At 45.3% G+C, this 119444-nt stretch overlaps 3 protein-coding genes across 4 annotated transcripts; 1 reads left to right on the top strand and 2 right to left on the bottom strand.

The window, feature by feature from the left end:
• Nucleotides 1-30545: 30545 nt before the first annotated feature.
• On the bottom strand, nt 30546-34782 carry SPMIP10 (sperm microtubule inner protein 10). Its single transcript, XM_077818021.1, has 3 exons — nt 34689-34782; nt 33484-33662; nt 30546-30752 (listed from the first exon to the last, which is right to left on the bottom strand). The coding sequence occupies exons 1-3, from the start codon at nt 34780-34782 to the stop codon at nt 30546-30548; spliced, it is 480 nt and encodes a 159-aa protein (XP_077674147.1).
• A 786-nt stretch (nt 34783-35568) lies between these two features.
• On the bottom strand, nt 35569-50921 carry PHAX (phosphorylated adaptor for RNA export). The gene is made up of 5 exons (XM_077817389.1): nt 50589-50921; nt 48263-48879; nt 45580-45700; nt 41438-41521; nt 35569-37689 (listed from the first exon to the last, which is right to left on the bottom strand). Exons 1-5 carry the CDS (start codon nt 50919-50921, stop codon nt 37420-37422), a joined length of 1425 nt encoding a protein of 474 aa, XP_077673515.1. The 3' UTR covers nt 35569-37419.
• An 8882-nt stretch (nt 50922-59803) lies between these two features.
• Nucleotides 59804-84162, top strand: ALDH7A1 (aldehyde dehydrogenase 7 family member A1). Of its 2 annotated transcripts, XM_077817387.1 has the most exons (18): nt 59804-60169; nt 60787-60840; nt 62574-62639; nt 64300-64380; nt 67532-67655; nt 68712-68844; nt 69446-69490; nt 70581-70658; nt 71982-72079; nt 73112-73153; nt 75420-75514; nt 77186-77270; nt 77527-77633; nt 78886-79002; nt 79522-79619; nt 79795-79868; nt 82584-82659; nt 83659-84162. In XM_077817387.1, the coding sequence occupies exons 1-18, from the start codon at nt 59978-59980 to the stop codon at nt 83711-83713; spliced, it is 1620 nt and encodes a 539-aa protein (XP_077673513.1). In that variant the 5' UTR covers nt 59804-59977; the 3' UTR covers nt 83714-84162. The 2 variants fall into 2 exon arrangements, with proteins under 2 accessions (XP_077673513.1, XP_077673514.1); XM_077817388.1 differs by lacking the exons at nt 79522-79619; nt 82584-82659; nt 83659-84162.
• The last annotated feature ends 35282 nt before the right edge of the window (nt 84163-119444 follow it).

Here is a 119444-nt window from a genome sequence, read left to right as displayed (position 1 = left end):
CATAGAAGACAGTATCAAAAGCCTTACTAAAGTCAAGATCTATCACTTCCCCCCCTTAGCCACAAGGCTTGTTATCCTGCCAAAGAAAGCTTTAAGGTTGGTTTGACATGCTTTATTCTTGACAAATCAATGCTGAATGTTACTTATCACCTTATTATCTTCCAGGTGTCTGCAAACTGATTGCTTAATTATTTGCTCCATTAAAGTGTAATTTCCCAGGTTTTCTTTATTCCCTTTTTTATAGATCGGCACTGTATTTTCCCTTTTCCAGCCCTCTGAAATAGCACAGCATCTAGTCACTGAAGGATTATGATGGTTAAGATGTGTACTCTATGGCAAAGGGCATGGATTCTACAGCACTGTGAGTGTATGAGATGAGAAATTCTGTGGCAGCTGAATTCAGCTGTGTTGATTAAAATCAGCTGAGGATTTGGCCCATGATTGAGTTGACAGTGTTCCCTCAAGGAAGTTTAAATACATATATTATTTAGGCCTGTCTATACTAGAAAAAATTGTTGTCACTGATTAGGTGCCTGCAGCTCTTGTAACACACTCCCTGTCCATGCAAAACAAAACAAACCCTCCCAACATTGCAGAAGCATTGCCAGCACTATGACAGTACCTCCTCTAGGCAAGTCTTAACTCCTCTACTTAGACTGAATCAAATTACTTCAGTACAGGGATGGGGATTACAGGTGTTGTAGCTAAATCAGTGCAGCCAGCATTCTCATCTCCTTCCCACAGTGGGTTTTTTGCCCACAATGTGCTCTCCTTTCCATCTCTTTAGCCATCAGGCCAAAGAATAGCAGAGATTCCAATTCTTACTGTTTGCACCTCCCACCACCAACAGAACACAAATTCAAGCAACATACTGTACAGTCCTAATGAAAAATATTCCTAACAAAGCAACTTGGGATTTTTGTAATAATAAAATTATTTCATTACAAAATGGTTTTAAACAACATTATTTTAAAAAATACGTACTGTCTTGAGCCCTGTTAAAAAGTGTGTGAGGAAGAGAAAGTAAAAGGGAAAAACCTTTAAAATCCATGGGCCTGATTCCAACCCAGATTACCTCTTTGCATGGAAATACTTGTGGGAGGAGGTTGGTGAGAGAAAAACTTTCTAGTCTCTAGAGTTTTCCTGATCATTTCATGGGTTTGCCCTACTTTAGTATTAGCCATGGTTCTGCCTAGGAATTCCAGTGATTTTGCCAGGACATGGGCTACCCATATGGAGTCTGTTTGTTATAGTGATAGCCGTAGGACTGGTACCTCATTCCACTTCCTATACATCTGCACCAGCAGCCTGTTCCCTCCTTTAAGAGAGATTTCTCATTCCCAGGGGGCCTCTTGGATTAAAAGGGTAATATAGTTCCTATGGACCATCACAAACAAGTTCTCCAGTAGATAACACCTTCGTTGTTTAATTCCTTTCCCTCGCTCTCTCTCTCAACCTTTATTCTGTTTTTTCTATTTTTTCCAGTCTTTTGAAATCAGCAGAGCTGCTTGAAAAAGTGAAAACAGAAGAAAAAAACCCCAAACGTGATTGCATCTCTGCAGCACGCTCTGCAACAAATTGACAGCAAAGTGGGATTACAGCATTAGGTGGTTTTACACTGCAGCTGACACTATAGTGAAAGTGTCAGTGTGCACAGGCAACATCAGATCCAAATGAAAATTGGCAAAAAGAACAGGAGTACTTGTGGCACCTTAGAGACTAACAAATTTATTAGAGCATGAGCTTTCGTGGGCTACAGCCTACTTCATCGGATGCATAGAATGGAACATATAGTAAGAAGATATATATACACATACAGAGAAGTTGCCATACAAACTGTAAGAAACTAATTAGTTAAGATGAGCTCTTATCAGCAGGAGAAAAAACCTTTTGTAGTGATAATCAAGATGGCCCACTTAGACAAGAAGGTGTGAGGATACTTAATTTAGGGAAATAGATTCAATATGTGTAATGACCCAGCCACTCCCAGTCTCTATTCAAACCCAAGTTAATGATATCTAGTTTGCATATTAATTCAAGCTCAGCAGTTTCTCATTGGAGTCTGTTGTTGAAGCTTTTCTGTGGCAAAATTGCTACCCTTAAATCTTTTACTGAGTGGCCAGAGAGGTTGAAGTGTTCTCCTACCAGTTTTTGAATGTTATGATTCCTGATGTCAGATTTGTGTCCATTTATTCTTTTGCGTAGAGACTGTCCAGTTTGGCCAATGTATATGGCAGAGGGGCATTGCTGGCACATGATGGCATATATCACATTGGTAGATGTGTAGGTGAATGAGCCCCTGATGGTGTAGTTGATGTGATTAGGCCCTATGATGGTGTCCCCTGAATAGATATGTGGACGGAGTTAGCATCGGGTTTTGTTGCAAAGATAGGTTCCTGGGTTACTGTTTTTGGTGTGTGGTTGCTGGACAATATTTGCTTCAGGTTGGGGAGCTGTCTGTAAGCGAGGACTGGTCTGTCTCCCAAGTTCTGAGAGAGTGAGGGATCATTTTTCAGGAAAATTGGGATATTTATAGGAGGACAAGCTGAGGCCCCTGAAGGTGTTTAACACTGGCTGTGATTCAATGTTTCTTATTTTTTTAAAATTCTTTAGTCTTCATTTAATCATGGAGGTAATTTTCCCCTACAAAACTTTGTGGTTCTGCTTTTCTCTTGGTATTTCTGGAGCAGAGAATACCTAGTTAGCCAAGGGAGCTCTGTGTTGGTATATTTCCTTTCACCTCCTAATTATATAGGTCAGATTTGAGATCTGATATATTTTTCCTCAGGGTATCCTCCTTAACCCTTAAGGAGTCCCAGTAATACTCAATTTGTTTCCAGCTGTAATCTTTAACTTGTCATGGGGAGCTAAAATGTGATTGTCCCAATCTTTCCACCTGTGGAGAACTATATGGGCATTGTGTGTCAGGTTAGCTGATTTCAAAAAATTATTGTTGTGGTAAGTGGGGCTGGTCAGATCAGTTTATGTATTGTGAGACCACCACATAGTAAAAGAACAAAGGTTTTTCACACCAAAGTTTGTCAGCTCTCATTTCCAGGGTGAAGACTCGGCCTAATAAAAAACAAATAGCACAAAGGAAGGTGATGTTTCCTCCATATGTAGTCAAAGAAATGGACTTTTGCTAAAAGAAATCCTGCAACCACCACCGCATTGCTTTAAAAGTTGCTCCATGTACGTGGGTTAGAACACCGCGTAGCTCTTCAAATTAGCACATCATCGGTTATATTTTTACATCTGTTACTTGCATAGGTCTGAGACTTCTTGCTTGTCCAGTTAGTGAAATCTGGTTCATCTTCTTCTGTCAGAATGGAGAAACAGGAAACTCTTTTACAGCCTTTTAAGCTGTGTCTCAGGCTACTATTAGATCATTATTAGACATGTTACATATTTTTCTGTAAAGCTGAACATTGTACTGTACCTCTTTGATCTGGGCACCTTGTTCCTGATATGGGGCACATAAACTATGTACTATAGACTACTTTTGGAGCCTGTCAGTGGCACTCCTAAATCAACAAGAGGAGTTGTTATTGAGTCACCTCATAAGGCATAAAGAGGCTGAGGACAGACACCTCAGAGCTTCCAGACTCCACTGGTTAAGGGAACTACCAACTCTCCCCCCCCCGACCCCCTTAACTAAGAAAGAAAAGCCAAGGAATACTATGCTTATCCTGTTGGTTTACAACTTATTTTTTTATTTCAATCTATTATAAGTAATTGAACTCTTTGGCATGCTTTACAACTCTTATAATTAACTTGTTATACATTATATGCTGAAATAGCATTCTAATTGCATCCATAGTTATGGTTATCATAAATTGTAGAGACCATGGCATACTTGCCAAATGTTTCCTAAACACATTCTTGTTTACAATATTCCTGGTGCAAATAGCCTCTTGCACTTTTAGTGCCACTGTAGCTGGCAGCATTCAGAACAAACCTCACTTTGCAAGTATATGGCTTCCTAAAGGAGTATATTCCTTTTGGTGGAAATTTGCTATGGGCTGGTCGCTGCTTTTTCTCTGCCATTTGGTTTAACATTAAGAGGAACTAAAGAAAATGGAGGTTTGCTTGAGACAAAAGTCTTCAGACAGATCCAGTTCAGACTATTAATCTGTTCCAATACTTTACACTGCTTAGGTACATCTGTGGAATCAACTGTTTCCACCTGTTCTTCAGTCTAAAGCAGTCTACCATGTCAGAAAATGTAATAATCTTTTCTCACAGCTCAGTTACTATGGTAGTGAATTATGAGACAGAAAGGATTATGGATGTTTCAGGCAAGCAATATCACCACTCATGGAAGCATTTTTAAAATACTTTGTGAGCAAAGAAATATTCTCAAATGCAATTTTCTATTAAACATTACAAGAGAACTTCTCTCTATTAGTTACACTTTTAATCCTTGGTTTATATAAATACCACAATGTAACTAAAACAAGCTACTATGGTCAATTTTGAAAACAAAATGCAAAAGATACATTGGGCATGTTGCTGTATAGTCCCGATATTGCCTTTATTTTCTCTTAGCTATAATAATAAAATTATATCTCACTCTCATATGCCTCTGCCCCAAGATATCTGAATTCAATTCACATTAAAAACACCTGAACTTCCTTAGTCTGACTTCTATAAAATAAAAAATAAAATCATCTTAATAGTTTTATCTATGGAGTGGGCTGTGCCAGGTGCTTGGAGTACAGTTTAATTTAATAATGAAATCAATGTAAAAAGTAGTCTAATAAAAAGCTCAGAAACTTTGTGCAGGATGTTAACTCCTAGAGCTGTGCATCTGTATTGTGACAGAGCTCTGTCCTTGCCTCCGTGGGTCCTGCGTTTCCTGGCGGATTTCGCTAGCCTCAGAGGTTCACTGTGACCCTCCATGTAACCCTTCTTTCTCTAGAGACAAGGGTCACAGTCTACTGAGCCATTTTCATCATAAGCCAGCAAGTCATGATGAGTGAGTAAGTTTTCTCAAAACAGACAGCACATTACTTCAGCATGAATGGGCAATTAATAAGCCATACCAATAGCACCAACCCAAATGTGATCTCTGTGTGACTAGTTGGATTCTTTTCACAGTGTCTACATTCTGCAGAGCCTGATGTTTGCCCATATGCTTAGCAATTTCCCTACAATGAAAAAAGGTTAAGTGCTCTGTGTTTCTGATTGCATTTTCTTGGCATTACTGAAATTGCATCCAAGTTATGCCTGTTTTCTCCTGGAAAATAGCATTACCTGTCTACTTATTAAATTTTACACTCACCAATTTACCGGCTGGCACAAGAAGAATTTTTGGAATCCTGAAGATTAGCTCCTCATAGTTTAACGGATCTGGGTATTAATTTCAAATGGTATCTAACAAAGGGTCAAATTCCATCCTGGGAGGCTTGAAGCTTGGTCCTTACTGACTTCAATAGGATCTTCACTTGTTCAGCAGAGGGCAGAATTTGGCTTTAATGTTTCTTATAAAAGGCTCTTGGTACATATACATGCATTTGCAAAAGCAAACACTGTGTACTCCTCTGGAGAATATTGTAATAGTATGTAATGTCAAGAACCACAAAAAATGAAGAAAGTAAAGCATAATAACTTGGGTTAACAATTTCTCTGCTTGCAAAAACAGTATATTTAGTAAGCAGAAACTTCATCTTATGAGCAAAATGAGATATGCTTTTTTATAGTTCACATATGGAAAAATGGAAACAATTTCCACTCTCAAATTATTTATTTAAATAACTCTCTTCTGCTGCAGAGGATGGTATAAAGAAGCTGTGTAGTAAATGAGATAACTGTTAAGGTGATGGTAGGATGTTGCAAGAGGAATCTCTTGTTACAGTATAAAAATACATTTAGATGCTTTTGAAGGATCTAATTCCAGCTTCCTTTAAGTCTGTCAAATAGTTGCACAACTGATTCACAAGATGAATTCAAAAACATGTGTAATACATCCTTTTGCCTCTGGGCCAAAGTTTTCTTAACATTTTACAGTAATGAATCAACATTTTGAAAATACACAATATAATAGTGCAGTAGTTGACCTGAAAGGTGTCTATTCCATACATCTACATCCCAAAAAATCCGGAACAAGATCTGTTGCTCACTCTCATCCATTCTTCCTTTCTCTTCATTTAGCTTAGCTTTCCTGTCCAAACATGGTAAGGTTTCTGACTGCTCTTGCTGTGCCAAAGCACCGCCAATCCATCTGTAATTACTAATTGCTAGCAACACAGAGAGGTAGAGATACATTGTGTGATATTAATTCTCCTTTCTTCCTGTCAGAGGGAAATTCATCCTTGTGTAGAGGATCAGTACAAGGTCTATGCCGCACTTAAGCAGCATCGCCAGCTCAAGCATTCAAAAATCATGGGTCAGGTCCCCCAAACACATGAGATTTAAAAAAAGAATCCATTGTGAGTGTTTTTAAATTTGTCTTCTGTTTTTTGAGCCTTGTGGAGTCTCATCTTCAAAACTTCCTCTGCAATAATGAGGGCTAGACACTTACTTTAAAAAAAAATAAATCTGAATTTCTCACATAATCACTTGACTGCAGGACCTAGAGCTTTAAGAAAAAACACAAAACATCACAAGTCATGATAAAATCATGAATGTTAGCAACACTGCTTAAGTCCCAATTACAACCTCAAAATAGAGGTTAACCCCTATCCACACCCCCGCCCCTCAAAATAGAGGTTAAGTGGGACTCAAATGGGACAGTGGCCTAATTGTGGTCATTTGCAAATGCAAGAATTTCATCTTCAGTAAGTAATAGCTTGGTAGAAAAGTGTTGCATATTGGCACAACTTAATCAAAATAAATTTAGGAACACATTCAGAACAGCAGATTACATTTATATTTTAAAAAAATAGCATGAAAAACAATTTATTTGCTAAGACAGCATTCTTCCTGAGTCAAATATGAGAAGAAGAAAGAAGCTTAGAATGCCAGGATCTCCAATAGTTAGAGATCAGGGAGTGAGAGAAACGAGCCAGTCGCTTTCATCCTAATTTTTAAGTATGCTTACATTTTTGTTTGGGCCTGAGTTGCTCATATAATTTGCAAAAACTTGTACACACAACCCTGATTTGAGTAGTGTAATGCACAATGTATATGTTCGGAAGTACATTGGCACAACACGGGTACCGGTACAAACACAAATGGAAACATTAAGTGACAAGAGGAGATTACTCACCCTGTGCAGTAACTGATGTTCTTCGAGATGAGTGTCCCTGTGGGTGCTCCACTCCAGGTGTTGGTGTGTCCCTGTGCCTTCGCTCGGAGATTTTTACAGCAGTACTTGTACAGGTCACGCATGTGCAGAGCCTGCCCCCAGGCTCTGAGTATACCTTAATAGTACGCATGCGTGACCGGTCTCCTCAGTTCCTTCTCTAAAACGGAGGCTACCCCAACTCTGAAGTAGAGTGAAGGAGGATTGGTAGTGGAGCGCGCACAGGGACACTCATCTCGAAGAACCTCAGTTACTGCACAGGGTGAGTAACCTCCTCTTCTTTTTCGAGAGATGTCCCTGTGGATGCTCCATTCCAGGTGACTTGAAAGCAGTATACCTCAAGGTGATAGGTGTTGGATCATATTAAAGAAGTTCTGTATTAAAATCACAAATGAGTTTGATTCCCCAGAGTTTAAATTCCAGGGTATTACTAATTAAGAGGTCTCTTGGTTTTTGGTACTGTTTCTCTCCCTCTATGTGTGAAACTTGCAAGCTGCTAATTGCATTAGTACATTCTAAGACAGAGTCTGTTCTCAAAGCAATTCACGCAGAGAGACTCAAAGCAATACTCTGTAACAACAGAAACAGCACCCAGAGACTCCCTGCCTTTTTGTTGTATTAACAATTGCGATTAAAATAGAGATAGAGGATGTATGTGGATGGATGCTTGGTGTGGACAATAACTGAATGATCAGGGAGGTGCCAGCCTAAGAATCCAGTGTCCATCGGCTGAAGAAGGCGTCAAGTGGAAATAACCAGAGGACCCCCGGAGGGCAGACTGGAATCCGCCCAACAGCCTCAAGAATGGGAGAACCAAAGAACAAGATAACATCTAGCAGCACGGAGCCGTCAGGAATGTGCTATCTGCTAATTGATTCAGCAACAGCATGATGAAGCAATTCCCATAGACTGGTATAGGAAGAAATTCCTATAAAAATGGACTCTAGAAAGTGAGAACTTTGGGGGTCTGATTCTGCAAACCAACTTCCAGGAGCATCAGATGAGCATCTGACAAGGCCCTGCTCCCTCCTTATGTCCAGGCCACCTGGCCAGTGGCTTGGCATGAGCAACTCTAAGGCTGGTAACTATGATAACAACCTTGCAGAACCTGTGTGTGTGTGTTTGTAGGAATGAATGTGTGAATAAATATGAGATTGAATGGAATGTTATAGCTATAACTAACTGCTTACTATGATTCTTTCTGTATGCACAATAAATGTGGTATTTTACCTTTTTCCCTTTAATAAGATCCTGCTGGTTTTTATTTTATTGGTATAACATAGGGAATTCGGATTTGGTAGGAATGGGATAGATAATATAGCTCTGCCTAATCATGTACCAGAGAGAGGGCCCTGAGTAAGGGCATAATGCTTAATGAATGTGTGTTCAGAAGACCAAGTGGCCACTTTGCAGATGTCAGCCAGAGGAACTTTGCATAGAAAAGCCACGGAGGTAGCCACAGATCTAGTGGAGTGAATTCCGACACTGGCAGCAGGCGTAACTTTCTTTATCTGGTAGCACAGATGGATGCACTCAGAAATCCAGTTTGAAAATCTCTGGGTAGAAATAGGTGTCTCTCTGGAGCACTCCGCAATGGAGACAAAGAGTCTGGAAGAATTCCTAAAGGGCTTGGTTCTATCCAGATAGAAGGACAAAGCCCTGCGTTCATCTAAGGTATGCATTGTGGATTCAAGAGTTTGCATGTGGTTTAGGAAAGAAGATTGGTAGGTGTATCGGCTCGTTGATGTGGAATGACAAATGCACCTTTGGAAGAAACTTGGGATGTAGTTGGAGGGTAACCTTGTCCTTGAAAAATAGTGTGTATGGTGGGTCTGCCATGAGAGCTGCTATTTCTCGTGCCCATCTGGCAGAGGTGATTGCCACTAAAAATGCTCTTTTCATAGAGAGGGGTAAGAGGGAGCAAGTGGCTAGGGCAGGGGTGGGCAAAATTTTTGGCCAGAAGGCCGCATCGGGTTTCTGAAATTGTATGGAGGGCCGGTTAGGGGAGGTTGTGCCTCCCCAAATACTCAGGCATAGCCCGGCCCCCCTGGGACTCCTGCCCCATCCAACCCCCACTTTCTGTCCCCTGACCACTCCCGGACCCCTCACCCCTAACTGCCCCCCGCCGCCCCATTCAACTCCCCTCTCCTTCCTGAATACCCTCCCGGGACCCCTGCCCCATCCAAGTACCCCTTCTCCTTGACCACCCCCAGACATCTGCCTCCTTGAAGTCTTTAAACCATGATTTGAGGACTTCAATAGCTCAGACATAGGTGAGAGGTTTTTCGCAGGAGTGGGTGGGTGAGATTCTGTGGCCTGCGTTGTGCAGGAGGTCAGACTAGATGATCATAATGGTCCCTTTTGACCTTAATATCTATGAATCTATGAATCCAACCCTCCCTCTCCTTCTTGACAGCCCCCCCGGGACCCATGTCACATCCAACCACCCCTTCTCTCTGTCCCGACTGCCCCTGGAACCTCTGCCCCTGACTGCCCCCTGCCGCCCCATCCAACCTCCCCTCCTTCCTGACTGCCGCCCCGGGACCCCTGCCCCCATTCAACCACCCTGTTCCCGGCCCTCTGACTGCCCCAACCCCTATCCACACTCCCACCCCTTGACGACCACCACCCCCGAACTCCCCTGCCCTCTATCCAACCCCCCTGCTCCCTGCCTCCTTACTGTGCTGCATGGAGCACCAGTGGCTGGCAGCGCGGCTGCACCAGGACAGGCAGCTGCACCGCGCAGCACAGAGCACCAGGTCAGGCCAGGCTCTGCAGCTGTGCTGCCCCAGGAGCTCACAGCCCCGCCACCCAGAGCATTGCGCCGACAGAGCAGAAACGTGAGGGTGCGGGGCAGGGGGGACAGCAGGGGAGGGGCCAGGGTCTAGCTTCCCAGGCCAGGAGCTCAGGGGCCGGGCAGGATGGTCCCGCGGGCCAGATGTGGCCCACAGGCCATAGTTTGCCCACCTCTGGGCTAGGGTCTTGAACAGTTGTTGAGTTAAGCATGATTATACTAAGTGAAGGCCCCATGGAGGGGCAGGAGGTTTAATGTCCGGGCACAGGGATTGTAGCCTTTTAAGAAAACGCTTGGTGATTGGATGAGCAAAAACAGAGGTATCGTCGATCTTGTCATGAAAAGTTGTAATAGCAGCTAAGTGGACTTTGATGGAGCTGAAAGAAAGGCCCGATTGCTTGAGGTCTAACAGATAGTCAAGTATGAGTGGAAGAGGTGCATAAGTAGGAGGATGTTGTTTAGTTGAGCACCATTGTGTGAATTGCTTCCATTTTCGAAGATAAGTGATTTGAGTAGATTGTGTTCTGCTATGTAGAAGCACTCTTTGAACCTGATCAGAGCATGCTAGTTCGTTAGTAGGAACCAAGCTTTGAGATGAGGCATGGATAGGTTGTGATGAAGAAATCGGCCGTGTTGCTGTGATAGGAGGTTCAGAGTGAGGGGCAACAAATTGGTGACATTCTCGTGAGGAAGGAAAACCACGGTTGTCTGGGCCACGACAGGGCAATCAGAATTACTGTGGCACGATCTGTTCGTATCTTTGTCAGAACTCTGTGGAGGACAGGTATCGGGGAAATGCACATAGTAAGTCCTGGTCTCAGGAGATCATGAATGCGTCTCCCAGGGAATGTTTGCTCTGTTCCACTCTGGAGCAAAATTCGGGACATTTCATGTTTTTTGCAGTTGCGAAAAGGTCTATGGTTGGGTATCCCCAAATGTGGAATATGTTGCGGATGATTGTGTTGTTTATTTCCCATTCGTGATCCCAGGGAAAACGTCTGCTTAATTCGTCCACTGTGGTATTCATAGCTCTGGGAAGATAGGCGGCTGATATCTGGATGTTGTTCGCAAGGCACCAATTCCAGAGCTTTATAGCCTCTGTGCAAAGCAAGTGAGAGCAAGTTCCTCCCTGCCTGTTCACATAGAACATGCAGGTGATGTTGTCTGTCATTATCCATACATGATGGTTCCGGATCAATGGGAGGAAGTGATGACAGGCGTTGCATATGGCTCGAAGCTCCAGGACATTTATGTGTAGGGACATTTCTGTGTGACCATAGCCCCGGAGCTGTGTGGTGGGACATGTGTGCACCCCACCCTGTGAGGGATGCATCGGTCGTCATTATGAGGGATGGAGCGTCCTGTACAAAGGGGACTCCAGAGCAGAGGTTGGAGGGAACTGGTCACCATAGGAGAGAGTCTTTGACTCTGAAGGGTATGGATAAAGACTTGTTTAGAGCTTGTACATTCAGTCTGTAAACCATGGCCAACCACTCTTGGAAGCACCTCATGTATAGTCGTGCATTTTTTACCATAAAAGTGCTCTAGGCCATGTGACCTAATAGTTGTAGACAGTCTCAAGCAGTGACCTGAGGACTGTTGCAAAGTTTTGTGGCCAGTAGTTTTATGGTGTTGAAGTGGTCGGGAGGGAGAGATGTTAATCCCGTCTGGGAATCGAGGTATGCTCCAATGTACTCCAGGTCCTGGGTAGGAAATAACGTGGATTTGTTTTTGTTTATTTGTAGGCTGAGGGAGAGGAAGCAAGCAAGAGTGAGATGTGTGAATCAAAGTGCTTCGTCAAGCATTGCGGCTTTGAGGAGACAATCGTCGAGATAAGGAAATATTATGACATCTTGTCTGCTGAGGAAGGCAGTGACTACGGCTATCAGCTTGGAAAAAACTCGGGGGGCGGTGGATAGGCCAAAGGGTAGCACCCTGTATTGAAAATGTGTCGAGCTGAAGGTAAAACGAAGGAAACATCTGTGGGCTGGATGTATAGTCACATGAAAATAGGCATCCTGTAGGTCGAGGGCTGAAAACCAATCGCCCTGCTCCAGTGCTGGGATTAGGGTGGTGAGGGTCACCATTTTGAACTTTTGTTTTTTGATCAATTTGTTGAGCCTCCTGAGGTTGAGGATCGGTCGCCATCCCCTGGTTTTCTTTTCTGGGAATAATGGGAATAAAACCCTTTTCCTCTGTGTTGTTCGGGCACAAGTTCCACTGCTCCTAATAGAAGGAGGTGTTGTACTTCTTGGAGGAGCAGTTGCTCGTGAGAGGGGTTCCTGAAGAGGGACGGGGAGAGTGAGTGGGTAGGAGGCAAGGATATGACAGGGATAGAATAGCCAATTGTGACAACCTCTATAACCCACTTGTTGGTGGTAATGTTTTGCCATTGGTGGGAAAATGGCCGTAGGTGGTGTCCCAGAATAGGGACATGGGGTGTAAACGCTGAAGTGGGAACACTGTTTTCTTCACCAAGGCTTCAAATCTGCTTATTAGTCAGAGGGAGTTGAGACGCTGCTGAAGAATTGGGGCTGCGATGCTGGTATCTGGGTCTTTGGCGTTGCTGTTGCTGCACATGTGACCTATGGAATTGCTGGGCATATGCAGAGTAGTGTGGGTGCTATATTGATATCTATATTGTTGCCTTCTGGTCATAGGGGTTTGAATTCCCAGGGACCGGAGAGTTGCCCTTAAGTCCTCCATTGAGTGAAGTACGTCATTCGTCGTGAAGACAAAGAGTTTGTCACCGTCAAAGGGAAGATCTTCAGTGGTACTCTGGACCTCTTGAGGAAAGGAGAAGGAGGAGAGCCATGAACCTCGGCACATGACAACTGCTGTAGCAGTAGATCTTGCTGCAGTATTGGCTGCATCGAGGGCACTTGAAGAGTGGTACTTGAGATAATTTGTCCCTCAGAAACTGGAGCCATAAAATGTTGTTTCTTTTTTCTGGAATGTTATCAGTAAAGTCCATGAATTTGTAATTTTTGTGGTCATATTTTGCCAGAACGGCAGTATAATTAGCAATATGAAATTGTAACGTAGAAGATGCATATACTTTGCATCCGAGCAGAACTAATCCCTTACTGTCCTTGTCAGATGGGGTGGAGCAGGGAAACTGGTGCTTGGTCTTTTGGTTGACTGCGTCTACTACCAGCAAGTTTGGCACTGGATGAGTGAAAAGGAATTCAGAGCCCTTGGAAGGGATGAAGTACTTGCGATCCGCCTGCTTATAAGTTGGTAGGTTTGCAGCCAGAGTCTGCCAGATGGCCTAAGTAGGTTCCAAAAGGGCTGCGTTGATTGGTAATGCAATCTTAGAGGAAGAAGAGGGTTGCAAGATGACCATTAACTCATGTTACTGTTCAGGAACCTCCTCCAAGCTAATTCTTAACTCACTTGCAACTCTTTTCAAAAGATCTTGAAATTTTGAGAAGTCATCTGAAGATGATGGGGGAGGAGGCAACAGGGTTTCATCAGGCATAACAAGTAGGTCTACTGGGTTGGAGGCAGGTTGGGACTGATCCTGCAGTTGTGATGGTGCTGCCTGGACCCTTACGTCAGTGGCAGGTTCGTCAGCTGGCGGTGGTGGGTAGGTGTCGCGCCTGGCAGTGATGGTGTAGCGAGTGTGGTCTCGAGGATAAGATGCCCAGGGAGTCCAGTATTGCCACTGTGATGGGAAGGGCATGGATGGTGCCATCCAGGGGTTCACACACCACAGGGCAGGATCCTGAGAGTAGGACGAGGTGATTTTTCTATGACTTCTATTGATTGGGGTTTGAGGATGGGAGATTTGATATGGAGAAAACTCCCCCTGTAGACCAGCTTCCTCATCACTGGAGGAAGGCTGTCCAGACCCTGACTGAGCATTTGGAGAGAGGCAGGCATAAAGTAGGGGTGACTGCGGGATCAGTGACACCAGTAGGTCCCTTGACTGTGTAAATTGGGGTGCTGGAGCTCCTCTGTGAGGTGAGGGCTGTGCGAGAGGAATCTGTTGAGAAGAAAGATTCCTCTGCACCAGTGTCCTGAGCATTGTTTCATTGCCAGCCAGCTCAGCAGGAGTCGGTGCTGGGAGAGCAAGAATAGCCTGCGGGGGGGTCAGGCATGTCAACATGCATCGGCACCATGACGGAAGCGGTCCTGAACCATGCCACGAGAGAGGCAGGCAACTGGAAGCCTGAAGCCTCGGCACTGGAGCTTTGCGCTCCCACTGCAGCCACAGGCGGGTTTCGCGCGGTCCCGGAGGAGCCCGGCGCGTCAAAAGTGCTCAGCCGGGGAAGCGCCGGGAGGGAGGCTGTAGTCCTGCCTGGAGAAGTCTTGTCCCGCGAAGAACCCTTCGTGGGTGAGAGAGGGTGCTGTCTTTTTGCAATCTTCTTGTCTTTTTTTGAGATGGGGGGGGGGGCGCTACAGCGTGTAGTTGAGTCAGCACCCAGGTCTGAAGCTGAGCCTAGAGATTTCTGAAGGAGGAGCAGTTTTAATCTCAGCTCCCTGTCCTTACGTGCCCTGGATTTAAGTTTGCTGCAGTGGGCACATTTTGGGGGGATGTTGGACTCCCCCAAACATTTTATACATTTTGAATGGTCATCCGAAAGAGGGATGGCATCACTGCACAGCGCTTAAAGCTTGGGGACCCAGGCGTGTCAGAGGCGCCTGCCTCTGACAGGAACAAAGAAAAAAAATTTAGGAAAAAAGACAGGAAAATTGCTATCTAATTACTACTGGTAACAAACTAACTAACAGGGAAGGTGTATGAATGAAGGAAGAGAAAAGTCTCTAACGAGTCTGCTGAGCTCCTTCTCAGGCTGGGGATGGTAGAGAAGGAACTGAGGAGACCGGTCACACATGCGTATTATTAAGGTACACTCAGAGCGGGGTAGGGCAGGCTCTGCGCGTGCACGACCGGTATGAGTACTGCTGTAAAAATCTGCAAGCGAAGGTGCAGGGACGCACCAACACCTGGAGTGGAGCACCCACAGGGACACCTCTCGAAGAAGAACATAAGGTAATAATCCTGTTCCCAACACAGATTGTGGTCAGGGTTTCCATCCATCTTAGTGGAATCTTTTAGGGCCTCTCACAGTCCTCTGCTACAATTACAAGCATGTTCTCCCAGTCCTCTCCTGGTCCCTGGATCCTCCATCTCTATACCATAGCTGATAACCATCAGACCTAATCACCTGATGTTACTCAGATGGCCCAATGATTCCCAGTACCTGCCAGCCAGGCTCTTCTCCAGAAGAGCTGGCTACTACCCAGCTTCTCTGACCCTTAAAGAGGCAGACCACCTTGTTAGAGGTTTCTTCCACCTCCTCTTGAGGGAGGAGCATCATACTTGTTATTATACCAAGAAAAACCTGTTTAGACTGGTTAGAATCTGTGGGTCAGATGCTACTCTTAGTATATGCCACTGTAAAGATGGAGTAACCCATGGACTTCAGTGGAGTTATGTTTTCTGCATGCACACTTTTTTTCTGTGTCCCTCATTATGGATCTTTGTCACACATTGCATCCCACACTTGGGCCTTGGCAGGAGTTTGAATTGTTATTCTCAGCTGATACTAACAGGAATAAAATTAAAGGTTGTCCCTTTTTATCAAATGAAGGAAATGAAACGGGAGAAATAACACAGCACACACATTGCTAAACACAGCTTCAACTGCCATCTATGGATTTACTATGGAAATTCATGCTCAAACTGCATAAGAAAAACAAATCAGCTTCTCACTAAGAAATCCACACCACTCATTCATGTAGGTCAATCACCAGTTGATCAGTTTTAAAAACCAAACTCATCTGAGCGTGACTTCTGAGTTGGCAAATGGCACATCCAGCTTAGTTCAGTAAGAGAACATTGCTTTAAATGGAAGAGAAAAGAATTTTATAATGAAGATTGCAATGACTGGGTCTGATAGAAGGTACCCTCTAAAGAACATCCAACAGAGAGCCTTAAGAAGATTCATAATCTAGCAGTAATCCTGTTTGAGGCAGGTTCCCCTTTTCCTCCAGATCTGATGGAAACACCTTCATCCAACTTCTGAGGGTTTGGGCTCAGGGGAATGGTAAAGGACAGGGGCAAGACTAGAAGAGACAGCTTGTCACAGCCAGGAAGTGGGCAGTCAGGCTAGTGGGCAGAGCCAGAGCCCAGAATCACAAAATGGGAACCAAAGTAAGGCCTATCATAACAGCCAACTGAGGATCCACAGGCAACTTCCTATTGTCCTCTCTCCAGGCTTAAGTAGTGCGCCTGGAAAAATCAGGGACCCTGGGAGCACTGGCAATTGGGCCCGCTGTGGGTGGCACTGCCTGTGGTGCGTCGGCCCACAACCCGCCCACTCAGTGCTCTGCTAGAGATGGCAGTGTGGATGAGGCAGTTGTCTATAGACCAGTAGACCCATCTTCCAGCCCCCCGGATCCTCATGCAGCCAGTCAGTAGCAACCTCAAACTGCAGGGAATCCCAGCATAAATTAATACATTAATTTATGCTAGTACTCCAAACACAATGTGAAATTCCCCAGTTACTGCAGTTCTGAGGTGGGAAAGGTTCTTGTGGAAGCTATGGCAGTGGAAGTAGATAAAGGAAATTTGGATGCACGCCTCTGAAATGAGCAGGAGTCAGGCTAACTCTAGCTTTAATAGTGCGAGATTTGTAGAAGCAGGGATAGTGTGAAGTGAGTGGAAAAGAACTGTGAAAGGCTGTTGTGACCTTGTATTAGATAAGAATAGAATGTAGATTATAGGAGAAAATGGTAAGAAAAATAAGATATCATGAAGGAATATGTATAAACAATATGCAGCTGTTGCTTATTATTGTCTGTAATAAAGGTATAAATAGGTGCTCTAATTGTTTATCTTGAGAGAAACCTGCCTAGGTGGGGGAAACCCTGTGTCCTAGTGCACTCTCTTCCTCGGTGCAATTGCTTGAGATAATAAAGTGTATCTGACTTGCTGCACCCAACCTGAGAGTGAGAACTGTGTTTTTCTCCGACACTGCCATGGGCACTGGGTTGGGAGTGGTGTAGAAGCAGAGACCCTCTGGGGGATGACTCTTGTTGTAATGCTGAAGAGAATCAAACTATAGTTCTGGGGATCCTGTGATTGACTGTGTGAGCTGCAATTTGCTCCAAGGCTACTCAGCAAATGTTCTCTCACTTCCATTTACTATGATGGCTTCCACTAAACTTCAGTTAACTGGGTCTCCCTGAAATCTAATGCCACTGTAATTATGTCTGTTACTCATACAGTAAGGAATGCTTCTTAAGTAATATAGCATTGCTTTCCACATTTTGCTGCACTGAAGTCATAGAAATCTTAGAATTTAAGGCCAGACGGAATCACCAGATCGTCTAGTCTTACTTCTGTGTAAGAAGTACACAGTCTTACTTACTGTGTATTATAGGCCACCAACACCACTCAGCACCCACACACCAATGCCAACAACTGAACTTCTTAGACCAACATCTTATAGCCCTCGGCAGACTAAATTAAATGTGCCACAGGCAGAGAACAGAAAGGACTGAAGTGCACTAAAGCCAGAGGCCCCTATAATGGCAAGGAATTGATTAAGCGAGATGTAGCCAGGTGATCCTGACAAGCAAGCCACACCCCACGCTAGGGAGGAAAGCAAAACCCCACCAAGGTCACTGACAATCTGACCTGGGGGAAAATTCCTTCCTGATCAGTTAGACCCTGCACATGTTATCAAGAACCAGCCAGCCAAACACCAAGAGAGAGAATGTTCAGAGCACTAGCCCACCCCATCCAAAGTCCCTTCTCCAGTAGTGCCTCTCTCTGATACTTCAGAGGAACAAGAAAAAAAACCCAGAATACATTGTGGGGAAATCCCTTCCTGATCCCTACAGTTGACCAGCAAAAGCCCTGAAGCATAAGATTTTAGGAACATCTGATCTGAACCAGAAGGGATCCTCAGGGTGCCAAGCCCTGCTCCTCACTGTCACAAGCAACCCCATCATACAGTCCTACTCACAAATTTGTCCAGCTCCCTCTTAAAGCTAATTAAGTTATATTCTCCTGCAACTCCTATTGAGGCTGTTCCAGAACCTCATTCCTCCAATTAGTAGAAACCTTCTTCTGATTTCCAGTCTGAATTTGTTCATAGCCAATTTATATCCATTTGTGATTGTGCCAACATTATCCTTTAACTTAAAAGCTCTACACTCTTCCTAGTGTTTATCCCCTGATGTACTGATAGAGCACAATCATATCCCCTTCTTTTTGCTAGGCTAAACAAGCCAAACTCTTATTAGATCCCTCTTTTTAAGATAGGCTCTCCATTTCCCTGATCATCTTAGTAGCTCTTCTCTGCACCTGCTGCAATTTGAATTCACATTTCTTGAACATGGGTGATCTGAATTGCATACAGTATTCCAGATGAGATCTTACCATTGTATAATGGCATTAATACTTCTCTATCACTACTGGAAATGCCTGGAGCAATACATCCTAGTATTGCATTTGCCTTTTTCACAGCCACATCACATTAGTGTGATCACCCAACACATATAGGTCTCTCTCCTCCTCTGTCACTTCAAATTGAAGCGCCTCCAACCTGTATCAGAAATGTCTTATTATTAAACCCTAAATGCATGACCTTGCTTGTAGTACTATTAAATTTTATCCCATTTCTGTCATTCCAATTTTCAAGGTCATCTAGATTTTCCTGTGTACTATTCCGATCCTCCTCTGTACTGACAATGCCTCCCAACTTTATATCATCATCAAATTTCATTGGCACACTTCTACTTTCTGTATTAAGGTCATCAATAAAAAATATTAAATATGACCAGTCTTAGGCCTTGTCTATACTGGGGATTAGCCTTGAAACCAATGTTAGCTCTATCAAGACAAACTGCAGCTTTCTTTGTCTACACAAGGGGTTTCTCCCAGCACTGACCCCCAGTTACTGACATTGGGTCTAAACCTCACTGAAGATATGGCCTTATTAAGTCACTCTAGGTCTATACTAATTTGCAATGGGAGTTAAGAGTCGAGTGCTGAACATGAAGCTGCCAGCAGTCAGGTATTTCTTTATTATGGTTATTCAAAGCTATTTAGTAATTCCCAGGCCAAAGAAGAGAAACAAGAGTATTTATAGCAAGTACAAAAAAGACTATTTAGTGGCAAGTTCCTTTTTTTATTGAGTGTATATTTATCCTTTTCCTACTTTCATAATATCCCGCACCGTAGAGTCTCATCTGTCATATCTTGATAAGGCCTGGTCTATACTACTTAGGTCAATGGAAGCCACCTTATGTCAACCTAATAATATATGCGTCTACACTACCAGTTCCCTTCAGCCAACCTAACGTTGACTTAATTACTCCACCTCTGTGAGAGGTATAGTGCTTAATTCGATGTTGATGGGTTGACAAAGAGGCAGTATAGATGCAGTGTTGTGTAAGTTGGCTGAATTGGCCACCAGGATGTGTCCCACAGTGCTCTGCTGTGCCCACTCTGGTGATTACTTTCAACTCTGCTGCACAGCAGCCAGGTACACAGGAAACAGCTCCTCCCCTGTTAAAGCCCCAGGAACTTTTGAATTCCCATGTCCTGTTTGAACAGCATGGAGATCAGCTGATCATGGCAACTCAATGCCCCAGATGCGCCCCAGCCTGGAGTACACAGGAGGTGGTGGATCTTATTTGTCTGTGGGGAGAAGAGCCCCGGCACAGCTCTGATCCAGCCAAAGAAACTTAGACATCTATGAAAAGATTGTGCGGGGTGTGCGGGAGAAGGGCTAAGCCAGGGACACACAGCAGTGCTGTGTGAAGATCAAAGAACTTTGGCAGGTGTACCAGAAGACAAGGGAGGAGAACAGTCATTCTGGTTCTGTATCACAGACATACTGTGTCTACAATGAACTGCTTGTGATTCTCATTGGTGACCCCACCACCTAAGTCCCCTCTAAGCTGTGCAGATGCATGGTCACACAGCAGCCTATTAAGCACAGCCCAGGCGCTCAGGACTGTGGAGGGGAGAGATGCCTCTTCTCCAACCCTGTCCCTGCATGGCTGTGGGAGAGGTGCCTCTCCCCTGGCTCCAACCCAACCCAGCCCAAGACCTGCCGTGGCCGGGGGAGAGACACCTCTCTCACGGTCCTAACCCAGCCCAGCCCCAGACCTGCTGTGGATGGGGGAGAGGCACCTCTCCCATGGCCCCAACCCAGCCCCGGATCTGCTACAGCCAGGGAAGAGGCACCTATCCCCAGGTCCTGCTGCAGGGAGAGAGAGCTGGGGGAGGTCCTCTCTCCCTGCCGTAGCCCTGGCACAGCCTGCACCCCAAACCCCTCATCCCCGACCCACCCAAAGCCCGCACCCCCAGCCAGAGCCCTCATCCCCCCTGCACGCCAACCCTCTGCCCCAGCCCTGAGCCCCTCATTCCCGGCCCCACCCCAGAGTCTGCACCCCCAGCTGGAGCCCTCATCCCCCACACACACCCAAACCCTCTGCCCCTGCCCTGAGCCCCCTCCCACATTCCAAACCCCTGAGCCCCACTCCTGCCACGTGAATTCTATTATATGCACCATATGGAGGTGATGTGTGGAAACAATTTAAGGGAACACTAACCACCACTACCTCCAAATGCAGCATGGACACCTCCCAGGAGTCTGAATCCCAGGCCACTTCAGGCAACAACGAGCAGGACATTCTGAACAAGGAAGAAGAGGAGAAGGAGGAGGAGAATGGGAGACAGGTGAGCAGGGAATCCATTCTCCCTGAGAGCCAAGAGCTATTTTAAACCCTGGAGCAGGACAGCATGGTGGCAGCATGTGATGCTGGGGAAGGCACCTCTAGTGAGTATGCAATTCCAATCAAACTGTAAGCGTTACATGCTCTTATATTTTATATTCAATATGAAGAAAAAGTGAGGTGCAGTGGGTACCTGCTTCTCAGTGGCCGTTCCAGCTAAGCAGAGGGTGGTCCCTGGAAAAGACTGTTTATGTGTACAGGGATGGCCTGGGAATCCTCCATGGAAACTTTCATGGAGGTACTCTGCAATCCTTTGCAGAAGGTTTCTGGGGAGAGCTGCTTTATTTCTTCCACCATGGTAGGACACTTTCCCACGCCACTCCAGTATTAACTCTGCTGGCATCATTGTGGTACACAGCAGAGCAGCATAAGAACCGGATCTGTACCCAGACCCTTGCAGCATCTGCTCCCTTGCTGCCTTTGTAACCCTCAAGAGACTGATATCACTTAGGCTCACCTACAGTGGACGGTGGAAGTTTTCATTACAAGTGCTCATACCACAAATAATAGAGCCTCTGATCCGCCACCTATGGCAATTTCTGGATCCCTCAAGTACGGCTTACCTAACATGCCAGTGTTCTGGTTGGCCGGGATCGGCGTTGAACTCAGAATCTGCAAACCCAGGCGACCACTACCAGCAGCGTTAAGATAAGGGTGGGGGTTTTCTGTGTTCTCTCATGGCTGCAAACTCTCCCCACTCCCTTGCCTGCCTCCTGTGTCATCAACATGGACGCATGTCCTCTGGAATGGTGGTCGAAGCATGAGGCATACAAATGTTTAGCATGTCTCACAACACTAGCTACAACAGTGCCATGCGAACACCTGTTCCCATTTTCAGGTGACACTGTAAATAAGAAGCAGGCAGCATTATCTCCCGTAAATGTAAACAAACTTGTTTGTCTTAGGGATTGGCTGTTTTGTTTTTGAGTGATTTTACCTAAATAAAAATTCTACATTTGTAATTTCCATTTTCATGATAAAGAGACTGCACTATAGTGTTTGTATGAGGTGAATTGAAAAATAATATTTCTGTTGTTTATCTTTTTACGGTGCAAATATTTGTAACAAAAATAATAATATAAAATGAGCACTGTACTATGTATTCTGTGTTGTAATTGAAATTGATATATTTGAAAATGTAGAAAAACATCCAAAAATATTTATAATGCATTTAAATTGGTATTCTATTATTGTTTAACAGTGCTATTAAAACTGTGATTAATCATGAATTTTTAAAATCTAGTTAATTTATTTCATGTTAATTATTTGAGTTAACTGTGATTAGTTGACAGCCGTAGTAAATATTAAACAAAATCTTTGACCGGCAAGTCTAGCTTCTTTTGAAGAAGCTGTTTCCATGCTTCATAAGAATGCTGCTAAGAAAAGCTTGGAGTAAGAGTGACACTCAGTGGAGGGAGAGGAGAAATGCTGTTTCTCAACATTGTTCTTTTCTCCTATGTCTTGCTATTTTTCATTTTCCTGTAGATGAGACAAGTTAAAAATACAGACAAGTCCCAACACCCCTAAACTTGATTTTCTAGGTTTTACAGTTAGGACCTAAGGCACCATATAACAGGGTTTACTCACTCTGACTTTGATCCCTATGCTGTCTCATTACAGGGAATCAGACTTCAGACAGCAAGTGTTTCTCAGTACAGCTCCCCTTTTGGGAGTCTGGTGTATTAAAATAAAGTTCAAAACAACACAGATCATCTTCCACCCAATCTTCCCAGATGGCTCACACCCTTGATTCATGGGTAGGCCTGTCCCTAGTGAAGCTTTCCTTTCAGCTGGCTCTTAGGGTGACCAGATGTCCCTATTTTATAGGGAGAGTCCCGATATTTGTGGCTTTTCTTCTCTAGACACCTATTACCCCCCACTCCCTGTCCTGATTTTTCACACTTGCTATCTGGTCACCCTACTGGCTCCTGCTCCCTACATGTCACTCGCCAAACATTTCTACCTAGGAGCTCTGGAAAGTTAGCCACCCTAAGCCTCATCACTGGCTCCTTCCTGGCTGTTCTGCTACTCTTTAGTGGAGTATTTTCTCCTGAATGAACTCAGGCTACCTTCATATGTCACAGCAAGACTGATTTTTAGTCAGATGGCCCCCATCATATGACTCATAATCTTTCCCTCCACTCAGGGAGGGAGGGAGGGAGGCTAAGCATGGCACAGGTTACACCTCAAAGGGACATACCTCTGAAATAAATGGAACCAAACCCCTGCTCCAAGCACTCAGACTCTGAGGTATTTGAAATCAGGATTTGGATCTAAATTTTGCAGCTCAGACTTATCTAAAGTTGAAGGTGATCAAGCTAGTTTCAGTATTTACTCATCCCTCTGTAGGAAATGAGGACACTGAGGGACAAATGCAATGATGCATGGGTTGCAAGATTCTGGAGACACGCTTACATGTTGAGGAACACAATACACATACAACAGGTAGGTAACATTTTCTTTCTTACTACTCTTAAAGAAATAGCAGTAGCAAAGTTTGTAAAAGAAAATTACTTTTTCAACACAAATATGAAAAGAATTATTGTATAACTGACCTTAAATCAACACTGTTGTCTCCTCCTAGTCATGATTCCATGCTTTACCCAGTGCCTGCCTCCCCACGAATAGCCTGCTTCTCAATGGCCTTGTCTACACTGAGGATTTAAAAAAAAACCAAAAAACCCTCCACTTTTGCTGAAATACCCCTGCAGCTCCATTGGTGCTAACAACCATGGGATCAAGAAAGCAGATCAGCCACAGACATTTTAACACTATGCTTTCTGAGCAGAGTTATTAAATAATTCTGTGTTTGTTCAGCACCTAAAACACTGGGGTCCTGGGCCATCACTGGAGTCCTTGGTGTTATGATAATACAAATAAATAAAATAATAATATTATGACACTGGTAGTGAGTTTATACTAGTGCTCATGGCTCTGCTAGTACCAATGGAGCTGCAGCAGTATGGCAGCAGATGTGGGATATCTGAAGAAAAGGGCAGCCACAGCTCCCTGTGTAATTCACCTTATTTGCTTCCTTTAAATCCCTCCTCAAAATTTACTTGTTCAATTAATTTTTCATCATACTTTCATCTCTGGGGCTATCTATCCCACTTTGCTGCCCGCAACTGCAAAGTTAATAAACAAATACATTAAAAAACAGTGAAAACCCAAGAAAAATGTGAAACAAATACAAACTAAATGATTTGTACCTTGGAAAATAATGCTCCTTAGAGAACCTTTCCCTTTCTCCTTATTCTGTTCTTTCCATCTTCCCCTGAGGGCCAGCCGCCATTTTCCTTTGAGTTATGTCTATGTTATTTTATTTGTGTTTCTATAGCAACCATCATCATATCTAAGCATTTCACAATATTAAAGATGCAGAGTTCTCTCCTTTTCTCCTTATAAGCCACTTTCTTTTAGTGATAATAATATAATGATTTAAAACTTATTTATTTATAGATCTCGATTCTCTTCATAAATGTGGGTAAGCAGCATTATTAGCTCCATTTCATAGGGAGGAAGCTTAAATTTCAGAGTCCAAGATGGCAGCCTCAAACATCCCCAAAGTATCATCCTTATAAACCACCACGGTCCAGTCCATTAATCTCTGTCTCAGATATTGTAAGTCTGTCAGGAGGACATAGCTCTTGTGGACAGGAAAAATGGCTAAATGGATCACTGTTCCTCTCTGCTTGTGAGATCTCCTCTGCAAATAATCCACATGTCCCTGGTATGCGTGAGCAAAGTGCACAGAACCAAAGGTGAAGGAAGGGAGGTAGGGGAAGAAACTGTGGTGGAGCAAAACCGATTGGCAAACCCCGACTGAAAACTCTGAGCCTGTCTGCAGGAAAACTCATGGTGAATTAATGCTGCTAGTGACAGCTGCAGAGCTCAGAGCTGTGTTGCCATGGCTGGGGATCGAGGGGAAGGCCTTCCATACAGTTAGCTGGATATGTAGCCTCAGCCTCTTCTGCTTGTTTGGGCCCCACCCTCTTCCCAAGGCTTACCCCATGGACTAGGCTGGAGAATGTACAGCCTCCATTGCAGCTGCAGAACTTAGGCATTAATTTGTTCCACTGCACTTTGGCTAAATTGAGAGAATAGACGCCTCTGACTACCTCATAAATCTAGGGAAGGAAAGAATGCAGCCAATTGTAACATGGAGGCAAAGAGGAAAGAGATGGAGATCCCACACTTGTACTCCAGACGCTGTGCTTACTCCAGTTAGAAGTGTTTTCACAATAAGAGCAATTTTTAAAGTGTTTTGTTTACTAGTACAGAAATGTGACATTGAGACTCTTTCTATGGCTGAGCACATTCTGATCTGTCCAGAAATGACAACCCAACCACACCCACTACAATACACAGCTCGAGCATGAATAACTTGTTGCGAAATGACACCTTGATCATACAAGAGGTTAAATCCACCTCTGAAGTTCATGTTGAAGACAATGAATGACTTCACTAAAGAACCAGAGATTCTTATGCAACTAAAAATGTTCTCTGAAGGAAACTAATCCTGAGTCCTTCTTATGTGGGGGGGATGACTGAAAACATGAGAAATTAAGCAGTTATCAGACAACAGACAGCTCAGAGTAGCAAAATCAAATAAAAAATAATACAAGAAATACTAAGCAATTTACTAACAGGAAAAAAAGCATGCGGGTTTAAAATGACACAGTGATCATTGTATAAGAAAAGCAGAGCCTGCTTGTTGCCAGCTTAAGAAAAAAGAAAATGAAATATAATTGCTACCATCAAATATTAATTTGGCAAAACTGGAGCACTCATTGTTAAGTGCTTTAACAGCCTTAACTATTTAATCCTGACAATATTCCTGGGAGGTAGTTATTACATACCCTTTTTAACAGATTGGGAAACTATGCATAAGAGGATATGAGACTTGTCCCATAGCAACACATTCCACCAACACAATCACTAGTATGGAGATCCTATCTATTGCCATTAACTTAATGGGCAGATTTTTATGGTTTGGCTGAGGTGTGCTCACTGTAAAACCAGAAAGGGGGTGAAGGGAAAAGGTGGCTTTGCAAAACTCTCGGTCTGGGCCTCATCATAAAATACAGCTGCTCCAGGGCTCTGTTTTACACCCAGCTACCCACAGCTTCAAATCAGACAGGTGTAGAAGAGCTCTAGTCATATCTCCTTTTTCTGAGCCATGTCCCATATTCTAGGAGCTGGAGATGGAGGTGTCAGAGGCACTCTGGTATCTCTTTGGCAACTGGCAATTCTCCTAGGCAGAGGAAATCCTCCTCTGCTGGTTAATGGTAGGTTTATGGCCATGAATCAGGCCCAGTGACTCATGAAGGAGCAGGAGGAAGGATGTAGGTGGATATCTAAGAACCCATTTAGCAGGTACATGTGAATGCATCCCTGGAACTCTGGGTAAAGACTGCACACCTATTACTACATCCCATTGTTGGATGTATCTTGTGGGGCCAGCTCCACAGGCTGGTGCATAGGGGGAACAAAGTCATGGCTCCACCTCCTCTCAAGCCCTTTTGGGGTGCCACGTGCCCTCAGCAGAGTAGAGATGGAACAGCCCCTGTGCTGCTGTGAATGCAGGGGCTACAGTTTTGCCTGTCCTTAGGTGGGTTATGCAAGGAGTGGGGAAAATTTGTTAGACACTCATCCTTCCACCCTCACATAAGACCATGGACAATATGGTCCAAAGAGAACATTGAATAGGGAAGGATTTTCTCCTGAGGTCAACTTCTTCCTCCAAGATCCTGATGCTACTAAGACAGGTGTGTTCCTCACTATGGAGGCAGCCTTGCAATGAGCTGCATGCCTGCTGACACCTGACCCCTCACAGGATCCAGCCCTAAACTTTACATAGCATTATTTTTTTCTTCACTGTTTCTTCACCATTATATTAAAGAGCTTCAGGACCAAAATTAAAATATGAGAGAAGCATTTTGTTATTACTTTGTCAGACAAGCAAGCCCATCCCTGTGGCCTAGAAGTAGTACTCTACCAGCCGAGACACGTTGGGTCAATTCACTGTCCTACCTGCTTTCTCTCTGGGTCCCCTTCACTTGCAGAATATACAGGCTTATTGTATTTTGGTGTGATCACATCTAATAGTGACATTTTATTTTCCCCTCACTGCATTTCTTAGTGACCAGTGAGTGAATTAAAAATAAAAAGTCATTTAGAACATAAAGAACATTGCACAACAGATATATAAAAGGTGACACTTTTGGGAGTCCCGAAGATGATGGCGTCGCTTCAAATGCTTGACTTCAAATGCAAAGAAATCAGATTACAAAACCAATTAGACTGTGTATCTAGTAACCACATCTTAAAATAAATTACACACACAAACTTATGTTAAAAAAGCACTAAGGTTGCAAAGTCAAGCACTCAATAGTTCAGAAATGCCAGAATTAAGCTTACCTATGCAATGTTAATTCCACCGCCCATTTGATTCTGGGCTGCTTCAGGGGCTGAAATGCTACTGAAATGGCCTTTGGAGTAACTTAGGAAGCCCGGGAGATGCCCTAAGTTACAGCAGCCTATCCCGGACTGCCTATGGGCCACCACGCTATCAAGAATGTCCGTAATGTTATGCTCTGCTGTTGTGCAGGGGCCTGTACTCTAAGTTGTCCAAGGTAACAAAGGTCCAGCTCAGTCTGTTATATAAAATTCTTTATACAGGTCAGTAAAAGTTAAAGACAGACTGAATTAGTTCAAATTAAAAAGTCTACCCAAGGATTGCAACCCAAGGATTGTGTTGAGATCATGACAGGTAAACAAGAGGAGAATGGAACTGGAAATTAATGGCCTACCACTGGTGCATTGGAAATTAGGTCTAATTGGAGCAAATAACGAGGGGATAGACTATTGCACCCATCACTCCCTTTTGGGGTCCTTAAAAAAAGACCTTGGAGGGGGGGAACCCTGGGGACAGCTGGACTGAAGGGCAAGGTTCACCATTCCCGCCGCTCTCACCATCTCTTGGGGCCCTGGGATCCACCCTGACACTCTGGGCCTTCATCATTGTGATCCTGAAAGATGTTCAGACTAGACTGGGCCAGAGTCAGGGGACTGATGACATCACCACTTCCAGTGGATTCCACTAAATCCTGAATGCCACCTGGGATGCAACACTTGAGTTCCTGCTGTCGCTCACCCACTACCCTTATCCCTTCCACGTCATTTTCCTTCCTTATCTTATTTCTTTTCTTTCCTCTCTCTCTATTTTTGCCTTCTGTTTAATAAAAGTCTGGCTTAGCTGGCCAAGACTGTCTCTTTTGCAACACTGCCATGAGCTCGTGACCCAAAAGGCAGCTAAAAGCAATGTCATATACAGCCCAATGCTGGTACAAGTTTGCTAGGTCTTGGAGTGGCTAATAAGATGGGGTGCCATGTCTATTTCTTTAGCCGTGAAGTTGCAAGTAAAAGTCAGCACCGAAGACAGGAGTTGCATTTAATATCACTGTTCTTTTCTGTCCCTTTCTGTGTGCATTTGGGTTATTTTGTTGGTTTGTTTTAAAGGAAGCAGAATCAGATTGCAACAACAGCACCAGATCATCTCAACGAATATTCTCTTGTCCCCAAGGATAGTTATTATAATCTATAATATCATCTACAATACTGTCAAACAGGCAGTTTCCCATATAGAAACTCTCTACAGTTAGAGCGAAGGGGAATAAGGAATATTGTTAAAATTAAAACTTTCCTTAATACTTCACATTTTAAATTCTTTATTCTTCTTTTTCTGTATCATTAATAAAGATATATAATGGTGGTTGTTGCCATGGAACTAAGCAGGCCAAAGTCTCTGTATTCAAAACCTCCCAAAATGTTTAATTGTTAAGAGTTGTATAGTCACAGGCTATGTTAACACCTTTGACTCTCTGTGCCCATTTATTCCATCAAAATTAACACAGCACTACATGTCCCCATCTCTGACACACACCCTGTACCAGGGCACAAGGGAGCAGAGAGTTGAGTAGAGCTACTTATGGCAGCCCAGCACAATGCTCATTATCAGGGACATTCTCCTCCCAACAGTTACAAGCCTTTTACAGCCCCGGCGGTGTGCTGATGTCCCAGGGATGTCAATCTGACTCATAGTTTTTGGCAGTGATGCTTTAGGTCATATTTTTCTTTCCTTATCTATAAAAGAAAATTATGTCAGATGTAGATTTTATCTACAACTACAGTAGCTCTGAAGGGAAAAGCCATAAGCAATAAAAATATAATGTTATATTTTTTCTAAAAAAAATTATAAATGAAAGTGTTTCAGATTTGGAACCACTTAGGGTGAAAAACACTATTTTGTGATTAATATTTCTAGACACAAAATACTGAGCACATTTTAACTATGTATAAAAATGTTCTTGAAGCTCTACTGCTCATTTGCTCATGGTGACTTTATAGTTTAATTTATAAGTACTTAGGCTTTGAAGACAACTCCTTTCTGCTTTTGATCTAGTCAGCGGTGGAGGGATCCTCTTCAACCCAGAGGAGAAAGTGTTATAGTGTTACATTTAATCAGAATTTGAAAGAAAGTGCATTTGTGAAGAGAGCAATATTTTTAAATTACGTGCCAATTTATTTTTTAAAAAAATATTAGCATATAAAAATGACAAGCCAAAAATTTCTTAATTGTCTTCCTTTCAGCGGATGTGAAATATAAACAAAACCGGTTATGCGGAAAGTGTGTTCTGTATCCCAGAACATCTATAAATACTTAGCAGCTTTTAAATTTAAAAGGTTTTTCATTTTCTGTTTTTCTTCATTTCTCACCCTCTGGAGTTTGAACCTGTGGCATTTTTAGAATAAGCAATTGTGAATAAAGAGCCATTATAATGCAAAATTCAATTAAATCATTTTAATGGCATCTGTTCTTGATTGACAAGTGGAATTGATTCCATACAGAGAGCTCCTGTATGACTGGAAGCAACTGTTCTCATTTATGTATTTTATTTATTTCCATTTATATTTGTTTAGCCTTTCAGCATCTATTTTGATTGATGGCCCTTTAGTATTTCCCCAGATTTTGTCTCCTTTACTTCCCCATGATCTCAGTGGCTTTGTAACCCCGGAATTCCTTCTTCAGCCAATAATGGGAATTTCTTTTTACTGTAGATTACTTCAGAACAATTCAGACCTAGAGCTGCAACAGTATGAGTTGGAGAATTTCCAGATCCTGATGTTGCTACCTGCCTAGTAGAAAGTATCTTCCCACACATTTGAGGTAGGGGGAGGAATGCAACTATCACCTAAACAAAAGGAAGGGGGAAGTGAACAGCCAGCTTCCTCCTGAAGAGCCAGGAGAGGGAAGCTAGCTAGTCACCCTCAGAAGATGTAGGAGGGCTGGTAGGCAGCCAGTGGGACTCTCTCCAAGAAAACAATAGAGGATAAGGAGTGGAGTTGATACCAGTCTCTTGGAGATAGTGGTGGAAAGCTGAGTAGAGTCCAAAGGTTTGTATAAACTTCAGATAAGCATCATAGAGACATTTGGATGCTTATCTAAATCAAACTGGGAAGTCTGAAACTTTTGAGATTCTCTCTTTCCTAATCAAAAATATGCAGGTCAAATTGCAGATAGAAATTATTTTTCATTTCAAATAGAACATCTAATCAGCTTTAAAAACATGTTAATTCTATTTTAAAGAAAAAAATGCATCACACTGTGTTTTCTTGCAGCAGATTTAAACCTTGTAGCCTACACAGCTCAAACATGAGTGTATTGAGGGAAAAAGAAGGTCAGAGTTTCATCCTCCATCCATGAGCAATCACAGACTTCTGGTATCTGGAGAGATGAGAATGTATGGGAATATCTGCAATCAGCATTTCCTGAGGAATTTTCTCCCGTATGTGTTTTCTTTCTTCTCCATGGCAAAGTCTTTCTCTGTGCTCCAGAAACAGACTATCTTCTGTGGCGCCAGTATATATCCCAACAACATCTGCATGCTGTGTAAAGAAATTCCAATGGTTGCTTATGAAAAACTCATTTTTGCTGAACTAACTCCTTTAACAATGATACTATTAACTGAAAAACCTAATTGATATAACAACCTATTAACAGATGGCTCAGTAAATAGAGGAAAACAAAAAAACAAAAACAACCAAAAACTCTAGGCCAGGGGTGGCCAAACTTACTGACTTTCTGAGCCACATATGACAATCTTCAGAAGTTCGAGAGCTGGGGCATGCCTGCCAGGGCTTAGGGCTTAAGCTCCACTCCTGTTGAAGCCCCAAACCCCGGAAGGTGTGCCCTGTGGGGCTGAGGGATTAAGACCCTCCTCCCCACTGGGCAGAAGCCAGAGGCGATGCATGGGGGAGGCACATGCGGTCACATACCCCCCCAGATTTTTGCCAGGGGTTTGCTGACCCCACTCAATCCCATGGTGCTGACGGGTCCCCTCCCTGCATGGCAGCTGGAGCTGGCAAGCTGGGAGCTGCAGCCATGGGGAGAGGCAGCAGCAAACAGCTGGAAGCAGCAGGGAGAGCAGCGGCCCCTCCCTGCAGCTCCCAGCTGTTTGCTACTGTTTCTCCACTGGAAGCTAACATGTGGGAGGTGCAGGGACCAACAGCTGAGGGTAAGAGGGGAAGTGTGCCTGGTGGGAAGTGACTCAAATTGTTGGGGGTGGGGGGTGCAAACTCACTATATGTGAATTTGAATTACTTCTAACTTTGCAAATTGATTAGCAAAGCGTGCCTTTCTCAGGAAGGACTTACATACATGTGAAGCTTTAAAACAATTAATGATGCTTGAATTATCCAAGCATATAAAAAAAAGTATAAGAAAGTTTTTAAAAGAAGGAAACATTTTTCCTCGTTTTAGTAGTTCTAGAAAGGCTCAACAGATTTTTTTTTTTAAATTTACGATAAGGCTGAAACAAAGAATGACAAATCTAAGCCTAAAAGGAAATATTTTGAGAAAGCTATAAGTGACTGAAAATAAACATCTGTAGTGAGATAACTATCTTAGCCATAGCTAGTGTCCCCTCTGTGACATTATAGTGGCAAGCAGGAATATATTACTCAATATTTTAGGGGTCTAAATGTTTCTGAATTTGAGAATGGTTTAAAATGTACCCCAGCATGTGGTGCTTTACAGACAAAAATATGCAGTTTGGTTCATTTTTTGCCACTTTTATGCTGATCATGCTCTGTTGTATATTTCTTTTCATTCCTTTAATAACGTAGCCTGTCTTGACCAAATAAACTTACAGCTTCTCAGTTTCCTTTAACAAAATGTGTCAGAGAGAATGGCTTTCCTTGGGAAAGTGAAACATCCTCAAGAACACATCTTAACCTCTTCTACTTAGGGCTGGTCTAAACTACACAGTTCAGTTGAGTTAAGGTAACTTACGTCGACCTAATTATGTCAGTGTCTACACTACAGCCTTCCTCCCGCCGATGTAAGTGCCCAACTACACCGACATAATAACTCCACCTCCATGAGAGGTGTAAGGCTTATGCAGGTGTAGTAAGGGCAACGCAATGTCTGTGGCAGGAGACGTAAATTGACAAGAAAGCCAGGTAGCTAGAGCCCAGCTGCCCCCCATTTCCTGGAGAACTGAGTGGCTGGGAGCTGGGGCAAGAATGGACCCTGCTCCTGGCTGGGAACCGGGGTGAGAAGCCCAGAGGACTTCCCCCTGCTTCTGGAGGGGAACAGGGAGCCGGGGGCAGCCTGACAGGAGCCTGTGGGGTAGCCAGGCTCTTGGCAGAGAGCTGCCAACAGAGCTGAGAGACCGGGCTCTCAGCTCCACATACTGCTCCTCTTAGGTTGGTGGAAGTGTTCCTGGTGAGGACCCGCATCACCGCCCCAAGGAGGGTAGTGTGGACATGCACCACCATAGTAATTACTGCAGTGGCTGTAAGTTGATTTAATATGCTCACTTACCTTTCTAGTGTAGACATACCCCTAGGCTCTCACCTCAGACCTTCCATTTGTCCCCATTAGTAATAATCCTAGCATCATCAGCTCCTGCAAATCTTTTACTTTTACATCTATCTATGCAGACCTATCCATTAGCATGTTCACAATATCACTCATATACACAACTGCCTCAATACCATCTCTGCCTTATCTCCTCTCACCACTATTACAAGGTATCCCATATAACCACCTCTTCAGAATCCATTACATATAGAAAATTAGAATGCCACAGCCCACCTTCTCACACGTACAAAGAAGCACAATACATTCCCACCTTCCAACAGCTCCACTAGCTCATCATTTATTTCAGAATCCAGTTCAAATTTGCCTTCTAAGGAGTTGCTTTAGTCAATCTTCAGTTTGTTAAGACTTTACTTAGCCTACCTATTTTGTATTGCTTCTTTCAATAATCACTATTGCTAAATGCCTGTACAGAGGGAGAGAGAGGGAGAAAGAAGGACTGAGAGGTATCGCCAAGGAAGGAAAGACATGTTTCAGCTGAGATTTCATATGAGATGTACAGTCAAGAGGAAGAAATTCAGAACTCAGGAAGTTTGTTTCTGATGGCACAAGCTACAGAGTAAAATGTACTTCCACCAACAGCGGCAAGATTGTGCAGAGACAATAATAAATACGGTTGCCTGGCCAGATTTTCAGAAGTGAAGACAATGGGAAGTGTGTGTGTGCCCTGCATCTTTGGAAATTAGGCCACTATTATATGGTTAACAGGAGGAAATATTTTTCTGGTCCCACTACCTTTAAAGTGAATTTCCTGTTCTTCATATCTTCTTTCCAGGGCATCACATAATGTACTGGAATCATCCCATGTTTGTGTGAAAGCTTTGGCAAATGGCAGTGAACAAACCTGTGGGAAAAAACATTTTTAAAAAGACAGTGCGGCAGTGTTAGGACAGAAGACTTGGTTGGGTTATTAACTGACACAACCAAGTCCATATAATTCATAGAGGGGGAAGTCTTTAATATAATTATAATTAATAAAAATATTGCTTCTTCCCTTACTGCCAGGCAAGCTTATCATCTAACTGAAATTTCATGTTTTCCTGGGACACTATGCTGAACCAACAAATGTTTTTTCTTCCGGTATTTAGCATAACAGTAAAGAAATTAATTTGATCACATGAATTGAGGAGTGTGATTTCTTATGCTTCCAATTACTGCATGCCCTCCTCACCCCCAAGCAGACACCAGATAGGAGCAGAGCTGGCTTTGTACACTGGCACAGCTAGGGGCTAGCAGGGGCATAGTTTGTGAGTTAGTCCTCCATTTGTGGTGGGACCCTGGGGTCTGCATCTGGCTGAGCGTGGTCCTGGTGCTCTACTCTTTGTGCAGGGTGCCCACTGAGGCAGAGGAGAATGGTGGTATTTCCGTCTGTAAGCCCAGGGATACAAGGGGCCTGCCTGGCACTTCCCAGACAAAGATGCTTCCTGCCCTGAGGACGGCAACAATCTAGTTTAGAAACAAGCCACAGAACAAGGGGTGTCTGCCAATACCAGGCAGTCTGAGGCAGGGCCAACCTCTGTGCTGGAAGGTACCTGGTCTGGGGAAAGCCCTGGCCGCTGCCAGTCTGAAATCTCTGCAGACCCGCTCCCTCAGACACGTGGGCGGGAATAAGCAGAGAAGGGAACGGCGGGACAGCCGAGGGGTGACTGACGGCACTTCGGGAGGGTTGAGAGATTAGCAGGGGGACCCCCATTAGCCCCTTCAAGCTGGCTCTGTCCAAAAGCAGACACGGGAGTGCCGGGGGGATGTGCGGGTACGGGGGTGGGGGAGCTGCTGGGCGCGCCAGCCGCAGCTCCGTCTTCCTCCTCCTCACCCTTTGAGGTCCGTGTTGGTCCTGACGGAGACCATGGCGGCTGCCGCTCACCCGCGACTCCCCCCGCCCGGCCCCTCCAGCGCCGGGGCCGCTCTGGCGTGGGCGCCTTTGTGACGCTGCCGCCCACGTTCCAGAAGGCGGCCGGGCTGCGGCTCGCGGAGCAGCGCCTCTGCACTGCACCTGCGGCCAAGCCAGGGCTGGCCTTGCTCCGGAGACGGCATTGCCCGAGGCTTCAAGGCCAAGGGGCATGATACCCCTCCCGCCTCAGCAGCCTTTCGTGCCAGCCCAGAGACACCACGGAGCCTTCGCGCTGCAGACGTGACTGTCAAAGGCGGAGGCGAGCGCGGAACGCCAGGAAGGGAGAACGCGCTCGACCACCGCCACCACCAGCGGCGCTGGGGGAAGGTCGACCCTCCACCCTTGAATTCATTCCCGGTACCTAATGGGACGCCTAAGTGTTCCCTTAACTAGTACGTTTCCCAGAACGCTCGTCAGGCGGAAGGGACCCTTGGGAGTTAAGGTTTAAAGGGAGATACAAACAGGGGAGAATGTGCAGGGGAAGGGTTAAAGTGATTAACCCCGTTTCTGGTTCATTGCAGTGAGGGAACTTGTGCTCAGCGTCATCGCCATCGCGCCAAAGATACTGGTTCTCTGAAGTGACCTGGGCACAGTACTTCATTTGTGCCGGCGCTGAGCCTCGCACCTCTAGGCTGGCCCGTCATAGCCCCGCTCTGAGCTTGCTGCCTCACTTATGAAAGTAAAAAAATTGCTTGAGCCCTTGCACCTCTTTCATTACAAATTAAGCACCGCCTGAGCACAAATTGTTAAGTAATTAATATCAGCTTAAAGCCACAGTAGGGAAGATAGCTCATCCCCATATTAATACCTAGCCCAGGTTGGTTTTTCAGCAGTAAAAAAAATTGCTCTCATGTTTTTACAGATGATCATATTGCTTTGTGCAGTTAATACCTGGAAAAACTTTTAAGAAAGTCACAAGAAGCACCAAAAAAATTTAAAGCTGTAATCTTTATTTTATTTTTTGCACGCTACAGCTGTAAACTGAGCCAAATATGGGAAACTTCACCTCTCTTCTCCTAGATAGATCTCACAAATGCAGTGTCTTTATGTTATTTGCTATAGGTCAGGCAAATGTGTTTCTAAGTGATTTTAAACTACTCCATTCATCTTTTTCCTACTTCACTATTATGGCTGGTAAAAGTTCATATGATTTTGGGTATGGTATACAGCCACTTAACTCACTTTTTGCTAACATGGGCTCTATAAATCTAAACAGAAAAGTGTGGCAACAGAGGACACAAGTCCTGAGAATGCTAAATTTCTCATTCTTTTAAAAATTAAATAGTTGAGAACAGCCATACCTTTTCAGTAGATACAAAACACACTTCCACAAGTCACTACTGTTGAAGGATGATCAAATTTATGGATACTCTTCCTATAGATTTTTTTCCTAAGCTTCAGATATTTTGGAATGTGTTGAATTTAACCATTTTAAACAGAATTGCATATGGATGCTACTGTATATTGTTTTTCTATTGCTCTTGTATTCTCCTGAAAGTAATGGAAGTTTTAGATGGGCAAAAGTTACAGGATCAGGCTTTTTGTTTTGGAAACATTTTAGACTGAAAACTAATGTGTGTTCCATTCACAGAACACCCAACTCTAAGTAACATTAAGATGTCATATGTTAGTGCTGCATGAACAATCTAGCACACACAAGTTCTTCTGCTAAATTCCAAACAAAAAGAATGCTCAGCACTTATACCAAGTACCATCTTCAAAGTGCTTTACCAACATTAACTAAGTTCCCCTCACAACTCCTTTGTGATCTTGGTAGGTATTATCCCCATTTTACAGATGGGAAAAAAATGGAACAGAAGGCAAGGTGACAGATGGGATTAGAACTCAAAATTCCTGACAGTCCTGTGCTCAAATCTCTCTACACATTCTCTGAATATTGTAAAGGTAAAAATCATGCAAAAATTTTAACCTAACACTTTTGTTTCTGCATGCATACAGAATGTGGAGCAGACAAATCCTTGAAGGAAATCTCAAATTAGCATCTGACCCATTCAGCAAAAAGATCAGTCATGATCAATAGACATTCAGAACAATGGTTTGAATGACTTATGTCCCAAATATTGCAAAACTGTATACAAAAAAGGTAGCCAGCTCAGTTCATTGTCATAAGAAATGGGAAGGACCTGAGCCTTTTATAAAGTTACGCCTAATGTACTACCCACCATTGATTACTTTGAGAAAATAGGTTGTTACCTAAGTGAGTGAAGACCGCAGAGTAACCTAGTTGCTTTTGAGCAAACCCACCAGAGAAGGTTTTACAGGACTTTTAGTCCTATAAAAAATATTTCTCAGTACTTTGCCATATTAAAAATATAGGACTTTTAATATCAATATGTATTTTATATTATCAAAATGCTTTTTCCCACCCATTAGATTTAGAAGCAGCGCCTGCTGGAGTATGACTTTTTAGCTTTGACAGATTAAATATGGTTTATTGTTTAAACACTAGCCCTGAGTTTATTCCCAAATTTGCCAACTAAGTGAAAATCGGCAACAGATTTTGCATGACAGAGAATTATCTAAAACATTTTAACATTTTCTGAAGGACACAATGACCAGACAGATAAAATAGGACAGGTAACGCCTCTACCATGCACTTATATTTAGCTAATTATATCAAGTTATCTCCAAAATACAAGTATTTCCAATCATATTTACTTGTGCAATTTCTGAAAACAAGTAGTCAGAGAAGTATAATATAAAAGGCTGATTTAATGGGTCAGAGATTTAGTTCTCCTACGTATCCAGTCCATTAATGACTAAAAGATCTCCAGATCATGAGCATTATCAATTTCAATAGCATCCTCCGGATCCAGCTTTGTTTCACCATGTCCTTCCTGTAAATCATCCAAAGAAGCCAGGGCCTCATTTGTGTCACTAGCAAAAGTTTCTCGAGATGCATCATCATACTCTTGAAGGTTGAGCCCTTTAATAGCTTGTTTCATCTTCTTTCCTAGAACCTGTATTCTCCTCTTTTTAGCAGCTTTTTTGTTTTCATACTCCTTCTGGTTTTCAACATAGAAGATTTCCTTGAAGAGGAAAATATTTATTTAATATGCTGATTATGCAAGTGTTTGCCTTATAACTGCTAAGGAAAAAAAACCAAGTGGAAAGGCACTACATACATAGTCATGAATATTACTACCTTTATTAATCTTTAAAATAATAACTGCCACTAAGCCAGAAAGGGTTAAGCAACTAGCAGGCTAAGTGACCCAAATTCAACCTTGAAAGACATATTAGAAAAGTATATAAATGGTAATCGGGGCTATTCCTTATAAATAGCTAACAAATCCATGTTAAATAGACTAGAGATTTGAAATGTAAACTTGTATTATTAGAGAACTGGAAGAAGAAAGTGATTGTAGTAGTCTATGGTTACCAATCTAGAGGTTAACAATGTAACCAAACCGCTCCTGTTACTATATTCTATTGATTCAGAGATCAAAAAGGGGATATTAACATTTAGATGGAACTTGGGTGTAATAATATCATTGTCTATATTTCTTTTTGAAGTTTGTAGTAAACTGTCTATAAGTTTGCTTAATGGATAATTACCTTACGCTAATGAATGCAACTAGTTACCTGTAAATACACAGGAAACAGGTTTTACTTAAAGCCACAACGTTTTACCCAAAGAATACCTGCTGTCAAGAGGCTGACAGAGAACTATGAAAAGAACTCATGGGCCCTGATCCTATTATCTCAGCTCTGCTTAAGCTCTGTCAGGGAAGTTTGAGTCACAAGACTAAGGTCTCCAATTCCAGTCAGTCACCTGGATATTGGACTATAACCTATGGAACCAATGCGTAAAGGACTCTTTGCAGCGCTAAAGCTCACCATCTCTACTGTGAAACTGCACTTAGAACTCTATTCATATCTGCATGTATAATGATCTTTTAAACCCATACTCTCTTCTTTTTTAATAAATTTTAGTTTACTTAATAAGAATTGGTTGTGAGCGTGTCTTTGGGTAAGATCTGAAATATTCATTGACCTGGTTGGCAATGTGTCCAATCCTTTGGGACTGGAAGAACCTTTTATATAATGAACAAGATTTTCAGTAATCCTCATCATATCTGACTTGGCTGTCTGGGTGGGAGTCCAAGGCTGGGTTGCTTTAAGGGAGCTGTATTTCTGGCTTCTGTGTAACCAGTAAGGTGTTGTAGAAGTTGTTCTGTTGCTGGCTTCGTGAATCTAAGTATTAGAATAACCACCAGTTTGGGGGATCATCTGCCCCGTTCTTTGCAGTTTGCACTGATTAAGCAACCCCAGTGACCCTCCTTAAGATTCTGATTACAAAGACAAAAACAGAAAGAGAATAAATTTTTTGAAAAATATTTGACAGCTGCCCATCGTTTTCAAATTGCCATATAACTATGCGCCAGAATATATGTGTTTTATTTTAAAGTCACTAATTCATATGGGTTGAAAAATAACCTTGAAAATATGAACTAAATGTTAGCTACTGCAAGACTGTCTGCATGAATCTGCAGAAAGGGTGAAACAGCAGCTTTAAATAGAAGTGAACTGCTCCAGTTATTTCACACAGGGTGTTAACACAGAAACCTAAATAGGACAGTTTAAAACATCAAGACTATTAATTATTTCACTGGTGATCAAACTTTATAGAAAATGAGACAGAGTGAGAGCCAGCAGAGCCTAGGGCTCAGTTGTAGAGGCTAGAGTGGTAGGCTGGAACTGGCATGAGAAGACTGGAGGGGGAGAAGGGTATAAACTGGGACCAGTTACACGTAAAGACTGACATTAGATCTGGGATGAGACCCGGGAGAGATTGTGGGATGGGGTGAGGGAATACGATCCAAGACTGGCATGAAGACAGGTTGGAGGAGACAGGAGCAAAACGGGTCAGGTTTTGTGGCGGAGGAGGAGTTGAAGGATTGTGACCACTAGAGAACACTTCCCTATAGAATCTGGAATGGAACCCTTTATTGTTCTGCTGTCAATAAATATTTGTGAAGCCTAATGGCCAAAATATATGTTTTGTTCTTTTCTAGTACTGGTCCAGATAGGATGACAATCTACTACTGTTACCATTTATTTTGTTAGGTCATATTGCAGAGGTCTGTGGATTTTAAAGTTCTGACACTCCTGATGAGTTGGTGTCAATATACTGCATGATAAATTTGGGGGGTTTTTTAGTTTGCTTTTTTTTTAAACCTAGGAAATTGCACACAAAATTACATAAGAACATAATTAAGTTTGTAAAGTCACGCACTTGAAAGATAGCTACTAAGGTCACTTGTGTGACTATTTCTGGGGCTCTTCTAGATATGCGTCATAATATACTCTTTGATTACATGATTATATACTATTTTTATCACAATACCCTTGCCTCATTCAGTGCATTGGATGGAGCATGCTCTGAGGAGGAATCAGGGTTGTGCAGTGAAGGAAGCTGTTGCCTGTAGTATCCCTGCTGCACTTGTTGCGGAAGTTGGAAGGGGTGTAGAAAAAGAGGCAGGGAACTGCAGGAAGACAAAGGATGGTCTCAAGGTTAAGGCAGTTGACTGCTGCTCTGCAGAACTGGATTTCATCCCTGCCTCTACAACAGAGTTCCTGTGTAACGGGCAAATCACTTAAACCAAAGCTTTCATAGGTGGTCACTTGTGTTCCTCTCAAGTCAGGAACCCAGAAAATGAGCCTAGGTCTGATTTGCAGGTATGCTGAAGACTCACAGATGCAAGTGAAGTCACTGGGAGCTGTGTTTTGAACATAGGAAGTGCTATACAATGCTAAGAACTCCAAAAAATCAAGTCCTAGGTGTCTCAAAATTGGACACCCAAAATTAGTGGATTCTTTTGACCGTATTCTTTCTGCCTCAGCTCTCCATCAGTTAAATGGGACTAATATCCCCCCTCATCTGAGGAGGTGTTTGAAAATAATATTTGCAAAGCACTCAATGCTACAGTGATGAGGCCATAAAAAAAAACTCCATAAGGAAATTAACAATTGTCTTAAAGTAGGATTCGAACAATGTGTAGTAAATAAGCCATGTGGCCACGCACTGAACAATGAGGAGAAAACTAAATACTGAACCGCTGTTCATTAAATGAGTACTGTCCATTCTGTGCACTAAGTGAGGCTGGAGTTCTGTGGAAAAAAATAGTATGTGATTGTATAATTAAAGGCTGTGTTATAAGTAGGGCCATATCAAAATCTTGGCCATGAAAAGACATCATGGACCATGAAATCTGGTCTCCCCATGACATGTGGTGTTTTGTATACTTTTACCTTATACTATATAGATTTCATGGGGGAGACCAGCATTTCTCAAACTGGGGATCCTAAACCAAATGAGGGTTGCAGGGGTGGGGTGGTCTACAAGGCTGTTGTAGGTGGGGGTCATGGTATTGCTACCCTTCTGTGCTGCTGCTGGCGGCAACAGCACTGCCTTCAGAGCTGGCCACTTACAAATGTAACAGTAGTACAGTACAGTATTTTGGTACATATACTGTATGAAAATATCTGCAAAACTTGCTATTTATGCCATGACCAACCAGCAAAAAGTGTGCTATTTCTCTGCAATTTAAATAGACCCATAGTCATTACACATATACACTGTAAGCAGCTGAATTAAGGAGACTGGCATTCACTAACTTTTGAGGTCTTGACTTTGCACCCTTAATACACAATGAATGTTTTCATATTAGTTTAACCCTCCTCCCTTTAAAAAAAGCACTCTAAAAATGATTAGTTCTTCAAAAAAGGATTTCATGTACTTTAGTCATTATGATTAAAATCTAACATGTTTACCTTGATTTGCTCTCCAGTAATGCTGGGTGTATTCTTCAGCAGATTTAAATAAACTCCTCCTGGTGTTCTTCTTCTACTACCATTCTGCATAAGGGAAAAATAAATTATTCATAACAAAAAGTCTAAAACAGATTCAAAATAATTGTCATTTAAGAAATCTAAAATTTCCCTTAATTTTTATTGGAGCAACTCTTTTCTTTACAAAATATAAATAATAAAAATACTATTTTGGTAGTGCCTAGGAGCCCCAGTTAAGTACTATGACCGCACGTGCTAGGTGCTGTACTGAGGTAGCATCCAGAGACCCAGGCCCAACTGTGCTAGGTGCTGCACAAGCATATTACAAAGACAGTTCCAACCCTGAAGAGTTTCTTTTTTGAGCTTCATCTATCAAAAGTGGCCAAAGGACCTATTGGACACTGTATAATTGGACAGGTGAGTTATGAGATTTTTTTTTAAAACTTCATTTAAAGCTTTAAGCACCAGTCAAGAGGCAAGAATTGGTGTATCAGATCACACCAGCTGTCAATTCACCTATTCAGGTATTATGATGATTATTATTAATTTGTATTACCATAGCACCTAGCAGTTGCAATCATGAACCAGACCCCAATATGCTTGGTGCTGTACAAACACAGGGGAGAAAAAAGAATTCCTTCCCCAACGAGCTTGCAATCGAAATATAAGACGCAAGACAATTGATGCATACAGACAGGGGAATACAAGGAAACAACAAAATACTATTTAGAAGCATGATAGGCAGTGGTCCCAGTACACCTGCAACTTAACCATTGCCGAATTTTTTGTAGGCCTCAGAGCAAAGGAGAGTTTTAAGGTGGATAATGAGTTAGTTTTGCAGATCTTTACGGGGAGCTTCTCCCAAGAGTGAGGGGCAGCATGGGAGAAAGCATGAAGATGCCTGTTTGAAAATTTAACAAGTGGGTAATGGAGGATGGTATCCTGGGCCGATTGGAGGTGGGGAGTAGACTTTTCAATAATGAATGAGAGATGGTCCATAGTGTGGTAATCATATTTCATGGATGGGCGTTAAGAGTCAAACTACTCATATAAGTCTGTGAGGTGGAGGGGAGGAAGCAGCAGGCAGTTGATCATTTATATGATCATTATTTTTATATATTATATATATATATATATATATATATATATATATATATATATATATATAATCATTTAACTCATAGGATTCTAAGTTCTGTCATAACTACTTATATTTTTCAAAGACCATAACAGTCTAAGAAATTAGATGTTCAGATCCTTTCAATGGTTTTCTGTAATGGGAATGTGAGCAGTTACTTCAGCACATTACCTTCTAAGATCTCACTTATCAGGTTCTGTAGTGTCCTTTTATTTAGCAACTCAAATGCTTAATTTTAGCAAAGTTAGCATTTTTGTCTCAAGAGGTATGATAGATGTTAAAAACACTTCTGAAACCTCCCTCCCTGAACAGTAGTTCCATGTTCCAGTTGAGTTCAGTGGTTGAGGTAACATCAACAGCGGCATGTTGCAATGGTGTCATACTAGAGCATGAATGGAGCTGAACGTTGAGACCTGATATAGTGCTAACAATAACAAAATTTACTCTTTCCTTTATACTGTTTAAACACCTAAACACTACATCATTAAAGAGGCCAATTTTTTCAAATAAATAAAGAACAGGAACAACCCAAATATCAATACTAATACTAAAATTTGTTCTAGTGCATTTACCTTTAATCATTTTAAGGAAAATAACTGGAGACAATATACACTTATCACTCTGACTGTGCATACAACCCTAACACAGAAACTAGCAGCAACTACGAGATGTTCTTTAGGTGTTGTCAAAAATATTTCTGTGGCACGTGCACAAAAGAATTTATTGTCAGAAGAGTATGAGGAGTAAGTACCGTTAGAAGTTACATTCTTTCTTTTCAATTGAGCTGGCAAATGCTTTAATCCTTTAAGGTAGCATTTCTTCTTAAGACGAGATCATGAACTGGAATGTTTAGATACAAATGGGTTACGTCTCATTATCAAGAGTGGTTGCCAGAAATATATGATTAAATATATTATGCTCTTCCCAAAGCTCCGTTGTTTTACAAACTTTGATAACCCACAGCCAAGAAGAAAGCCTATACTTAGCAGGGTCTGTTCCCAACAAATCAGTCATCTGTAACTCCTCTCATCACAGGCATGCAAACAAGCTGTAAGTCTGTAGCTTCTATGGTACTGTAAAGTGAAATTTACAAGTTTCCTTCCCTTTACTACGAAAACTTAGGCAGCAAAGCAGGGAAGAATTACTGAAACTACATTCAGAAATTTGTACTTGGGAGTAAGCCTAAGCCATATGTTGAGCCTGTCAACCTGTCATCTAGTGGTATGCGGATTAAACTTTTATGTAGGATAGTGCTATCCAGCTCCCAACCTGCTTAATGTATTTCGTGGCCTATGTGGTAGACTCAGATACTATAGAATCTAATACTCCTGGGGGAAGTCTGCATCACTGCACACACAAAGAATTCATGTCCAGTGCAGAATTCTCCCCTGCAGAAAATACATTCTGCCCAAGAAGTCCTGCAGTTCTGCCTTTTGCCCACCAGAGGCTGCTGTGGTGCCAGAACAGCAGCTGAGTGGCAATAACATCTAGCAGCCACCTGCTTTCATCACAGCAGCCTGCCTGTGGAGCCAAGTTAGGAGGCAGAGTGGGGTGCTGCAGGGATCACAGACTGGGGTTCAGAAGGGCTAGCTGGAAGGGATAGAATGGGATGCAGGCTCAGGAGCTAGTGGGGTGACAGCATTGAACCAGAGGCTGAGTGGGGGTGGGGCTTCAGAGCCACATGAGGTGCAGGGACACATGGGGACAAGGGCAAATGTGCCTGGCTGAATAGGAGAGGCTCGATGTCAGCCAGGGTCTACATGGGGGACGCTCCCAAACTCCCTAACAAGCCCTCCTCCCCCAAAAAGAAACTGTTCTGTACTACTCTCACCCACACCGAACAACCTTCCAGGTTCACTCTCAGACTCCTTTCCTCTCCCTCAGCTCCTTCATTACTCTCGACTCCCCCAAGCCTTTGCACTGAGGGGTGTGGGGAACACATTTCTGTATTGTAGTTTAAATTAATTACTCAAGGTTCTGTTTTAATATGCTTATAAGGAATCTGTCACAAACACATTTCCTCATTTTTTTTTTGGTCTGTATTGTTAGACATACTTGCTGATAGGTATTTTGCAATAAATTACCAAAATAATTGAAACTGATATGATTATATTGTGTTATTTTGACAAATAAAATATGCCGATTTTTGCAGAATTTTAAATTATTGTGTGCAGAATTTTTAATTTTTTTTTTTTAGCAGAAACCCCCCCCCCCCCGGAGTAATCTAAAGCTTTCATTATAAAAATAAAAAGTTACTAGTCCTCGTGTTTATGAGGACAACCTCCCAGTATTGTCTTCCTGAGTCTGCTGACTGCCTGAAACAATTGCTAAGAGATGTGAACTCTCATCTCCATTTATTTCAATGCAGTGTTTACACTAAAGCCTGATTACACTTCATATGTTGGCTCTGAAGGATTAGATTTTTATCTGTAAATGATGGAAATGTCAATTTCATCTTACACGCACAAACCCACAGAAAATATTTCCATTGATAACTGAAATTTAGATGGGCAAAGAAAGAAAAATGTTGCTTGAGAACTTAGTAGTTTGATTTAAGGATATTTACTTTGTACACTTTGAAATGTGATGTTGACAATTTGAAATGTGATGACAATTTTAACTGTTCTAAAGCTAATTTTTTTAACTCAATGTCTAAATCATTATTGTCTGATATCCTCCCCTTCCGCCCCCGTGGTCTAACACCCCCATAATTTCCCACAACTGCAAAAATTTACATTGAAAGAAAAAAAAAGCACCTAAAAATAAATAGTCAAAATTATAACAAAAACTGCTATTTGGCCAAGTCTACTTATATGTAAGCATGATCTATTTAAATGTTTACTTGTTGAATGTTTTCATGGATCAAATGGAAAAGGGATGGGAAAGAAGGCCATGGTGAGGACTGAGTTTGAATCTGAGAAAATTTTTGAAACCACTGCAATGGTATTTAGTATGAAGATAGATTGCAAAGAACCTTTTTTCTTACCATTATGAAGAGTCCACCATTTTGTTCCACTTCAGCTGTTTCCATAAGCAGTTCAATAGCTTTCTTATTTCCAATTATTTTCACTATTCGGGCTATCAAATCTTTCTTTGGTTCTCGAAGCCTAAAAAAGCAATCCCCCCCAAGTCAATGAGATTTCTTACATGAGTAAAATTAAGCATATGACTTAAATGGGGCAACTCAAATGAGTAATGTTATGAATGCTACTGTTTGTAGGAGATAAGCTTTAGTTAACTAGAATTCATTTTACTGTACTATAATTTTTCAAAATTCAGAGGAACAGAAGATATTTAGTAAGAACAGGCAATGGCAATAATTAGTGTACATTTTTGTATACAAATGTTATTGTCTGTATCAGTTTTGGTTTTTGTTACTTTCCACAATGGTAAGTTTATGCAAATTATCTACTATTACACACTAAAATGTTAAAAGAATGTTAAGTTTGCAAAGTCAAACCCTCAAAAGTTAGGAAATGCCAGAATTAAGACTGTCTCAGCAATTTTGTATGCATAATACAAATAATTTTGTACGATAATTACATAATCACATACTATTTTCGCCCCCACAGGACACCTGCCTCATTCAGTGCATAGGATTGACAGTGCTCACTAAGGGAAAAATAGTATGTTGTCATGCAATTAAAGACTGTATTATGATGCATACATAGAATGGGGCCTGAAATAAAGTTGCACAAGAACCCTGGTATTGGCATCGACACTATTTTCTGAGTGCATGAATTTACAAATTTAATATTCTTCTAACAGTTTGTGTAATTGCCTAGGTTTTAAAAAAGGCAAACTGAAAAAACCCAGAAATTCAATATATGACATAATATTGACACCCACAATGCTCATCAGCAGTGTCAAAACCTTTAGATCCACAGCACAGACCTCTGCCACTTGAGCTAAGGGAGTATCAGAGCAGTAGTAGGTTGTCCCCTATGATTTACCCCTTCTACTCCATCCCTTTTGACCTGTCCCTGTCCCAATCCTGTCTTTTCCCCATCCCTTGCGCCTCATCACAGTTCCATTTTCTTCACTAGCCAGTTCCAGTCTTTACTCATCAGGTTTCTCATCCCAGTCTGAGTTCCCTCCTCTTTGCTGCCTCATTTCCCCACAACTGGTTCTCAGTCCCAGTCTCCCCATACCATTATCTCTGGCTCCCAATCTCATTACCCAGCCAGTCCTCGCTCGCCTCCAGGCTCAGCTGCATTCAAATCGACCAGCAGGGATGAATCTTTAAGAGCACAGGAGAGACAGGCTCCCAACTCAAATGCTGGACCTGGCATAGGCACAGCTCAGAGAAGCCCAGAGTGGCAATTGCAGGGGAAGTCCTGCTCATTCCTGGGCTGGAGCATGCCCAGCGCAGACAGAATCTTTGAGGGCATTTAGCTACTAAAATTAAATCTCTACTGAGCATTTGTGAACTGCAATTTTTTGAAGAGCTGTAACTTAGCCAAATTTGGGCAGGTTTTCCCAAGGATGGCAAAAGACATGTCTGAAACAAATGATGCTCCCCATGGCAAATTTAAAGTACCTGCTCCGAAGCATATGTGGGTGAAGGCACTAGAGCTATTTAATTAAAAGGTTTCCACAATTTTTCAACATGAGCAAAATGTATTTTTTTCCCATTACGAATTAAACCTGGTAGGACACGCACACAAGTGCTGCGAATTACACCTGGTAGGACACGCACACAAGTGCTACGAATTACACCTGGTAGGACACGCACACAAGTGCTACGAATTACACCTGGTAGGACACGCACAGTTCGAATCTAGGCTGAGACACAGAAACAAAGTCCACAACTGCAGAGTTTCCAAAAGACACTAAGTTTATTACGCTCGAGCGTGGTGCCCCCCTGCTAGCCAGGAGGGGACCCTGAATGCAGATTATACAAAGGTTATATACCTTTTAGCAAAGCATGTTGCCCTCGTGCATCGGAAACCTTAGCCAATAAACAAACCCTTGTCTTATCTACCACCTATCCCTGCTTGGTGCATTCCTCGTGCTATACCAGTATGTTAATTACACAGCATGGTCCTAAAGCCATGCATCAGTAACTTTTATTATCAGGATGGGAGGCCTCACATCAAGGCCAAGAGACAGGGAGTTAGAGACTGACAAAAACCAGATACTGGGAGTCAAGGCAGGCTGGAGACAAGGAGGAGGATTTTCACAGGGATTCAATATCTAAGGATTACTCCTCCTGGTGTATGATGTGCTGGCATTTAAACAATGGTGGGCCCCAAACCAAAATGGAGTCACGTGCTAACTTTTCCTTAACACCCCTAGCCTCATTCTGAGAAATGGCTGAACACTTTTGGCTGACGTTTAAAAAAAAAAATTTCAGCCTCAGGTTGACACCTTGCGTGGAAAATTCAAGTTGAAATGTTTATGAAGTTGACAAACTTTAACCAACCGAAAACAGGGTCTTATAATGGGAAGAGTTGGGCAACCTTAATAAAAAGTGGTGCTACCAGCCCCACCAATAATACTGCATTAAGGTTTCAGGATTCTGGGAACCTGAACAAGCCATTCAACCCCCTATCTTGTAGTTTAACATGGCCACCTAAAACAGTCAAGCATTCAACAAGAACACAGTCTTATTCTTCCCTTCAGTAACTTTTACATAACCTAATGGACGAAGGAACATAAGATCTCACCGATAAGAAATTTCCTCTGCCACTTTTTCCTCAGAATCTTCTTCAGTAATCTCGTACATCCCTTTATAATTCATTTCTAGTCTTTCACCCAGTCTGTCCTTGACAGGCCGTTTCCGTTTGAGAAGTCCTTGTCCATTTTCTTCCTCCTTTGACACTGTTTTTTTGTCATCCTGCATATATTCATCTAGCTCTTTGTCTAATATCTCTACATCTTGGTCAGTTTCTTTCATCAGCTTTTTAGCCAATAAATAATTGTAAGTCTCAGACTGCCTACTCTTGTCAATATTACCCTCCATTCCTAAAATTCCAAGTTCAGTGGCCACTGCATCTTGATTTTGTTCCTGAAGCACTGCACCCCAAATATTGTTGATCTTCTTACCCCCTACGACAGTTTGCTTCTGGTGACTCTGGCCAAACTGAAAAGGCTCTGGTTTAGCAGGAGGGAGGTTAAAACATTTTTGTCGTTTCCGTTTCCACATAGAAGCATCATCATCAGAATCAGAGAAGCTCTCATCACTTGAGTCCACACCATTGGTTGTTCGATAAGGAACGCTTGGTGCACAGGATGAAATGGAGGTCTGGAAAGGTTTGGTGGAACAGTTGCCATCATGTGGTTTCTGAAATGGCAAAGTCATTTTGTATTAGAATCATAGAATATCAGGGTTGGAAGGGACCCCTGAAGGTCATCTAGTCCAACCCCCTGCAATTCAATTAGCTTTCCTTTTAAAAATACTACCTTGACGATTTGATTACAATTAGATTCAATAATAGACTAATTTATTCTGATTCATATGTGTGAATAATTTTAAAACTAGACTAGCTATACTTTACTTTTAACTAGAACTTTCATCCGAGAACTTCAGAGCACCCTACTGACACCAAGTCTCATTCAGAATACCCACTGATGATTCTCCATTTCAGATGGGTAAGCTGAGACATCTTCAAGGTTACACGAGGTATCTGTAAAGAATAGATAATATAACCCAGTTCTTGTTCCTAGTCACAGGCAAATCACAAGACATACTGCTGCCACCATTGTAAAATTAGCATCCTTTACAGATAATTCCAGTTCTTTCAAAAATGAACAAGAGTTCCTAAAAAACAAGATAATCTTTAAAATAATATTTTGTCCCTCCATATTTAGATGAATATATTCCTCTCTTTAACCCACACACTCTTTCAGTAACATTTCTCCATTATTTTCTGGCATAAAGCAACAGAAGTAAAGATTCTTTAGCTTGTCTTACCACTGTATAAAATACATAACTGCTTTGAATTAAAGGGCTATTTGATAGCACAAGACTTTGGAAAAAACATGGTGAGCATAGCCCTAAGCATTAAAAATGCATCTGTAGTTTACATGCTCCTTTCCTGGTGCACATCTCAAGACAAAACTACATATATCTGTACCAAGAGAGAATAAAAATCCTTATTATATCTTCAATTTAGTACACTCTGTTACTATTCTATTCAGTTCTTTTCTGCACTCCTACCACCATATATTTCTCATATGATCTGATAATATACACATGAAAATCAGTATTTACTAAAAAAAAGTTTGAAAGCTAATTAAGTGCAGTCTCTTCAGCAGGTAAAGGCTTAAACATAAAAAAGAGACATAGCTTAAATTCAGAAAGAAGTAACTGCTGTCATGACATGTCCTTTCCAAACATTTTCGGTTGCTGTTCTGTTTCTGAAACCATAAGAGACAATACAGCAGAGCCAACCATTAAAAGCCAACAACACGTGCGCTGGCAAACGGGGGTAGAGGAAAAGCAGCAATTAGACAAACGGGTGGGGGTTACTCATATTTCACGGGACGACAGTACCTATCTGATAAGAAAAACACTAACTAGGCTCATACAATACCTCTTCCGAAGAGAAACACCCAGCAATTCCTAACAACAAATCCCACTGCTCGCCTCCCACCCTCCTCCCCCCAAAGGACAGCAACAGCAGGTCCCTCCCGGCCAGGGACACAGGCTCACTGTGCCACACACCAGGACCGCACTGGAAATATGCCCGGGGGGTGGGGGGGGAAGCGGTTTGTCAAGGGGGCTGCTCCCAGCCCACCTCTCCCGGCCCCATCCCGGCAGCATCTCACCGCCGCCCCGGCAGGGGAGGGGCCGGGCACGGGGCATTTCCTCGTGGCGGCGCGTTCCCTCGGGCTCCCCCAGCACCGCGCGGGTGTCTCCCGCCCTGAGGCCCGCCCTGAGGCCCGCCCCGGCCGCCAGGCAGCAGCAGCGGCGGGAAGCCGGGGCTGGGTCAGGAGCCCCGGCGGGGTCCCTGCCAGGGGGACGGCCGAGCCCCCGGGGCCTCCCCTCACCTGCGCGGGGCCCCTGGCCGAGACGCCGGCCGGCATGTCGGAGTCCGAGTCCGAGATCTCCCCGTCCTCCGCATCCTGCTCCATCCGCCGCGCCTCCAGCGCCATCTTCCCCAAGACCGCGAACGCACCACTGCGCTCAGGGGGCGGGGCAGGGGCCAGGGACCGCCCGCGCTTCCGCTCGCAGGGGAGAAGGGGAAGCAAATGGCGCCGCCTACTTGAAACTTCGCCCAGGCAGGGAGCAGACGCAGCGCCTACGTGCCCCAACGTGGCTTGCGCTGCGCGGGCGGGCCGCAGCGCATGCCGGGATCTGTAGTCTTTGCCGGAAATCCCCATGGAAGGCCTGTGTGGGACTGTTCCAAGGGAAAAAGAAGCCCTAAAGGCACGTTGTCCTGACGTCATCTTACCACATTCTACGACATCAGCCACTACGTCAGGTCCCTGCATGGGCAACGTCATCCCGCTGCTTTGCTAGAGCATGTCACCCTGTCACCACTGTTATGGGAGGTTGATAGAAAAGATCTCTGTGCACATACCATGTGGTAGCACATCAGAAAGGTGTCACCAGATTGTCATTTCCTGATGGCATAGTGTTGCCACCTTATCTCAACAGGTTTCAGAGTAGCAGCCATGTTAGTCTGTATTCACAAAAAGAAAAGGAGTACTTGTGGCACCTTAGAGACTAACCAATTTATTTGCGCATAAGCTTTCGTGAGCTACAGCTCACTTCATCGGATTCATCTTTATGCATCCGATGAAGTGAGCTGTAGCTCACAAAAGCTTATGCTCAAATAAATTCGTTAGTCTCTAAGGTGCCACAAGTACTCCTTTTCTTATCTCAACAGATAGCCATTCTGTATGATTGTGTTGCTATCTTTTGTCACTCTTCAGGGCCAATTACAGTCCCTGTTTTTACTTATATAATTATAAGAACAGAACATAAGAACAGCCATACTGGGTCAGACCAAAGGTCCATCAAGCCCAGTATCCTGTCCTCTGACAGTGGCCACTGGCTGGTGCCCCAAAGGGATGAACAGACAGGTTATCATCAAGTGATGATTATATTGTGCAGTTATATAACACCTTCCTTCCCAGGACTGTAATGGACTTTACAAATGTTAACGAAACTTTAGAACACTGCTATTAGTTATACATGATTATTCCAATTTTACAGAGTAAGTTACTGAGGGCCTCCATGCAAGTATGGCCTAGCCCACTGTTACACACAGCCAGGATAAAATGTGACTCATTATATACCCCAGTTTCCAAGGTTAACTCACAGTAAAACAGTGTAACAGAATGTCTATACTGTAGCCTGATCTATGGATTGTGTATTAATTATATTGATTACTTAAGAATTCCTAGTTATCATTCTGAAGTTTGACAAGTTCTTGTCCCAAGATCAGGCCCAGTGTTATTAAACTTACTGTTCAGTTGGAAATCACAATGTGCACAGCTGCAACAGATTTAGGAACCCTTCTGTATTTATAATAGTTTATGAATACATTTAGCAAAGTCACAAAAATTCTGACCCAGCAAGGTAGAGAGAGAAAATAAAGAATGCACATCTGAACAGCCATATATTCACTATGCCTTGCAGAAAAACTTGAAATATTAACCATTATCTTCCTCATCACCTTCCTCATCATCACCAGTGGCCAACATCCTGGCACCTCCCAAGGACTACATCTCTCTCTCCTCTTGTACGCAGGCTGGGATACAACTTTTATAATATGTTATGCTGACACCACTATGCCAATGCATATTCAGTAGAGGTTTCTTCCCTCTTTATTTGTATTTCCTCACCCTACTAATGTTGAGGTGCCCTTCTTCTATAGGTTAGTATATTAATAATCTCAATTTATCATTATATCTGTCACTTTGTTGCCATGGTACTCTTGTGGTCAGACATCTGCAGATGTTCCTATCCTAAAATATCCAAAAACTGGTGTTTGTTCATATTCTTGTGGTTGCCTGGTGTTGTTCTGTACAAACTTCCCCCTTAAACACTCTATTCCCAGTTCCCCAAAACTTAGGGATGACAATTGGGCCATTTATGTGTCCGAAAGTTCATAGACCTCAAGCCTTATGCTTAGTGCTAAAGCCAATGTCTTACAGGATACAGGCCTGTAGGTTCCTTGTGTTACTGCCACAAATAAATACTAAAACTAGCTCTATGGACTGCAATACTTAAGGTCCAAATCCTGAAGTTTTAGTTCAGCTTTTACTTAGGTTCTGGTCCTCCAATAAGCTTCATGTGGGCAGAACCCTGTCTTCATGTGGTGCTCGTTGCAGAATAGGGGCCTTAGGCCCAGATCCACAAAGGTACTTAGATACCTAAACCACAGATTTATGTGCTTATGTCTCAGTTTTAGGCTTCACTGCGATTCACAAAACTTACACTCCCTGTACGTGCCTAAACTCGCTTGGCTCCTAAATTTTCAAGGTAAACATTCCCTTGGTGCCTAAGATTCTGCCTCTGGGTATGCGCACTGTTCTATCTCCCTCCGAAACCCAGCACAATCCACAAACTGTGGGAAAATGGGCATTCCTCCCATATCTTCCCTGCAGGGCCTGATCTGACATGCATGCTCTGAGCACACCTCATGGATTTGGCCCTGTTCAAAGTCTAAGCAAGGAAAGGGTGCCAACCTTATAACTTTTAGCCCACTGGTTAGCGCACTTATTAGGGAGACCTACATTAGTTCCACTCTCTGCCTAAAGGTGAAGAAAGGATTTGAACAGTGGTCTCCCACACCTCTCAGAAGAGTGCTCCAACCACTAGAGGAATATTTTGATGTGTGAGTGTCTCTCAATGTCTCCTGTTTAAACTTTAGGGCAAGAGAGAGAATGTCATAAGAATGGCCATACTGGGTCAGACCAATACTCCAGCTATCCCAGTATCCTGTGTTCTGACAGTGGCCGGTGCCAGATGCTTCAGAGAAAAAGAACAGAACGGGGCAATTATTGCATGATCCATCCCCTATCATCCAGTTCCTGGCAGTCCCTAAGCTTCTGGCAGTCAGAGCCTTAGGCACACCCAGAGCATCCCTGACCATCTTGGGTAATAGCCATCGATGGACCTATCCTCCATTAACTTACCTAATTCTTATACTTCTCTAAGAAAGAAAGTATAAGAAAATCCTAATTGCCCTCTTATTGGCAATATCAGAAGAGTAGCCAAAGATGGGTGTTAAACTACCTGGTATTAACTATATACTATAGATCCTCCAAATCAGTTTTGATGCAGACTGCCAGGCTAGTATGGACAAGTTGTGTGCTGCTGCATATGCTATATCTGTTCCATGGGTAGATGATTTAAAGCCCCAAGTCTGTAAATCTAGCACATTTCACACTTAAATTCACTTCAAGATACATATACAGTAAACTTTTAACATAGTTATATTATATAGTTATAAGGAGCAGATGGAAAAATAGGGAAGATGGAAAAGGAAGACATTCAGAGGGTGCAGAGTAGCAGCCGTGTTAGTCTGTATCTGCAAAAAGAAAAGGAGTACTTTAAAAGGAGAAATTTATTTGAGCATAAATCCAATGAAGTGAGCTGTAGCTCACGACAGCTTATGCTCAAATAAATTTGTTAGTCTCTAAGGTGCCACAAGTCCTCCTTTTCTTTATTCAGAGGGTGGAGTCTTTCAGTCCTCAGTGCTCAAATGTGGGACACAATAAGACTATCTTATGTACTTATTAAGTGTCCCCCTGCCCCATTACCACAGTATCTGAGTACTTCACAATCTTTAATATATTTATCTTCACACCCCTGTGAGATAGAGAAGTACTATTATCCTCATATGCAGATGAACTGAAGCACAGAGAGGTAAGTGACTTGCCTATGGTCACACAGGATATCTGTGCCAGATGAGGGACTTAAACCCAGGTCTTTTAACTCTTAGGCTAGTGTCCAAACCACTGGACAATCCCACCTCTCTCTTAGAAGCACTCCAAAGCCAAAATGCAAAGAAACCTTATAGACGCTGTGGATTTAAGGTCACTGTGAAACGTACAAATGAGGGCATATTTCTGAAAAGACAAGGTCTGGGCAAGATTTTCAAAATGCATTAGTAAAATCTCCTTTCAAAATTCTTCATGCTGGATCTGTCACACACTCTTTATGCGCTAGGTTTAGAACTTCAGTGTTCAATATTGAGAGAAAACCCGTGTCTTTCTAGTGACAAACCTACATATAGCAGTGTACCTCTCTAGTGTCTTTTTATTGTCCCTTTGAGAGGTGTCAGAGTCAGAACTTCTGAACATGAACTCTCTGAAGTTTCAGAAGGGTCATCTGAGTTCATAATCTCTGTGAGGCTTCTTGTCAATTTCGAAAAAGATGCCTGGGATCCTTTTCTTTCTGGGGGTTCATTGTGTCAGGGAATGGTAGGCCACAGCAGTTATGGCCACAAAGCCCTCTTAATTAAGTGAATCAGGTACTGTTCTAAAAGCATGCCCTTGCCTGATCCACCTCTGGAGCTCCTGAAGTTCCAACTGCATCAGAAGCGGCATAACTTGCAGCCAACTGGAACCTGCTTGAACAAAGGTATTAAATTAACCTTAGGAATAAGGTTTGCATTAAGAGTTACAAGTACAGGGAGGCTGAATGACTCAAGGAGTTATGGGATATAGTGCTTTTTACCTCTGGGTCACCAGTTCAAACCCAGCCCAGATCTATAGTGATTTAAACTTACTATCTAACAGGTCTTGTGGTGGCCAGTGTGAAAGGAGTTGATGGTATCATTCTAATACCAGCTGGCATCCTTCTTGGTAGTTTAGCAAAGTGGACAATGATTGAATAGCCATGGAGATGGAACTACTTTATAATCTATAGAGACCTCCAGGTCAAAGTTGTGAGGGCACTCTGTCAGAAAGGGGTGAGGAAGCTTGAACTACTGTTTTGCGTGCTGTGCTTGTTGTGCGGATAGATAGAAGACTTCATCTCCTAGTGAAGAAAATTAGGTACCTTTCAGAATGATTGATTTTACTTTAAAGTGGTATTTATTAAAAATGTTCATATATTTCCCCTCAGAGTTAAATGGATCACTTCCTTTTTAACCCAAGTGCCTACAACATCCAAAAATATTCTTCAGATAAACCAAATAGAGCCCATTCCTGTAACCACTGAAGTCAACAGCACATTTTGATGTGGAACTGAATATATAGCATTTTGTTTGTTTTTGGTAAGAGTGTTTTCTGGAATCATCAATAGAATGCACTTTGAATTTAGCTGCCTTTTAATAAAATGGTTGATTACTTTTCCTTTGCAATTCTCTTTTATTGCATCCAGGCAGAATTTTTCATTGCATATGACCACTGTTATGGAATAATAAATAATAATAATACTTAGTTCTAGTACAGCACTTTTGTTTGGTAGATCTCAACACACTTTACAAAGGTGGTCAATGTCATTTGCATTTTACAGATGGGGAAACTGAGTGATGTAATAACTTACCCAAGGCCACCCAGCAGGCCAATAGTAGACCCAGAAACAGAGCACAGGTTTCCTGAGTCCCAGTCCAGTGCTCCGTCCACTAGGAATGAACTTCTCCTTTGATTAATATAACACGTATACATTCCACTGGTTATCAAGCTAAGTCTATATATAGTAACATAACAACAAAAAGATATCCCTTTGTTTTGATTGTAGACTAAAATTCTGTTGTGGCTTTATTTTTTATTTTTTACCAGGTCTTTATATCTTTCTTTTCGTCTCAGTAAGACTACTTTTAAATATTTTATTACACATATAATTACAAAATACTATACATTTTAGACTCTGTAACTTTTTCTTGCAGGGGCCTAATAAATTAAATTAAAATTATCATTATTTTTATTAATACTACTACTAATAAATATATATAATATGTAATATATATTATAGTAGTATATATATAAATAAATATATTCCCTAATTAATACTATGATATATATATAATACTTGTTTACAGCTTTTAGATCCTGATCCTGCAAACACCTATGCACATGCTTAACTTTAAACATGTGAGTAGTCCCATTGAGGTAAACAGGATTTATTCATATGCTTAAAGTTAAGCATGTGCCTAAGTGCTTGCAGGATCAGGGCTTTAGTGTGCACTTTAAATTATATTTTTTATTCACAACATGTTGAATTCCTGAAAATATATGGTAGTTATCTAGTGGCAACAGTAAGTCATCTAAATTCCCCTAAGCATTAAAATGTGAACTGCAATTTAAAGGGAGAAGATACAAGTATCACGAGTGCTATAACTGAAAGCAGTTAGACAAACAAACAACAACAAAATACCGGGTGTTTTCTTTGACAGACCCTGTTCACTCAAACACTTATGCATATGCTTTATTTTAAGCATGTGAATAGTGTCACATTGAAGAGGGTGAATTCAGAGGGAGTACTCATGCTCAAAATTAAGCATTTATATATGCAGAATTAGTACCTTAGTCATTTCCCCCTGTTGTTTGTGCTAGTTTTTACAAAAGGGGGAAAGAGCATTTTTAAAAATAGGAAAATGCAATTGTAAAACCACAAACTTTGGCATGTGTGGTGCAAAATGGCAGGTGTAGTACCTGAAACCAGCTTTAACTTATTTTGTGAGATTTTAACTGAGTTCAGGCTGACAGTATTCCTTTAAGCAAGTAACATAAGAATATGTGCTTTTGTCCTCTATCACGCTTTTATGTTGTATAAACATGGTTGTAGTTTTAATGCTTTCAAGTCCTGTGTGTTTTGAGTGTGTTTGAGTCCTGTGTGTTTTTCTACATTATGAATATCAAGTCCTGACTTCTTTCTTTTTACTGGAGGACTTGACAACTTTGGTGGAGGACTTTGAGAATGAAAGCTAAATTATAGTTCTTCCTCTTGACCTGCCATTAGAAGTGGTGGGGATATTGGTCCTGATTCTTCACTGTTTTGTACCTTGTGTAGTCACTTTAACCTGTGCAAAGTCAGTCAAACTGAGTGTAAAATGAGAACAGGAATATTTTACACTTGTTTTGCATGGGTGTAAATGACTACACAAAGTGCAAGGCAGTGGGGAATTAGGGCCATAAGGATTCAGACAGTCTGGAATCAATCTGTGCAGTGAGGGTGAGGGCATAACAAGCAGTAACTGCAAAAGTATCAGAGAGTTACTCTTACAAACTTGCTCTCCACACATAGGTGCTAGAACTAGGGGTGCCTCTGGCTTGAGGTAGTAATAACAACCTAAATACATGGTTTTCGTCTTTGGCAACCCCACTATAAAAATTGTTCCAGCACCACTGCCCCTACACCTGACATCAAAGGGATCTAAAATGAGTTGATGTCACTCTTATGCTAGCTCTGGAGGCCCATAAAATAAACTCTGGCTGAAGACTGTGAGAGTCTAGTGGTAAGGCTGACAAAAAATGATGTTTACTTGTGAGTGGAGTGTTGACCGACGAGGCAGCTCTCAAAAATGGAGACAGCATCAAGGTGCCACAGAGCTAGAGAAGGTAGCCCCAAAAAGTCTGAGTCAGCCATGCTGTGGTTGCATGTAAAGCTGTGGAATTAGAGCAAGAGTGGAGTTAGTTCCCGTATTTCCCTGGTTGGTGGGGCAAAGCTTGAAGGGAGATGTGGTGAGGCAGAAGCTCAGGGAGGAGCCTGGTCTTCTTCAGAGGTCTATATTTGGGCTTACAGGTTTAGTCCAACATTTTTAAAGGTGGATTCTGATTTTGAATCCTGCAGCTGCCACTGACTTCGCAGCACAGCTCCTATGAATATTAGCTTCAAGGTGTCTCCATTCAGACACATTAAAATGGAGGCACCCCAAAAATCAGTAGTTACTTCTGAACCTTTTTGCCATAGCCCTTCTAAAGAGATCCTTTGGAGGGGAAGCAGGTGCTGTAAACTTGATGTTTTACTAAAAGTCCTTTCAAAGGACTATATACACCTTTGCTTGGGACTGTGAAAGACTGATGGTCTGGTAGCACTGCAAAAGTAGAAAGAAGCAATCTGACAAGTCATCAGTAGACAGCAGCCCTTTCCCATTTGTATTAACTTGTTTCAAGGACTTTATGCCGCATAGGTATCAACAGATGGAGGGGAACTGACCAGAGATCTTCTAAATATTGCCAGAGAGCAGTAATCTTGTGTGCCAACAGAAACCACGGGAAACTAGGCCTGGGAGCTTTCAGCATGACAGTACTCCAGGACTCTGGCTGCCCTGTTCTTTTCTAGGATGGCATCTTTTCTTTGTGAAATATTTTGGAGTGGATCTTGATTTGCAGCCTTGGTATTGATGGATCACTGTGTTTTATCTCCTCTGAGCTATGGAATATAGTGCCAGGTTTCAGAGTAGCAGTTGTGTTAGTCTGTATCCACAAAAAGAAAAGGAGTACTTGTGGCACCTTAGAGACTAACAAATTTATTTGAGCATAAGCTTTTGTGAGCTACAGTTTACTTCACAAAAGCTTATGCTCAAATAAATGAGTTAGTCTCTAAGGTGCCACATTTCAGAGTAACAGCCGTGTTAGTCTGTATTCGCAAAAAGAAAAGGAGTACTTGTGGCACCTTAGAGACTAACCAATTTATTTGAGCATAAGCTTTTGTGAGCTACAGCTCACTTCATCGGATGCATACTGTGGAAAGTATAGAAGATCTTTTTATATACACAAAGCATGAAAAAATACCTTCCCCCCCACTCTCCTGCTGGTAATAGCTTATCTAAAGTGATCACTCTCCTTACAATGTGTATGATAATCAAGTTGGGCCATTTCCAGCACAAATCCAGGTTTTCTCTCCCCCCCCCCCCCCCCGCCACTCTCCTGCTGGTAATAGCTTATCTAAAGTGACCACTCTCCTTACAATGTGTATGATAATCAAGATGGGCCATTTCCAGCACAAGCACTCCTGTTCTTTTTTTGGGAATATAATGCAGCTCCAGAACTCAGGCTTTGGAGGGTTTTGCTGCCTCAGAGTTCTCAAATGCCTTCGTTTAAAATCCCTGCATGAGTTATTACAAAGCTGTCTGTTAGCCTCACTCTGATGCAAAAAAAGAAGCTACATAGTTTAAAATTCTGTACTGCAAAATTAAAAATATATTTAATTGCACAGTGAAGCAAACACTCCTCCTTAGCACTGATTTCTTTATCCACTAGATGGCAGTAACTAATTCATTCGCTCCCTCTTTCACTAGCCAGTCTGTAAAAAGGATATGTTATTTTCGGAAAGAATAAACTCTCTCGTTTGCCGATAGTTGGAGGAGCAGCGTGTCTGACAATCCAGGCTGAATAACCTGCCCGCACCAAGAATGTGGGCAGACCCCCGAATTCACCAATCATGTCTCCCCGACTTTGGGGGCGGGTCAGCGCTATGTATTGCTGGCTGCCTCCGGGCGGTTTCGTGGCTTGTGTTGTAGCTGCCCTTCGCTATGCTGCCGCTGAGCTTTGCTCTCTCCAGACACGTTTTACTGAGGAAGAGAATTTTAGCATCTTGTAAGAGGCCTGCTGCATTCATGACTACGTTCCTGATCAATCAGCCCCAGTATGCGTGGTTGAAAGACCTGGGACTGAAAGAAGAAAATGAAGGAGTGTATAATGGGATCTGGGGAGGAAGAGGAGAGGTAGGTTTGTAGCTCGAGGAACCCTGAACCAGGGGTACTGATTAAGAGTGGCTGACTTTCTGGATTAGGAAAAGCGAGCTGCTGCTGCTGCTAAAAGCGGGAGGCGCCTGAAATCAATGTGCTGCCGAAAAAAGGAAGAAACTTGATAACTATGTTGCAATCGGACAGCTTTGAAACCTTATAAAGTTATTGTTTCTTGCAAAAAAATTTCTCCGTGGGAGAGCAGAGTAGAAACGTTTTTCTGCCCCATCCCCCGTGGTAGGCCCTCTGAAGTTAATCGTCACTAGCGCTGAATAATCACAGGTTTGTATGTGGTAATCTATTTAGGCTACAGCTTTTGGTATGTGTTATTTGGCTTACCCCTTTGTAGGGCGATGTTATCTTGTTGCATCTAGTTTGGTCTGTCTCTCACTTGGAACCTCTCTCCTTGGTTGGTGTAGTTTTTTCTGACACGCTTTGTGTTTAGTATATTTTTTGTATGTGTTTGCATTATTGCTTAAATTCCTTTTTGCATAAAAAAGTCACTGTGTCTCCATCCCCCCCCCATCCAATACACACCAATATTTTCCCCTAGTTATGCATATTCCTAATATGACTGTAAAATATTCTTTCTTTAGATTGTGACAACGTATTGCCCAGCTAACCATGAGCCAATAGCAAGTGTGCGACAGGTAAGTTTGTCTTTTCTCTTTCTGGTGCCTACTTAGAGCAAGGGCTCCAAAAAGACAAATGGTAGCCAAAGGCTAATTTGGAAGATAAAGTCCAGCACCCTGGTGAAACGGCCAGTCCTCCACCCCAGCTGCTAGGAAGGAGAGGGAGATGAAATTCTGATCAAGTTGCTATCTGAGTCCTCTACCCATATTATTCTCTGGCAATCAGGTGGCTGGTAAATGTGAAGCTCTTGGTTTGCTGCTGGAATGGTCTCTCCCTCCCCAACCTCCTGCCTGTCTTTTGGAGGGAGAGGGACATTATTGCTATTCAGTCTCTCTCTAGTCCTGGAGGTGCTGCAGAAAAGGAGGAGATTCTGCTGCTACTCCCTTTCCATAATCTTTTTTAAGGAGTTGGGGATGTAAGGGAAGCTCCTATTTTGTGACTAGCTCTAGTGCCTGTTGCTTCTGTTCATAACTTTCTCATCCAAGTATTTGAAACTGACATGTCTCTTCATGGTTTCACTGCATAGCAGCAATGACATGGAACAAGAGTCTTCACAATTTCACTGGTCAACCTGTGCATCAACTTCCGTGCTGTGGTGCTTAACTAAATTTCTGCTCCCTTTATTACAAAAACAACGTTCCAAAACGTATGTCTGCACTGTGGGGAAAAAGGAAAAAAAGGGTATTCTTAACATAGGTTAGCTCTGGTTAAAATATCAGTGAAGACGGCAGCTCAGCTAACTCGGGTTCACAGCTCGAGTGGCAGAGTCCTGTGACAGGGTTCCCGTAGGCTTTAACTCTTGTTAACCCAAGTTTAAAAGCAGAGTTGCTTTGTCTTTGCTACTGTTTTAACCTGAGTTAGCTAACCCTAGTTAAGACCCCCTCCCCCCCCATTTTTTTTCTTTCAATGTAGATGTACCCTTAAGCTCAAATGCTGCCCGTCTGGTCCTATAGGTGTGGTGAGCACAAACCAGTAGATCCAGATGGAGGAGATACAGCATGTGGGAGAGAGGGCTTGTTAGTCTATTCTCTTTATTCTCCCACCCTCCAAGTTTTCAGGCTTCATAGATCCAGTGAAGATGGGCTGGGTGCAAAGGAGTAAAGCTGGGAGGGTAGATACTCTGCAGTACTTTTTATTATCACTATTTTTTATTTTGTGTTAATAGTGGGATTTACAATAATAAAGCAAAATGTCACTAAATGGGCTATAAAAGTGGCAAAGAGTCCTGTGGCACCTTATAGACTAACATGCATCCGACGAAGTGGGTATTCACCCACGAAAGCTTATGCTCCAATACATCTGTTAGTCTATAAGGTGCCACAGGACTTTGCCACTTTTACAGATCCAGACTAACACGGCTACCCGTCTGATAAATGGGCTATGTATTCCCATGATTTTTTCCCATGGGGAATACAGCTGAAGGAAAACTTTATTTAAACTGTAAACTTTAGCTAGGATAGTAGATATGTTCCCCAGACACCTTGTGGTATTAACTTTCCAATTTAATTTTTGTTTCTAGCAACTGTCTTGTCAGCACAGTTAGAAACCAGCATGTCACGCTGTGAACACAGTTGCTTAGAATATAAATTTCCTAAAGAATGATACCTCCCAAGTCAGCACCGTCCACAGAAAATCCATTCTGCTTGAGTCATGCTCACTGCCTCTTCTGTATTTCAGCTTCAAGCAACCAAGAGCAAAGTAACTTCTGTGTTTTGTGTCCCACCCCCTGCTTAAATCCTTGTTCATTTAGGCCAGCTTGGAGGACTATGAAGAAACAATAAAGAAAGCTAAAGAGGCATGGAAAATATGGGCAGATGTAAGTTGACAAATGATTATTCATATTTTTGAAAGTGTCTCTACAGCAGATAAGGACCCCTGAAACCACAAAAGTACCATTTTCTGTTGGAGACTTAAGACTCCATGTCCTATATGATACCTTAAACCTAAATTAACAAGGAGTCCGGTGGCACCTTAAAGACTAACAGATTTATTTGAGCATAAGCTTTTGTGGGTAAAAACCCCACTTCTTCAGATCTGTTAGTCTTTAAGGTGCCACTGGACTCCTTGTTGTTTTTGTGGATACAGACGTACACGGCTAACCCCTGGTACTTAAACCTAAATTGTGCAGCAAGGACCTCATGATCACACAGCACCTTTTCCAAGCCCTTACTGCCCTCCAGGTCCAATGTGTTCGTTTGATATAAAATGCAAACCATTTAAATGTGTCTCCAAACTTTCAGTGTGCCACAGACTTTTGTATTGTAATGTGCATTTGTACTATAGAAGCTGTTGTAGGGAGTGGAAGGAAGCTAAAAGTCTTTAAAGCGAAGTAAGAAAAAGGCTAAGGTGTGTGTGTAAGATGTTTGTTGTTTGGTTGGTTTGTCCTCTCCCGCCACCCTGAAGCGGCCCATGGAGGAGGTTTTAGTATCTAGGAGGGCAGTTGATCATTGTGGTAATAGGGAAGGCACTAATCTACTTTCCCCTTGGATAACTTTTTTAATTTTGGGAAAGATGGATATTGCAATTCATTATTTTTCTCACCTCAGAAACCTTTTAGTGAAAATAGCTGCTCTTATCCCAATAATAATACATCCAACAATGATGGATAAATACATCAGGCCAAATTCTTGGCTAGGGTACATCAGCATATTTATGCTAGTTGAGAATTTGGCTCATCAGCGTTTTCTGCTGAAATTATCAGCAGTGAAATAGTTAACAAGGTTAACATTTAAAATATTCACAGTAGGCTTCAGAATCAATAAGCAGCTGAGTACGAATTGTTTCCATTAATATCAACAGTACTATAGTTTCAGCCTGCCTGCAGACTCTGGTAGATATTACTGGAGTGATTACATAAAGCTCACGTCTTGAAGGTTGTTTTTGCAACCAAAAGGATTAGATGGCTTTTTTTTTTTTGGATAGTTTAGCTTCTGTAGCATAGCTACATAAGACATCTCTTAAAACAGGGAATTGTGTTGCCGACTGCTCTGCCCTGTAAGTACATTATACACTACAGTCTAGCAAGATATTCACAATTCACTATGTGATATCAGGGCTGGCTGGACTACAAAGGAGGGCAGTAAAAATACATAGTGAGCGTGGTATGTGAGAAATTTGCTTTCTGACAGGTCCCTAAAGCTCATATCTGTTTGAAAATGGTCCACATGTATGCTGGAATGGGATAAGGAGAACAGTAATTTGAAGTCTGCATTCAGCCAATGATGGTGTCTTAGCACCAGAACCCCTGAACCCTTAGTCTCATGAGCAATTCTATTTGAGGCCCTGATTCAGCAAGAATTCAGCCTAACTTTAAACATGAGTAGCTCACTGTAGTCAGTGGGAGGAGAGAGGACAAAGGTACTGGTTGGTCTTCCCTTGATGGCCTGGCTGCAAGTGTCTGTAGCAGAAAGTGCAGTTTAGTCTCTGAATCAGTTTCTTTAAAAAAAAAAAATAAAAATAAATTTTTTTTTGTCTAGGTTCCTGCACCTAAACGTGGAGAAATAGTGAGGCAGATTGGTGATGCCTTGAGAAAGAAAATCAAAGATCTGGGAAGCTTGGTAGGGTGTCCTGAGCAACGTGTACACATCTGAAAAAAGTCAAAATTATGTTTAACTCTGGTTTTAATGTAGCTCTGTGTAATTAAGTGAGAAATTGTTAATTTTAATAACTTCTAAATACTTTTTGGATTCCACTAATGATCTGTGGTAACAAGTAAGATTTTTTTTTTTTTTTTTTTAAAAAGGAAACTAAATGTAAGCCTGCATTTTTGGTGCCCTATTTTAAAAATAATGCCACTTCACTTTAGAGCAGGGGTGGGCAAACTATGTGGCCTGAGGGCCACATCAGGGTTCTGAAACTGTATGGAGGGCCGGGTAGGGAAGGCTGTGCCTCCCCAAACAGCCTGGCCCCTTCCCACTTCGTCTTCTCTGACTGCCCACCTCAGAACCCCTGATCCATCTAACCCCCTTGCTCCTTGTCCCCTGACTGCCCCCTCCTGGGACCCCCCGCCCCTAACCACCCCCCTTGGGACCCCATTCCCTATCCAACCCCCCCTGCTCCCTGTCCCCTGACTTCCCCGCCCCCTATTCACACCCCCGCCCCCTGACAGGCCCCCTGGGACTCCCATGCCTATCCAACCCCCCCATCCCCTGACCACCCCCCTCGCCTGCAAACTTCTACCCCATCCAACCACTCCCTGTCCCCTGACCGCCCCCCCGGGACCCTTTGCCTGTTATCTAACCCCCCCACTCCCCACCCTCTAACCATGCTGCTCAGAGCAGCAGGACTGGCAGCCACGCCACCCAGAGCAGCAGCCACTGGCAGCTGAGGCTGCGGAGGAGGGGGGACAGCAGGGGAGGGGCCGGGGGCTCAAGGGCTGGGCAGGACGGTCCCATGGGCCAGATGTGGCTCGCAGGCTGTAGTTTGCCCACCTCTGCTTTAGAGTTTTAAAGCGATGCCATCACAATTCTCAGGCTCAGAATTTGATCAATATTTTTCTTTTTCATCCACTGCCCTTTCTCCTTTCCTTCTTGTACCAGTTCACAAAAGCTGTATTTATTGTAACTTGTGTCTACGTGTGGGAAGCACTGCTTCAGTTTTTTAAAAGACAGTTTGTTTTTTAGGAAGTGGGCCACAAACATTTATGAATTAATAAACCTAGGATGGGGTTTTCAAAGGTGTTCAGAATTAGTCTAACTCCTCTGACTCCCATTTGAGCCAGTCGTCAAATTCGCAGTGATTTTAAATGGACTCGGGAGCTAGCGCTTGAAAAAAATCATATCTCTAATTCACAAATGAATCAGCTCTCTAATTCACAAATGGTCTTAAAACTAAAGGCTCATGGTCACGCTGTCATCTCCAGTTTCTCCCTTTCCCCTAAGAGCATTGTCCTCAACACACCTGTCAAAACAGGAAAAAATGTAAGTGATTCTGAAACTGTCCTCTTTCCAAACAAAGACTTTTACCATGCTCAACTGTCACCATGCTGCTTTCCCACCTTTCTGTGAGACAGGGCACTGATATTAAAATGGTCCTGAAAGAAGACTCCCTCTCATACAGAGCTTTTCAACCTGGGTTCTTTCTGATGATCTGAAAAATAGTGAGAACTAAGATGTGGAGAACGAGGGCTTTAGGAGGTGAGATGGTCTGTGAAAGGATCTCAGTAAGTGCTGGTGCAGGACATAAAAGTCAGAGGATTGCTGCTGTTGGACCATTAGACAGTTTCCATGATGGAATTAGTGTGTTAGGTACCTCTGTGTTTACGCAGAATACTGTTTTTCTGCCTAGTGTAGACAGACAGAGGACTGAAAAATGTGCTAAAGACAGCATGTGCTGCAGCTCTGAGTTGCTAAAGCATGAAGTTACTACAGGGTTCTCAACCTGATATGAGAAAAAAAAATACTAGAACCCTACTTAAAATCTATGTCCGCTGTTACACAGGAGATGATCATAATGGTATCTTTGGATCTTGGCTCTATGACTCCTAATGTGGTACTGAGATCCCATACGGATCCCTAGTAGTTTCAAACTCCCACTCCTTGCCTTGGGTGAACCCACCATCAGCCTTTTGGGAGGCAGAAATCACTCCAGCACGTTTACAGATACAGATGAATGTTGGTGGATTTAAAAAAAAAAAAAAAATTAAAGTGCCCCTCCAACGTCCATCCCTTAGTCACAGATGAGGGCACCTCTTTCTCCTTGTGTGGCTGATCTTGAGTGCAGTGTGGTGCAGTCTCATAGTGGCCATAAAGACAAGCTGCCCTTTGAACCCAGAGCTCAGACTCCTAGCCTGTTGTGTGTCTGCAGCAGTAGCAGGTGCCCTGTTCTGCAGCCTGCCCTGTCCCATTTGATAGAGTTCCACGTGGGAAATTATTAGTTAAATTGGAGAAGATGGGGATTAATATGAGAATTGAAAGGTGAACAGCACTGCATTAGTCTTTTTCACGAGCCCGTCAGGTTGGCGGCTCATAGTCATCCTGTCAACCAATACATCTGGGTCTTCATCAACCAGTACATTAACCAATACATTTGGGTCTTCTCTGTCGCTTCCAACTGGTAAGTCCTCAGCTTATAGCAAAAATATATAAACTGGCTATCAATAAATTTAGGCTTGAAATCAGACAAAAGTTTCGAACATCAGAGGAATGAATTTCTGGAGCAGCCTTCCAAGGGGAGCAGTGGGGGCAAAAAACCTAACTGACTTCAAGACTGATCTTGATAAGTTTATGGCATGTAGCTGATCTGCAACTGCTACCAAGAAATATCTCCAACAGCCGGTGATGGGACACTAGATGGAAAGACTCTGAGTTACTACAGAGAATTATTTCCCAGGTGTCTGGCTGGAGGGTCTTGCCCACATGCTCAGGGTCTAACTGAGTGCCATATTTGGGGTCAGGAAGGAATTTTTCTCCAGGTCAGATTGGCAAAGACCCTGGGTTTTTTTCACCTTCCTCTGCAGCATTGGGCGTGGGTCACTTGCAGGTTAAAACTAGTGTAAATGGTGGATTCTCCATAACTTGAAGTCTTTAAATCATGACTTAAAGACTTCAGTAACTGAGCTGGAGGTTATGGGTCTATTACAGGAGTGGGTGGGTGAGGTTCTGTAGCCTGCAATGTGTAGGAGGTCAGACTAAATGATCATGATGGTCCCTTCTGGCCTTAAAGTCTGAGAGTCTAAAAAATGATCCCATGTGTTCTTAACATTGTCAGGTCTCACTAGAGATGGGAAAGATTTTTGTCGAGGGTGTTGGTGAAGTTCAGGAATATGTTGATGTCTGTGACTATGCTGTTGGCTTGTCCCGAATGATCGGTGGACCTGTCTTGCCTTCAGAAAGTAAGAACGTGTATTAACATTTGTATTTATAAAGTTCTGGATATAATGGAGCTCTTTCTACATTACTTCACTGTGGATTATATATTTATGCAAGTTACCAGTTTACTGTATCTGCCGTTGTGACTTGGCTGATCTACGTGATGACCTGTTTTGGTGCTACAGAGTGCGTCCATTTTTGCCTCAGTTAGAAACTACATACATACAGTGACAGAGAATTGAGTTCCTCTCCATTGACAAAGTCACTAAATCGAAGTATAAAATGAGTACAGCAAAATCTAGCTAGTTTGCACTGAGACATGAGAAACCTGTTGTCAATTCAACTTTACAGATTGATGAGCCATCAGCAAGAAACATGCTTGTACTCTTGTTTCCCTCATTATCCAACTGACATGATTACTCCTTACAACTAGTTTACCAGCATGCTGTAGAGTACAACTGTAACATAGCATATATTGCATGAGTAATTAGTTCCTACAAATAGACTTCACTAAAGCTATTAAAGTTCTGCTGAAAAATGAGATGATGCTATTTGATGGAAATATCTGGCTTGTGGATTATTGAAATAATATTCACTGTATTTTCCAGCAGATCATCTAGCTGGAATGTAAACAGCCTTTCTACATACTAAGATACGGCCATGCACCAGGACAGCTCTAATACAATTTTGCTGAAACTGGCCTCTCTCCTTTTGTTCCTTAGCAGACTATCTGCATTGACTTTTTTGTGTCTGTCCTAACGGTTATTAGAAATATTGAATGAAGTCTGGTGAATCTACCAACAAGTAACTTATGTTGTGTTAAAAAATGTCCCACAATTGCCAATACAAAGGTAATAAATTGAGTGCTGCCCACATCAATGCAAATAAGATAAACTATCCACCTACTTCTGATAAACACTTGGGTAAATAGATGGGTCCCAAAAGTCAACAAACTTTGGCTCTGTCTCAGATCATGAAGATCTGTTGTAGTCCATGCCTTTTCTTTTTTCGTTTATTGAGCAAAACAGTCATGCACGTGCACACAATCAAATTGCTCTAATTTGTGTCTTTGTTTTCAGGACCTGGCCATGCCCTTATAGAACAGTGGAATCCTGTGGGATTGGTAGGAATTATCACTGCGTTTAACTTCCCCGTAGCAGTGTATGGTTGGAATAATGCAATTGCAATGATCTGTGGGAATGCTTGCCTCTGGTAAGATGCTCAAATACTTTAAACTAAAATACTGATAGTGGTAGTCTTTGCTCATCACAGCAGAACTATGTTTGTTTGTAAGGATACTCTCAGGCATGTAAGGAATACTGTATTTGAAATGTCAGGTGTCTGTTTTTCATCCCACATTTATGAACTCTTCACATCTGATATTTCTAGGTTGGCTTCAAGTCCTGCTTAAAAGCTCTATTCTACCTGATACCGCATCCAGCACAATGACTGAAACAGCCCAATTAGGTATTGAGCCCTCTAGGCTCTACTATCATACAAATAATAAAGAATATGGTTGATATTTAAAAATTGGGTACATAGAGCTAGGCATTTGAATAAGTTGTTTGATTTTCAAAGGCTCTGGGTACCTGTAGCTCAGTTTCACTTCACTAGACGTTATGGATCTGTAACACCTCTAAATATTGAGCCACTTCCACCTAAGTATCTAGCATTAGACACTCAAATCTGAAAATGTCTGGCTAAGCTTACCGTGCCATACCTCTAACTCTGATTTCTTGCATAATACAAGAGTTGCATAAAGTATTTTGTATTCTTGGGAATGAAATTTGATTTTGCATTTTTTTTCTTAAAGGAAAGGTGCTCCTACAACGTCCCTCATTAGCGTAGCTGTTACAAAGTAAGTTTTTGAATATCTGTACATATAATTGCTTTTGCACTTTGTCTCTGAGATCTTGTGGCTGGGATGAGAGTGGCTTTGTCTCCTTCCCCGCCGTACAGACAATAACAACGTATATTGAATAAATTCGTTCCCTTGGTTACCCCTTTTTTGAGTCCTCTGTTGAGCAGTAGCAGATGTCTGGGGCCTTGCAGTTCAGCTTCTCAGTGGAGGAGAAATCAATGATGGAGAGTCTGCATGATGCTGTAAGTGTAACATGTTTTGTATGTGCACATACCAGTTCTGAGTGAGACACTGAAACAGCATGCTGACGCTCCTATCTTCCAGGAACCTCAGCCCAACACCAGTGCCTAGGTGTCAGGAAGCAACTTCAGGCTCTGATTACTGTCAGTTCTTGAGGCAAACTCTTCTGCTGCTTGCACAGTTCTCTCTCTCTCTCTCCCCTCCCTCCCTCCCTCCTGAAGTTGCCTCAAAACAGAACCTGGCCTAATCCAAAACTAACAAGCCAGCATGTCCTCCCAAGAATCAAAACTTGCTCACATGCAAAGAAAGAAAACTTGGACAATTGTAACAGCGCCACTCGGTGACAGCTGTGATGACACTATCAGTACATTGAGGAGATGGCTTGCTATGCACTTTAACCCGTTTTGAGTAACGAAAGTACTACAATATTTAAAATACTGTTCATTCCTGAGAGTATGCCCCCCTCCCGCAAATGCTAGATGCTACTTCTGAGAATAATTTCATTGAATTTCCAAAGGAAATACTATGAATAATGCTATAATTGGGATTTTATGTGCTCACCTGTCTTCTCTTTGCCAGTTACATCCTGGAAGATGCATTATATTTTAAATGTGTGGATTTTATTATAAGCCTTACTATTACACTGGACAAAAATATTTTTGGAGAGGAGAATATATTTATATATAAACAGTGCACCTGATACAGATGATACTCTTAATTTTTTTAATTTTTATTTATTTTATTTTTTTGTGACAAGGTGAAAATAGTAACTGCTGATTTTTATCACCTGCATCTGACTGAGATCTCTCAAATCCCAGTCGCTCAAGAAATTTCTCTTTTTTTCTAGGATAGTAGCTAAAGTTTTGGAGGATAACAAAGTGCCCGGTGCAATCTGCTCCCTGATATGTGGCGGAGCAGATATTGGGTAGGCAAAACTCTTGTATTTTGTGGAGAAGGGAATGGCGGAAGGGTGGCTTACGGGAATAGTCTAGTTTGAAAATAGCTTTGCTCTCTGTGGGCCTTGTACTACCACTTAGAAACCAATTGAATCTACCTTGTTTTATTTGCCTTTAACCTGAACATGCCTGTCTATCCATAGACTCTTTAGTGCAGGAAACATCCTATTTTGATTATCTGGAAAGCGTCCAGTACATTGCTGGCACTACTGTAAATATGTAACTAATAATTCCATGGACCATTGCTGGACCAACCATGTTACTACAAATGTAACAAACTGTGAATCTAGCTTCTAGTTTGGTGAGGGTATTTGTCCCCATTTTTAACTCTTATTCTTCCCCTCTCCCCCTACTTTGTAGCCACATCTAACAAACTCTCTGAACAGCTATAAAGAATACAACCGGGGTGTAGTCCCTGCTATACCCCTTCCCCCAACAACCTTCATGGGCATGCCAGTTGGGGATGCTCACTCCATAGAGGTGCATGGGAGCCCACAAAGTGCCTAAAGCCTTGAAAGGCGTACACCCCAAGTTGTAGTTGATAGCATGGGCCTGAAGGAGGCATCAGGGTACTTGGCATGCCATTGGTGCTGTACAAACAGCACGCAAGTGCATAGGCAGCTTTGTTCCTGTATGCAGGGTTAGACTTCAGAGTTAGTGCAGATGTCGCAGTACTAGAATCTGACATGGAAATATGGCACTTATTCTGGCACTTACGCTCCTTTGAGTTGCATTCCAGTTAGTCACTGACTTGATTCTTTTAAATCTGTTGTGTGTTCGTGGCTTTCAAAGGCTAAGATTTTGTCACGCATATTTTTAGTAAAAATCACGAACAGGTCATGGGCAATAAAGAAAAATTCACAGAAGCCCATGACCTATCTTATGCATGACAAAATTGGGAGCTGGGGGCTCCCCACACCACCCCTGGGGGCTTGTCTGGGAGCTGTGGGGTCCCTCCACCCCCCCGTTACCTCCATGACTTGAACCCGCAGTGCCTGGGAGCTGCAGGGTCCCTGCCACCACCCGCGGTGGCTGGGAGCCCCCAGGGCACTCCCCTACCTTCTGTGGCAGCTGGGAGCTCTGAGTTCCGCAGTTCCCAGCCACCATGGGTGGTGGGGGGGACCCTGCAGCTCCCAGGCACTGCGGGCTCAAGTCACAGAAGTCACGGAATCCGTGACTTCCAGAGACCTCTGTGACAAAATCATAGCCCTAATTATAATTAACCTATTTTTCATGTCAGCTTGCTCCAATTATACATGCTTTTGAGGATAGTCATGTGTTCTCTTATGTAGCACAGCAATGGCAAGAGATGAGAGAGTGGACCTGCTCTCTTTCACTGGCAGCACTAAGGTGGGCAAGCAAGTGGCACTTATGGTTCAGGAGAGATTTGGTAAGTATGTAGATTTTTGCTTTTTCCCCTGTAAGTGTTTCGTTTGTTTAGGAAGTGGGGCTGAGGGAACTTTGACAAATAGAACTTGTCTCATTGCCTTTTTTTTTTTTTTTAAACTTGTGTTACAAGGGCAGCAGCAAAGCTGCATTCCTGCTAATTCTAGCCTAATCCAGGACTTCTTTAGATTCTCCTGAAATCTGGCCTCTGCTGAACTCAGTGGGCCTGCAAATTGGTTTTTGATGGCCTCTCTGAATCTACCTGATTCTTGTCTAGTGTGTGATAATGCCACTGTGGTCAGCACTGATTTCTGGGAGGGGTCAACAAAAGGATTCTTGGGCAACTGCCCCTCCCCACCAAGTGTAGCTGCCCCATCTCCCCCCCCCCCCCTGCCCCTTTTTTTTTTTTTTTTTTTTAAAGAAAGGGGGAGGGTGTGTTGTTATCAGGACATCACAGATTGCCTCTGCTGCAGAAGTGTTGCTGAATCCTGGATCCATGCCCAGTTGTCAACATCTATATATTTTTCAATGGGCAGTTCTCCATATAAACCAAAAGCCTTGGGCCACTATCCCTCGATCCCTTTGAGGATTTTGGGTTGAATTTTGCACCCTCTTCAGTCACTCCCTGATTTGAATTATAGAATTCAGAGCAGCTTTCACTATCAAGGGCTCATCAAAGAATGGAAGGCCATACCTTCCCCCAAATTTAGAGATTTAGGACACTTGCCAGGAAAATAAGCACAAGTGCTAATTTTTCTTGTTGATTCCCTTTGATTTCATTAGCATCTCTCTCATTGTCCATGTCTTTCACACTCTGCACTACTTTAGTGGGTTTTTTTATTTATTTTTTTGTTTTTTTGTTAAAGCAAAAACTCTCACTGTAGGCTAGACTGTGTTACCCTTAGTCCTTGAGTAGTACCATTGGTTTCAGTGGGAGCATTCATGGAATAAGTATTGGTCACTGTACAGGGACGGTCTATGGTTGTTACTCACAACTAGCTTCTTAACTCACGTTATTATTTACTTATTTTAACAGGACGGAGTCTGTTAGAGCTTGGTGGAAACAACGCCATTATTGGTAATACCCAATATAATAATCTCTTCTCATCCAATTTACTTTTAATGTTAATATTAACATAGTAGACTGATCTTTTTATCAGGGGTTGTTGTCTTCTGTGTATGGAAAATACCTAGCATACAGTGAATGCTATTACAGCTGAAGGCCCAGATTTAATAAGTTCCTTAAGCAAGTGCCTGACTCGAAACACATGAAATACCCTGCTGAATCAGGCCTAAGTAATATGTGAATAATGATCCCTCCCCCTCCACACACACCTCCCGTCTCATGAGCAGTCCTCTACCTCCCAGCTCTCAAAGCTCTACATCTTAGTCACTATCTTCCAGTCAAGGACTAGATGGAAATTCCTTTGGTTTGTCAGTGCCTCTCCTTAACTGGCCAGAGGGATCACTGTGGAACAAGACACCCTTAAAAAGCTGAACAGGCAGCCTCTGATCTTGGCATTGAGGGATGGGGTTTATAAATTGCACTCAGGTGTTTCACATGGTTGTGCTGAACATAAATACTGGATCATAAGACCGCTATTTTATAGGGTTTCTCAAGCTAAAAATAGTAAAGCTACTACCTCTGTTCTCTATTAACTGAAAACTGTAAAATCTGAATTTATTTTTTCCAGTTGTTGCTTTTCCCAACATTGCTTTATTTATTTATTTTTGCATTGCACTCTATTTGGGCGGTAAGTCTAGAATGGTCATTTTTCCATCCCGGTTGTTGTGTACTAGTGCACTGCTGTTCTGGGTTTGCAGTATTCTGGGGGACAAACTAATTTAGGAAAATACCAGTGAAAAAAGGTCAAGAAAAATTTATCTATGTATTGGGCGGTGGGGATGTGATTTTATTTATTTATTCTGGTACATTCAAATGTTGGGCTGTACACTATCATTTGAGGACCATGTTTAAGGATGGCTTTAATTGCGGGTAGCTGTGTTTTTAATGTTCTAGAATCTATTTATACTATATTATATATATAAGTGCCAGCCAATAGGCACATAATTCTGGGAAAACATTCTTAAGAAAAATACCTATTTCCCTCTTTTTATTGCCCAGTAGTATAGTTCAGATTTAAGTATCTTAAAGCCTGATCTAGTGCCCATTGAAGTTGATGTGAGTCTTTCCATTGACTCCCAGGGAGTTGGTTCAAGGTCTTAGGGAGCAGCTCGGGTAGCTATACACAGGCTACCTCTGCTCAAGTGAATGTGCTACAAGATCAGGGTGGCCATGGCAGCATGGTCTGCAGCTCAGGGTACGTACTTGAGTTTGTATTCAGCAGGTCGGGCAAGATTGTACTTGAGCAGCTAACCTGAGCTGCAGCTTGTGCCATTGCAGCCATGCTGATGCTAACACACTACCTCATGCTAGCACATGTATGACTACCTGAGCTGGGAATTCTACCTCCTTGCTGCTATGTAGATATAACCTTAATGGGGGCAGGAGAAATGTACTCGAGTTAACACTTGATGTCTTGGTACACGTTTCCCCTCTATTGCACACTTTTAGCTTTCGTAGATTGTTAAATTTCTAACCAGGCTAATGGATATCAAATCCCTCTGAAACTCGTTAAGTTTTATTTCTATGTCTTGTGGCAGGAAGTAGCATAGATTCTCTTTCTGTGGTTTTAAACGTACTGCCTTTCGTGGTCATGGGCTTGTTTGTGTGACAAGTGTAAGAGTTGCCTGATCGCTCTTGCCTTTTATTTAATAATCTTGTAAACCTACAAAGTTCCTGCTGGCTAATCTGTCTGAAGGCATTTGGAACAATCAAACCCCAGTATGACACCAGCTTGAGCTATATTAATTTTTAAACTTGCCCCTTCTTTTTCTGCTTCATGATTTTTTTTTTAATTTTATTTTGCTGCCCTGGCTCCACTGAATTAGTCACTTGTGCCCTTCGGCATTGATCCTCCATGCTATCTGACGGCCCTTTGGTGTTGTTTCTCCATGCCATCTGGGTTCCACTCAAGCAGAATGGAGAGGGGAGGGATGCAGGAAGCTGGTTGCAGCTTCTTGATTCACAATCAAGTTGTGTTGCTTGGGAACTTTGTTCAAAGTGGCCTGGAGAACCAAATCTTTGTGCTTAATTCCAAATACATACAGGAAACTAGTTTTAAAGTGTCCGTAACCTACACTATTCATTCATCTCTTTTCTAGTGCTTCCTGAAAGGCCTGATAGAGTTTACTATGTTGACTAATTTGTGTCTACTGAATTTAGAGGGGCTTGAAACCAGAAGCCAGTAACTTACACCTTGATGTTCAATTCCTCTTTTAAGTGTTTGAAGATGCAGATCTTAACCTAGTCATCCCCTCTGCTCTATTTGCTGCTGTGGGGACAGCCGGCCAGAGATGCACAACTGCCAGAAGACTGGTGAGTAAATATGTATTGTACAGTTGGGATAGTTAAATCATCCAGTATGAAGTTGGAGAACAGGCAGTAGTATTCTTAAAACATACTTCTAATGCATCTAAAGCCAGTGCAACAGGAAAAATGACTATTCACCTGCAGGTCATGATTGAAAGTTCCAGAACTGTTTCCTTACATGTGTTTTTTAAAAATACCCAATGACACTAAAACTGTAAAATATAAAATCTAATATTTCTCATCCTTTATACTCATTGAATTTCACTTTGCTTTCATTGCCAAGGCAGTCATCTTCATTTATTTGAAATATACTGCAGTTCCTGCTAGCAAGTAGTGCAGCAAGTAGTACAGTGTTTGGATTACAGCATATAGGGATTTTCTTTAGTTTTTAAACAAGTAATTTGTCAGATTAAAATTGTTTTGACCATCTCCGATGATATTATTTTGTAAAAGCTTGTTTTAACAAAATCTAAATATTGGATCCTAATTTAACTGATGTCCCTTTTACATGAATAGTTACTGAACAAAACAATAATTTGAGCAGGAAAACTTCAGCTAGTTTGCCCAGTCTAGGATTCTAAAACTAATGTGTTTAGCGCTCAAATATTTTGTCTAATTATTACACTTCAGACTTCAAAGCAATTTTGGTAAGAGGAAGTTCTTCTCAAACTCGGTAGAAGCTTTAGAAAGACATTTATAATGAATGAGGGAGATCCATTCTAAATGAATGTTGCAAATTAACCATAAGCAAACAAAGCAAGAATAACATATCAATGTGTTTTCACCATTTATTTGACTTGGGTTTAATTTTAAATTGATAGATTATGTACTGGATTTTTGTGTAAGCTCTTGATTTTTGTGTAGCATGAGACTTCATAACAGTAATTTGATATCAAACTTCGCTTGAGATGGGGAGTAGCACTTTTTTTCATAGAATCATAGACTATCAGGATTGGAAGGGACCTCAGGAGGTCATCAAGTCTAACCCCCTGCTCAAAGCAGGACCAACCCCAGCTAAATCTGTTTTTTTTTTTTTTAAACTGACTGGAGTGTGAAGATTATCAAGGCTCTACTGTACATTTCAGTACTTTTGTAGTGAGAGAGGCTACATGTCTTCAGTTTTCCATCCAGTGAGCTGGGGTAGGGTGGGGTGAGAGAAAATATTTCAGAGTTGCTAAATAGATTTAAAATCTATTTATCTTCTCTTTGTATTACTGGGGATTGATTCCTCTTCTACAGGCATTTTGTTGCTAACTCTCACAATGTTATCATGAGTCTTAGGATATTTGGAGGGTTTCTTCCTTAAAATCCCCAGGGGGTGTGTGTGTGTGAGTGAGGGAGAGGGGGAGAGAGAGAGGGAATCTCAACTTTTCATTTGGAAAAATATGCCTTTTAGACCTTGTGGAGGAAAGCTTTGAAAATGTGACCTGCGCGTTCCCTGAAGACCCAGAAACTATAAGGCAAATTCAGACCCCCCTAGTTAAAAAAGAGAATAGCTTTTACGCCAATCTCATGATTTTTGAGGCCTTATTTGGGCTTTTTTTGAATGCTTGAGGTTGCTTATATAGCTCCTATTCTGCAGGGTTGTCCAAAGCTCAACACACAAAGTTTTTTTGCAAATTTCAACAGCTGTGACATATTACTAACTGTACATAAAACTCTTGTGACTCTATTTAGTTCTTGCATGAAAGCATCCATGATGAGGTGGTGGAGAAACTTGCTAAGGCCTATGCACAGATTCGCATCGGTGACCCATGGGACTGTAAGTAGGGTTTTATTTTATTTGCTTCTACTTATGGAGGGAAAAGACTGTTACAAAATGATCAAGTTAGCCCCTATTCTAACTGAAGCTGTGAAATAAGAAGGAGGAATCTAATTAATCCTAATTGTTTTGTTTATCTTCCTTTTGTTTGTGGCTATTTTCCCAGCTATCATGGTGATAGGCATGTTAGAAATGTATACAGTTGTCTTAAAATAATGTCTTTGAACTCTATGTAATATGCTCTTTTACTTTTCAGCTACCACTCTGTATGGGCCTCTCCACACTAAACAAGCAGTGACGATGTTCCTTGATGCAGTGGAACAAGCCAAACAGCAGGGTGGCTCGGTGGTGTATGGTGGGAAGGTGATTGTTTTTACTATCCGGGCTGTTAGAATAGAGCATCAGAAAAATGACCACAGATTGGTGGGTCATGGAGAGCATATTCCGACTGAATGTATCCAGTGCTGTCAGGGACTTCAAATATGTAAGTCTATCAAGTCAGACACGTGGAGGGTGGGGATGGCTCCACCTGACGTCTGAGGCAACATGTTTTAGAGAATCGAGGCGAGTCTGGGAAAATGAAATTCTGAAATCAATGTCAGCTCTTCCACTAACTCAGTGTCTGGCACTGGACAAGTCTCTTGCACTTTCCACAATCTGTGGAAAGAGGATACTGCTTTCCTTATTCCTGTGTTGTTTAATTGCAATTCACATTTTCACAAAAAGAAAAGCAGCTGCCCTCCCCTCCCAACCCTGGCCTCCCATTCTCAATGAAACACAGAAGTTAGGGCTCTGAATGACAGCCTGAGTCATGTAAGCATCCCCGTGGAGCAGGATAATAAGCTCTTAACCAGGCCTTCCATTTGGATTATTGCAATCTCCCTGACACCCATATTTTCCCAGGTTTCTGGCTGGTGGGTCTTGCCCACATGCTCAGGGTCTAACTGATTGCCATATTTGGGGTAGAGAAGGAATTTTTTCCCAGTTCAGATTGGCAGAAACCCTGGGGATAGAGGGGATTCGCCTTTCTCTGCAGCGTGAGGTATGGGTCACTTGCTGGTTTGAACTAGTGTAGGTGGTGGATTCTCAGTCACTTGAAGTCTTTAAATTATGATTTGAGGACTTCAGTAACTCAGCCAGAAGTTAGGGGCCTATTACAGGAGTAGGTGGGTGGGGTCCTCTGGCCTGCAATGTACAGGAGATCTGACTAGATGATCGTGATCATCCTTTCTGGCCTTAAAGTCTGAGTCTTTATCTCCACCTTCAGTGCATTCAGAACATGGCCAGTAAAGTGATCTTCCCTGCTTGCCATTCACAACACAAATGGGAAGAGAGAAGTTTACCTGGCTGTCTGCAATTTGATTTTGTGTGTATAATTGTGTGTGTAATTCTGTACATTTTTCTTTTGTATTCTAGATGTGTTACTGAGTAGAACTTGGTACAGTATGTTCAGTTTAGCTACTCATAGAAGGTTTTCTGTTTCTCACTGCAAGAGATAGTTACTGCATCCAAACCACTGAATGGGATGCAACTAAGTGTACCTAGTTCCTAAGCCAAAGACTGATTTGTCTGAAGCAATAACTTGGCTATCACTTTTTTTGTGTGTGTTTTGAAGGTTCTAAATCGCCCTGGTAACTATGTTGAGCCAACAATTGTGACTGGCCTTCCCCATAATGCATCCATCGTGCACACTGAGACATTTGCCCCCATTCTTTATGTGCTGAAATTCAAGGTAAAACAAAATAGGAGGAATTAAATGAGCTTTGGTTCAGTGTTGTTTCAATAGTGCATATGTCTTGTATGTTAAATTAAACCATGCAAGGGGGAGAAGGAGGAAGAGAGAAGTATTCCTATATGTGTGTCATGTTCATGAAACGGTCCTAATAGGTGTATTATTGGCCAATTATTATGGTTCTCAACTGTAGGGGTATCCAGCATAACTGCATGGCTCAGGACTTGGTTATGTTTATATATCTTATTTAAAAAGCACCCAGGCTTAAAGATGGGAGTCTATACAGGACTGTAGATATTTATTGCATAGATTGGGGGAAAAAAAGCTCTTTGTCATTGCCTTTCTGTACAGCCTGGCATGCTAATAGCTGTACATCTAGTCACATATTTGCCATGTGATTAACAAGATGCATCATGGCGCTAGTTTAAGTTAGCATTCTGTTTTTCATGGTACCTTTTTGTTGTGTTCACTGCTTGTCTTCAGTAGTCGTGGCATAATTACTTATGTAATTCCTTCTAGACAGAAGAAGAGGTCTTTGCTTGGAATAATGAAGTAAAACAAGGTCTCTCTAGCAGCATCTTCACCAAGGATTTGGGCAGGATTTTCCGCTGGCTTGGGTATAACTCGTACATTTTTCCTCTTTCTAGAACACAGGATTGTCTAATTTGCAAACACTTAGTCAAATATTACTTCTTCAACATTAAAGCCTCTTTTAGAGAAGACACTGGCTCTTTTCCTTACCATGTGACTACAGAAGATCACATCATTTGTCTATCTTGTCTTTGCTCTTAGGCCTAAGGGATCAGACTGTGGTGTTGTAAATGTTAACATTCCAACCAGTGGGGCTGAGATTGGAGGTGCTTTTGGTATGTTAATTACATTTCCTACCTTGATGTTTTGGAACAAATTGATAGATTTAATAGCAGTAAGTCACCACGACCAGATGGTATTCACCCAAGGGTTCTGAAAGAACTCAAATATGAAATTGCAGAACTACTAACTCTGGTATGTAAACTCTCGCATAAATCAGCCTCCGTATCAGATGACTGGAGGACAGCTAATGTGACACTGGTTTTTAAAAAAGGCTCCAGAGGCAATCCTGGCAATTACAGGCCAGTAAGCCTGACTTCAGTATCAGGGAAAATTGATTGACACTGTAGTAAAGAACAGAATTATCAGACACATAGATGAACGTGATTTGTTAGGAAAGAGTCAATATGGCTTTTGTAAGGAGAAAGCATGCCTTACCAATCTATAAGAATTCTCTGAGGGTGTCAGCAAGCATGTGGACAAGGGGGATCCAGTGGATATAGTGTACTTGGGCTTTCAGAAGGTCATTGACAGGGTTCCTCACCAAAAGCTCTTAAGCAAAGTAAGCAGTGATGGGATAAGAGGGAAGTTCCTCTCATGGATCAGTAACTGGCTAAAAGATAGGAAAAAGAGTAGAAATGAATGGTCAGTTTTCACAGGGGAGAGAAATAGGATCCCCCAAGGATCTGTACTGAGACTAGTGCTGCTCAACACATTCATAAATGATTTGAAAAAGGGGTGAACAATGAGGTGGCGAAGTTCACAGACAATACAAAATTACTCAAAATGGCAGTCAGCTTTGGACTTTATTAATAGTTACAAAGGGATCTGTCACAACTGGGTGACTTGGCAACAAAATGGCTGATAAAATTCACTGTTGATAAATGCAAGGTAAAGCACATTGGAAAATATAATCTCAACTACACATACAAAATAATGAGGTCTAAATTAGTTGTTACCACACAAGAAAGATCTTAGTCATTGTGGTTAGTTCTCTGAACACATCCACTCGATGTGCAGCGGGAGTCAAAAAAGCTAACACTGTTAGGAACTATTGGGAAAGGGATTGATAATGAAAGAGAAAATATCATAATGCCACTCCATAAATCCATGGTATGCCAACACCTTGAATACTGCATGCCATTCTGGTCGCTCCAGCTCAAAAAAAGATATTAGAATTGGAAAAGGTACAATGAAGGGCAGCAAAAATGATCAGGGTTATGGAACAGCTTCCGTATGAGGAGAGATCGAAAAGACTGGGACTGCTCAGCTGAGAAGAGAGATGATTGGGAGGGGAGGACTGTGATAGAGATCTATAAAATCATCACTGGTGTGGAATAAAGAAGTGAATAAGGAAGTGTTAATTTGCTCCTTCACAACACAAGAACCAGAGGTCACCCAATGAAATTAATAGGCAGCAGGTTTAGAACAAATATAAGGAAGTACTTCATGCAACACACAGACAACCTGTGGAACTTGTTGCCAGGGGATGTTGTGAAGGCCAAAAGTATAACTGGGTTAAAAAAAGAATTAGATAAGTTCATGGAGGATAGGTCCATTAGTGGCGATTAGCCTAGATGATCAGGGACACAACTTGATGCTCTATGTGTCCCTAAACCTCCAACTGCCAGAAGCTGGAACTGGACTAAAGGGCATGGATCATTCAATAATTGCCCTGTTCTGGTTGTTCCATCTGAAGCATCTGGCACCAGCCACTCAGAAGACAGGATGCTGGGCTAGATAGGCCCGGGGTCTGAACCAGTATGGCCATTCTTATTTTATGATGCTTTTAGATGATCCTGTTACACAGCAGTGGGGCCTATGGTATAAACCTGAGGTTCAATTTTTTAAAAAAGTACTTTTTTTTTTTTTTTTTTAATTATGAACACACTGTTTTCTTCTTGCATAGCTTCTGGTAAAGACTAGTCATAGCATTGCCACTTTAAGGATTGCTTATTTCAGGTCTTCTGACTTCACTTGATTTTAAAGGCCAACATCTGCCCAATTTCTTCACTGTAAATATACAGAAATCAATGTTATTGCTCTGCATTTTGCTAGTGTAGCAGAGACTAGAATTTGGCCAGTGACAAATTTTCTGTTCCATTAAAAAAAACCCTTTATCTAATAAAAGAATAGCATATGGAACATTTATTGCTATGAAGGAAAGATAACACCCATCAACAAGGTATTTTGGATGTTAGAAAAGATCTCATAGCTTAGGAGAACAACCTCTCACTGGGCTGAAAGCACAAACTGTTAAAACCAAAATTCCAATTGCTGCATGCATAAGAAAAATGGCTTTTAAAGATCTGCTGTGCATGTGTATACCTCATGCCAACTACTACACTTCTTCCTAAGGGGATCTGTAAAACATATATTCACCTTTTGCACTTCTCTCTCCTAAACCTCCCCACCCTGCAACAAAAGAAAATAAAACTGTCACAGCATTGCTCTCACACTACATAGTTATTTTCTTCAGTTAAAACCAACCATTCATATAATACAGTTAACAGGAAGGCAGAGAGACAATAGTGCGTGAAGGCCAGCAATTTCAACCTGAGTATGTGGAGGTGGGTCTCTGTTTTTCTTCTAAAGTTGGGGAAGGAGAGGAGCTTTTTTACTTCTGAGAGTTTTAACTGAATTTATAAAAAACTCTCATCCTCCCTGCAGTACAAATATAACTTTGGTTGAAGTGTGGGAGCATAAAATAACCACAAAGGAGCTTCTATCCCACAGTGGAGTAACTTTTTTTTTGTTTTTGTTTTGTTAAGGTGGTGAAAAGCACACTGGTGGTGGAAGAGAATCTGGCAGTGATTCCTGGAAACTGTACATGAGAAGGTCCACTTGGTAAGAGTGAGGCTTACATAATTTAGCTACATATAAATGTAAAAGTGCCACAGGGAAACTTGCTAAAGTTGATAGCTTGTAAATCTTAAGTTGCAAGAGAACTTCCCACAGCAGCAGTAATAGTCCCTTAGTGGTAGTGTGGGCACTACTGGAACTTCCTAGCTAGTAGCAGTCTCAGAGATTGGTCAGTGGTCTGCTGGCTAGACTGCCCAAAGAGCTACAGAGACCAACAGATTATACCTGTAATTGGTTAACTATTTGTTACAAGAATCTGCCCTTTTTTAAAGAACAAAAAGGAGATCTGTTCTTCCAAGAAGGAAGTAGAGTATTAAAAACATCCAATACAAGGCCAAAAATCTAGATACTCATCCTTTTTGGAAAAGGGGGAAAAGCCCTGACATCTATAGAAGGTATTATCTTTTTAAATATATTCATTTTAATCTTCCTGATCTTGAACTTGACTAAGTAAAATATAATTGCTCTGATTTGTAAGGAAATCTGTGAGCTGGTCTCTACAGAGAGTAAGGTCACTACTGATAGTGGCAAGTATTTAGATAAATACTTAATTTCTATGAATGTCCATTTTTACTGGGTGACTATTGACACACAGCAGCAAACACATGTCCTAAACCATATGTATGCCAATAACTAACATCCTTGTTTCTGTATGCAGAGGGCCACATAGTATAGACTAGGAAGTAGAAGTTGCTTTCAGTAGTAGAAATCTGTCTGCCACAACACTCTTGGTTGGAGACAAATGGAGGATTATATCTTCTCTTCAGTCTGGTGAAGAGGAGGTAGTTAGGAAGGGGATACAATCCTCCTGTGTTGCCCAATTTCTACACTATAGAGATTGGTAAAAATGACTTTTCGCCATGCTTTTTAATTTAAAACAAACTGGCAACTGCGTTAAGGAAGGCTTGTATAATTGAAATGGTTCTTGTAATTGGTTTCAATGATCAAGTCTATTTCCTAAATTCTTCTTGTTTTCTCTTTCAGTACAATCAACTACAGCAAGGATTTGCCTTTGGCTCAAGGAATCAAGTTTCAATAACAACCTTGTGAAACAGGGTATCCTGAAAACTCCTGACATTTCAGAGCCATGCACTTTCTAACCTTTATAATTGAGATAATGATTTGAAACTATATTGCACCAAAATAACGGCAGCAGCTACCGTACTTCCATGCCAGAAAGCCAATTGTTATATTTTGCATCAATTTAAATAGTGTATCAAATTCTTATTTGATCTTTGGGGGAGGGGTTTTGCATTGGATTAAAGTGGCTTGCAGAATTTTACCATGCCTTTTCTATGTACTGCAGTGTCAGCAGAATTTCTATGCCCTTGTCCAAACACTGATCTTGCTGCGGGTGTGGTTGTTAGATCCACGCTTCAGAAATGCATGTTTAGTGTTTAACCAGTACTGGTCCCATATCAGGGACTGTAGTACGGGGGCTGCTGTGAACCCCTCTTAAATGTATAAATAAAAGCACATTTCAGAGACTCACGATGCTTCTGACTTTTTTTTCCATGACTGACATCGGGATAGGACTCTTCACCTTACTGGTCCTATGTGAGCTATCACATGATTTGGCTACAAATGTCACAATCCTGCTTCTTGCAGCACTAGCTGAGCCTGGGCTCTTCATAGCATGTAATAATTTTATAAGTAAAACAAGATAGATTATCAACTTAAAATACTTGATAGTTCTATAGCATGGGAAGTGTTTTAGGTGGCACTTTCTAAAGAACTGAAAGCTGACCTGATTCTGCTACCCGAGCAGTCAATGGGAATTTTAGCAGAGTTAGGCCGATCCCAAACACTTTTGAACATCTAGCCTTTGATTGTAAACTGACTTATTTAAATTAGGACATAGCCTTTGTAGAGACATAAAGTGCATTGCTTGAGACATTCAAAACTAGACCGCCCAGTCCCCGAGCAACAGATTGATCACTAGTCATTACATGATTAAACTGTTTCCCCTTCTTGATGCTCCTCAGTTCTTGGAGAGACTTCAGGGAAATTCTCAGTTTCAAGCACCTCTGCCACTGCCCTTGTTCATTGTGGACTACTGCCACCATTTAGCTCCTTTATAGAGAATAAGTAACAAGCACCTGCATATTATTGGGACTATAATTCCATCTAGGGGTTTGCTGATCTCACAAATCATAGAATATCAGGGTTGGAAGGGACCTCAGGAGGTCATCTAGTCCATCCCCAATTAAATCATCCCACCCAGGGCTTTGTCAAGCCTGACCTTAAAAACTTCTAAGGAAGGAGATTCTACCATCTCCCTAGGTAACGCATTCCAGTGTTTCACCACCCTCCTAGTGAAAAAGTTTTTTCTAATATCCAACCTAAACCTCCCCCACTGCAACTTGAGACCATTAGTCCTTGTCCTGTCCTCTTCTACCACTGAGAATAGTCTATATTCTGAGAATAGAACCATCCTCTCTGGAACCACCTCTCAGGTAGTTGAAAGCAGCTATCAAATCCCCCCCTCATTCTTCTCTTCTGCAGACTAAACAATCCCAGTTTCCTCAGCCTCTCCTCATAAGTCATGTGTTCCAGACCCCTAATCATTTTTGTTGCCCTTCGCTGGACTCTCTCCAATTTGTCCACATCCTTCTTGTAGTGTGGGGCCCAAAACTGGACACAGTACTCCAGATGAGGCCTCACCAATGTCTAATAGAGGGGAACGATCATGTCCCTCAATGTGATCGCTATGCCCCTACTTATACATTCCAAAATGCCATTGGCCTTCTTCGCAACAAGGGCACACTGCTGACTCATATCCAGCTTCTTGTCCACTGTCACCCCTAGGTCCTTTTCCGCAGAACTGCTGCCTAGCCATTCGGTCCCTAGTCTGTAGCTGTGCATTGGGTTCTTCCATCCTAAGTGCAGGACCCTGCACTTATCCTTATTGAAATCATCAGATTTCTTTTGGCCCAATCCTCCAATTTGTCTATGTCCCTCTGTATCCTATCCCTGCCCTCCAGCATATCTACCACTCCTCCTAGTTTAGTATCATCCGCAAATTTGCTGAGAGTGCAATCCACACCATCCTCCAGATCATTTATGAAGATATTGAACAAAACCGGCCCCAGGACCGACCCCTGGGGCACTCCACTTGACACCGGCTGCCAACTAGACATGGAGCTATTGATCACTACCCGTTGAGCCCGACAATCTAGCCAACTTTCTACCCACCTTATAGTGCATTCATCTAGCCCATACTTCTTTAACTTGCTGACAAGAATACTGTGGGAGACCGTGTCAAAAGCTTTGCTAAAGTCAAGAAACAGTACATCCATTGCTTTCCCTTCATCCACAGAACCAGTAATCTCATCATAGAAGGCGATTAGATTAGTCAGGCATAACCTTCCCTTGGTGAATCCATGCTGACTGTTCCTGATCACTTTCCTCTCACGTAAGTGCTTCAGGATTGATTCTTTGAGGACCTGCTCCATGATTTTTCCGGGGACTGAGGTGAGGCTGACTGGCCTGTAGTTCCCAGGATCCTCCTTCTTCCCATTTTTAAAGATTGGCACTACATTAGCCTTTTTCCAGTCATCTGGGACTTCCTCCGTTCACCACGAGTTTTCAAAGATAATGGCCAATGGCTCTGCAATCACAGCCGCCAATTCCTTTAGCGGTCTCGGATGCAACTCGTCTGGCCCCATGGACTTGTGCACGTCCAGCTTTTCTAAATAGTCCCTAACCATCTCTTTCTCCACAGAGGGCTGGCCATCTACTCCCCATGTTGTGATGCCCAGCGCAGCAGTTTGGGAGCTGACCTTGTTAGTGAAGACAGAGGCAAAAAAAGCATTGAGTACATTAGCTTTTTCCACATCCAAATCATGAGGTCAAAGCTCATGTTAGTGTAGTCGCTAGAATTTGATCTGGAATTACAGTTCAATCCTTCACCATATGACTGGTTGTATTTTAACACACTTTCATCAGATCCCTAGACTGGTCCTGCTACCCTTGGGTGATTCTAGCAGCTCTGTAAAAATGGGTAACTAGACGGTCTCTGATTTGGTCACCAGAGTGGCTTTCATTGAAGCTGGTCGGGGGGAGGGTGTAAATGATGGTGGGGTAGTTTTTGGCATGGATACCTGTGCCATAGATTAGATGCCTATAGCAGCCATATATATTGTGAATTAATAAGTCAGGTAAGTTCAAAGATACCGTGAACAAGCTGTTTCTTAATTTCTGTGGAATTACAGAGTTCACTCAGACTAAACTGTATTAACTGTCATTTGATTGTTGCATGCTGAGGAAGCCAGTTTGAATATTTATGAAATATATGTTGTAGAGCTGCTAGTGAGCTACATAATGCAGTTTGCAATATAATGCAACTGCTGTTGGTGGCTTCTGGTGCATAAACTTGATTACGATTGAATGTGAAACATCAGTTAATTGCAAATGTTATGTGGTCAATAATTAATTTCTTAGTACAGTATCATTTACTATGAAATGACCTTGAAGAGAAGACACTTGCAAATGCCTTCCCTTTTGGGGGGCATTTTTATTTGTAGCCAATTAAACATATACATGCTACTAATGCCTTTTATAAGCAGTGTAGCAGTGGCTTCTGTCACCAGCTAATCATGAAAAATCACCTACAAATCCATGGGAAAGAAATGCTGTTCCTATTACATTCCATTGTATCCTAGCACAGTTTGTAATAAAAGAATAAACTACCAGCCTGATGGCATTGGAATTGCTTTCAGGCTCAAGAACTAGTGAATACTATTAGCTAATAGTGAGTCTCAGGTTGTATTTTTGAAAATAGCTGCCCCACGATGCTGAATTTAACAACCTTGCAAGTTTTCGTGGTCATCTAGTACTAATACAACAGCAAATTCAGAATTGCCTACCTCACATATTATTACACCACTCTGCTCTTTCTGTGATATCCTTCTTACAAATCTGTGTTTTGCTGCTGAACATCATAGGGATTCAAAACCTTGGGGTTACCAGAACTCTAATTTGATGCCACTGTCTCTACTGTATGAGAAACCAATCAACTTGTATTGAAATCAGTGGAAGTCTTTGCATTAGTTTCAATGGAAGCTGTCCCTAAATCGATGATCATGCTGAAAAGCTCTTTGCCCAGCTTGTCTTGTGAAACATATGTCACGTTTTGTTGGATCATATTAAAGAAGTTCTGTATTAAAATCACAAATGAGTTTGATTCCCCATAGTTTAAATTCCAGGGTATTACTAATTAAGAGGTCTCTTGGTCTTTGGTACTGTTTCTCTCCCTCTGTGTGAAACTTGCAAGCTGCTAATTGCATTAGTACATTCTAAGACAGAGTCTGTTCTCAAAGCAATTCTTTGTAATAACAACTATTCACACAGAGAGAGACTCAAAGCAGTACTCTGTAACAACAGAAACAGCACCCAGAGACTCCCCGCCCTTTTGTTGTATTCATCTTGCTTTGTTAACAATTGTGACTAAAATAGAGATAGAGGATGTATGTGTATGGATGCTTGGTGTGGATAATAACTGAATCAGGGAGGTGCCAGCCTAAGAATCCAGTGTCCATCGGCTGAAGAAGGCGTCAAGTGGAAATAACCAGAGGACCCCCCGAAGGGCAGACTGGAATCCACCCAACAGCCTCAAGACTAGCAGAACCAAAGAACATGATAACATCTGGCAGCACGGAGCCATCAGGAATGTGCTATCTGCTGATTGATTCAGCAACAGCACGATGAAGCAATTCCCATAGACTGGTATAGGAAGAAATTCCTATAAAAATGGACTCTAGAAAGTGAGAACTTTGGGGGGTCTGATTCTGCAAACCAACTTCCAGGAGCATCAGATGAGCATCTGACAAGGCCCTGCTCCCGCCTCGTGTCCAGGTCACCTGGCCAGTGGCTTGGCATGAGCAACTGTAAGGCTGGTAACTATGATAACAACCTTGCAGAACCTGTGTGTGTGTGTTTGTATGAATGAATGTGTGAATAAATATGAGATTGAATGGAATGTTATAGCTATAACTAACTGCTTACTATGATTCTGTTTGTATTTACAATAAATGTGGTATTTTGCCTTTTCCCCTTTAATAAGATCCTGCTGGTTTTTATTTTATTGGTATAGCAATTTCTCCTGCATAACGTAGTTCACTAGATACTGTGACAGGGTCGGGCCAGATGGCTACAGGAGAGTAATTTTTTTTTTTTAAACAAAAAAAGGTATTTTTTTATTTGCATAACACACTTACAAAACAAAACAACAGCATATGCAATGTGTAACACAGCAACCAATCACCATTATTTTCTCATTAGCTTCAGGGGAGGGAAGTGTTCAAGCCTGGGCCCAGAGCGGGGGGGTTTCCTCGACTCTTGTGGTCTTCCACCCTTCCGACTTACCTGGTGGTCCAGAGCGAGGGGGCTTCATCGACTCTCAAGGTCTGCCACCCCCTCAAGTTACCTGGCGCCATGCCCGAGTGTCACCAACAATTCCCTCCTCTGAAAGTACCCAACAAAAGGGGCAGGCTGTGGGGTGGACAACCCGGGGGGAGGGGGAGCATGTGCAATCACTTGTGAAAGGACCCCTGTAAGGTGGTGGTGTCTGCAGCAGCAATGGCTGGGGCTGGGGTCCCTTACTCTCTCCCCCAATCAAAGGGTCAAAACAAAGGAAGCCGGACGGGGACACCGAGCAGAGAGCCTTGGACGGCACCCACCGCTCCTCAAAAGCATCAAGGGAGTTGGTGGATGCCACCCAGAGGAATTCCGCCCAGATACATGAATGGACCGAGGATCAGAAAATGGCCCCACGGTCACAGGAAACTCCATTGGCCAACCTCCTCACTCTGGTTTTACAGATGGCCATTTTAGCCAGGGCTAGGAGAAGGTTAACTAGGAGATCCTGCGACTTTGTGAGGCCACGGATGGCGAATGCATAAATAAAAAGGTGAGGGGAAAAATGCAACCAAAAACGTAATAAAAGATTTGTGAGAAGCCGGAACAGGGGCTGCAGCCTGGCACATTCCAAATATACATGCACCAGGGTTTCCCTCACACCGCAAAAGGGACAAGTATCTGGGATCGGGGTGAACCGCGCCAAGTACGTGCCCATGCTCACAGCTCTGTGAAGGAGCCGCCAACTGATGTCCCTGATGGGCCTCGGACCCAAGGTGGAATATGGGCTGGCCCACCAGGGCTGCTCACCCTCCAAAGGTGGCAGAAAGTCTCGCCGCTTTGTGTCAGGGCGGGGCACTAGGGTGAGGGCGTGAAGGGTGTGGAGCACGAGCGTGTATAGATGTTTCCTTGGCGCAGTTTGGAAGCATACCGGCTGCAGTTTATGCAGCCAACTCGCTGTAAAGGGGTGAGGGGGTCGATTGGGTCTATGGGGCAGGGGTCCAATTGAAATGTCCGGCGGGCCTGGGGTAGAGGGTGGGCAGGGCATGCCCTCGAGCAGGACCTGATTGAGGTAAGCTCTAGCAGCAGGTGGCAAAGCGGCCTTCACCTCCTGAAGTACGTGCCAGGGGGGTACGAGGTCTGGGGAGCCCCATATGCTGAGCGATCCAGCCAGTCTTCCCGGTCATAGTCCAGGAGGTCTCCGACTCTCGTGACTTCTGCCAGAATCAAGCTCTGGCGCACTGAGCGGGACTCTGCCACCTGCACATGGAGCTGGGGGTTGTGTAGCAGGGGCTCCGCGAGGAGATCTACCCCCTCAGTGGCGCCACAGACCTGGTTGTTAAAAACAGTTTCCAAGTCCGGAGAAGGTCCTGGTAGAAGACTGGCAGCCCAGAGAGGTCTCGCGGAAGACCTCCCGGACAGAGATAAAAGAGCTGCCGGTCATATTGGAGCCCTCAGATGCAGCGCAGGATGGCATGCGCCAGTATGCTCCACGCCGAACTGCCTGCACCATAAAGGAGCCTCTGTAGGGCCTGGAGGCGGAAGAAGCGGACCTGAGTGTGCAGATACTTCAGTCTGAAGCCCGGGTGGGAGGGAGCTCGCCTGCTGCCAGTCTCCTACCGCCAAGCCAGAGCTCTTGACCCAGTTGACCCAGGCGGAGGAGGCTGCCGAATAGGTGGCCTGGCAAGCCTCCACCCGCGCCAAGGAAGGGCTTGATCGCCAGAGCATACAGCTGGCCCAAGAGGGGGCACCCCTGTCGTACTCCTCGCCTGAAGTTGACCTGTTCGGTCAGGGTCCCGTTGAGCTTAACCAGACACTCTGCAGAAGCGTACAGCACCTGGAGAAAACCCACAAACTAGGGTCCGAAGCCAAACGCCCACAGAGTGCTCAGGAGGTACCTGTGGTCCACCCTATCAAAAGCCTTCTCCTGATTTAGAGACAGGAGGGCGAATGACAGAACGTCTCTACGCTCGAGTTCCAAAAGGTCCCGAACCAGAAATAGGTTATCAAAGATACTGCGGTCTGGGATGGTGTAAGTCTGGTCTGAGTGGATCACGTTTGCCAGCACAGATCCTAGCTGCAGCAAGATTGCTTTCACTACGATTTTGTAGTCCGTGCTGAGGAGCGAGACGGGATGCCAATTTCGTAAATCGCGGAGGTCCCCCTTCTTCGGCAATAAGGCGAGCACACCTGCTCGCCTGCACGAAAGAGAGAGGACACTGCTCTGCAGAGACTCGGCCCAGATGGTGACTAGGTCTGGGCCAAGGACGTCCCAAAACACGTGGTAGACTCCACAGTCAGCCCGTCCATGCCTGGAGACTTATTAGTGGGCATACGATGGAGGGCTTCCGAGAACTCGGCCAGAGTGAGAGGCAACTCTAGCTGGCCTCGGTCGCTCGTGCTGACCGTAGGGAGCTCCTCCCAGAGCACTCTGCAAGCGCCAGGGTCCGTCGGATCCTGGGAGAAAAGACTTGCGTAGAAGGCTCGGGCCCTCCCGCACATCTCCACCGGTTCCATGACGGGGGTGCCGTCTTCTGTCAGGAGGCAGGTGAAGTGTTTCTTGGCCCCCCTTGTTTTCTCCAGGGCATAGAAGAAGCGGGAGCCGTGATCCATCTCCCGAAAGAGGCGGATGCGGGATTGAACAAAGGTGCCCCAGGCCTGATGGTCCTCGAGGGCCCGGAGCTCCTCCTGCTTCTCCCGGCATGCTCTGCAGAGGAGCGGGTCCTCGGGGCTGGCGGCCAGACACCTCTCCAGCTCTAAGACCTCCCCTTCCAACTGCTCTATCGCCGCATTTCTCCGTCGGCTGGTGCCCCGGATGTAGTCACGGCAGAAAAGCCTGGCGTGCACCTTCCCCACGTCCCACCATTGCTGCGCCGAGGGAAAGGCAAGCCGCTGCCATCGCCAGGCCAGCCAGAATTCCCAGAAGGACGTCACGAAGCCCTCATCCTCCAACAGGCTGTTGTTAAAATGCCAGTAGGCTGGCCCCGGCCTCTCCGCACAGAGGAAGGCTGTCATGGTGGCTAGATGATGGTCAGAAAATGGGGCCAGCCGAATGCTGGAGGAGTGGGCTCGTGAGAGATGGAAGCGTGATAAATAAATGCAGTCCAACCGGGAGTGGCTCGACCGATGGGCTTCCACCCGGACAAAGGTGAACATGGAAGTGTCATCTGGGTGGTGGTTGCGCCGGATGTCCACTAGGGAGTGATGTTCGACTATCTCCCGGAGGGTGTCTGTGGCGGCCGGGCTCTGCTCGGTCCCCGAGCGGTCCTGTTCCTCGAGGGTGGTATTAAAGTCCCATCCCTGGACCAGGCACTCGTGAGAATCTAAGGTGCCAAGGAAGGTGGACGCCCGCTCGTGGAATTGCAGCTGCTCCGGGCCCGATGTCGGGGCATAGATGTTAATGAGGTTAACCACGAGCCCCTCTATATGGACCCGGAGATGCAGCAGGCGACCCGGCACGGCCTCGGTGACCCCTAGCACCTCAGGCCGTAGGTCGGGGGAGAACAGGGTCGCCACTCCAGCCTGTCAAACCATGGCATGGCTAAAGTAGACCCTGTCCCCCCACTCCTGCTGTCAACTGTCTTCGGCAGTCGGGTCTGTATGGCTCTCCTGCAGGAAATACACAGAGTACCCTCCCTCCCGAAGGAAGGAGAGCACCTGGGACCTGCGGAGAGCCATCCTACAACCCCGGGTGTTCAACGTTGCAATGGTGAGAGGTGTCATGGGGAGGGTTGGGGGGGTCCTCCCTGGCAGTGAAGCTTGCATCTCCCAGCGGGCCACGCAGCAGTCCGTGACCCACCCCATAGGTGAGTAATTGTTCACGGAAGACGCGGACCCACCAGTCGGCCGCGGCATCCTGCTTCCCCGTCCCTTTACCTTCCCCCATGAGGGCCCTTGTGGCCTGGAGGATTTGAGATAAGTCCCCCCATTGCTGGAGAGCAAGTTGTACCTTGTTGAGGGAGCCACGGACATCCTCTAAAAACTTCCGCAGCTCTCCTCGCAGCTCATGGGGGGGTGGGGTTACTGTTTCCCAGTTGTTCCCCGGCAGGGCCCTTGCTGTAGCCCTGTGGTCCACTAAAATGGACAAGCAGGGTGCGGACGCCCGATTGGGTGCCTGATGGGCTGGAGCTTCTAGGCCTGCCTCAAGCTCTGGGGCGATGGGGGCGGTGGAGGGAAAATAGCAGCTCCTAATGGGTGGGGGCAGGAGAACACAAAGGCTGCTCCCTGGGGGTCATCAGTTGGGAAAGGGAAGGAGACAACCCCGGGGGCGGCAATGACATTGCACGAGGTAAATTGGACAGGGGTAGGGGCAGGGGCAGAGGCGAGGTTCTGGGTTTCGGGAGGCAACCAGCTGGATGGCGGCGCCTCCCGATCAGGCTCAAGGGTTAAGGGGGTGGGGAGGGAGCTCTCAGTGATACCGGGCGCGGGCTCTGTGGTGGATTTAGTGGCCACAGCATGAGGAGGTGGATTATCTTCTGTAGGGCCCCTGCCCAGGAAGGAAGTCGATTGCTCCACACCAACGGGGGGTGCCCCGGCGACTCGTGTCCCGGCCGCGTGGCGCCGGCTGTCACCTGAACAGGCTCGGTGGTAGTCAGCGGGGTGCCATCAGCGGCTGGGTCGGTGGAGGAGTCCAGGGGCTCCTCGGAGGTGGGAGCGGAATCAGCAGTTAAGGGGAGGGAGCATGGGGAAAAGAGGGGTGGAGTGAGGTCCCCCAGATAGAGATTTGCTGGCAAAAGGTCGTCCTCCCCCTGGGTGACCGGGGTCAGATCTAAGGCCTTGATCTCCTCGAACATGGAGGAGAGGACACTTTCCGCTGCCCCGGGGTTCTCCCCGCTGGCACCCGCCACGACGGTTGCCTCGGGGTTCATGGGGGCTTCGGGTAGCGTCAGGACAGAAGGGGCTTCCTCGAGGGTCTTGGAGGGGAGGGTCTCCCGTGGAGGGGAGACACTACTCTCCGGTGCTGCCACGTCTTTCCCGGCTGACACTGGTGGATGGGACGTACTCGTGGGCAAAGCGGAAAGTTTGGCATCTGTGCCCCCTTTCCTGGTCTTCTGGGGGGCCTCTGCCTCGGGTAGATGAGGTGGAGCTCGAGCCTTCCGCTTGCCTCGCTTCCCCTGGACTAGGGCTCAGCCCTCCATGGCATCATCTGGGGGCTGGTTAGCAGGGGTTGTGTCAGAGGGTAAAGGCGATGGCTCAGGGACTTGGGGGGGGGAACGGTGGGGCAGCATAAGGGAGGGAGTATTCTCCCTGGGGCAGGCTCTCTCCCATGCCTGGTGATATCTCTGCCACACCCTCCTCCATAGGCCCTGCTAGATTGTCAGCAGCGAGGGCGGGGCTCTCCACTCATCTGGGCATTGTAGGGGAGGTGCCCCTTGGGCTGAGCGGGAGTAGCAGTGGTCTGAAGAGTAGTGGGGGGGGGGCGGGTTTGGGAACAGGGCGGCCAGGGGCTTCGGCAATGACGGGGCCGATGTCCTGCCGGGTCTCGGGGATCCCAGATGCCCCTCCTTGCCGGGCTAAGGGGCAGTCTCTCCGGACATGCCCCGACGCCCTGCAGAGGTAGCACCGGGCTTCCCCCGTGGAAAAGTACACTCGGTAACGGGCCCCCTGGTGGGGGACTAGGAAGGATCCTTCGAGTGCCACTCCATCACGCGCTGCCGATGGCAGTAAAAGTTGCACTTGCTGGCGGAAGGAAAAAATGTGACGGAGAGTGGGGTCCTTGCAGCCCAACAGGAGAGGACTGATAACAGAAACAGGTTTCCCCAGGGTGGAAAGGGCGGGTAGCAGGGCAGCATTGGGGAGAAAAGGAGGGACAGAGGTCAGGACCAGGCGGACGCCCAGGTCCTCAAGCGGCTCTAGGGGGACAAACACCCCCCCCAGCAACCACCAGGCCCCTCTCCACTGCTTCCTGGGCGGCAGCCTCCGATGCTAAGAAGAAAATGACCTTCCTGTACATTTTGGAGGCCACCACAATGGCTGAGGGCCACACCACCCTCGCCAACACCCGCACGTAGGTCTCCACGTGGGGCGAGGCGGGCACCAGGAGGCATCGGACACCGTGCTTTCTTGTCATCGTGGGAAAGGGGCTCCGGCTGCTATTGATGGTGGTGGAGGCAGTGGGCGGGAGAGATGACGAGGCGGCAGGTGGGGGGCTGCCGCCGCCTGGGCATACATCCTAGGGGCTGAGGGAGGGACATCCGCAGAGCTGGTGGAGGGGGCAGCGTGGGAGGATGCCTTGGTCAGTGGCGGGACCACAGCAGTGGGGGTGGCCCGTGCCATGGAGGGCCCAGTGGTTTTAGGGGGCCCTTCCCCTTCTTCTTGCCCTGGCCTTTCCCGCCGGCTGGGGGGGCTTCCCTAGAGTCTGGGGAGGCGATGGGCATGGCAGCGGCGCAGGTCACCCCGGTGCCCTCCATTGCCGATGCCCCAGCAGGGGCTGTGGCAGGTGACTGACAGGAGTTGGGGTCAGGTAGAAAGGGACAAGCTATGGGGTAGACAATTCAGGGGGAAGGGGCACATGAACCACTGTACACTTGTCCAGAGAGTCCTGTTTGGTTGGCTGGTGCTTCTGGCCCACGCGGTGGAATCAGGGCAAGCAGCTGAGTCCAGAGGCAGATGTTAGACAGACAGCAAAGATGGTGGAGTGGGGGGGTGAAGATCGTAGTGTGGGGGTTGGGAGAACACAGATGGATTGGGGGGCAGCTCCGTGCCACACCCTCTGTGTCCCTACAAACACAGTTAAGACACAGTCAAGGCCTCCCCCCACACGAGAGCACAGTTTGAAAGTTACTCAGTCTTAGGCCCCCTCCAAGGCAACTTGTAGATTCCCCGGGTGGTGTTCCTCTGGTGGACGGCTTTTTCTCTCTCTGTTCTGAGCTTTCTTTTTTGCAGCAACAGCAGTCCAGAAATGCCGGAGCAAGTGATAAGAGTCCTCTCGACCGGAGACGGGTCCGCAGACAAACAGCAAGCGGCTGGGTCTGGGAGCTGGGTCCTTCCACTCCCCCCCTCCGGGGAAGTGTGCTGGCAGGCCTCCCCTCTCTCGGGGGGGCGGTTTTCAGCTGGAGCATCAGCAGCGTCTGAGGGCGGGCGGGGGGGACTAACAGCCGGCCGGCAGCTGGCCAGCACTCTAGCAACAGCAGAGAAAGAAAAAAAAACAACAAAAAGAAAGGAAAAGGGGGAGAGCCAGTCGGGGGGGGGGGGAGCTGAAAGCAGGGGCAAAAAGCAAGGAAAGCTCAGGCCAGAGGGCAGCAGCAGGAAAGCAGGCTAAGTAGGTCCCTTTTCCCTGGGTAAGGTAACAGGGAAGGTTTTTTTTAAACAGAAAAGAAGTTTATTTGTAACACTTACAAAGAATTACCAAAGGAAACAAAACAAACTATGCAACAAAACAACGCAAACAGAAGGTATAACACAGCAGCTTTCAGGAGGGAGAAGTGTTCAGGTTAGCCTGGGCCCAGAGCAGGGGGGCTTCCTCAACACCCGTGGTCTTCCACCCTCCTGAGTTACCTGGTGGCCTAGAGCGGGGGGGCTTCCTCGACACTCGTGGTCTTCCACCCCCTCGAGTTACCTAGTGCCGCGCCCAGTGTCACCGATTATCCCTCTCCTGAGAGTGCGCGGCAAGATGGGCACGGCTGCGGGGTGGGCAGTTTAGGGGTGAGGGGGTAGACACCCATGTATTATAGGACCCCTCCTAGATGACAGTAATGATGGTATCCACAGCGGCAACGGCTGGGGCTGGCGTCTCTCGCTCTTCCCCTCAATCAAAGGGTCAGACGGAGGGAACCGGACGGGGTCACCGAGCAGAGAACCCCAGACAGCGCCCACCGCTCCTCGAAGGCGTCAAGGGAGTTGGTGGATGCCGCCCAGAGGAACTCCGCCCGGATACGTGAATGTACTGAGGATCAGAAAAAGGCCCTACAATCGCAGGATGCTTCATGGGCCAACCTCCCCTCTCTGGTTTTATAAATGGCTGTTTTAGCCAAGGCTAGGAGGAGGTTAACCAGGAGGTCTCGTGATTTTGTGGGGCCATGGATGGAGAGTGTATAGATAAAAAGGTGATGGGAGAAATGAAGCCAAAAGCGCAATAAAATATTTGTGAGGAGCCAGAAAAGGGGCTGCAATCTGGCACACTCTAAATATACGTGCGCCAGGGTTTCCCTCACATTGCAAAAAGGGCAAGTATCCGGGATGGGGGTAAACTGTGTCAGAAACACGCCCGTGCTTACGGCTCCGTGAAGGAGCCACCAACTGATGTCCCCGACGGGCCTCGGGACCAAGGTGGAATACAGGCTGGCCCACCGGGGTTGCTCACCCTCCAAGGGTGGCAGGAGGTCCTGCCACTTTGTATCGGGGCGGGACACCAGGGTGTGGGCGTGAAGGGTGTGAAGCATGAGTGTATATAAATAATTCCGTGGTGCGATTTGAAAACTGACCGGCTGCAGTTCATGCAGCCGGCTTGCAGTGAAAGGGTGAGGGGTTTGTTGGGATCGGCACGGTAGGGGCCCAATGGAAAGGTCCGGCGGGCCTGGGGTAGAGGATGGGTGGGGTGCGCCCTCGCGCAAGGCTCGGTTGACATAAGCCCGAGCAGCGGGGGTCAAGGTGGCCTTCACCTCCTGAAGTACGCGCTGCGGGGTACAAGGGCTGGAGAGCCCCATGCGCCGAGCGAGCATCAGGGGATCCATCCAGTCTCTCCAGTCGTAGTCCAGGAGGTCTCCGACCCTCGTGACTTCCACCAGGACCAATCTCTGGTGCACCGAACGGGACTCCGCCACCTGCACACAGAGCTGGGGGTTGTGTAGCAGGGGCTCCGTGAGGAGATCTGCTCCCACGGTGGCCGCCACGGACCTGGTCGTTAGAAACAGTTTCCAGGTCCAGAGGAGGTCCTGGTAGAAGACCGGCAGCCCGGAGAGGTCTTGTGGAAAACCTCTCGGACAAAGGTAAAAGAGCTGCCGGTCTTATCGGAGCCCTTGGAAGCGGCGCAGGAAGGCGTGCGCCAGTATGCTCCACGCCGAACTACTTGCACTAAAAAAGAGCCTCTGCAAGGCCTGGAGGCGGAAAATGCAGACCTGAGTGTACAGACACTTCAGGCCCTGCCCTCCTTCCTTCAGGGGTAGATGAAGAACTCCAACAGGGGCCCAGTGCATTCCTGACCAAAAGAACTCTAGAATCAATCTCCGGAGATGGGTCTGGAAACCCGGGGCCGGGGCAAGGGTGTTGAGCCGGTACCAGAGCGTGGACAGGACTAGTTGGTTAAGCACCAGTGCTCTCCCTCTGAGGGAGAGACATCGGAGTAGCCTCGTCCATCTCCGGATCCGCTCTATCACCCCGCCCTCTAAATTTTGCCAGTTCTCCGGCGGGGAAGGGTGCGTGGCGGAAAGGTAAACGCCGAGATAGAGCAGTGGACCCGCACTCCACCGGATGGTCTGAAGTGCGGGTGGGAGGGAGCCCACCTGCCGCCAGTCCCCTACTGCCAAGCCAGAGCTCTTGACCCAGTTGACTCGGGCGGAGGAGGCTGCCGAATAGATGGCTTGGCATGCCTCCACTCGCGCCAAGTCGCCCGGGTCCTGGACCATGAGGAGTACGTCATCGGCGTACGCCGACAGGACCAGCTGCAGCTCCGGCTCCCGCAGCACCAACCCCGTCATCCTCCTGCGGAGGAGACAGAGGAAAGGCTCGATCGCCAGAGTGTACAACTGGCCCGAGAGGGGGCACCCCTGCCGCACTCCTCGCCCGAAGCTGACCGGTTCAGTCAGGGTCCAGTTGAGCCTAACCAAACACTCCGTGGAGGCATACAGTACCTGGAGAAAACTCACAAACTGAGGTCCGAATCCAAACGCCTGCAGAGTGCTCAGGAGGTACCCATGGTCTACTCTGTCGAACACCTTCTCCTGATCAAGAGACAGGAGGGCGAACGACAGACCATCTCTCCGCCCGAGTTCCAAAAGGTCTCGGACTAGAAATAGGTTGTCAAAAATGCTGCGACCCGGGACAGTATAGGTCTGGTCTGGGTGGATCACGTCCGCCATCACAGACCCTAGCCGCAGCGAGATTGCTTTTGCTACGATTTTGTAATCCGTGCTAAGGAGTGAGACGGGACGCTAGTTTCGTAAATCGCGGAGGTCCCCCTTCTTTGGCAACAAGGCAAGCACCGCTCGCCTGCACGACAGAGGGAGGACCCCGCTCTGCAAGGACTCAGCCCAGACAGTGACTAGGTCTGGGCCGAGGATGTCCCAGAACACGCGGTAAAACTCCACGGTCAGCCCGTCTATGCCCGGAGATTTATTGGTGGGCATGCGACGGAGGGCTTCTGAGAACTCGGCCAGGGTGAGAGGCAACTCTAGTTGGTCTCGGTCGCCCACGCTGACCGTGGGGAGTTCCTCCCAGAGCACCCCGCAAGCGCCAGGATCGGTCGGATTCGGGGAGAAAAGGCTTGTGTAGAAGTCACAGGCCCTCCCACACATCTCCTCCGGGTCCGTGAGGGGGGTGCCGTCTTCCGCTAGAAGGCAGGTGACATGTTTCTTGGCCCCCCTTGTTTTCTCCAAGGCATAGAAGAAGCGGGAGCCGCGGTCCATCTCCCGAAGGAGGCAGATGCGGGACCGAACAAAGGCACCTCGGGCCCGGTGGTCCTTGAGGGCCCGGAGCTCCTCCCACTTCTCCCGGCACGCTCTGCAGAGGGACGGGTCCTCGGGGTTGGCGGCCAGACGCCTCTCCATCTCTAAGACCTCCCATTCCAACTGCTCTATCACCGCATTTCTCCGTTGGCTGGTGCCCCGAGTGTAGTCACGGCAGAAGAGCTTGGCGCGCACCTTCCCGAGATCCCACCATCGCCGCACCGAGAGGAAAGGCACGCCACTGCTCTCGCCAGGCCAGCCAAAACTCCCGGAAGGACGTCACGAAGCTCTCGTCCTCCAACAGGCTGTTGTTAAAATGCCAATAGGCCGGCCCCAGTCTCTCTGCAAGGAGGGAGACCGTTATGGTGACTAAATGATGGTCGGAGAATGGGGCAGGCCGAATGGCGGAGGAGTGGGCCCGTGAAAGATGGAAACGGGATAAGTAAATACGGTCCAACCGAGAGTGGCGTGACCGATGGGCCTCCACCCGGACAAAGGTGAACATGGAAGTGTCATCTGGGTGATGGTCACGCCAGACGTCCACTAGGGAGTGATGCTCAACTATTCCTCGGAGAATATTCGCGGCGGCCGGGCTCGGCTCGGCCCCTGAGCGGTCCCGTTCCTCGAGGGTGGTGTTAAAGTCCCCTCCCAGGACCAGGCACTCGTGCGAATCTAGGGTGCCGAGAAAGTCGGACACCCGCTGATAGAATTGTGGCCGCTTTGAGCTCATTTGCGGGGCATAGATGTTAACAAGATTGACCACAAGCCCCTCCATACGGACTCGAAGGTGCATCAGGTGGCCCGGCACGGCCTCAGTGACCCCTAGCACCTTGGGCCGTAGGTTGGGGGAGAACAGGGTTACCACTCCAGCTTGCCAAGTCGTGAAGTGGCTAAAGTATACCCTGTCCCCCGACTCCAGCCGCCACCTGTCCTCAGTGGTCGGGTCCGTATGGGTCTCCTGCAGAAAAACTACAGAGTACCCCCCTTCCCGAAGGTAAGAGAGCACCTGGGACCTGCGGAGAGCCATCCTACATCCCCTGGTATTCAGGGTCACAATAGTAAGAGGCGTTATGCGGAGGGCTGGGGGGGGTGGGGGTTTCTTGTTGGTGGGGATGTTCAGGGCCCCCGGTGGGTTGCGCAGCAACCTGTGACCCATCCCGTGGATGAGTAGATCGTTTTGGAAGCCGTGGGCTCGCTCGTAGGCCGCAGCACCGCGTCTTCCTTGCCCCCTGCCCTCCTGTATAAGGGCCCTTGTGGCCTGGAGGATTTGGTCAAAGTCCCCCCATAGCTGAAGAGCCAGCTGTGCCCTATCGCGGGCGCCACGGGTGTGTTCTAGGAACTTCCGTAGTGCACGCCGCAGCTCATGGGGGGGTGGGGTTACAATTTCCAGGGTATTCCCTGGTGGGGCTCTTAATGCAGCCTCGTGGTCCGCAAAGGCAGGTAGACAGGGTGTGGACCACCGATGGGGCGTCTGACAGGCTGGGGTTATTAAATCCATTTCATGCCTTGGGGTGGAAGGGGATGGCAGGGAAAAAATTGCAACTCCTAATGGGTCGCGACTAGAAAGTGCAAAGACTGCTCCCTGGGGGGAATCTGCGAAAGGCGGGAAGGAAATAACCCCAGGGGCGGCATTAGCATTGCAGGAGGAGGGGAATTGGGCAGGGACAGGGGTGGGGGCAGGGGCAGGGGTAAGGCTCTGGGATTCGGGAGGCAAGCAGCTAAAGGAAAGTGCCTCCTGAGCAGAGTCAAGGGTTAAGGGGTAAGGGAGGGGGCTCCCAGTAATGCTAGGTGCTGGCTCCATGGTGGTCTTGGCGGCCATGGCATCAGGTGGTGGACCACCTTCCGCAGGGTGCTCGCCCGGGAAGGCAATTGGGGGAGGGAGCATGGGGAAAGGGGGGCTGGGGTGAGGTTGCTCAGCTCGAGGCCAGCCGGCAGTAGATCATCCTCTTCCTGGGTGACTGGGGTCAAATCTAGGGCCTCAATCTCCGCATACACGGAGGAGAGGCCAGCTCCTGCTACCCCGGGGGCCTCTCCTCTAGGGCCTGCCTCAACGGTCGTCTCAGGGTTCGCGGGGGGTTCGGGTGGTATCCGGGCAGAAGGGGCGTCCTCAAGAGTCTCGGAGGGGAGGGTCTCTCGTGGAGGGGGGATCCTGCCCTCCAATGCCAGTCCGTCTTCCCCTCCCGACACCAGCGGATGGATCTCACTCGTGGCCGTAGCGGGAGGCTCAACATCAGTGCCTCCTTTCCTGGTCTTCCTGGGGGCTTCCGCATCAGATGGATGCAGCGGAGCTCGAGCCTTCCGCTTGCCTCGCTTCCCCTGGACTAGGGTCCAGCCCTCCATAGCGTCGTCTGGGGGTTGGTTAGCAGGGGTCGTGTCGGGGGGCGGAGGCAATGGTTCAGGGGTTCGGGGGGGTAACGGTAAGGCAGCATGAGGGGCGGAGGGTTCTCCTTGGGGCGGGCCCTCTCCTGTACCTGGTAATATCCTTGCCGCACACTCCTCCATAGGCTCTGCTGGATTGGTACTAGCAAGGGTGGAACTCCCTTGCTCGCCCGGGCGTTGTAGGGAAGGTATCTCTTGGGCCCGGACGGGAGCAGCGATGGGTCGAGTAGGAGGAGGGTTGGTTTCAGGTGCCGGGCAGCCAGGGGCATCGGCAACGACAGGGCCGATGTCCTGCCGGGTCTCGGGGGTCTCGGGTGCCCCTCCCCCCCGGGCCAAAGGGCAGTCTCTGTGGACATGCCCCGCTGAGCGGCAGATGTAGCACCGGGCCTCTCTGGTGGAGTAAAAGACCCGATAGCGGGCTCCCTGGTAGGGGACTAGGAAGGACCCCTCGAGCGCCCCTCCGTCACGCGCCCCCGCCGGCGGTAGAAGCTGCACTTGCCGGCGGAACGAAAGGACGTGACGGAGGGTGGGGTCCTTGCAGCCCAACGGGAGAGGGCTCATGACAGAGACAAGTTTCGCCAGGGTGGAGAGAGCGGGTAACAGGGCAGCATTGGGTAAAAAGGGAGGAACGGAGGTGAGGACGAGGCGAACGCCCAGGTCTCCTAGCAGCTCCAGGGGGACAAACACCCCCCCCCCACCGCCAGGTCCCTCTCCACTGCCTCCTGGGCGGCAGCCTCCGAAGCTAAGAAAAAAACGACCTTCCCATACATCTTGGAGGCCGCCACAATAGCCGTGGGTCCTACCACCTTTGCCAACGCCTGCACGTATGTCTCCACGTGGGGCGAGGCGGGCACCAGGAGGCAACGGACACCATGCCTCCTGGTCAAGGCGGGGAAAGGGCCCCGGCCGCTGGTGATGGTAGCGGAGGCGGGGGGGGGGGTGAGATGATGAGGTGGCAGGCAGGGGGGAGCCTGCCACCGCCCAGGCATACGTCCTGGGGGCCGGGGGAGGGACGTTCGCAGAGCTGGTGGAGTGAAACGCAGGGAGGGGTGCCACGGTTGATGACGAGGCCACAGCGGTGGGGGCAGCCCCTGCCATGGAGGGCTTAGTGGTTTTAGCGGGGCCCTTTCCTTTCTTCCCACCCTGACCTTTTCAGCCAGCTGGGGGGGGGTTTCCTAGAATCTGGGGGGGCGGTGGAAGTAGCAGTGGCAGTAATCACCCCGGTGCCTCCTGCTGCCGGTGCCCCAGCGGGGGCGGTGGCAGGTGTTTTGACAATAGTGGTGGTGGGGGACCTTGGGGGTCGGGCGGGGGGTGGTGGTGGGGGAGGGACAACTGATTTTGTTAAAGGGGCCTAGCCCCTCTCATTCCCCGCCATTGTGAGCAGGGAGAGACGGGGAGACACCGGAAGGAGGAGGGGGGAGGGGGAAGCAGAGTAACCGCTCCTCCCCGCTGGGCTGCAGGTGAGGTGGGGGGGAATGCCGAGGGGGTTGGACTGGGAGGGGGCGGGAAACAAAATCGGGGTCCGGTAATAGGGGCAAGCTGTGGGATAAGCAATCCGGGGGCGGGGGGTGCAGACCCACACACGTTTGTCCAAAGAGTCTCGGTTGGTCGGCTGTTATGTCTGGTCCGAAAGGCAAAGTTCAAAGTGAACAGCTGGATCCGAAGGGAGATGGCAGGTTGCCAGCAGGGACGGACGGCGGGGGGGGCAGTGACAGTTGTAGTAATGGTGGGGGAGTTAGGGGCACCGATGGATCGGGGTGGGCTCCGTGCCACACCCCCTGTGCCGCCACAAACGCAAGTAAACCACGTCAAACTCCCCCCCACGAGAGTATAATTCAGAAGGTTACTCAGTCTTACGGCCCCCTTCACGATGATTTGCAGCTTCCCTGGATTATTTCTCCTGTCTTCTGAAATCTTCTTCTCCAGCTGTGTTGGATGTGTTCCAAGGCTTCCGGCCGGCCGAGAAAAATTACAAAAATAAGCTGACAGCAAAACAGCTGGGTCTGGGGGCTTCCACTCCCCTCTCCGGATAGCAGGTCGACAATCTTCCCCCCCTCCTCCGCAGATTTCAGCTGAGGCAAATAGCTGCGCCCGGGAACAGGTGTGGGGGGGGTGCTGGTGGCAATTTGGCAGCTGACCAGCACTCAGCAGCAACAAAAAAACGGCAGAAAAACTAAACGAAACAAAAAGCAACTGGCCCAGTCGGGGTGGGGGGGGGGAACTAAGGCAGGGTCCAAAAGTAAGAAAAATCCAGGCCAGGGGGCTTTAGGAAAGAATAGAAAGCAAATAGCTAAGGAGCAAGCGAGGGACGTTCCGTTTCCCAACAGGGAAGGTTCCAGAACAATCAGGAACCTTCTGGAGACAATTAAGACAGGTTGATTAGAACACCTGCAGCCAATCAAGAAGCTGCTAGAATCAATTACGGCAGGCTAATCAGGGCACCTGGGTTTTAAAAAGGAGCTCACTTCAGTTTGTGGTATGTGTGTGAGGTGTTGGGAGCAAGAGGCACTAGGAGCTGAGAGTGAGAACATGGACAGTTGGAGGACTGAGGTGTACAAGCATTATTAGACACTAGGAGGAAGGTCCTATGGTGAGGATAAAGAAGGTGTTGGGAGGAGGCCATGGGGAAGTAGCCCAGGGAGTTGTAGCTGTCGCACAGCTGTTCCAGGAGGCACTCTAGACAGCTGCATTCCACAGGGCCCTGGGCTGGAACCCGGAGTAGAGGACAGGCCCAGGTTCCCCCCCAAATCCTCCAAACTCCTGGTCAGACACAGGAGGAGTTGACCTGGACTGTGAGTTCAGAAAAACGGCCAAGCTGAGGGCTGCCGTGAAGCTCCAAGGCGAGCAAATCCACCAATAAGTGCAAGACCCACCAAGGTAGAGCAGGAACTTTGTCACAATACACACTACATAAATGTATACTGCTAATGACAAAAATAGACTGCAGGGTGCAGGGGAAGGGGTGGAAGGGAGGTATGAATGATTAAAGATGTATATATTGCAAAGGATGTTGTTCAAGAGGTTATTTCTACACGGGGCAGGTGGGTTGCAAGTACCTTTGCAGTATCCTTTACATAGTTCTCAATGTGTAGTGAGGTCTGGTTGGCTAGTGTTCATGTATCAATGAAATCTTGCATAACGAAGCTGTAAAAGTGCAAATTCCTTTTCAATGTGAAAAGGAGACTACATCTCTTTATTGACCAACAAAATTGTGCTGAACTTTGCATGCACCTGGAAGTCGAAAAACTATCTATGAATAAATGAGTTAGTTTGCCAATCCCAGCTGCTGCTAATATATTTTTTCCAGTGTTAGGCATCTGGCCTTAATTTGGAAGTGATCAGTAATGGATACCCTGTATAAACAATTTACACAGAGTTGTCCATAGCATCATTTTTACATTAAATATTTTGTGGGGGTAGTAGTGGGAGGAAGAGAGTGAACTCACCCACCATTATGTAACATAGACAATTTCCAATCTCCTGGAGTAAGGAAAAACACTTGTACAGTGAGCTGTGTGGACTTAATCTTCACTTTAACAGCCGTGTTAGTCTGTATTCGCAAAAAGAAAAGGAGTACTTGTGGCACCTTAGAGACTAACCAATTTATTTGAGCATGAGCTTTCGTGATGTATCTGATGAAGTGAGCTGTAGCTCACGAAAGCTCATGCTCAAATAAATTGGTTAGTCTCTAAGGTGCCACAAGTACTCCTTTTCTTTTTGCGAATCTTCACTTTGTTGTCCTCTAGGTGGCACTGTTGGTCAGAACAAGACCTATTAAATAGAAGCAGAGTGCATTTGGTTTTTAAGTTCTCCTTTTGAGTCATGAGGTCACACTGTGGAACAGCCTTTGCATTCATTAGGCAGATGGATAAAAACACCAGCCTCTACTTTTATGAGTGTCTTTTACATTCTGCACAGCTGGGAACATTACTTCTTTAGCTGATAATTACAGCTACTTCACTCTGCTTAAGCCTCAGTTGATTAATACCATTCTTATATAAAACATTAGCTCAAAAAAAGTCAAAGATGAAAATACTATTTCAGTTTAATTGCAGTCAAGCACCCATCCTCCATGGAAAAGGGCAAACCAAATTAAATACCTTATTCCATGCTTTACTTCTATTTGTTTTGGGGATTTTTGTCCCCTTTTCAGTGCAAGAATCCCCCAAACTGGGTTGAGCGCTCTTCTGTGTGGAATAGAAACTGAGAAAATTCCACTTGTGTACCATAGAGGAAGAAATACTTTTCCAGGAATGAAAGTTTTATACCACCTATGTAAATTGGTAATAACAATTTACACTCCCAGAATATCTTCTGTCCAGGGATCTCAAAGCCCTTTGCGAACTATAATGAATTTAGCTTTGCCATTTCATTGAGGTAGGGAAGCATTATTATCCCAGTTTTACAGATGGTGAAATGAAGGCAAAAAGGTTAAGTAACTTGCCAAGATCACACTCAGAGACAGAAAGCCACGAATAAAGCTCTCTTGCCTCTACGGCCTATGTTTAATTCCCAAACCATTCTTGAGTTTTCAAGGTTTTCACCTTGAGGTTTAAAAAACAACACCCCCCCCCCAACCCCCTAATAGGCCTATGGTCAGCATGTGATTTAGACTAGGCTATAATGATACAATGTTCTGAGCACAATAGGTGTCAAATGGAAATGGAAAGTGTCTGAGGATATTGTTACATATCACTGCATTGTCTTGAACTTTAGTCCTAATTTAGAGCTGGCTTCCTCCTTACTGATGCAACACTTATTTTTCATGGACCATTGATGAAATATTGCAATCTTGATTCCAAAGAGTGAACACTTCTAGGTTCCCAGCACTATCTTTTATTATTAAACGATATTTACATGTAGTGCCATAAGTGTGCATAGCACTTAACCTAGGCCCAGATTGTGAACCCCTTGCTTACTCAAGTAATCCCATTGGAGCCCATGGGACTACTCATGGAACTACTTGCTAGCATGAAAAAAAGGTTCACGATGCCAACTCCGAGTGAGTAAACGCATGATCCCTCCTCCGAAACTGATCACAACACGGGAGGGCTCTAAGGCAGATAACAGGCAGTAGGATGGAAGAAGAAATATGTGGATTAAGGTTATGTGTTTCTTGGGCAGTACATTATACATCCTGCTACAGTACCCAGCACTCTTTTTTTGCCTAGGGGGAGTTTTCGGGGGGGGGAGGGTTTGGCTTAAAAAGAATTTAGCAGATCATTGTGAAGAAGGAAGATGCATGGCATACAGGATCAGGGAGGCCATCCTAAGCATAGGAGGCAGCTTAAAAGAAGGCAGGAAAGAATTACGGGAGAAGCAGAAAAGGTGACATGGAGAGAGGTGGATTGGTAAAGTTTGGGGTCCGAACACAAGAGTGAAGAGATACAGGCAAGGGCAGAACCTTGAAAGTGAGGATGAGGAAACTGAAACTGATAGGGAGAGAATGATAAAAGGGAGGATGTGGTCATAGTGGTATACAAGACAGATGAGTTTGGCAGCAGTATTTTAGATAAATCTAAGGTTATGCTAGGAAGCTACAGTGGAGAAGGTTACAGTAGGGCAAGTGAGAGATTATCAAAATTTGGACATGGCAGCAGGAATGGAAGGGATGGGACTGATTTTGAGTCTGTTAAAAAGGAAGAAATGACAAGATTTAGCAAATGCTTGAAAATGATGGTACAGGACAGAGAGGAATCAAGCATGACACGTAGGTTACAACTCTGGGGAGTGGGCAAAATTGTGGAACTATCTACCATGATGGTGAAAGAATGGGAGGACTTGGGACAGAGTGAATCATTCTGTTTTTAAGATGTATTCTGACCTTTACAAGAAAAATGACTGCAATATCTCTTAGCCCAGGGCTTGTGTAAGTTTGCTCTGTGGTTTTTGTCAACTCTGATGTAACAATCCATGTATTTCAAACCTGGCTACAGCTGTACATTTGCTAACCTTATATTAGCCAATATTTGCCTAAAATACTCCAGTTTGCATGCTGATTATGTTGTTTGCTATTCCAGTTGATTATCACCAGCTCCTTAAAGAAAAACAAATAGATTAAACTGGGGGCTTAGCTCTGTCTATTCGATATGGACTGTTCCAACAAAAGGACTAGTGCATGGGTTAGGTGTATTTGTTTTGCAAAAGTCTCTTCTTTTTTAAATTGCACAATTATCTGTTACCTATGGTGAAAAATTCATACTTAAATCTGAACATTAACTTATTTCTCCATTTTTTTTTTGTAGCTGGGTTATGAAATTGGCAAGTGGAGCCCTATTAATTTTGCAAATCTTAAGCAACTTGCCCATAAAGTATGAGTTGAACAGGAAATAGAACATATATTTCCTGCCTTCAAGCTGTATGATTTAACCACTAGAGAAGCTGCTGCTTTGTCATAACGTCCGGTTAAACCACAAAGATGTCACAGTACTACTTTTTATCCCTGATGACAACGGGCCTGAGGCAGCTTCTACTAGAGTTAAGGGGAATTCAGGCCTTGTCTACACCATGCGTTAGTTAGTTTTCAACACACTGGCAGGCACTGGGTGATTTGCACCCAGCTGGCGCATATTAAAAGTTCCCTAGCACACATCGATGTAGTCTCATTACAAAACTGCATTATATCAGTGCTTACTGGAGAGCTTCTAGTGTGTGCCAGTGTAACCCATGTACCTCCTGGGTGTGGTGTTCTGTCCCATCTAGTGGCACCGAGACCACTTAGAGAGAGAGATAAAATGAGTCTGCTCTACTGCCTTAGCTACCGCCAGTTGACTTTTACCTCATGCAGTAGAGGTTCATGCACTAAGCTCCAGAGACGCCACGTTCGATCCCATCCACTGACAACTCGGGTCTGTCGGCGTCACACCAGCAGGGTCCATGTGTACAGTTAGTGCACAAAACGCCTGTGCACACTATAATTTGCGCCCCAACTAGTGCACACTAGCACATCCTGTAGACAAGTCCTCCAGTCCATCAGCACATTTTTTCAGAAGTCCTATAGACTGAAATACCTTGTCAACAGCAACTATTACATGCCTACTTTTGTTTTAAGCGCTCATAGATTCCAAGGCACCAGAAGGGACCACTTTGATCATCTAGTCTGACCTCCTGTATAATGCGGACCATGCAATTCCCCCAAAATAATTCTTCGAGCACCTCTTTTAGAAAATCATCCAATCTTGATTTAAAAATTGTCAATGATAGAGAATCCACCATGACCTTTGCTAAATTGTTCCAATGGTTAATTACGCTTTCTTTTAAAAGTTTACACCTTCTTTCCATGCTGACTTTGTCTAGCTTCTACTTCCAGTCATTAGACTGTGTTTATACCTTTTGCTGCTAGACTGAAGTGCCCATTATCAAATGTTTGTGATTAGAACAGAGTGTTTGTTCACTCCAGTAAAGTGGTAAGTTGCTTATGTACTGTTTCTTGAAAGGGAACAGCAAACTTAACTTCTTTAGGTGTACCAGGAGAGGGCAGGACACTTCCAGGCAGATGGGTTTTGGGGACATTAGGATGGGGAGTGTGTTTGAGGTCACCTTGCATAAAATAAGTGGGTGACAGAGAGTAGAGTGGGACTGTTTGTGTTGTAGGCAGGTTGCTGGGGGTCAGAGTGCTGAACCCAGGCTGCACAGCCCACACACAGGGGCTTTCGTGCTTGTCTGCTGACTGTTGGTATCCAGACTGAGCCACAGCAGCAGAGCATTTAAGGCACCCAGGATTATAGGGCGCGTGGTGACACAATCTTTCACTAATCTGGATTGCACCCCAGAACATCACACCATTGTGTGCTTTATCTGGTAGAACACTGATCCATAAACTTTCAAGATCATTTTCTTCTGAGTTAGCAGTGACTTGGAAACAGGTAATGCCTTTCTTGACACACAGTACCACTTCCCCTCCCTTTTTGCCCACTCCAGCCTTCTTAAATAGGTTATATAGCCATTGATTTTAACATTTCAGTCATGGGACTCATCCCACCAGGTTTCAGAAATACCAACTAGAGCAAATTTATGCTCAAACAAGAAGAATTAGAATTGTTCATTTGTGTCCGACCGCTGGCCATCTTGAAATCACCCATACAGCTGAACCTAGGAGAGCCTCTCTCACTCCCTCGGAAACTCCCCTGTTAGCTGTCTCAGTTCACAGCTCTCTAGTTTGCCTAGCAAATAACTTTTATATCAAGTCTCCCTGCTTAGCTCAGCTCAATACCAGAGGGTGACTAGCCATTCAGACACTTCAAAGAGTGGGGTTGATCAAAACTCCAAGGATTAGAGCCTCACGTCCTTTACCAAGGGACCAACAAATGGATCTGTCTCAGCTGCTTACTCAGGGGCCTATGGCCTGGCTACACAACCTATACACAGAGAGCAAACAAACACCAGAAGCCATGGACACTTAGGACAGTGTAGCATTAATAGATATGAACATATCTGGCAGCAAGTTTCCAGGCAAGTATTGCTCAGTTTAGGTGGTGTTATAAGACACAGGCAAGTGGCTTTAGCCATCTAAAAATTGCAATGATCTCCAATAAATGTACTACTTGGTATGTCTTATTCCTACTAAATTCCTGGATCAGTCACTCTGTTCTCATTTACTAGCCCTTGAATTGCCCAATGTTATTCAGACTGTTGTGCAAAATGAAATGCTCTTGTTCTTTTCCTCTGAAATCACCTACACAATCATGAACGCTGACAGCGTTAGGAACATTAGTGCCCAGCAGCATTTAACCTTTCAATCAATGACCCTTGTAGAATTTGGCTGCAAAAGTATTAATTTCATTTTCCCCAAGGAATCGCCACATGCAGTGGGCCTGATTTCCTCGCTATGCCTTATCATGTGCAGTCACTTACACCTCTGCAAAGGGTCTATGTTCCTGAGCCAGAATTCTCCACTCACACCAACTCATGAAGGCATTTTACACCCACTTTGACCAGGTGTATGTGATTTTGTGGCACAGCCAGAGCTGTAACTAAGCATTTTAATGCCTGAGGTGAGCTATTATATTTGCACTGCTAGAAGTGATGCGATTTCTGCCTTCCATTTAGCACAGAGGTTTTCAAAGTGTGGAGTGCGCCTTCCTAGCGGGATGCACCCCACAGTTTGAAAACAGTCGTCTCCTGCCAGGAGCTGGCAGACTGGAAGCTGGTGGGAGCCACCTGGTCCACTGGGGCCCCGGGCTCTCCACGCTGTGGGAGCTAGGGTGCTGGCTGGCTGCCCAGCAGCCCTCCCTGCCCTGCTTCCCAAGCCAGGCCACCTCTGCACAGCTGAATGCTCCCCAGGCACAGCAGGTGCCATAGCTCCAAGCTGTGCCCCTGACATGCTCTTGCCTGTGCCCCGAAGGAGCTCGGTGCTGGCCAGTGAGACCCCCTGGGAGCCGGCCCCTATCCATGGAGCCTGGCTGCCATGGGATGGTCCCAGAGGTGCTCCATGCAGTACTCCTCCCACCTGCCTCTCAGCAGCCTGGTCACACCCCTTAGCCTCCTGGGGACCTGCTATTGCAGCTGAGTCGCTGTCTCCACACTTGCTGTGTGCAGAGAGGAACCGCCCTTGCCTGCCCTGCCCCACCCCATGGCTTCCAGGCTCACAGTCACACAGCCCAAGCTCTGAGCTCGGCGCCGTGCCCAGCCCAGGACTTGCTCCTGCCAGCTCTGGAAACCAAGGCCGAGAGAATGGAGCAATCCCTAGGGTTACCATATTTATATTCCCAAATAGAGGACACTGCCAGGGGGAGAGGGAGGTGGAGGTGTGTTTGTGTACTGGGAGGGACATTTGTGGGGTGTTGGAATGGGTTTTTGGAGGGCACTGGAGGGGGTACCTACTGGAGGTGGACTGCCAGTGCTGGGAGGGGGGGATGGGCTGGTTTAATGGTTGCTGCTGAGGGAAAACTGCATGCAGGGTCCCCACTTCCCCACATTCCCTTATCTCCTTCGCTTTTCCATCCCATCCTCCTTCCCCACTGCCCCCCCTCCCTCTGCCCACCCCCTTTCCTCTCCTCACTGTTCTCTGCTCCCTCCACTCCCCCCACTCCCACATCCCCCTCTCCTTGCCCCATCCTCCTATCCCCTTCTCTTCCCTTGCCCTATCCCATCCTCCTTCCCCACTGCCCCCCCTCCCTCTGCCCACCCCCTTTCCTCTCCTCACTGTTCTCTGCTCCCTCCACTCCCCCCACTCCCACATCCCCCTCTCCTTGCCCCATCCTCCTATCCCCTTCTCTTCCCTTGCCCTATCCCATCCTTGTTCCTTCCCCCTTGCCCTGTCCCCTGCCCTCCCAGGCACTCACCTTTGAACAGAAAGCAGGATGAAGGCCATATAGGGCACTTAGCACATGTAGAAGGGGGAGACGAGCGGCACTAGGACCCAGGAGGTGGCGTCCAGCTGCAGAGGCATTGAGAAGCAGCTCTGGACCAGCCCCTCCACTCCTGGCCAGGGCCTCTGTTTGGGGGGGCAACGCCCCCCCAAACTACATCCATGGACTCCAGCCCACGCTGCTGGGCCCAATCCTGTTGGGGGAGGGGTTGATGCTGCTGGGCCGGATCCTGCACGGCCCCATTTTTGCACCCCTTGTCCCGGCTGGCTCTGTGCCCTGGGCAGCTGCCTCTCTCACCCTGCCCTAGTTATGGCCTTGGGCACAAGATAGTGGGGAATCAGGGTCTTTGCAGTTGGAGACCTTTGGCACAGTAGGGTCTTTTGTCCTGTTCTGTATTTGCAGTAAGCTGCAAAGGTCCCCAGTTTGATTCTGATGACTGGGGTCTGTTTCTGTATTTTTAACAATACTTTTCAGACATTTTGTCCTATAGAAGTGTAACCCTTCTGCCCGTCAGAGTTGGCAGCAACAAGGGCCGGGTTCAATATCTAGGGGATCCATTCCAATAACACAATGCAAACCGGCTCGAGCCCCCACCCAGTGACCTGGGACAAATATATACCACCCCCACTGGGCGCCTCCAAGAGGCAATACTTCCCCTCTCGCAAGCACATAGCCTGAGTGTAGCAAAAGCCTTTTAATAACAGAGAGAAACAATGTGGCATTATGTTGGGGAAACACCACCACCAGGATTCATAACACAACCCATGAGCAAAAAAAACCCACCCCAGGCAAATTGGGGCATGCCCTTTTCCCTTTGGTTCTTGAGTCCAGCAACCCCAAATCACCCAAGGTCCCAAAAGTCCAATGCCCCAAAAGTCTCTGTCCCTGGTCAGGGCAGCCCCAGAGTTCGAAAGTTTATCTGCGGAGCTTTGCCTCCCAACCTGGGTGGAAGTGGGACGGGGGTAAGAGGCACCTTACATGATCGGAAGCTGACCGCCCCACAGCTCCATAGCAGCGCTCCGCTCCGCCAGCCGCCCCACAAACTCCTTCGCTCCGCTGCGCTCCGCTCCGCCAGCCGCCCCACGAACTCCTTCGCTCCGCTCCGCTCCGCCAGCCGCCCCACGAACTCCTTCGCTCAGCTGCGCTCCGCTCCGCCAGCTGCCCCACGAACTCCTTCGCTCAGCTCCACGACCCACAAGCAGCTCCTGCCATCCACACACTGCTCCGCGTTGAACTGCTCCACAATATATCTTCAGGCTCCCCCACTACTTAACACAACACTCAGTGATTTCAGCTCTTAGGTGAATTCAGCTTGTAGTAGGGGAGCCCCAGTGCTGGTGCACTGTCAGCCCAAAGTGAGCTCAGCAGTCTATAACTAGACTTCTAATGAAATCAAAATTAGCTCTGATATTCCACAGTGGAGAGAGGAGGAAGTGCAATTAGCATGGAAGGCCCTCACCAAGGGGCCCATGCCACCAAGTATTAATACTTGTCCCCAGCCTCTCTCCATTCACACAGTTTTGGAACCCATGACCCTTGCCTAGCAAGTGCTACTTAGTTGATGGTGAATCCCTCCATCATAACAAAAGGCCACGTACAGTTCCAAGCACAGTTCCCATAATCAGGGTAATAACAATTTATTCTTCCTGCCCCAATAACAGAGACGCTGGGGATCCCACAGCAGCCAAAGTGACCATTTGAGCAGCTATGGTCTCATTCTAGGCGTGGTGGGTGTGCCTATGCAAATGACATCGGCCCCTGAAGTTCTTTTCCACAACTTGCCACACCTCACCACCAGATGTCAGGGTGGAGCTCATCCTGACACTGCTTACATCCTCCCCCCAGCCGAGACTTTGTCGTCCCGACAAATCACACCCCCTTTATACCAACTCATTGGTTTCCTCCAAAGGGCCTCAGGAAGCCCACTTTAGCTTCCACAAGCCTGTGTGCTAAATGTATTGGCTCCTCACTAGTCACCCCAGGTGCATCATAAGTTAACCGTTTCACTGGTCTTATCACCCTGTCTCGTCTATTGAGAATCTCTGTTGCCGAGGTAGGGGGAACATCCTCTTGAGTGACGGATGGAGAGGCTTCCCTGGAGGGTCCCTCGGCTACTGGTGTAGGCCCCTGCACTCCTAGTTCTAACGCTGGAGGGTCCAAGGTGCCCAGGACATCCTCTACCTGTCTGTCCCCATTGTCCAGTAACCTGTGTGTGTCATCACAGGGGGGTCTCATCAGCAGCACCGGGGTATCAGAAAGGGGCCTAAATAGTTCCGCCATTGGGTTTAGGGCGGAAGAGGGAAAACTCTCGTTTGGTTCAGCTGATCGAGACTGAAATCTTGTCTCCATCCCAGGATACACCAGTGTTGTGTCTTCCTCCTCAGACTCACTCTCAGATGTGCAGAATAGGGGTAAGTTAGCTGCAGGGGGCCCACTGTCTGTGTTGGATGGCAGCTTTGGTCTAGCACTTCTGTTCTGCCCGGCTGCCCTGTCATGGCCCATCTCATAAGGGGTGCTTACCAATTCCCCCACAGGGAGCAAAAGGTTTCTATGCACCGTCTTTATTTGCCCTGGACTGTCTTCAGGTTTGATCTTGTAGACCGGCAGATCTCCCAGCTTTTCCATCACCAGGTAAGGTATTGCCTTCCATCTGTCAGCTATCTTGTGTTTGCCAGCAATACCCAAATTTCGCAGCAGGACTCTGTCCCCCGGCTGGAGCTCCTGCGAACGCACTCTAGCATCATATCGATGTTTGTTGCGGTCTGCGTTCTTCCGAGCCGCAGCGGTAGCTAAGCGATAAGCATCCCGCAGCTTTTCTCTTAGTCGGGATACATATTGCTGATGAGTTTCATAGCTATCTCCATCCTCTGATACACCAAAGCACAAGTCTATGGGTAATCTTGGTTCTCGCCCAAACATCAAGAGATATGGGGTGACTCCCGTGGCATCGTTCTTTGTGGCATTGTAGGCATGCACCAGAAATGCAACATGCTGGCTCCAGGTTGCCTTCTGCTCTGGTCGCAAAGTTCCCAACATATCTAATAGGGTTCGATTGAACCTCTCTGGCTGAGGATCACCTTGGGGGTGATAAGGCGTTGTCCTAGACTTTTTAATTCCTGCTATCTTCAGCACCTCCTTCAGAAGGTGACTCTCAAAATCCCGCCCCTGATCAGAGTGTATCCGAGCCGGGAATCCATAGACTGAGAAATATTTGTCCCACAATACTCGAGCAACGGTGGTGGCCCTCTGATCACGTGTGGGATATGCTTGTGCATACCGTGTAAAATGGTCAGTCACTACTAGAATGTTTCCAACATTCCTCTTGTCTACCTCTACAGACAAGAAATCAATGCATACCAATTCCAAAGGTTTGTTGCTGGTGATGTTCTTGAGATATGCAGCCCTCGTGGGCAGAGTTTTCCTTTGAACACATCGAGCACAAGTCTCACATTTCCTGCGAACATCTTCAGCCATTCGGGGCCAATAGAACCTACTACGAATAAGTTCCAGGGTCCTCTCCATCCCTAAATGCCCAAAGTCATCATGCAGGGCCCTCATGGCCAGGGCTCTGTACTTTTTTGGCAGTACTAGTTGTGCTCGTTGCTTTTGTAAAGAGTCGGTGGTCATTCGGTGTAGCACTCCCTGAATCAGTTTTAATTTGGTCCATTCTCTCAATAGTAGTTTACCCTCCGGGTTAGGTGGGACAACCGCAGCTGGGCTTCGCCCCTCCCTTTTGGCAAGTAGTGTATCACGAATGTCAATATCTTGCCGCTGGGCTTCTTGCCAGTCAGCCGCATTGAGCATGGGCAAAGGAGATTGGTCCAATGCAATATAGTTCACTGAAGCAGAAGGCATGCATTCAGGGGGCAGGCCCAAAGCTTCTGCAATACATCCCTGAAGGCTCTCACAGGCCTCTGGCTCTCGACGACTCACACTGCAAATAGCTCTCACTCCATCTGTGGGTATCACAGCAACTTCTGGAGCCTGCGGACGCCTGGACAATGCATCTGCATCTACATTGCTTCTCCCTGATCGGTACTGAATGCTAAACTCATAGCTAGCCAATGCGGCCACCCATCTCTGCCCTGTAGCATCCAGCTTAGCACTTGTTAACACATAAGTCAGTGGATTGTTGTCTGTCCACACCTGGAACTGAGCACCATACAAGTAGTCTCGAAATTTCTCAGTGATGGCCCATTTCAAGGCCAAGAATTCCAGCTTGTGGGTGGGATAACGAGTTTCACTATCAGACAATCCTCGGCTGGCAAAGGCTACAGGTTTATGTTTGCCTTCCACTTCCTGGTACAGGACTGCTCCCAGACCCTCCAAACTGGCATCAGTATGCAGGATAAATGGTTTGCTTGGGTCAGCAAAAACTAGGACTGGAGCATGAGTTAGGCAAGTAATGATTTCTCGAAAAGCCCTTTCACATCTCTCATCCCACCGTGGCCCAAATTGTGCAAAGGGGCCATTGTGTCTCTGCACAGGAGGCTTTGGGGACCTCCCCTTATTCTTGGACTTAGATTTGTTCTTGCTGGACTGATGTCCCCTGGTAAGATCATTCAGAGGCTTTACAATCGTAGCATAGTTTTTCACAAATCTGCGGTAGTAGCCACTAAATCCAAGAAAGGTCTTGAGTTCTCTATAGTTACTTGGACGTGGCCATGTAGTGAGTGCTTCTATTTTATCAGGATCAGTACTCACACCCTCTTGGGATACGATGTGACCCACATACTTCACTGAGGTTCTGCAGAACTGGCATTTGTCAATTGAAAGCTTCAGACCATAATCCTCCAACCTATCAAGCACTTTAAGAAGTCTTTCTTCATGCTCCTCTAAGGTTCTTCCAAACACAATCAGGTCATCCAAATAAACTAACACTTGCAGTAAATTCATGTCTCCCACAACTCTCTCCATGAGACGTTGAAAGGTGGCAGGTGCTCCAGAAATCCCTTGGGGCATGCGTTCGAACTGATAAAACCCTAATGGGCAGATGAAGGCTGTCTTCTCCTTATCTTCTTCTCCCAGAGGGATCTGGTAGTATCCACTTCGAAGATCCAACACAGAGAACCACTGGCTTCCCAGCAAACAGTCTAAGGCATCTTGCACTCGAGGCATAGTGTACTGGTCGACCACAGTACGGCTGTTTAGGGTGCGGTAGTCAATACACATCCGGATTTTCCCATTCTTTTTGCGGACTACCACAATGGGTGAGGCGTATGGGCTACGGGACTCTGTAATGATGCCATTCGCAGCCAGCTCCTGAAGATGATGTCGCACATCTTCCATCTCAGAGAGAGCAATCTTCCTAGATCTCTCCCTGAAAGGTCGAGAGTCATGTAGTCTGATATTGTGCTCTACTCCTTTTGCACATCCCACATCCCACTCATGCAGTGAGAACACCTTGGATCTTTCACAAAGTTTCTTCCTCAAGCGATCTTTCCAGTCCTCGGACACTGGTGAATCTCCAAAGTCAAACTTTGCTGGGTCTATTGTCGGAACTTGAGTTTCACACTGGGGTTTTACAATCGACTCAGGCTCAAAGAGGTCTGCTATCTTTTGTCCTTGCTTCACAACAACATCACGACTCGTTTCATTAGCAATCAGTATAGTCACCCTTTCCTGGGCTTCAGCAGGTAGGGTTATGACTCCACTGGGGACCAACACTCCTTCAGGGAGCTCTCCTCCCATCGGCTGCTCTATCATTGCTAATGTCCCTTTACTGCCTTTCAGACAGGTACTCATGACAAGCACTTCTTGCTCCGTCCTTGCAGGCACTACTAAGGGGGTTGTGCCCGCGTACTTCAGTGCCCCAAGCGGTAGCTCAGATGTGTCCCTTTTAGCGCTCTCAATTTTCCTATAGGCTTCAGCACAAAGCGTATGGATCATCAGGGTATTCAGGTATTGGTCTCCAGCCCGCCTTCTGCAGTAATCCGCGAGTACCTTGAAGAGACTGGAGTTGGTCCCTATCAGCACAGACACATCAGAAGTCCCTTTAGGGTCAGGGCATATTAAGGCAGCTGTGTCTACCTCTTCTCTTACCCCAGCAACCTCCTCTGGGAATTCCAGGTGCACTATGACATACCCTTGATAGGGGTATTCATCCATGCTGAGGCCACACAGGCCAAGGCCAGTCAGTGGCTGTATAGGCAGGTGCCTAAGCATCTGTTGGTAGAATGACTGAAATATAATAGTCACTTGAGATCCAGTGTCAAGCACTGCTTTACACTCCACCCCTTCAATCCTCACCGTGACCTCTGCTCGAGGCCCTATCAGTCCTGCAGGGATCCCAGCTGGACAGTCTTTTCTGGGGGAATCTTCAAATCCTGCAGACCTGGGGGGTCCCCGTCCCCAGACCCTCTGGCAGCTACCGGATCTCTCCCAACTGATCCTCAGCTTTCCATACACTAAGGAGGGGTTTTCTTCATTACGGCACTTGGCAGCACTGTGTCCATCCTGACCACATCGGTAGCAGAAGAATTGACCTTTTCCCCTTCGCCTGGGGGGGATGGTGGCTCTAAGTGCGGGCTTCTCAATCGCCACAGTTTGAGGCTTCTTATTCCTGGAAGTCTTAACTCGGTCAACGGTACTTTGCAGCTCAGCTATCCGTTCCGTCAGGACCTGCATTTGTTGGGCAAGTTCCTCTCTGGTGCTCACCATCAGTACACTGGCCGTTTGCAGTGGTGTTGTGCTGCCTGGCTCCGATGTTTGGGCTTCCCAAAACTCACTGGCAGCCTGCCTTTCTTCCTCCTCTCGGACCTCTTTTATCAGCTGGGAGTAACTTGGGGGATGTTCCCGTCGTTCTCTTAGCTGGAGATGAAGTAGAATCGGGTTCTGATACTGAGTTCCTCTTACAATTTGAGCCAGTCTGGTCTGATCCATCTGCTCAGCAGTCACTGCTCCCCTCATGACAGCTCTCTGAAGCAGTCTCTCCAGTCTCTGTATGTAGGCTGAAGCCTTCTCGCCCTTTTGTTGTCGGGAATTAAGGAACTTACAGTAGCTGTCTTCAGGGCCCTCTACGCTCCCAAAGTTGTGTTCAAGGGCCTCTAGGCAGTCCTTCACACTGACCCCAGGGTCAATGAGCTTCAGGGTGCGAATCACATCTAATGCTGGGCCGCCAAGG

This window comes from Eretmochelys imbricata, chromosome 5 (assembly GCF_965152235.1).
Source record: "Eretmochelys imbricata isolate rEreImb1 chromosome 5, rEreImb1.hap1, whole genome shotgun sequence".
NCBI lineage: Eukaryota > Metazoa > Chordata > Testudines > Cheloniidae > Eretmochelys > Eretmochelys imbricata.
The sequence above is the reverse complement of the archived record's forward strand: the minus strand, read 5'-3'. Positions and strand labels throughout refer to the sequence as shown.

What these genes read in the sequence shown, in the direction of transcription:
- SPMIP10 (XM_077818021.1), bottom strand. Translation starts at nt 34,782, where the DNA reads ATGCCGTCTCCGGAGCAAGGCCAGCCCTGGCTTGGCCGCAGGTGCAGT. An exon ending in GCCCGGCCGCCTTCTGGAAC is followed by an intron (nt 33,663 to 34,688) that starts GTGGGCGGCAGC and finishes TGGTTGTGTCAG; the next exon opens with TTAATAACCCAACCAAGTCT. An exon ending in ACAGGAAATTCACTTTAAAG is followed by an intron (nt 30,753 to 33,483) that starts GTAGTGGGACCA and finishes TTCTTTACACAG; the next exon opens with CATGCAGATGTTGTTGGGAT.
- PHAX (XM_077817389.1), bottom strand. Translation starts at nt 50,921, where the DNA reads ATGGGGATTTCCGGCAAAGACTACAGATCCCGGCATGCGCTGCGGCCC. An exon ending in GCAGAGGAAATTTCTTATCG is followed by an intron (nt 45,701 to 48,262) that starts GTGAGATCTTAT and finishes TTGCTTTTTTAG; the next exon opens with GCTTCGAGAACCAAAGAAAG. An exon ending in ATGGTGGACTCTTCATAATG is followed by an intron (nt 41,522 to 45,579) that starts GTAAGAAAAAAG and finishes TCCCTTATGCAG; the next exon opens with AATGGTAGTAGAAGAAGAAC.
- ALDH7A1 (XM_077817387.1), top strand. Translation starts at nt 59,978, where the DNA reads ATGCTGCCGCTGAGCTTTGCTCTCTCCAGACACGTTTTACTGAGGAAG. An exon ending in TGGAAACAACGCCATTATTG is followed by an intron (nt 73,154 to 75,419) that starts GTAATACCCAAT and finishes TCCTCTTTTAAG; the next exon opens with TGTTTGAAGATGCAGATCTT. An exon ending in TTTATGTGCTGAAATTCAAG is followed by an intron (nt 79,003 to 79,521) that starts GTAAAACAAAAT and finishes AATTCCTTCTAG; the next exon opens with ACAGAAGAAGAGGTCTTTGC.